General features: G+C 38.0%; 1 long non-coding RNA gene across 1 annotated transcript; it reads left to right on the forward strand.

Annotated features, from left to right (window-relative positions):
• Positions 1-16337: 16337 nt before the first annotated feature.
• On the forward strand, positions 16338-110634 carry LOC131832255 (uncharacterized). The gene is made up of 3 exons (XR_009353965.1): positions 16338-16430; positions 81004-81095; positions 110541-110634. It is a non-coding gene; the product is annotated as an uncharacterized LOC131832255 (long non-coding RNA).
• Positions 110635-143886: the final 33252 nt, after the last annotated feature.

A 143886-nucleotide genomic window follows, 5' to 3' on the forward strand; every position in this document is an offset into this window, starting at 1 on the left:
GTAATGATGTACTGTATGTTGGCTAATTGAATGTAAATTAAAAAGAAATTATTTGATACTTCAGAGCATTTTTTAGGCTTAAATTATTCATTAAAGTTTATTTTTAGTAATCATTGTTTTTCTTACCAAGATTAAACAGAAAGAAACACTCGAGTTAAAAATTTATTTTTCTTCTCCTACCCACTTAAGCACCCATGTTGCATCACCACTTCCTCATATTTCTTACAAAGTTAAAATACTTACTTACCCAGAAATTCTGCTCTTTGGTATTTACCCAGAAGAACTGGAAACAAAATAGAAAGAAATTGATAAAAAGATGTGTGCATAACTGTTTGTTCCAGCTTTATCCATAACAACCCCATGGAAACAACCTAAATGAATACCAACTGGTGTATGATAAATAAATTGTGCTGTAGTCTTACGATAAATTCTCTTAAGCAGTAAGGTAAAATGAACTGCTAATTCATGTCACAATGTGTATGAATGATAGTCATTATGCTAAGCAAAAGAAGCCAAACATAAAGCAGTACAGATTGCTGATTGCATTAAATGAAATTCTGAATCAGGCAAAATTAATCCATAGTGATGGAAAAGAGGTCAATAGTCATTTGGGGGTTAGATGAGAAGGAAGGGTGAGAGATGGACTGCAAAAGGGTCAAAAAATATATATTTCCTACCAACAGGTATCACTTCTAGGGATGGTAAACCAGATCCCATGGTCATGGTAAATCCTAGTAATCAATTATGGTACATTTTTCAGCTTTTTAGACATTCAAAGAAAATGCTTCAGGTAGCCACTGTGAGCCATCAAAGTTGGCCCAGTCCTTGAAACCTTTATGCTGTTTTGGACTAAGGCCCTTTCCGGCTCTACCCTCCTGCTCCCCCATACACCTCGCCCCAGAGCAGGAAGTAGGATGGGCTCCATGGACGTGTGACATGCGCACTCACGCAGAGCGTTCCTATTTACAATTGCATGGTGCTTGGCAACGTCTTGAAATTATTAATAGGTTTTTAGTAATGGACCTCTCCTTTTCATGTTGTACTGGCCCTCCGAATTTCATAGCCAGTACTCGCAGCACGCCTCTCAGTCATGAAGCCCCTGAAGTCGGTTCAACTTAAGTTTTCAGTCTGTAGTTTGTTTTTTTTTTTAATAGCATCAATTCTTTCTTAATGCTTTTCTTGCTCAGTATCTGGCTCTCCACTTCAAATAGGTTGAAGTGGGGGGAACAGGTATTAGCTTCGCTTTCCAGTGAGAAAGCCCTAATTAATACTTTGGATGAGTTTGCTTTCGCATGGGGCTTCTTGTAAGGAGGTCATGCCCTTTAACTACCTAGGAGTTTTTAAATATAGAATGGTACATTTCCCTTCATAATCTTCCTTTCAAATCACATCTCTTTCCTATCTTCAGCACTTGCATTAGCATAAAGCAAAATGAAAATCTCTGTCCTGATACTATGGGCTGAACTGGATCCTCCAAAATTATGTCTCAATCCTAACTCCCAGTACCTGTGACTGTGATGTGATTGGGAGTAGGCTCTGTGAAAACATGGAGAGACATCCTCTACAAGCCAGGGTAGAAGGGAGAAGGCTTCTTCCCAGAAGCCTGAGGCTCCCAGAGCCAGGGTGCCTGAGGTCCCCAGAAGCTAAGTCCCCCAGCATTCCCCCCATCCCAGTATCCTCAAAAGGAACCAACCCTGCCAACACCTTGCTCTCAGAAGTCTAGCCTCCAGAACTGAGGGAGAGTAAATTTCTGTTATTGAAACCACACAACCTGCATTACTTGATATGGTAACCTCAGCAAACTAATACAATAATACAATGTCTGCCCTGACATTGAAGGGCAGAAAAGCATGGCAATAGACCTCCCAAATAAATTATATTTTATTTATATTTAATTTCTCATTATTTGCCCTTCTTAAACATAGGTTAGTCTCTGTTTTCCCATCAACGTGTTTCGTAGGTTTTCCTTGGGTTATCATGAAGTTACCTCCTGGCTGGAATCTGATGACTTAACCATCCAAATGTGGTCTGCTTACTGTCAGTGCTAAAGTCACGCTTGTTTAAAACATAGGTGTAACGTTTCGCAGGCGAGGTAAACATAACACCAGGCAAGGTGGGTGCAAGGCAAGATTTATTAAAGGCACTGTCCTGCGAAGTTTCAGGGCTCAGGAGAAGGGGAGCCAGGAAAGTCGCACCGGGAAGAGGTGGGCACCCTCGGGGGAAGTTCCTCAACTCCAGATAGGGAAGTAGAGGAAGTCGCAGTGGAAGGGAGTCAGTGGGGGTCTTTTATCGGGCCAAGGCAGGGCATGGGCTCACTTCCATATTTGGTGATCAGAAGGTATGGGGTGAGGGCTCCTGATACTCCTGCTTCCTGCATAGGTATCGGGTTACCTATGGAGACATGACATGGGCGTACACCCTTTTGGTGGGAGAGTCTAGGGTTAAGGAAGGGGGTGTGGAGAGGACTGGAAGATAGTGGTCCCGGCGGTCATTTCTATTGTTCCTCCTGCATTCCTGGAACTGCCAACCCAACAATAGGTTTCTAAGTCCCCGACCAGAATGACAGAATTAGATTCTTTGGGAAAGGATGGTCTGCAAGTCTTCATCTTCTAAAAACTCTTCAGCTGATTCTGAAATAAACTAAAGTTTGGTTAGTAAACTAAATGGTTACTGGAGGACTCTCTGGCTGGATGGCCAGTCCCCCGTGAAGGAATCATTCACACAAAGCAACAGTCTGCCCCTCCCCAGGGTCTGTCTCTTCTAGGAGCTAAGTAAAGGAGACTCCCCCGCCCCCCCCCCCCCGGGTCATCCCCATCTTTCTGCTCCTGATAAAAGAAGTCCCGCTTAGTACAAGTTCCACATAGGGGAGAAATTTCATCCCCCTTTATCAAAAGCAGCAGAGAGATTCCTGAACCAGAATCTTCCTGAGACCATTTATCACCCAAGCATTTCTGGAGGCAAGGAAAGTGTTTGGGTAAATAGTTGAACTCTTAATTACTATAATTTTTACTTTACTCTTTACCACAGAAAACTAGGTCATACACCAAGAGTTTATAGCACACTTTGTTCCTTAAAACTACTTTCGGGCTGAAAAGTACTACTACACCTTATCAAAAGTTGACTTCTGGCTGCTTTAAACCCCAGTAAGACTTGTGTCAGATAGGCTAGAAAATCCAAGGCCTCAAACCATTCTTGGTATTTGTTCCCTTCTTGCAAGAGTTCTCTTGTTCACACATGAAGTTCACAAGATAGACAACAAATAATGGTGTCTCCAGAGTGAGGGTTTCAAACCCAAGACAAAGAGACGGATGTGGAAGAGAGCAGGCTATGAAATTACCAATGCTTTGTTTAGGCAGAATTTGGAAACCCCTAGGCAAACCTGGAGTTTCCAGAACTTTATACTGGGAAGTGGTCAAAGTGCCTCCTTACTTTTTATCTTGTGTGTGAGACAAAAGGTGGTGCCAGAATTCCTGCCCAGGGCCATCTCTAGCAGTCCTTTCTGAACAAGTTCTTTGTCTTCCTGTGATCAGCTGCTACCATCTGTGGAGTCTGGTGCATTACAGTGTTTGTTCTCTCTTAAAATCTGTTACTTGCCTGAGGAAGGGGAGTTTTAGGGTCTCTGTCTGAGAGATATTTATTAGCATGTAATGTATATTTGAGTTCAGCACCCCAAGGAAAAAGAATGTTAGGTTGGAAATACCAAGACTGTTTCGTTAAACCATTTTTCAATTCAAAGATAACATCTCCTCTGCTTCTTGCCCTATTTTTAGATAAAAGTTAAGTGCAAAATACAGATGCCTCTAAAAATTGGATGCCTCAAGTTTTCACCTTACCACAGCACTGACTTTCCTGGCTTGAACAAACTGAACTATCGGGGTACTCTTGACCACTAGTCCTACACCCCAAATAATAATATGAAGTTTCCCTTACACCTTTCTCCTTTGATTCAAATTCCCCTTTAATTAGCAGAAGGAATTTCTAATCATACCTTCAGTCCATAAGTTCAAGAGGCAGGTGTTGGCAAAATGCAACATTGTCAGTGTTTCAGAAGCTCCCGGATGGTGCTGCTTCCCTCCTCAATGCTCAGGCCATGTGGTTGCAACTGTGCAGTGTGCACATGCGTCCCTGTGCATGTGTACCTGCATGTGCACCGACAAAAGACAAAACTGGAAGGTGCCAAATAAAATAGGTGCCTTTATTGAGGCTCTTTGGGTTGACAATCCTAGAGACACAGGGTCGAGTGAAACTGAAAGCCTTACCCAGAGAAACAAAGGAGTTAGAGTTTTGAAAAAGGAAAGAGGCAATTTACCTAAGTTGTTTGGACTAAAATGTGATTGGTGTGGTGTAGGTCCAGTAGCACTAATCCTTATGCAGTTCTTTGCTAGGGCTAGTGTCAGGAGGAAAGTCCCTTTATGACCATTTTGGCATATAACAGATGCCTTGGTAAGTTTAGCTGAGTTCAGCAAACATTCTAAGAATCTGAGACACAGCTTCGAAGTGCATCAGCCCCACTTCCTCCGTGTCCTCCCAGCTCCATTTTGAATAGCACTCTTGCAGTGCTTTCTCCATTTTAATCTTTCCTTCATCACACATGTGTGTCTGTGAGCATACCTGTGGGGGGGGGCGGGGGGGAAGGGGACTTAAAGAGTAAAGGGCTACTGTTTATTTCCCAGACAGTATCAACTCATAAATAAATGCAAAATATATTTTCCTTTCTCAATTTAGTTTCAACTTAATAATTTGTACTTGTAAAACAATTTTAATTTTTACTAGAAACATATGACTTATCATTAACCCTTATACACTCTAAAAATAGAGATGATTATACAGGAAAGGAAGGGAATAAAAGCTATTTTATTATATAAATAATATATATGAGCTCACGTGCAAGATAAATTCATAAAAGGTAAAATTCATAAAAGGTACTCTCCCACCAAAGAGACCAATATTGTCAACCATATCACATTTTATCTGGCCTCTTATTTCATAAAATTCATAAATATTATGATTTATTAGAAAAAATAATTTATTTAAGATTAGATTTTATTCTTAAATATCATAACTTCTTGCTTTGAAGAAAGTTCCCCAACAGGTATTTTGATAAATTGACGTTTACTTTTTCCTTCTTTAAAATTCCAGGGTATTTGGATTTAAAAAGGTTACCCATTGTAACCTTTTAGCACTATCAAAAACAAGGATCATTATTTTACAGTGGAGGAATTCATAGCATTTAGTAGCATTTTACTAGACCATTATTGAACAGACCAAACGGTAGGATTGGTCTTTATATATAGACTAATTCTGATAAGAAAACCAAATGAAAGGTAGAGAAAAAGAAATGCTAGGTATAAAGCTTAGTTAAATTAAAAAAAAATTATATCAAAACTCACCAAACCTAATACAATTGAAAGTATGAAAGGTGCTGCCCACATGAACTGAAGTATTGTCTTAGGAAAATCCCTGATTCGGTGGCTGATTTTAATATGGAAGCAAAAACAGGGGACTTAGTCATCATTCATTAGGTAAGGAAAGGGGATTACTACTGTATTAAGAAGAAAATTACTAGATTAAATGTGAGCCAGTAGCCCCTAAATGAATATTAAACTCCCTCTCCCCAAAAGAAATGGCCAGATGTTCTTGCAAATATTTTTGCCTTTCCAGGAAAAGCCATTCCAACCTTGCCTAAAATAACAAGCAGATAAACATACAAAATAAAACAATAACAAGAAAATCAAAAAATAAGAATGAAACATTTTGACGATGAATGTAGTTCATCAGAAGTATAGCTAGAAACTAAAAAAAAAAAAAATGGCCTTGGGTACCACAACCATGTAATGACCTTGGTGCTACGGCCTTTGTGAACAGTCTCTTTGATGCAATGCAAGTTTCTTCTTGGCGGTCACCTATCAAAGATTGAAGTGTAGTGAAGGTGTTCTGGGGCTTTCTCACTAAAGCCACAGTTAAGAGTGGCCAGTGCTATTATTCATGTCTGTTGTCTGAATACTACTCTTGGGAATATATAGACAGTAGACATTTTTCTTACCATACAGTTTTCCATTAACGAATTCTGGTCAGTGGTGACTCAGAATGAATCTTAATTCACCTCCTTGTACGTTGGTGGAATAAAAAATAATTTCAGTAATATTATTTCAAAAATAATTTCAGTAATATTATTTCAAAATAATATTCAGTAATATTATTTCAAAAATAATTTCAGTAATTTCCCCCATTTTGACAAATCCAGGGCATCTTTTATATTATGTAAACCCATTTAATGTGACGGAGATTTAAAACAGAGTAAGTCCATGACGTACTTAGTATTTTGTTTTCTAGACTCTAGAATCACAAATCCCTATTTTATTTTATTGTTTTTGCTTTACTTACTCTTGTGTTGTCTGCCTTTCTGTTGATGTTAACGCTTAGATTTTTAATGAATTTAGTAAAGCCAAATCTTTTCTTGCACTTTGGAAATTTTCAAAAGGTTCTCGTTTATGATTCAAAAAGAAACGTCTTATGCCTTTAATCTTATTCTTTCTGTAAGATACCCTGGGTCAAATGAGGCTGGCATTTGATAGGTATGGTATTATAGAATTATTATCAAGATAAAATGAAATATTTATATTTTCATTCATAAAATAATCCATATTTTGACTCTAAAATTATATCCAGTATGCTTAATCTAAAGTATATAGTTTCCTACTTCCTTCTCTTATACTGTGTGTTTATGGTATATATTATATTTATATTATACATGAGTATTCAGTTAATAATAAACTCAGAATTAAAATCACAAAGAAGGGCGCCTGGGTGGCTCAGTGGATTAAGCCGCTGCCTTCGGCTCAGGTCATGATCTCAGGGTCCTGGGATCGAGTCCCGCATCGGGCTCTCTGCTCAGCAGGGAGCCTGCTTCCTCCTCTCTCTCTCTCTCTCTCTGCCTGCCTCTCTGCCTACTTGTGATTTCTCTCTGTCAAATAAATAAATAAAATCTTTAAAAAAAAAAAAAAAAAATCACAAAGAATACTTTTTTTTTAAGATTGAGTTTAATTAATTAACTAAGAAAGCAGGGAGAGGAGCAGAAGTAGTGGGAGAGAGAGTAAACCTGAAGCAGACTCCACACTGAAGCTGTAGCCCAGTGTGGGGCTTAATCCCATGACCCGATTTGAAATCAAGAGTCAGATGCTTAACCAACTGAGCCATCCAGGTGCTCCTAAAATCATGGAGAATACTTGAAATATAACTCAAAATTGATAATATCATGAAAGAAGTTGTACCTCTAACATAGAACTTCTACTTTTCAAATAAACTGTGTTCTCAAAAAAATTTATTAGGTCATTCTATAACCAATATATCATGAATATATGAGGTTATTGCAAAGAAAAAAGTATATATACGTAAATCTTTAAGATGCATTTTAATTATTTCCTAAGAAGTAGTGATTATATTGAATTTGCTTAAGTCTTACATTTCATTTTCCATTGTGCAATATACATTTTATTAAGGTATAGATTATATATATATATATCATTATGTTAGTTTCAGGTATACAACATACTGATTCAATATTTGAATACATTGTAAAATGAGCATCACAATAAATAAACCTAGTTAACATCCGTCGCCATACAGTTATGAAGAATTTTTTTCTTGTGATGAAGAATTTTAAGATTTACTCTCTTAGGGACGCCTGGGTGGCTCAGTTGGTTGAGCAGCTGCCTTCGGCTCAGGTCATGATCCCAGTGTCCTGGGATGGAGTCCCACATTGGGCTCCTTGCTCGGCAGGGAGCCTGCCCCTCCCTCTGCCTCTGCCTGCCACTCTGCCTGCCTGTACTCGCGCGCTCTCTCTCTCCCTCTCTCTCTCTAACAAATAAATAAATAAAATCTTAAAAAAAAAAAAAGATTTACTCTCTTAGCAGCTTTCAGATATGCAAGAGTATTAGTAACTAGAGTTACCACATTTCCATGACTTATTTTATAAATAGAATTTTGTACCTTTTGACATCTTTTACCCATTTTACCCCCTCCTACTCCCTCCTTTTCTGACAACGATCAATATGATCTCTGTATCTATGAGCTTGGGGGTTTTTTTGTTTTTTATTTTTTTATTTTTTTTTTAGATTTCACATATAAGTGAGATCATATGGTATTTGCCTTTTTCTGACTTCTTTCACTCAGCATAATGCCCTCAATTTCCATTCATGTTGTCACAAATAGCAAGATTTCATTATTTTTTATGGCTGAAGAATATCCCAATTTTAACATGTTTGTATGTAAATCAATTTTGGATAGGGTGGTGTATCTTCAAATTTCCAAGCCTTATAAAAGCACATGCTTTGTATGTAAGTCACAAAATATTCCATTTAAGTTGTAATCTATATTTTTCTAGAAATAGTCTGCATTTAATTTAAAATTATATTATCTATTTTTCTAGAAACATTCTGAGTATTTTGGTCAGTAATTGCATTGAAAGAAGGATCCTTGGAATTATATCATTTTTTATTTGCTTTTCAATTTTGTTTGCCCATCATAAGGTCTGTACCAGCTCTTCTTTTTTGATCTAAAAACAAAATTCTGTACATCTGTGTGGTCTATAAATCATTTGTCTTTGAGTTGTGGTCCATACTCCAGAATCTTCTTATGAAAACAAAGCTCTTAATGACCCCAGGAGTAAACTCAAGATATGAACTATTTTCTGGAGGGAGAAAGGATCTTTGTTTCCTGACTGGATTAAGTGGTAGGATACCCAAACAATGTTCTTGCTGGGAAAAGAACATACTGAAAAACAATGCTATTTTCTTCTACAATCGTCCCTTTCACAAATAAGGACAGCTTAAGTTACATATCAACTTTGTTGATGAGTCATTTACAGTGAACTCCCTCAACCTTGTACAGAAGTGCCAAAGATGTAAGAATTTTATCTGATGTCATAGGAATATGTAAAAAAAAATAATAAAAATAAAAAAATAAAGAAACTCTGCTTTCTTAAGATTTTTTTTTTTTTATTTGACAAGCAGAGATCATAAGTAGGCAGAGAGAGAGAGAGAGAAAGGAGAGGAGGAAGCAGGTTCCCTGTTGAGCAGAGAGCCTGATGTGGGGTTTGATCCCAGGACCCTGGGATCATGACCTGAGCCAATGGCAGAGGCTTTAACCTGCTGAGCCACCCAGGGACCCCAAGAAACCCTTCTTGCTTAATCACTATGAGTTTTTACTATATCTTAATGGGCAAGTGGGTCTTTTCAAGGAACTCTTTAGAAGAGAAGCACCAATCTTCAAAGTCTTAGAATCTGTATTTAGTCCTATCCCATCTGAAACCTCAGACTCAAAACATCTCATCCTAAACTCTTATCTTCTTCCCTATTTGGGCCCTTTTTTTTTTTTTTTTCTTTAATGGCCACCCAGCTTCCCAAGCTAGACGGCTTGTTCATCCTTAAATCCTTCCTTCAGATTTAGCATATCTGTACAGCAACATTCCCTGCTGGTTTTACCTTTTAATTAATTCTCTGGTCCATTTGCTCCTCTCCTTATGAACAGCAGTCAACCTAATTGGGACTCTTATTTCTCCACTAGACTGTTGTAGATATGTCTGAATTTGTTTTCCTCCCTTCAACCCAGCAGTGTTCCCTTGCCAAACTCCACACTCTTTCATATTTCTTCAAAGATCTTCATGATATAGCATTTACCTTCTTTTCCAGGCCATAAAACTTCATATATCTTATTAATATCTCTTATCTCTACCCCACTAGTTCTAGTCATGGACCTTTTACATCTAGTTCTTAAGCATGCCCTTTAAGCCTCAACTCAGGTGTAGCTTTTGGTAGGAACCTCTCTTGCTCTCACTCCTACTTCTAGATTCATGGAAGTATCCTCCTCTGAGTTTTCAAAGTATTCCTTGAATATTGCTCATATCATAGCCACTAATTTAAATTATAATTTCTGTTTATATATTTTTATCCTCCATTAGAAAGAAAGTTAGAGCTGGGAAATTAATCCTTGTCCTTACAGAATTCCTGTGCAAGGTAATTGCTCACTCAATTTTGGTTAAATAAATTTGGCCTTTAACCAGTCATGAAGTTTAACAAGAAAAACAAAAGACCTTAAGATACATTATTCTGGGAAACCATGGAATTACTATTCATCACGAAACCAGGTAAAAATAGTTTCAAAATTTCAGAGCTGCTGTGAAGATTAAATAAAGTAGAAGATGAAGTGTAACTTTTGTTTTTGAGATTTATCCCTTCTGCAGCACCTTTCATCTCAGTAAATGAGCTCTCCATATATCCTTCTAATAAAATTTTGGTATCATCATTTATGTCTTCCTCTTGCTCACTTGCATGTACTGAAATTCATGGTGATTCTATCTCAGAAATGTATCTGGAATCCTTCCATTTCTTTATGTTACTACCACCACCATGCTTGTCCTAGACTTCATCATTGTTTGGACAACTTGGTAGCATCCTAACTTGCTACTCCTGCTTCTCGTCCCTTTTCAAACTTTTCTTATTTTAACATTCAGAACATCTTTTATAAATAAATAAATAAATAAATAAATAAATAAATATCTTACACAAACTTCTCATTGGTTTAAACCTTATAAAATTTTTTCATTTCCTGGAATGACACCCTTTACCTGGCTGATTCCTAGTGAACTTTTTCAAGTTCATTGTCACAACCCCAAGGACATTACACATGACCCATAAATCCAATTATGTTCCTGTTATATTGTATCATAGCACACTAAATATTTTTTCTTATTATTTATCACAACTGAGATTATATATTTATTTTTGTATCTGCAAAGATTCATGGTTTGATTCCTTCATTAGACCATATGTTTCATGAAAACACATAGTATCTGTCCTGTTTCTGGCTCTATCCCCAGTGCCTAGTGTGTGTGTGTGTATATATATATATATATACACACACATATACATATACACATACATACATACCTGGGAGGTACTGGCCACTCAGTCTTTATCTGTAAAAAAAAAAAAAGTTGCAGGTAAACAACATCTTCAATTTATGGATTTGAGTGAATTGGTGTATACATGTGGGATAAAAGAGAAATTCTTCCCATGTCTTTTCTGTTTCTAGGATCCCATGATTTATTGAAAGTTTACTAATGTTATAAGACAAAAAATTCTTTCACTAAATGGGATATAACAAAAAACATAACTATTATTCACTAACCATCCAATTAAGATGTTTCAAGTCTATGTGTATTAGCTTGCTAAGGATGCCATAACAAAGTACTACAAACCAGGTGCCTTAACCAAAGGGAAAGAGCTGCCTCAGTGGTTGAGGCTCTATCTTAGGACCCATGAGATCATGACCTGAGCAGAAACCAAGAGTCAGGTACTCAACCAACTGAGCTATGCAGGTACCCCAAAGACCAATTTTCTTGTATTACTTCTGGATTAGTTCTCTTCATAACAATAATAATATATTATGTTACTGAATATAGGTATAACTGTAAGTTTTAACCTAAAGGATTTTTTTTTAGTAATAATTTTTAAAAGTAAAGTGTTAGCTTCAAGAAATGATTGAATAGTTCTAGGATCCAGTGATGAGAGGAAACCCTTACCTGGGAAAGGAAGCTAAAAAAAGTAAATAAATACTTTGTTTAGTAGACCAGGAGTCTGTTACTCAAATAGGCAATATAGGCAAAGTTTGTATGGATTATTGTTTCAGGAGTTTAAGAGAAATAGAGTTTATGTATAATTTAGCTATAGGAACTTCTGAAGAGAGTATAAACAAAAAGATGAGAGAACACAGCTAAGGAACCAAGAGGTCAAGACACATGGAATAGGAAAAAGCTGGCTTAGAGTAACTGAATGAAAGTATCTAGAATTTCTAGAACTCAGTAATGTTGGATTTTGGCATGAGAGTGGATGTATCTTCATCTGTCTCTCCCAAATTCTGAATCATAGTAAGAGAGAAGGTCAGATAGGTTTTTTTTTTTTGTTTTTGTTTTTGTTTTACATCACTTCTACTTTTAATACTATTTATTGCTGAATAAGAACAAGGTATGGGATCGTTGGTCAAACAGGCTTGCTAATTCTTTCCCCCAAACATTAAAAGCTGCCCACTGTGTGTACAGGAGGCAATTAAGAGCATGGTAGGGAAAGGCCACTTTTTTTTTTTTCAAAGATTTTATCCATTTATTTGACAGACAGAGATCACAAGTAGGCAGAGAGGCAGGCAGAGAGAGAGGGGGAAGCAGGCTCCCTGCCGAGCAGAGAGCCCAACTTGGGGCAATCCCAGGAGATCATGAGGGAAAGGTCACTTTTAAAAAGACTCCAGAAGGGGCTTAGCCACATATACTAAGTATATAGTATACACTAAGTATATATATAGGATTTTTTAACTCCTATATAATCCAAGTACCTGTTATTTCCCTGTCAGTATTCATTCTGCCCCCATAGGTCATTACCTACAGTGGAGTAGCCATTATTTCACTAAGGAAGGAAACTTCCTCACCTAGTGGTCATCATAACTTTAATAAATTGTTTTAAGATGTACATTAAATTGATGCAGGAATTTTTTTCACTCAAAGCCATAATCTCAGAGTTGTCATGTTCCAGGTATCAAATTTGGGTAATTCTATTAATGTCTTATGAAGAAGTTCTTCTACAGTGTATCAACTTCAATTTGTACTGATATAACTATAGTTTATGTATATTTAACAAGGGAATTTTTCTTACTTTAGGTATGTATACCTAAGGTATATATTCATTATAATATGTAATGCCCTTACATATGGTATAATTTATCATCACGGGATAGTTTTTCAATGTATTTGTTATATTAACTTAAAAGAGTGGCCTCTCCTGATACCTTCTGCTTCTTCCTAAAATTTGATTGGTACTGTTGCAGTGTTTTGTACTTCAACTGTATATGATGCCAACTGAAGAAGTCAGCAAAAACTAAGCAGTCCCATTGTTAGTATCTTGCAGAACGAGTAGAAGGTTGCTGGAGACTATAATTCTTCTTGTCAGCTGGTTCTGATCATGTCATATGGTTTTATTCCATTGTCTTCTTTCGTTTATAATGTTTACCTATCAAAAAACTTCTTGCTCTTTTTGTGGAACAAGAAGTTCATTTTTAAAGAATATTAAGCAAAGGAATTAAGCAGTCTTCCTTGTCCCAGAATGTGCCTTGCTGTTACACAAAGTTTAGTGATGATATTAGCCAATAAAACTTTTGCAGACTTGTGCCCCCCAAATGAACTGATTTTCTTGATTTGTAGAAGGTTAAATTAGTAGTTCTTAAGCCATATGTGACCTTTTGGATGAAAATTTACAAGTTGGCCTGAATTAGGAACAAGATATTTAATTTCCAATATTCATTAGAAGTTGTCTGCTTGCCCACCATTCTTAAGATCCAGGAAAAAAAAAAGTTAAACATAAATGCAAATATCAAAGAAAGAGCTCATATTTAAATGAAATGCTGATCCATCATTTTCTATGGTAGATGTCTGTATAATCAGTTAGTCCAAATGCTCTTATACAAGTCCTATTGAGCCAAGGCAGTCGAGTAGCCAATGATCAGCTTCATTCATAGAGACCATCCTGAAGATTCATTTGGTAGCTGATAACCAAGTCTAGTAAAATTGATATTTAAATTTTCTGAGTTGGTCTCTGCTAGCTGTAGGTCAATTCACTGCTGTCAGGTTCTCCCTAAACAAATGAATGAACTTAGAATCTATCAAAAATTTAAAAAAAAAAAAAGTTTCAACACAAAACTGCCCACATGCCTCAAAGACTGCAAACTAATATTTTGAGAATTAGGTAAATGTGCTCTCATTGTTTCACACCCACATCCTAAAAAATATTTCCCTCAGAAAGAAATTATAGCAACTTAATTTACAAAACTAAAAATGTAATGGTATTGGTGTATAAGTAGGGGGTTTGGACATTGGGGAGGGTATGTGATTTGGTGAGTGCTGTGAAGTGTGTAAACCTGGTGATTCACAGACCTGGGGATAAAAATATATGTATATAAAAAATATATGTTTATAAAAAATAAAAAAAAAAAAAAAAATAAGTAGGGGGTTTGGAACGTGCATGTTCCTAAGACTCTCTTGAGTGGTCATAAAACATGCAGATCCCTGGCCTCATCCCAGAAACTCTGATTCAGGAAGAGGTATTTTTAAAACCTTTCTCAAGTGGTTCTGATGCAGGTGGTCCAGGAACACTTCCTCAACAACATGGTTATAGACAATTAATAAAAAAGATCGCAGCTCTTCCTATGTCCGTGCCTAGTAATGATCCTAGGTGTGCTTTGGCTCTCAGCATTGGAATTCCTATGTGCCATATCCTAATGGGTGGCTGTGTGGCCCTCTTCCTCTACTTTGTTGGGTCTAAAGAAAGAAAAGTGACCTGTGGAGCTAGTATCACAGTTTTGTTTTGCTTTATACTTGACAACCTAGAGAGCCATGCCCTATTCTTTTGTATCTTGAGAAAAGGGGTCATTTTCTCCCTGATTTACCTCAGGAAGCCAGGGTCTGGTGTAAAGGCACCTGGCCAAGCATCACCGTTCTCTCCCCTTTGAGGATGGGCTGATGGGGTTGTGGTGGGAGAGAGTGCTCTTCCAGAACTTGACCAGAAAAGTCCTTAACACTTAAACTTGTTAAAGGACAAATATCTTCTGACTCCCAGAAATACCCATCATCTAAAAAGACCTAACTTTTCAGTAAACATGAGGCAGAAATAGGAAAATTTAAAAACAGCCAAAGAGATTTCCTCCTGGCTCTACCATGACAGCTGTTGTTTTCCACTAAATGATAATGAGCAATCAGCAAGTAGCTCACCTACCAAATGCTGAAACCATTTTCCAGGGAAGCCTAAGTTTCCGTTTTAGAGAAATGTAACTGTTTGCATTTCTTTATCTGTAATCTCTTACCAAACTTCCTCGGGAGCCATATCTCTTATTTATACCAAAGGAGAGAAGTTTCCCTTGTAGCTACAGGAATGAGGAGGGGAGTTGAAGACAAACAAGTAAACCAGAAACAGCACTTGCCTCAGAAGGAGAAGCCATTTGTTTTGAGAAGTAAAGACTCACAGGATATTCTCAGATATCAAATCGAGAACTTGGCTTGTTTTTTCCTCATGTTGTCGAGAAAATAATTAGCTTAATCTTTGATGCATGCTTCACGCTCTTAATCCTTGGAGACACAAGAGTAGGAAATGTTAAATCAGCCTTGCTCAAGTTGGGAGGGAAATGTGAGTCCTCTATAATTTGAAAAGGTAAGAGGGAATAAATCACACCATTTGCTTCATTCTTCATCTGGAAAATGTCCACAAGTCCCCAGATCGTCTGCATTCCAAATATCTGATCATTAAGGCCACAGATTCTTAGATGAGAATACAGATCCAGCATCTCAGGGACACATCCAAATACCACCTAATGACTCACAGTTGATCAAGCACTTGTGTGTGTTCAACTGCTGACTTCCGCCATCACGTAACCCGGTGCTGCTCGCGAGTTCCAGCACGTGACTGCCCTTAGCACAAAGGACTGGCCCCTCCCCTCTTCCCCTTTGGTGTCCAGACTCCAGCTAAGTTGCACTTTCTGTATATTTGTTTTGGATCTGCCTAGATCTGTGTGTGGCTGTGAAGACTCGTCAAAGGCAGCTTGGATAAGTGCTCTCCGTGTGACCGTGGTCATGTCTTCAGTGGGGACAGCAAACTGCGCTCTTCAATTAACTACATAGGCCAGCTATTAGCCTCCAGGTGAAGCTGAGACCACTGAAACACTGACACTATTAAGCCAACAGTTTAAATTACATGTCCCTATCTAAGTCATTCAAAAAAACCTAACACTACTAAAGTGTTATCCAACTTTAAGTGCAAGAAAACTAGAACATAATTTCTATTATTATGACCTGTGAAAAATAATGCAATCTTTTCTTGAATGGAAAAAGCTCTATGGTAGCATGGACCATGTATGGGTTGTTTCCACACTTGATGTGTGTCTCCTTCCTTGTGTAAAACAATACAGCCGGGAAACCAGGTTGATCTGAAGACAGTTTAAGCTACAGAGTAAGAACCTAGCAGGGAAACTGCCCAGAACTGATGCTGAGTGCTGTGTCTTGTCCACCCTGCCCCCTCACCGTGAACGCTACTTGGAACTGAAGATGAATAAATATTGGCTGTTTTAGGCTTTGGTTGTGAGGAATTCCAGAGAGAACATTTTATAGTTTGCTTGGATACTTTTCAGATATGCTGTTGGGCAACTTCAGCTCTGCACTTTGAGTATTTGTTAATTCATAATCGATTAAAAGCCTGCTATGTGCCAAGTCTGTAATAGATAATGAAAATAGAGAGTCACAGAGGAAGACCTTACCTGCCTTTGGGGATCTTATAGTTCAATGGGAGGTTCAGAGAGGAACACTGATCATTTCATTACTGGATTTGCAAGTTAACTGAGAGGTAAGAGCTGGGACTGCTCAAACCTTTGGAAAGTTTGAGGAGGCCACCAGGGATGCCCTCTGCTATGTGGTAACTGTGAAGTAAGAATTTGTCTGATAATAATGTGGAGAAAGGGGAGGAACATGGCTGAGGCACTGAGGAGAGTTTGGAACAGGGAAGGAGTTGCAAATACTGTAGTTAGACTAAGTAAGGGAGTAAGTAATATGAGCTGAGGCTGGGGGAAATCAGTAGGGACCTGGTAAGGCTAAGGAGTTTGGATTTTATCCTAAGGGTAATGGGCAGCCATTGAAAGATTCTAATGGGAAATGACATGATCAGATTGGCAGTTTGGAAAATTAATTCCCACAGCCTTAGGGAGGATAAATTGAGGAGAGATTATCTTAGAGGCAGGACGAAGTCGTTAGGAGGTAATTACGGTAGAGAAAAAACATGAGAAGGAACTGAATAAGTTTGGGTTAGCTGAGCACCATCAGCACAGACATGACGCGGCCTCAGGGTGTGAACAATGTATGTGCATACTGGGCAGCCAGAGCTTGCACAGATGATCTTACTACACTCTTTGAGGAGATGTGTCTGCACTAATAGACATGATTGATTCATTTCCATGCGTCTTTTCCCATGCATACTCCTCAGCACAGGTGTTAGTGAGCAGAGCTTGATAATTAATTGCTGTTTCATAGTTTTCCATAAAACCGGGCTTGGGGAATAGAGATGAATGAGGGTCTTCCTCCCCCTTCTTGTCTACTCAGCATCTGGTTTATGAGCTTGGTAGATAGATAAACAGAGATGAGGAAACCCCAAGTTAATGCTAACTCTCCTATTCAGATTTTATTTTTACCATCTTTGCTTGAAATCATGCCAACCAAGCAATTAAATGCTATCTAAATGGTGGTGTCATGATTTGGTATTAATTGGACTCGTCAATGATTTACAGAATCTTGATGTGACTCTAAGAGTATTTTAGATATGGCACGACTTGGGGAGGATTTCCTTTCTTGTTAATGACTTGGTAAGCCTAGTAAGTCAGTGGTGGAGAACAAGAAGATAAATGCAAATATTGACTAAAATATTTGAATCACCAGATTCCAGAATAAGAAATATACTTCTGCACAAAACCAAGTCAACTATATTGCACACTTAGTAATGGTTAACTAGACAAAATAACTTGAGCACTTTCTTTGCACCAAGAACTATGCAGTGTCTATCTGCATGCGTATAAATGTCTTATTTTCTCATTTAAGAACTTGTTTGCCTCAAATTAAAGCAACCTCTAAAAGTTAGGGTTTATCCCCAGATGTTCTGACATCAAATGTTAAGCCCTTTCCTCTATCCTGTTTATTTCCCATGCCTGTTTTCTCTGAAATAGGCATGCATTTCCTTCTTTGGGGAGCAGGGAGTATTTCCATGCCACGTGAGCCTTTCAGGTACTCAACCACTATTGTGTTTCACTGCTGAAGGAAGTTTTTATCCTAACTGGTCTGAGAATTTCAGGTGGTTTTGGTTGTCAGTCACAGTCGTATGGAGGACAGCAAAGTTTTCATTTCCTCAGTTACGTGGAAGTAACACCTCTAAGCGTATTTTAAGCTGATCTCTTCATATAGGCAGATTTTGTGCTAAGCATGTTTGATTAGTTTGTCTAAGCTTCAGCCTAATGTGTATGAAACACATCTCTCCCAGTTTCACAGGTACAGAAATTGGATTGCAAACCTTGAGCAGTTCACGCAGGGTCCTTGGATACTGAGTTGAGAGGCCAGGATTCAAATCCCGGTTTACCTGCCTCCAGAACCCAAGAGTTTGAGCTTCATACTAGAGTGTCTTGTACTTAAAAATCGACTGCTAGAGCACTGCCACTCAAAGTAGCCAGTCCATAAACAATCACTGGTCCCTAAGGACACAAGAGAACTTGCCCCACAATGTAAACTGACATACAGCTTCCTTTATGAGGGAAGCTGTACCATTTTAAGAAAAAGTGCCGGCTTCCTGGTCCAGTTGGCTTACATCCTGGCCAAACTTCTGCTTATCTTGTTGCAGCCCAGTAACAAGGAATCCCAAACAGACTGGTTCAGAGACCACATTTGAAACTTGCAATAAACCAGGTGGTTGGGGGTCTGCCAAATTCATGTGATGATAAAAACCTACCGGAGCTGTAACAACACATTTCCTGCACCCATAAGTGCCTCATAGTTAGCAGGAAAAAAAGAGCTTTTATAGACATATCTGAAAATTTCTAATGAGATGCATAAATCTTCTTTTTAAGAAATGGTCCATCAGAGGTTGTAGTCCAAAATGAAGCTAACATTCTGTTTAGAGATCTGAAGTACATATAGTTCTGTGACTATTCTGATTTTAAATACTATGCTTGTAGGAGTTACAGTAACTACATTGTTCAGTGATTTGGCCATAGGGTATGTTTAATTCATGTTCACATTTTTCTTTCATACAATCCTTAAAATTATGAGTAAAGTGCTTCCTGGAAATTCTGTAGAAATAGACACGAATCAAATGAAAATAATAGGAAGGAGATAGAGAATCAAAAGAACAATTACTTAATTTTTTCAAGATCGACGTCTTTAGTATGGTTTCCATAGGATGTTAGACAGGTTTTGAGAAGCATGAATCCCAAGTGTCATATCGTTCTGAGGTTAGCAGAGGTTTTGTCAGACGCTTTCCTTCATATAAGGCCATTTGCCACTGATGCCTGGGGCATAAAAGTTTCTTTATGACATCCCTAGATGATTGCTTTCTCTTTGTTTCTTCCTCCCTTTTTTCTTCTAGTCTCTCTCTCATTTTCTCTCTCCCTCTCTTATTAAGAAAACTTGTCTATTCAAAATAAAGTTCAGTGCCTCTGTAAATTCCAAGAAGGTAAAGAAACCATGACTTTAGTTAATCCTCATTGTTGAGGTAGGAGCAATTTCAAACTCTGTAGGGTTCTGTGTATTCATTTCACAGTATATTGAGATTTCTTATATAATTTTAGAAACTGTGGTATGCTGATGCCCATTAGTCTTAAAACACAAACTTTTGCAATTTTGAATGATGCAAAGGTTTACTGTTGTTATATTTTTGCCTGTCCTCTATCAGGTGCTTGATCAGGAATGCAACATGAATTTGTCTAACAAAGCAGGAATTATTTATACAAGGTAAAACCTTTAAATCAAGAAATGTTTACTGAGCATCAATTTTGCACAAGTAATTAGGAAAAGGCTTGGCCCTTGATCTCAGAGGTGCTGTTCAACAATGTCATTTTTCCATCTAAGCTGTAATTCTGTTTAGGAATTAAAGAGCAAAGGTTCTGAATGGCACTTTTTGTCTCTCCCTTCCTAAGAATCAATAGGCAATTACACTGACCTGGAAAGCAAAATAAACTCACCCCAATATATCAGTTTACCATTTAGAGGACAGCACACACTTTTTTTTTTTTTTTTTTTGTCAGAGAGAGAGAGGGAGAGAGATCACAAGTAGGCAGAGAGGCAGGGAGAAGCAGCCTACCCTGCTGAACAGAGAGCACGATGCAGGCCTCTATCCAAAGACCCTGAGATCATGACCCAAGCTGAAGGCAGAGGCTTAACCCACTGAGAAACTCAGCTGCCCCAACAGCACACACTTTTACATGCTGACTGAAACATGTGCTTCTATAGTCATTTTTTAACTCATGTGAGAAGAACTTCTTTATATACCATGAAAGGTATTATCCTTAACTGACAAAGTAAAAGATTTTAAATAATCGAATAATTCTTTCAAAATATGATAACTTGTTCCCACCTTTTTTTTTTTTTTAACAGCAAACATATTGAGGTTTGCTAAAATGTGTTGTCCTTGGCCTCTGGACCTAGAATAATCTTCTATCACATCTTTGATGATAGAAGATACAACTTTGCCCATCCTCTTTCACTCTACAGAATAAATCTTTGGCCAAGCAGCTTAATGACAACCATACTTGACCTTGCTGTAGCCTCTGCCAGTTCCAGCGTAGGGCTATTTATTCTCATTTTACCTTTGAGAAAACTGAAGCTAAGAGGGCTGAGAGTCTGTGAAGCCCAGACATAGTTGTCTCTCTGGGTTCAGATCTGTGGCTTGTCCAATATGTGATCTGGGGCAAGTCACTTAAATTTTTTTGCATCAGTTTCTCCATGAGTAAGGTGGAGTAATGACAGCACCTGCCTTCCTGGTTTTTGTGACAACTTGAGCTAATTAGTGTATGCTAGATACTTAGACCAGTGCCTGGCACATAGTAAAACTACACCTAGGTCAACATTTGGACCCAGATTTCTGACTGCATCTAGTGTTCCTTTCATTACACTAGTGTTCCAGTTATGCCTCATCTCACCACTTCCTGTGGTGGTTGATGGAGTACTGGACCGCAGGGAATAGCAGCGCCTTCTGCTCTAATTTCTACAGCTTCTTGAATTCAACACAATCTGGGCAATAACACCGTCAATGAAAACAATTCATTTAGAAAGGCATCCAGTGGGCCAGGATCAGTATCCAATGCTTTACATGTGTTTCTCTACTCAATTCTCATAACAGATATGCTTATTCTCATTTTACAAATGGAGAAATGGAAGCACCAAGAGATTTTGTACATCTAATCAGAGGACAGTGGTATGTATCAGAAGGGAGTTTCACATCTGACTTAATAATAGCATCCTTGGAGTAAAACAGGAATGTGTTTAACCATATTAAGCAATCTGATCGTCAGAGCTCATCTTCATCTATTACCCCTTTTCTGTGCTCTGAAGCTCATGGACTTTTTCAAGAAGTAGTGGCGGGTAGCATGGGGGGAATGGATGGGTCAGGGGTAGGTCATGACAGTAATAAGCCGACTGTGTGCAGCATGATGGCACAGGAGGAAGCAGAAGAAATTTAAGAAGTTTACCTAATAACTTAAAAACTCTCCATTCTGGGATATTTCAGAGAAGGGGAGATGACCTACACACCTCAGTAACCCCTCAAACATTGGTGTCTACCAGTGCTGGAGTCATGAGTATTCCTAACAGTGGCAGAACTTCATCCAGAAAATGTAAGATTCTGCTTTGTGTCCTCTTTCTAGAGGACATGCATCTACATGCATCCCTCTTTCTAGAGGACACAAAGCAGAATCTTACATTTTGGAGAATTTTTACTCTCAAATAGTAAATAACCATTTGGGTATTAAAGGGGTAAGCTCCAATTATTTGGACTGTTTCCATACTTTTAACCACGCTCTTTAAATCTAACCTTTGGAGCAGTAGGGATGCCTGAATTCAGAACTTGGGGGAACCTGAGAGTTTTCTGTGACTAATGATTTGGATCAAATAATAGCATTTTATAAATATTTTGAGTATTTTTTTTGTCTCAATGACATCACTATATTGATCATATTTCTGTTCATTGTCCTTCTTTGAAAATCATCAATCACTTCTCAGGTCATCATCATTAATTACATTTGCAATTTGTTTGTGAAATATTACAGGCTTTTCCCTTCTTTGCCCAATTGAGTTATTTCAATGTGATTACAGCCACTGATCCATTCCAGCCTGGCATAATCAGGTTCTTTGCCACCAGGGTCAAGTTGGGTTTTGTTATGTTAGTAAGTGACTGAAGGCTGTTCATAGAGCAGGGTGGAAACAGGGTTACCTCAGTTTTCCTCCTGCTTAAATATTAGTGCTTGCTGTCTTCATTAAGTCATCAGATGGCACTTTAATACTCACCAACAATAAGCAGAACCTATGGATTCTATTCCTAAAGTTGATAGAGTTTTAAGAAGTCACAGTCTCTGTGTTGTGACTGCATCCCAAGGGAAACCTTCTTGCATTGTTGGTGGGAATGCAAGCTGGTGCAGCCACTGTGGAAAACAGTATGGAGATTCATGAGAAAGTTGAAATTAGAACTTCTGTGTTACCCAGCAATTGAACTACTAGGTATTTACACAAAGGATCAAAAAAATATATTTAAAGGGCTACATGCATCCCAATATTTATAGTAGCATTATCAGCAATAGCCAAACTATGAAAAGAGTCCAAATGTCTATTGACTGATGAATGGATAAAGAAGAGGTGGGATATATCTATATCTCTATCTATCTATCTATCTATCTATCTGTCTACATCTATATCTATGTATCTATATACTGGAATATCATCTGGCCATTGAAAAGAATGAAATCTTGCCATTTGCAATGACATAGATGGAACTAGAGGATATTATGCTAAGTGAAATAAGTCAGTCAAAGAAAGGCAAATACATGATTTCACTCAGAAAACGGATGAACATATGGGAAGGGGGAAAAAGAGAAAAGAAAACAAACTATAAGAGACTCAAGGATAGAGAACAGAGGGTTGATGAAGGGAGTTGGGTGGGGAATGTGCTAGATGGGTGATGGGGATTAAGGAGGGCATTTGTGAAGAGCACTTGTTGTGATGAGCGATGTAAGTGATGAACCACCGAATTCTACTCCTGAAACTAGTATTGCATTGTATGTTAAATGCCTGGAATTTAAATAAAAATTCGAAAATAAAAAATATTTTAATTGAAAAAAAAGTAGAACTGTATTATTGCAGTTCACTTCCAGTCACTAGGGATGCAGGAAAGATAAATGAGGTGATCTGTGCAGAATGTGTGGAAGCCCTCAAAACACATATCAGCTGGTGGCAATTCTTTTCTTGTTGTGATTGTTGTCCCCCAAGCCCTTCTCCACTAGCAGTCATTACTGTGCTCCAATGGACTGGTGCAGCAGTGAAGCTGAAGTCAGTGGGGTTTACACAGAAAGTCAAAAAATAGCAGGATTAGATTTACCAATTCAGCATTTAGAAATCAGATATGGAGGGACTTCTTTCTGAGGTAGGACATCAACCAATTATGAGCAAGCATTACAGTGCAATACTAAAGCCATATTTAACATTGTTTTCCCCTTATCTGCCTCCACCAGGCTACTTCCCTTCCTTTCTACCTTTAATGTCAGGGGACAGCCATGATGAGCTATGGATAAATTCAGTGGCAGGGAGGTTTAAAGAGTTTGAGATTCTGGGGCACCTGGGTGGCTCAGTGGGTTAAGCCTCTGCCTTCAGCTCGGGTCATGATCTCAGGGTTCTGGGATTGAGCCCCACATTAGGCTCTCTGCTAAGCGGGGAGTCCACTTCTCTTTCTCCCCCTGCTCGTGCTCTCTCTGTCTCTCACACTTGCTTACTCTCTTTCTCTAAAATAAATAAAACCTTAAAACAAAAAAAGAAGACTTTGAGATTCCATCCACATTTTGAGGGCACACTATTTTAGTCAGCACTAACCCACCTCTGGGTGGAGTCAGCATCTTCCCAAGCTAGGATGAGATGTGAAGAGGCATACAGGTTCTCTCCACCACAATCAACCCCATTAATACAGAAGTATATTTTATAGTCACTCTTAGACATAAAGCCTATTTCTAGAAAGTCTAAGAATATCTAAACTCATCAGATTAAAGGACATAAGTGGATACCTGATGTGCTTCCTAGCACATGGCTGATGACCATGAACCCTTCCTTGTCCTCCTTCATTAGCAATAATTACTGTGCCTGATAGACTGACGTCATTAGCACCTGGTGACAAGAACACAGAGTGGATGGGGGTAGAAAGTAGGGAGAGTCAGGCAGTGCAGAAAGTCATGAACAAGACCCTCCAGAGGAAGTGGGGAACCCTACGGTTTCAGGGGATTTTCATGAGAACTTCAGGGAAAACAGAGCTTAGAGCCCTGAGAACTCTATCGTGGACAGTCCTCAGATCTTGTGATCATGTTGTACTTCTAGAGAAAGATCAGTGCTTTCCAGTGATCTAGTCCCCCTTTGAGGTCAGGGGAAGATAAAAAGAGAATTGATGAGTTCAAATGCCAATGTTTTGATACATTGAATCAGTTAGGGTACAGTTGCCTGTAGGGGACCCAGAGAATAACACTGTCTCAGATTTTTGTGTCTAGGGAGAGCAGAGTGGGAGACTTCATGGTAAAATCATACACACAAACTCATTCCACAAAAGAATTTGCAAATAACTTCTCATAATCTCTGTCAAAGGTAGCTCTTAGCATTTCTATTTAGACTGGAAATATACCAGTGACTTGGCACTGCTTGCTCTGAAATTCATATTTTCTTCTGCCACATTCGTTCCTAGCAGAATATGCATACACATGCATGTGACCTCTAGAACAGAGATCCAGTCATCACAGAGAAAACATCTACTTTGAGTTTAACATGTTTCTTGCGTTATCTATGGTATCTTGTTAACTCCCACAACTACCCTGTGGAGTATGGATTATTATCATCCATTCACTGATGAGGAAACTGAAGGTTTCACTAATATTCCTCTCTCTGTCAAATAAATAAATAAAATCTTGGGGGAAAAAAGAGTTTAGAATCCATAGTAATTTCAACTCCAGCTAAATCAGTTTTTGCTACTTTTTTTTTTTTAATCCATCTCCAATTTAGCAATTTTAAATTATAGAAGTCATAAACTCTGGGATATCTATTTTTTTCAGCAAGGAAGCTAGGTGCAGATATGTTATGATTGACCGAGAAGTGGAGTTATGAATGTCTTAGAGTTAAGCTGAAAATCCTAGTCAGTTCTTTCCTAGACTTCTCATCTCTTCCCTGCCAGTCTACTTAATTACTTCCTTCAAATTTGGATTCAGTCTGTTTAAGGAAGTCTTTCCTAGTTAATTCTATCCTTGACCACTGTCTTACTCAACATTGCTTTGAAGATTTAGGTATTATGGTTATATTATAAATTCTAAAAACAGATGTCAAATCTATTTCATTAGGTAGCTCTGCTTTTTAGAGGCATTTTAGTGTTGTTCCCCCAACTAAACACCAAGTCTCTTTTATTACAAATACTTTGTAATAATAGTTCCATTTTACTTGGCAAAAGGGCATGCTAACAGAGTTCTATACAGTAAATGGGAAAATGGAAATTTGCCATTGGAAAATTTTTTCCAGATTTAGGATGTGAATACCAAGGCATTTTCCCCTATGATTTAGTGTGACTGATAACACTGTTGAGTGTAGGGTTTTTGTTATGTTTCACTCCGCAATCAGTCATTCACACGGTAAGCTTGTTTCTGCAGGTATTTCTGTTGGAGTAAATAGGAGTTTGCATCTTAACTGGAAAAATATTTCATAGTAAAATAAGAGAATTCAAAGCATTAACCCAATGGCAAAATTAGGCACAAATAGCCTCCATTTAGTATAAAGTTCAGTCAAAATACCTGACAATTTGATGAGAATGGTTATTCTATTTCTTTATTACGGTGGAGAATGGCAAGATAAGTTAACTAAAGCCAGATTCTCTTTTGCTTTAAGTGCAGTAGGTGCAAGCTGAGCTGAGGATGGTAAAAGATGTTTAACAGGGTTGGATGGGAAATATCCTCATGCTACCTAGTACATTCTATGTGCCAAGGAACAGACTCTAAGTGCAACTAGTGGGTAAGAGCACAGCACGCCAAGAAAACATCATACGTATGCTACTGTGACATTCAAGGAAGGATAAAAATGTCATTCTCGAGCAAGTACGGAAGGATGCAATATTTTGCAGAATATGTTGAAGACAAGCATAGACTCCATAAAGACTACAAAAAGTACTTTGGGTGTGTGCTGAACTAAAAAGTAAAAGCTATCTGCAAATAGTGAGGGGGACTTAAAATGAGCCAGATACATTCCATCATAGAACCACATCAGACAAGGAACTTCCCATGGCTCACCCAAAAGAAGGTTAACAGAATTGGATAAGACACCAGATTCAATTAGGGAAAATTACCGGATCCTTACTGAAAGTTTATCTTGTTATCTTCAATATTTAAAAATATAAATGTAGAAGTTAATGCACTGAAAATGATTCCGGCCAGAAATCCACAGATTAGCACCGACAAGATAGGGATTTAAATATATGATAGTGCCTCTCGCCTACCTCCTCTGTGCAGGGGGTTTTAGAATAATGAGGTACATGCTGTCTATAAGAGAGAGAAATCTTGATCTTTTTCTTAAGCCAAAACCAGTCTCTACAATCTTGAATCCTATAGTTTTACCCTAAGAGAAGAGGGCGTTATGTTTTTGTCCCTTCAGAAATCATATGTTAAATCCTAAATCCCAGTGTGATGATGTTGGAAGGTAGGATCTTTAGGAGGAGATTAGGTGATGAGGATGGAGCCCTCATAAGTGGGAGTCATGCTCTTTTAAAAGAAATCCCAGGGAACTTCCTTTCCTTTTCTGTCTTATGAAGGCACTGCCAGAGAAAGCTCTCTTTGAACTCAGAAGTGAGGTCTCACCAGACATGGACTATACTAGTACTTTGATCTTGGACTTCCCAGCTTTCAAAATTATAAGAAATAAATTTGTTGTTTATAAACCAACCAGACTATAGTGTTCTGTTATAATCCTGTAATGCCCAAATGGACTGTTATTTTATGTTATGTTATGTTATGTTATGTTATGTTATGTTATGTTATGTTATATAACCTTATATGTAGGATTTGGGGATCCCTGGATTTCCTAGCAAAATCTCTTAGTTTCCTAGGGCTTCCTTAACAGAATACCAAAAACAGGGTGACTTAGAACAACAGAAATGTATTCTTTCACATTCTGGAGGCTAAGTGTCCAATATCAAGAGTTGGCAAGGTCCAGGTTCTCTCCAAAGGCCTTCCTTGTCTCTTCTAGCTTCCTGTGGTTGTAGGCAATCCTTGTCATGTTACCTTCTACTAATCTTAACCTGAACTGGCTAACTATACTAGATTGCTTCCTCCTCCCACTTCTGTGGTGAGGCAGCCTTACATTTTCTTCTCTAAAATTTTGGTTTTACATCACCCTGGGTTTTATCTTGAGGCTGATAAATTTTGAGACTAAATCTGTAAGACACAAAGGCAGAACATATGAGGGTGTGAACATATTCCTTCCAGCAATAATTTACCCAGCAGCTGGTTAATGGGGAAATTCGCCCAACTAAACAATTTCTGTTGTCTGACACAAAGAATTTCTACCCCCTCCCTGTCTCTGTCTTCTCTGCTTTCTGAAAAACATTTTGACCCTGGGAGTAGCATTAGTCCTGTTCTTACTGTTTTCCAGTAGTGTGCCTTGTGCTTTACAGAGAGAGGTAAGTATTAACTCCATTTTATATGAAGAAACACATCATCAGAACAGTTAGTGGTGTGTCTCACATTAGATAGGAAAATTCAGAATGGCTGATTCCCAAATCCCTCTCATTCTGTTTCACCATTCTGTGAAATGTCTTCCTTAAAAAAATATTTTGTTGGGGGGGGGGGGTGTATTCATTTCAAACTTCTTCATGCTGAAGCAAAGAAGTTGAACAAACTAAAATCCCCAATCTCCTTGGCACCTTCTTTCCACTCCTTCTGTCCTTATTTACCAACACAGGGATACATAGAGCTTCTCAGTATGAACAATTTAGGGTTTATCCCGCTGTATTTTTCTCCATGCTTTTAAATATGTAGACAAATATATTTTTTCTCACATCCGAGTATTGCTTTTTCCTACCTAAAAAATTGATCATGTTGTATATTTTACCACCCATTTGATCTATTCATTTAGTTTATATATCATCTTTCCAGCTAATGCTTGCAAAAGTAATTTGCTTTTTTAATGTTTACCTGATTTTCCATAGAAAAAAATGAATTAGAAAATTTTCAGTCATTCATTCATTGATGAAAAACTGCATTTTCCTATGCTTTTCTTGGTTCATTTGCTTGATTCGGGCCATTATAAAGCATGCGAAAACAAATGTGTTTTGTATGAATCCTAGGATTTTAATTTCTGTAAGTAGATTTCCCAAAGAAAATTAAACTAGTTCATTTACTTAATAGAAACTTCCAGCTAACCTTCCAGACGTTTTGTAGCACTTCATTTCAGCGTCAGCAATGCCTCAGAGGACCCATTCCCTATACCATTCTCAATATTGGATATTATCAATTTTTATTTATTTATTTATTTATTTTTGCAAAGCTAAGGGTGAAAATGAAATGACCTCCATTCATTTTTACAAGACTGTTTTAGGTTTTAGCATAAGAGTGACATCCACAGCAAATCTTTGTTTTGCAGTCAGGGGAAAAAAATGTACCTGTCTCTGTGTGTGTAAAGGCAAAATAAATTACATTGCTGGAAGGCGAAGGAGACAAATGGCTACTTAAACCAAGAAAGCAACATATGTGGTGGTTGAGGTGGAGGTTGACACCGGGTCCTTGTCTCTGAAATCAGGAAAATAACACCTGATTCTTAGCTACTAAAAGAACAGTAGGAAAATCAGTGAATTCATATCTTCAGCACATTTGGATATCCTTGGGAAAAATACACCGGAAATGCAAGATGTTTAAATTTTGTTACACAAATTACATAATGCAATTTCAAAGTATGCACTACCTACCTTTTAAGGAACTCCAAAAATTTCACGATGCACATAAAAAGAATCTCATTAAAAAAATCCATTGTCCTTATTATATAAGTTACATATCATTATTGGATGCTTGTTAACTTTATTCTCATTGCAAGGGGCTATCGACACCTTCAATCTTATTGTTATGGTCTAATTTCTAATTTTGATGTCCTTTAGGAGATACTGCATTCTAGTCATTGGGGTGGGGGGAGGAAGAGAGATAGTTAAAAGGCCAAAGATATTCAGAAAGTGGGCTTTCTATGGGGAGGTGCAAGCAGGGTATTTCCCATTGTCCTGAATAGTGTGTATCTTTTGAGCAATTTTTAGCAAGCAAGGTGAAATGTTGCCAGTTTCAGGTAAAAGTTACCAGAATTAATTTCTACATAAAAAAGAAAGATTGATACACTGTGAGCAATTATGAAATATGTCACTTTAAATATTCAGCCTGGACTGGGATGTTCACAAGAGGACTGGCCTGAGAGCAAATTAGTTTAATTTGTCTCTGCTTTGTCTTCCAACTGGTGAAGAGAAAATGACTCTCATTTAAGTTGTTTGGATTTTAGAGACTTTCTAAGTCCTGCTTACCACTTAACATTTAATGAGTGTTCTAGGAATAAACACCCAACAAGTCATACCACAAATGCAGTGTGAGTGTGGGTGGTACCCCTCAGGGTCTGTTTTCCAATATGTCACCTTGTCTTTATAAATATTCAGATAGAGCAAAGAAAATGTAAATATGAGTATAGTTTGCAGCCAGACAATTATCTCATCAAATTGCATCTGGTTGATGGTTATAAGAGAAAGGAATAGTCTCTAGAAGATTGAAAGTGGCATCATTTTTAGAATATTATAGCCAGAACCAACGAGAAGAGGATGAGTTTTAAAGGTAGAAAAATTTGAATTAGAACCTGAGGTCACTGCCTATTCCCTGGGCCTGGTATTCTCTGTCTCCCAAGTATTCATATAGCTGATTGCCCCACTTCAATCTAGAGTTTGAACAAATGTCACCTCAATAAAACCTACCCCATCTACCTAATTTTAATTGGAACCTATATCCTACCTGGAACTCTGGATTACCCTGTTCTTCTTATTATTATGTATTATGTAGCACCTTTTAAGATACTTATTTTACTATAGAGACATTTATTTTACTATAATATTTATCATCTTTTTTCTTTCCAGTATATCATGTCCACAATGGCAGGATATTAGGATGTGTTTCATTCACTGATATATCTTAATACCTAGAACTGTTCCTGCAAAATAGGAGGGTTCAAACATATATTTGGTGAATGAATAAATAGCTAAATCTACGTAAACAGATTCTTGTTCAAGCCTTTCTCACTATTATGATGATTTCATGTGTATCAAGTTATTGGATTTGTTGCCACTAAGTCTTGAATACTTCTGCTATTTTTTTTTAAAGATTTTATTTATTTATTTGACAGAGAGAGAGAGATCACAAGTAGGCAGAGAGAGAGGCAGAGAGAGAGGAAGGGAAGCAGGCTCCCTGCCTAGCAGAGAGCCCGACGTGGGGCTCGATCCCAGGACCCTGGGATCATGACCTGAGCCGAAGGCAGAGGCTTTAACCCACTGAGTCACCCAGGTGCCCCTGCTTCTGCTATTTTTAAAAGCAACAGTCATGTTGGCTAACTGAATTTAAATTAAATATATATATATATATATATATATATATATATATATATATATATACAGTCATCTATAAAACTTTTAAAGAAAATAAAAATAATATCTCTAGTAAGGATTTTGAAAATGACATGAGCTTCAATGGAATAGATAATCTGTCCTTTTAAAAACTTGCCTAGAGAAGGAATTTCCATGATCCCCCTCAAGGATTTCTTCAGAGTCTAATCAATCCTTCATTTCTTTCAGGCATCCAAGTTTTTATTCTTATCTCATTTCCATTGACTGTATTTTTGTCCAGTTGATTCCTGATGACGTGCTTGGGGGAGTGGTTTCTCTTGTCTAGTCCTAATAGGGAAAGGATCTTTTCAGTCCAGCTTTCCTGTTGACTTTTGTATGGTAGATTTTTCTTTGGTTTCAGTCCAGAGGTTAATACTTTCCAAAGATCTCTTTAGAATTAGAGATGAAGTTAAGAAAGCAAAAGGTTTACTGGGGAGTAACATCTGAGAAAGGAAAGGGTTGGAAGGAGCTGTCAGTCTAGAATGAACCTAAGAAAGCCTCTACCATGAGGGCTTGTGGAGCAGAGATTACTCACCAGCTAAGTTCTAGTTTGGGCAGAATGGACAGGCCCTTGAACCACCACCTCGATCAATCATGAGGTGGAGTTGCCACAAAAAGAGTGCTTTCTCACCTTGAAACTCGAAGGGGTCCAGAAGCCACTAAGCACAGGAGTCCTTCAGCTCACCATTCCTGAGGGAAGCAGCTTTCCTATTCTGAAGGAGACTTGAACAGCTCATCTCCCTTTGCTGTCGTAACCCTACCCGTGTCTCCTCAGCACTCACCCTTCTCATGCATGTTGATGACTCCTTTGTGTAGGCACTTGTGACCGGTCACTGCCAGATTTCTCTGAGGTGCTTGGCTGGTATGCACAGCAAGTCACAGGTGCTGGGGAGTTGCTGTCTCAAGAACGCTGCTCAGCCAATGAAGGAAGGGAATAGGAGGGAAAAATGACCCATTTTCCTCTCTGCTTAGATGGGACAACTCTGACATAAATCCTATACAGTCTTCCGAAGATTCCCTCAAGGGCTTGAACTGAGCTGTCTGCAGTGTTAACCTGCTAGACAATGTACCCTATATTGACTTCTTGCCCTTCCCTCATTTCTCATTGCTTTATCCCCCTATCTGTGCTTTTTGGAATCACCTCCTAAATAAACTACTTAGACTCAGGTCCTGCTGTAGCATCTCCTTTCTCAGGGAACCCAGCCTGAGATGGGTACCGAGCTCTTAAGGTTGACAGCATTCTGCCCACTGACTACAGGTGAGGCTGGGAGTTAGGAAACCTCGAGGCTATAGAATAATCAGTCCCTATAATCCCAGGAATGTCAAATAACTTGGAAAATTTTATGCAGTATATTAATGGGAAGGTTAGAAACAGAACCAGTGGTCTAGCAGTTGATTTTGGTGTAGTTGAATTCTGATCTTATAATATGGGGCTGATGAACATTTAAAAATAGACAAGGTACATGCACTCCAGTGTTTATACCATATTATGGAAACAACTCAAATGTGCATTCACTGTTGAATGGATAAAGAAGATGTGGTATATACATACAGTGGAATATTACTCAGCCATCAGAAAGAATGAAATCTCGCCACTTGAAACAATGTGGATGGAGTATTCTGCTAAGCAAAATAAGTCAGAGAAAGACAAATACCGTATAATTTCACTCATATGGGGAATTCAAGAAAGAAATGAGCAAAGGGGGAAAAAAGAGAGACAAACCAAGAAACTGACTCTTAGCTATAGAGAACACACTGATGGTTACCGGAGGGGAGGTGGGTGGGAAGATAGAGTGATTAGGGTGATGGGGATTAGGGAGTGCACTCGTGATGAGAACTGGGTGTTGCATGTAAGTATTCAATCACTCAGTACATTGTACACCTGCAACTAATATTACGTATGTTAACTAACTGGATTTTTTTTTTTTAACTTCCAAAAATCAAATAAATAAAAAGAGACGAGGGATGTTGATTCTTCCCCTCTCTGTCTTTCCTGTTTCTTCTGAATACAATACATCACTTTCTGCTGTGGTACTACAGTTATGCTGCTCAACTTTCTTATGCCTTTGGGTTTTAATAATGCATTCTTTTATTTTATCCCATCTTTTTTTCCCCCACAATAATCTGGTCACATGGCTAGAGTTGAGGCTCCATTTTACTATGAGCAAAATTCGGTTTAGAGAATTTAAATGTCTTCTTTTGCCTATGATTAAAGTGTTAGTAATTGGAAGAGGTGAGACTTGGGCCCAGATTTTCTTGCTCTAAATATAGTCACCTTGTCATGTATCTTGCTGGTTTATCTCATATCCACATGCAGGCCCAAGTCATCATCTTCTTTCCCCTTTCTTCCAATTAAACATCATCAAAATTTTTTTCTGTGTATGTACATTTTTATACTGCCATACTGGCATTCCACTGATCTCTAGGTGGAACTAATACGTTGATAAATAGAAAGAAGAAATCTCCCAAGTAATACAAGATCTGAATTTTGTTATTAGCTTTGCTGTTACCTATGAAAACTTTATGCAGTGCTGCTGGCAGAAAAATGAATGAATTCTTTGCTACTTGATTACTTTCACCTTATTAAAAAAAAAAAAATCCAATAGGAAGAGTGTAGAAAAGCCACTGGAAAAGAAATCCTTGAAAAATCTTTCTACATCAGATCTATATAGAGAAAAGCTATAATTATTCACTGTGTACAGTCAACCCTAGAAGGACTTTTGAAGAGTTTTCTCAACTGGCAATCTTTTCACCTCATCTCCAACTCCAGTTATTTAGTCAGATAGAATTTACTGTCTGTGGTGTATGCAAGCAGTGTGGAAAAGTGGCAGAAGCAAAGGACATTAAATTATATTTTTTGATAGGGAAAATACTTAATTTCTAGTTTTTGTGGTAGAAATTAATGAGAATTTTCTTCAGCTCAAACTGAAATATGAGCAGTAGTGAGTGGGGCAGATATGAATAGAAAGTGAGGGATACTGATGCGGGAAGTCAGTCACTTGCAACTTTATTAATAAGTGGGACAATTACACCTGGCTGTGGAAGTGTTTGTTTAGGATCCTTATGCTCTGGACTTGAGCCAGAGTTGTGGAGTTGGGAACCTGGGATTGGAGATTGAGACCACGGCTGAGGGGAAGTCTCCTTTGACCTCCCATACTTCTTACCCTGGGAGTTAGCAACCCTAAAATCCAAGGCTAAAGTCCTTCCAGAGAATATAATCTTCCTCTTAGAAACCAAGGAAACCTATGGGAATGGGACTACTCCATTCCTCTTAGAAAACTCAGATCTGCATTAACTGCTCTCCATCTTTTAAGACCAGCAGCAGAGGAAGTCAGAGAAATAACTAAAAGAACAACATCTAAGTGGATCAAGATAGAAAGGACCAGAGCTTCCTTAGAGCATTTCTTAAGTCCTGGCTGGCCCTCATGAAAACCCTCCTAAGGTCCTTCCTGAATTAAAAACTGCTAATTTTCAATCCCTGACCTATAGCCATGTCTCTGTAATAAATCCCAAGTAGAGCAGGCCATATCAAACTCCTCCCATATAGTATCTGCTTACCATCACCTTGTTACCTAATGATCTAGGCAGTCTTTCTATACTCATTTGGGAATTTCAGGACCTTACACAAAAAGGTATCATGCTCAAAATCCCAAACGGAGGATCACTCACCTTACTAGAATAGAGAAGTTTCCTATGTCTCCTCATATGATGTCCTCATACTTGAGCACATTGTAAAGTGTTACAGGCCATAGGCACTTTCCCTTGAGTGTGTCTGACCAGAGAAGATGTCAAGATTTTTAGGTGTAAGAAATATTAGGCCAACACATGCTTCTCCTTGGTAAATTATACTTCATGGAACATAGACTTTTTTATGAAAAAGTGAGTGTATCTGCCAAAGGTTGAGTTAATGTCCAGAGCTATCTCTAATCCAAGTGTGGCAGTCCAAAAAAGAGAAAAAGAAATTCTAAAACTTGGCCATAGTCTTCAGCAAAAGCAGGACTTATCTGCATAAGTATCCAGAAAACAATAATCTGGAATCTGGCCTTTTCAAGTATATCACTATAGATCCTATCAGTTGGTGGGTAGGGGTGGGTAGCTATCACCCAAGCCAGTCTTCTCTTTCAACATAGCTTTACTTTTGTTTTTTTCTTAACTGAAGTACAACACAGGGCTTTGACAATTCTTTATATTATGCTGTTTTCACCACAAGTGTACTAACATACATCACTATTAAAATACCACTGACAATATTCCCTATACTGTATCTTTCATCCCTGTGACTTACTCATTTCATCACTGGAAGCCCATATCTTTGACTTCTCTATACCCATTTTGCCAGCCACCCCCACCTTCCTTTCTTCTGGCAACCACCAGTTTGTTCTCTATATTTATGAGTCTTTTACTGCTTTCTCTTTGCTTTGTTTTGTTTTTCTGACTCCACATATGAGTGAAATTGTACAGTATTTGTCTTTGTCTTATTTCACTCAGCATATTACCCTCTAGGTTCATCCATGTTGTTGCATATGGCAAGACCTCATTCTTTTTGATGGCTAAATAATACTCCATTGTTTCTCCATTCATCCATTGATAGACATTTAGTTTGCTCCCATATCTTGGCTGTTGTAAATAATATTGCAATAAGCAGAGGGGTACATATACCTTTTTAAATTAGTGTTTTCATTTTCTTTAGGTAAATATCCAGTAGTAGAGTTACTGAATCATATGATATTTCTACTTTTAACTTTGGGGAGAGCATCCATACCATTTTCCACGGTGACTGTACCAGTTTGCATGTATGAGGATTTCCTTTTTCTCCACATCCTCTCCAACACTTGTTATTTCTTGTCTTTTTGATTCCAGCTATTCTGACAGGTGTAAGGCGATATCTCACTGTGGTTTTGATTTGAATTTCCCTAATGATTTGTGATATTGAGGATCTTTTCATGTGTCCACTGCCCACCCACATGTTTTCTTTGGAAAAATGTCTATTCAGTTCCTCTGCCCATTTTTATGGAATTTGCTCTTCTGGTGTTGAGTTGTATGGGTTCTTTATATGTTTTGGTTATTCACCTCTTGAATCTTGAGTTGTATGGGTTCTTTATATGTTTTGGTTATTCACCTCTTGAGTCGTCAGATATATCTTTGCAAAGATCTTCTCTCATTCCATATGTAGATTGATTGTTCATTTTGCTGATGGTTTCCTTCAACACACAAAAGCTTTCCATTTTGAAATAGTCCCAGTAGTTTATTTTTAGCATAGGTTTACTTTTAAATGTTAATTCATGAGAGTTCTCCAGGTGCTCTTACATACCTTACCTTCATCTCACCTCTACTTTATTAGATAGACATGCCAGGGACAATTTTAACCATTTTTTTTCAATTTTCACCATTTTAAAGACACAGAATGTAAGGATCATATTAGTTAAATAGCTTGCCCCCAAATCACAGCTAATTAGATAGCAATGCAAGAATTTAAACCAACATCTGAACTAAGTCCCAAATTCACTTACTAGAAATCTGAGGTCCACATTTCTAACATTAATTCTCTGCAGAGCTCAGTCTAGAAACTGAGATTTCCAGTCTTTAAGGATTATTTGTGTTTCACATCAGACTCTCAATGTATTTCTGTATTTTTAAATTGGAGACATACAAAGTTTTGAGTTCTTATAAATGATAGTCATCAATGTAGTATTCAAAGAATTCACTCAATTAAATCACTGAAGACAGATAAAATAGGTGCTGTAATCGTACAATTTCAATGTGATAACCATTGAGTGATGCCTCTAACTCAGAGAAAAAGAACTTACTAGTGTGCCACAGCTTGATGAAAATATCCTCAAAGGCAATCAATGTTTCTTACTATGAGGTTTGCTGCTCACAAAGCAACCTCCTTTTACCAGTTTTTCCAGGATTTTGGTATAGAGAAGGAGATCTTAAAGGATTACTAAAACTTCTTCCCTTTTCTCTGCCTCTTTTCTTCTGTGCTTACAATTTTCATAAGGCTTCCTTTACATGAAGCAAATATTACAACTGAGACATAACCCCCACATGGGAATTCAGCCACACAAAACAAAATTCCCATGATGGTATGGTAGTTATGACAGAACTTCAACCTGTGAAATAGTGTGATTTTTTTTTATCCTGTCTTCCCCCAAATAAACATTGTCTAGTAAATTCTGCTCATGATCCTATCCTAGATAGGAGTTATCGTAGATTTTCTAAAGAAGACCAACCCCTCCCTTTCTTCTAGTGAGAATGAGCTAGTTCTTATTTTCAGTTGCAAAGCAATGTTTCCTAGTGTTTTTAGATATACAAGGGTCAAGAGTGCTGTAGTTGTTTTGCATGAGACTCCATTAACTGTCAACTTCATTTTCCAGTGAACATGTTCCAGGAGACCAAAACAATTTATGATAAATTTTCTTTTATAGCACAGTAATGATGGAAACTCAGCTGCCAGCCTACGAGAGGAAAGAGTTTTAACCATTTAGCTCTGGTTCTAACGTGTTATAGGAAACATTGAAGAATCAGCAGAAGCTTTATTTAGCCTAACAGGAAAAAACACTAATATTTGGACTTCTTGTCATATTTAATTTTAGTTTCCTAACACGTGGACAACTTTGCTTTATTTCTCAACTCTCAGCAAAGAGATGAGCAGTTACCTTAGTCAAAAGTTGTTTTTGTGCAAGGTTGTTTTGATGGTCCTGGTGAAACCATTAAAAATAGTCTTTAGTCTTGCTTTCAGAAGTGGGAAAGGAAAACAGCCTTATCAAACTTAGAAAACAGTTGCATTACTAAACCAGAACTTCAGTACTGTGTTAGATCTTTAGAAATTCTAGATAAAAATTCTGCTTGAAATAGAAAAGGCAAGCAGAGAATAGCCCAAATGGCCAATAAACATATACTCTTCCTGAAGTTAAAGAAAAAATAATACCAGTTAAGCAAACGTTTTTATTAAACGTTCCTGTTTAAAATGCCCACGAATTTAAGAGATCTTTTTTATGTTGTTAGACTCTCTACTGGGTTGTCGCTAATACAGCTGAAATCCACTTGCTGACTTAGTTCACATTTCTGACTCCTGAGCCTTCTATTCCTCCAACTGAAGTATGTAAGTTGCAAACAAGCAACGTAATGGAAATGAAGCAAAAAGTTTTATCTCAAGGAAAATGAAAACTGACATTCACACACACACTTGTGCACAAATGTTTCTAACGGCTCTCTCCACAAATATCCTGGGACAGCTGAGTGAATAAACAAACTGTGGTAAATGGAACACTAAGCAATGAAAAGAAGCAAAATGCTGCTGCCTGCAACATCACAGATGAATCTCAGAGTCATTATGCTGAAGGAAAGTTGCTCATCTCAAAACATGTCAATAGGACTCCATTTACACGACTTTCTCAAGTGAAATCTATGGTGATAGAAAGCATAGAAGTGGTGGTCAGCAGTTAGGGCTAGAGGTTTGTTGCAAAGGAGCAGCATGGGGAGAAATTTGTGTGGTGATAGAACAGTCCTCTCTTGTGACTGTGGCGGTGGTCCCATAAATCTGTACGTGTATTAACATTCATAAAACTCCACGGCAAAAGAATAAAAGTCGATCTTATTCTGGTGATTTAAAAAAATACAATTTATTATAAAAAGCAGTGAAGATTTTTAAAAAAATGATATCATTACCTTTCCTTCTTCAGGAATCCCACAGGAAGAATTTTACTATTAGAACCTGACAAAAATTATTTTTCCTTTCAATATCTTGGGCCTCTCCCAGTTAAAACCGGCTTATTCTTCTTCGGATCAAATCTGGTGATGGTGATGATGCCATCACCGGCCATTCAGTCTGTGCCCCGCACTGTTCTGAGCCCTTTACATGCATCTTTACACTACATATTTATTGCAACCCTGAGAAGTTGGTCTCCTATTCTTCTTCGGATCAGATCTGGTGATGGTGATGATGCCATCACCGGCCATTCAGTCTGTGCCCCGCACTGTTCTGAGCCTTTTACATGCATCTCTACACTACATATTTATTGCAACCCTGAGAAGTTGGTCTTATTGGGATCTCCATTATACAGGAGAGAAAACTGAAGCATGGAAATGTTAAATAATTTCCCCAAGATCCCTCAGCTAGTATATGGCTGACTTCGTATTCAAATTGAGGCACTCTGACTGCAGAGCCTGTGCCGTCCACCATGAGAGTTCTTTCTCAATTCTCCTAAGCAAACCTTACAAATGCAGTCTCTATTCAAACCACTTGTTTTTTTTTTTTATTTTAAATTTTTTATTTTTTTATAAACATATATTTTTATCCCCAGGGGTACAGGTCTGTGAATCACCAGGTTTACACACTTCACAGCACTCACCAAAGCACATACCCTCCCCAATGTCCATAATCCCACCCCCTTCCCCCAAACCCCCTCCCCCCACTTGGTTTGACTTCCTATCTCCAGACTTTTGCGAAATAAGAGACACACATCCATCAAGTGTTTTCTTCCTCCCTTTAGCCCTACTTTCTCTTCCTTCTTTTCCTGAAAGTGTGTATTAGTAGAGCTCAACCATTTTAAAAGTTTGTAGTTAACTCTCTGAGGATGGTGTCTAGACCTAAAAAAGAGACCATCTGCTGTCTTCCTATTGCTAATGTAGGTTAGATCTTCAAACACCTGGTCCCAGAGACACAGACATATTGCTTTTCGTGTCATTTTTTTGTGAGGAAACATTATGTATCATTGGGAGAGGTTTGTATAAATGGAACTTTTCTAAGCTGGCAGCATTAACTAATGTTTTCTCCTTGTCATTTGGATAGACACAAGACAACTCACTTTTGGATCTGTTCAAATTCCATCAGACTATTATTATCATTGCATATCTAACTGAAGTAGGATGCCTAATATCTAAAGAGAAAACAATGAATTGTAGGAAAGGTATCATTTATTTTAGATCTTAAAATTCCTTACCCCAATTTTTTATTGGTCCTTAAATCATTTTCAATTTATCATTATTCAGCTGGTCAAACACAACTACTCTCACCTTGCCTCTCACTCCAAAAATAATAAAGAGGAGTACAAAGGGTAAAATCATTACCAAGAATAAATCTGTCATTTGGTCCCCAAGAGAAAATATTTATATATTTATGGTTGCACATTTCCACCATAATGACGTATAGCTCGTGTCTCAGAGTGGGTCCAAAAAAAAAAAAAAAAAAAATGGAGCCAAGCAACTCATCTGAAATAATATAGAAAGGCTCAAGAAATGATAGGAATTTGAGCTTCAGGATGTGGTAGTAAACCATGAAGGCAGGAAGAAATAAAAGAAACGAACGTCACAGAAGTGAACAATAGGAAAAGGCAGGAGGGCAGATAGTGGCCGCTGAATGACAAACTGGCAGAGCCCGACTGCGACACCTCAGAAAAGGTCTATAATTGGAGGGTCTATCTGGTGGATATTACTTTTGTAAATAGAGACGTAACGCAATGACTAGAACCCATTTGATCAATTTTGGCCACTATATGTTAGTGGCCACTTTGTTAGTATCAAGTAAGCTCCCACAGGAAGTTCTGAGAGTTTGACTGCCTCATGCATACTGGATTGATAAGGGTGGGAGACACTCAGTATTTCTACAAGTCCTGAAGAAAGAGACAGTACAGACATACTTGAGGAAATGCATGACGTCACTCCCCTGCCTACAACCTTCTGATCGCTTCTCATCACACTTAGAATAAGACCCAAATATAACAGGTCATTCTAGCTGGCCAAGGTCAGAAATGAGATATCCTATTATATAAAGGGATTTCTAGAAAGGCAAGAAAGAGAAAGTGTCTTTTGACAAGTTTACTTCTAACCAATTTCCAGCCCAGCGACGTGGTATTATAGAATAGTTCAAGCCATGGTGCTTACTCTACTAAACTAAAATATTAAAATGACTAACCCATTATTGGATTTGATGCTTAGTCATCAGGATTCTCAAAGAATGAAAAATTTTCAAGTAAATGCTTCTACTAATAGCTCCCAGATTTTGTCATTCTATCAGAAATATATTCTTGCCAACCAAGTAACCCATTTCCATTTCTTTTTTTAATTAAGCCTTTTGAATTTATATATATTTTTTTCAAAGAGTATTAACAAGGAATGTCAACAAAATAAAGAATCCATTTCCTGTTTATTTATTTCCCCATTCTGTAGAATATCAGAGTGCTTCTCTCTGTTCCTTAAACCATGAGGCAGAGGAAGAGATTCTCTGTCCCCCTGGTCCCCTCATACAGCTTTTGAGTGTTGAAACCCACTTTGCAGGAGGGGATAATTTTTTCATGCTGAGTTTCACAAACACCATGGGACTCCTCTCCTTCCTCTTGGATCCACATCAAACCCTAGCTGAAGCCTTTTCCATGCTGTAAACATTGGCCATGTGGCATTTGCTTGCCACTCCTGGCCTGGAATCCTGCCTGCTCCCCGCAGAGGCAGAGGCAGGAAGGAAGAAGGTTCACATTTGTGATTCACAGAGGGCCACAGAATAGTCTCAACTTCCCTGAGACTCTTTTTCCTTTTTCAAATCTACCCTAACTCTGTAGACTTTATATTCTGTCATGAGCCAACAGAAATAAATGCATGACATGATGAAGGCTGAATTGAAAAGGAAGCCTCCCACACTTGTTCATGATTGGTGGGAGAAGAAACTGATATATCCTTTATCGAGGGCAATTTTGTAGCATGCATCCAAAGCCCTTAAAAATAGCGTATATTAACCAGAGAGTCTCACTTCCAGGAATGTATCCAAAGGAGATAATCAGACAGTTGAAAAGATGGACCTTTCAGGACCTTCATTCCAAGGTTATTTATAACAAAATAGAAATAATCAACTGAATGCCCAACAATAAAACTTCTTAAATCAATGCCTGCAAAGGATAGTTTGTAGCCAAGTAAATGCTCAATGCATATCTGTTTATCTTGACATGTAAAGATGTTCATAATATACCATCAAATGTTAGAAATTATTAAACAGAAATAAGTCTGTTGCCATTAGAGATTTTAAATTATATAAATGTGATGTAATTGCATAGAAAAGGATTTAAAATGCTATATATAACCAAATGTTATATGTGCAAGAACATGGCTGTTATTAGGTACTGGGATTATGAATTTTTATTTTTTCTTGACTTTTATAACAGAAATACATTCTGTGATGAGAAAGGTGATAGCTATTTCTGATTGGAAGAAAAATAGCTGGGAGAAAAATAACAGTGATGCCTTTTTCTTATTCCCAATGACAGCAGTCCCTTTCCTAGCACCTGAGACAGACACAGATCACCAGGTTCTGCTACTTCCTGTCCATAAGATGGCTCTGGGAAGCCTTCGTAATGGTCAGACCACAAACAAAAAGCCCCAAGGGATATGGAGGTGGAAAAACCCTTAGGGGTTGGTGCGTTTGTGTCTATTCCAAAAGCTATTGCTTAGAGCCAGATGTCCCTGTCCCAGGGTGGTATGGGGGCGGCAAGCTTTCTGAATGAATGAATGGCATCTTAGAGGGCTTCTGAGAAAGGATGGGCATCAATGAGCCACCAGGCCCTTAGGAGCATGTGCTTTTCCTTACAGATTCTTAAGTCCTTCCCGTGGGTCTTCACGGTACACATGCTCACAAGTGCACCTGCAGAATTTCATATGCACACAAGTGCAGTCACACAGTGTCAGCTGTGGCTGGTACTAAAGGGAGGTGATAATGACTTTTTTCCTGTGTCTGTGTTAGATATGGGATTATAAAACAGGCTAATTATTTTTCTTGCATAAAATCCTTTGCATGCATAACAGATCAGTGATTATTTTAAGGCCACTTAATCAAAAATAAGTACATGTTGATATATTTTATCCTTACATTGCTTCAGACACATTGACACATTAACTGTGTCAAACTTCAGGTAGGAAAATTAGTAATATTCCCATAAAAGCAATTAATTACCTTTCAAGACATTTGAAGAGAAATCCCATATAGTACATTTTAGTCATTTTATAAGAGTCAAAATCGATCTAGAAATATCTAACTCAATTTTTCTTTTCTGAAGGTAAATTCATGAAAAAATAAGCCTGTTCCAAAAAATCAACCTGGCAGCTTTTCATGTCTTCAGAGATATAAAACGTAATGTTCTTAGAAACAGCAAGTGTTTGTATAGCATCATATCGTTTAGGATTAAATAATACTTTTCATTCTTTATTTACCACATACCCCCAAACCAATGGAGGATTAAAACATGAAAATCCCAATGTTCGGGTAAAACAACCAGCAAAATCATAACTTTCTGGGAGAATAAGTCAGTGTTTGTGTTAGAAGGGTCTTTGAAGTGACATATAACCTAGCCAGAATTACTTCTGTTTACAATAACACACTTTACACTGTATCCATAACCTGTCTTTTTAACCACTTCTAAACCCCCAGAGAATCCAGTCTGTTTTATAACCTCAATGTCAAATGTGAGTATTTGGGAGGAGGGGGCAAGAGTAGGGACATAGTTGGTCCTATAATTGAGATTATTTCTGTATCACCTAGAAAGCAGAGTGACACCTCCTGTTACAGGAAAGAGATTTGAATGTGATTTTACATCAACAATTGGCATTTCAAAACAACATCCATTTTTCTCACAAGAGAAAACAGAACCATGCCTTGGGACGCGTGACTTAAGGCAAATAGCAGTGAGGCTTTCGCAAGCCCTTCCTCACATGGGCAGGAACAATACCCTCCTCCCACCTTTTCCCGGACACACACGTACCCACCTGTCACAGAGCAGTCGATCAGGCCTTCTCCCCATCCATCAATTCTGGCTCTGAATAGGAAGAAGTAATTAGGTTGTATTGGCAGTCTGCTCATCCACAGACATTCTTTACAGTAAAGCTTTTTTCTACTCTGTGTATTCTGTGCTGGAACTATAGACTTGATACTGTATCTGTAACTCACTGTACTGTCCCTCTCTGTAATGAGATTTCACAGTGGCTCACAGATAACTGAATGTATTAAGTTGTGTGAAAAAATGCCACTGGAGCCAAAAAACTGGACAGGAGACCAGCTTTCAATATCAAGTCCCTAGATCTTCTCTTTCAGTTGTTTATTGGTTTGGGTTTTTCCAAACCACTTGACATTATGCCAACATCAGGTTTTTCTTGGAGTCCAGGAAAGAACCTGGTTCAAAGTGACTTCGGTTCTCAAGCACTTGGGGTCCACTCTTGACAAGGAAGCCAGCTGCATTGGCTCCAGCTTCTGTTTCTCTGGAGAAATGACGGAGAAGCCCCTGGCTGCTTGGCTCATCTTCTGCTTGGTACAGAAGGAAGGTGCTCAGACCTCAGGTCCTTCAGAGTGGCCGCAACCCCCAAGTGTGCTAGGGTACAGGTGCCAGACCTCTCACCATGGCCAGGAGGAAATCTGCCGGTGAGGGTTGGGGATCCTGTGAAGTTTGCTGTGGCCACCCTGGGCAGCAGATACCATGGGGACTGGCCCTGACAACCTTACACAGCTGCCCCTCCCAGAATGATAAGAGGACTTCTGTCACATGGGTAAAAGAAGAAACATCAGACATTGCCAAATCACTTTGCCATTTTACAAGCCTCAAAATTTCACCAGCCTTGCCTCATTGTTTATGGAAATTGGGGAGAAAAGATAACAGTCACAACATATTGCTCAAAAAATGCTTTATAAGAGGGGCTTGAGTGGCTCAGCTGGTTAAATGTCTGACTCTTCATTTCTGGTACGGTCGAGCCCCACCGTCAGGCTCTGTGCTGGAGTTTCTCTCTCTGTGTCCCTCCCCATGTTCTCTCTCACTCTGTCTCTAAAATAAATAAATAAATCTTTTGAAAAAATGCTTCATAAGATCTGCTCATATATTTGCTGTTGCTCAAAATCCTGCATGAGTTTCCCAGCACACTCTAACGGCTTACTCTGACCAAGCTTGTTCCTCATCTGGGTGGTGGCTTTTGCTGTGGGTCCCTGTGCTTTCAGCTTTCATAGGCCACCCTTTCACAAGCACTGATTGCTTCCTGAGTCAAACCACGTTGGTTTGAGTGTCTCCTCCTCACAAAGTCCTTCCATGACTACCTGATCTAAAAGGGCTTAGGTTCCAAAGTACTTTTCACCACCCGGAAGAGATCAGAATCTGTTCAGTTTGAGAGTAACCATGGTTTGGTTCCACTACTGGAAGAATAATTCATTGAAAATTTCAAGGGAATATTCTAACTGAATAGAAATCTTTTTAATTTCTTAGTGATCAAATCATTCTTGTCTCTTGCATATTTGAAAGATTAATGATTTGGGAACCTAAAGCTGTGGGCTGTGATCTGGTCCAAGTGAACTTAAGCAATGAACCAAATGGCTGCATGTTTCATTCTTCTGTCTGTCAACTAGGAGATGGAACTAAATGATCTCTAAGACACTGCTGGTGTATGCGCAACTCAGTAGAAAATATCCTCATTCTTGGACAATGCGGGACTTCAGAGGCACTCATATGAATATTCATTGTTACAGTCTAATTCGAGAAATTGGGCTGAACATAATGCCTATGACAGGAAATAACCCATAGGACTTTTTTACTTTGCTTTAGTGAAGCTCTGATAGTTATTTTTAATTTTATGTCTCTCTCTATCAATTTCTATTAATATGATCACTATAATGATATGATCTAGAGGCTATTTAGCTCCCAGGGAACATTTGACAATACCTGGGGACCTTTTTTTTAAAGATTTATTTATTTATTTATTTATTTGAGAGTGAGAAAGATGGAGAGAGAGAGAGAGCAAGTGTGGTGAGGAGGGGCAGAGGGAGAAGGAGAGAAGGAACCTTAAGCTGATTCCCTGCTGAGTGGGGAGCCCATTGCAGGGTTCGATCTCATGACCCTAAGATCATGACCTGAGCCACAATCAATAGTCCCGCACTTAACTGACTAAGCCACCGAGGCTCCCCACCTGGGGACATTTTTGATCGTCACAACTTGGGGAGGTGAACGGGTTGCTCCTGGCATGTAGTTGGTGGAAGCCAGAGATGCTATTAAGCATCCTACAGTGCATGGCACAGCCTCCCATCACAGCATGTTATCCAGTCCCAAACATCAGGAGTACTGAGGTAGACAAGATGAACTAAATAAAAACACTGCAATATTTGTGTTCTTGTCATTTATACTTTTCCTATATGTAGAGGGTCAAATAAAATTTCCAGTATATAAGGTATCCCATTAAATGAAACTAAAAAATAATCTTGCAGGATTAAATAATCAATGAGGACCAAACAGCAAACAAGTAAAGAAACAAAAGAAAAAACTGTCAAATGTGGATAAACTCTGTCAAGCTACTGGAACTTGTGTACAGCTATTGTACAATGATACAGATAAAATTCCTCTGCTTTCCCAGCTGGCTTCTTAGTTCTCTAAAATGTCCCTTGACCATGTCTGTGTTACATCCTGAAAACTACCCTAAATTTGCTCCTGGCATTCATGGTTAGTCAATACATAGTAAAGAAGTACAAACACTTGAGTTGTGAAAAACAGCGACCTTTCAATACACAACTCCAGTGGAAACAATTGAAGGACTAATTTTTATTGCTGATTTTTTAAATGATTTCCTGTATATCGTCAGCTGTGTTACCGGGAATAAATGAAACGTTCACAGCCCAGGCTGCACGTGCCCATCTCCGCTAGGCTGAGCCCTGGGACTTCTCGGCAGTCCTTTCCTAACCATTCTGGTTGTACGCATGCATTTCCTCGAACTTCCTCGTGCTTGTCCTCTCTCTTGTGACATAAATTCATCTTTGTCAGTCTCAGCTGAAATATGCAAACCTCTTGCTGATGTCATCTGGGAAGTAGATGACCTTGTGGCTAAAAATATATTGCATGGCTTTGCAAACTGTCAATCTTCAGATTTAGGACTTAGTCTTTGGCATGTTAGGCTTGTCAGTTTCACAAGTTAAAAAGGAAGTGTTTCCAGGACAACAACACTGCCTTCTGATGACCACATGATTTTTTTTTCCGTTTTAGTGAAGACTTGACTTCATTTTATACATTTGAAAATTCACAAGTTACAAAGCATAAAAATCTGCCACTTACACAAAATTGTGTAAGTCAAAATAGAACACATTTCCTCATCATGTAGGAATACTTTCTAAGTTGGAATGAAGTTCCTGTTTTTTTTTCCTTTATACTTTTGCCTTAATTTTCCTCTTAACATTTTCTACCTTAATTCTACGTATACTTTCTAAGCTCTTAATTTTTTTTTTTTTTTTTTTTTACTTCAGGGAACATGACAATATAGGCTCTCAAAAATATCACAGACATTGTCCTATTTGGTATTAAAATGTAGTGATGATGGTCAAAACTGAACCCTGTTAATTTAAAGAGCAAATTTACTGGTAGAATGAAGATTGAAGAAATAGATTGAGCATATTAGAATTTACTGACAATCAAGGACTAGCACAACACTGAGGAAGGCGTATGTTTTTAAAAGAGGTCATTGAGACAACTTGATATTGATATATAAAATATGTTAGAGGTTAAAAGAAGTTAGCTTATCCTGGCATGCTCCCCTGGAGATTTTTTTTGTTTTTTTTGTTTTTTTAATCAGGGAATTCCTACTGAGTATCCATGCTGGGCTTAACAGTATGCTACTCACTAGAGATAAAAGAAGGAATCAGGAATCTCCCTACTTTCTGAGCTTCTCAGGATAGACATTCAACATGCAGATTCCTTAGGACTAGAGGTGATAAGACGGAAACATGTATTGAGTTCACTATGATCAGAGAAGCAGTCAGTTCTTCTCCTGGGCTGTGAAATACTAGAAAAGTATGAGTAGGAAGTAATATGGAAATATATAGAAAGTCATATTATATATAAAAAGTTAAAAATATATTATATATGTAATAATTATAGCTATGAAAAATATTTTTCAGCCTATGCACAGAGCACTGAGATTTAGTGGAATATTTTATCCCTGTAAAGTTGCCTGCATTTATAAGTTTTTAATTACCAGTGACAAAGGAAGTCACTTATATTCCCTTTAATCATTTTTTCAGTCCTTAAAATAGTCCTTTCTTACCTATACTTTAAGGTGGAGAGAAAATAGAACTAACTTTTTGAGAAGAGCTTTGCTCTGAGTTTTATTCATTTATGTCAAAGCCTTCAATTCTTTTTTTTTAATCTAATTTAATTTAATTTAATTTTTGTGTGTGTATGTGTGTTCCAAAATTCATCGTTTATGCACCACACCCAGTGCTCCATGCAATACGTGCCACCCACCAGGCTCACCTAACCCCTCCAGGCTCACCTAACCCCTCATCCCACTCCCCTCCAAAACCCTCAGTTTGTTTCTCAGTCCACAGTCTCTCATGGTTTGGCTTCAATTCTTCCTTCAATTCTATGATTTAAAAAAAATACTTGCAGGGGCGCCTGGGTGGCTCAGTGGGTTGAAGCCTCTGTTTTCGGCTCAGGACATGATCTCAGGGTCCTGGGATCAAGCCCCACATCGGGCTCTCTGCTCAGCGGGGAGCCTGCTTCCTCCTCTCTCTCTCTCTCTCTGCCTGCTTGTGATCTCTATCTGTCAAATAAATAAATAAAATCTTAAAAAAAAAAAAAATACTTGCAGAAATAAGGAAACGGAGGCATGAAAGGTTCACATAATATATGCAAGAAAGAGGAGTCCGGTCTGAAGGCTACTATTCTATATGTAGTATATATATGTTTGATATTATAAGTCTAACTCATTTAAAATAAGGATTAACTCTCCTAAGATGAAAACTTCATTAACAATAATTTTTAAGGATTCAGAAGCTAATTTTCTGCGTATGTCGTTTTAAGTCATGTTTACTTCAACAGGATTTACTGAGCACTTTTTATGAGCTCTGCGCGTGTGATCCTCCCATTACCTGCCCTAAGTCCATAGGGACAAACAGCCTATCTGTAATTCATTTAACATTTTCAGTTAATGCTGACTTGGAATTGAACATAATTTTTTTTTTAAAGAAAACTTGACAAATATGGATTCCTTGCCATAGTAACAAACTAAAAGCAGCAGTAAAATACATCACTTAATGATTGATTGATTGATCGATTTTAGTATCTGTTGCTGGGTTACCTAAAGCTGTATCAGATTCGACTGACTGCAACATTTGCAGGCTAGAATTCTGGAAACAAGTTCCTCTCAACACGGGTAACCAAATTAGTTCTTAGCACAGAGCCTCTGCTACTTATGCTTACTATGTACTCTATAAATAGTTATTTGTTTTTAGATTGTAAAACAGACTATTTCTCAGAACATATAAATTGGATATAACTTTACACATGTTATGGAAATTTTATTTATTTGGTTTATTTAGAGTTCTGGTAAATAAATCAAAAGATAAATCCAGAAAGGCATCCACTAAGAATTGGTCTTGAGCTAGGTTATAAAGCTAGCAACTTGTCTTTGTGAACCCCCCACACCATGCACCTGTTTTTTTGTCATCACTCTAATTCTCAGCTCAGGCCATGTTTTCCCTACACACGTGTCCTACCTGCTCTCTTGATCTCCTAGGGATCCTTTTTGCTTTTCATAGCCTTTAGGAAAGAATTTAAAACTCATTCACACTAAGCTGATAAAAGCTTAAAGGTTTGTGTCTCCCAGGGATTCAAGAAGGAGAAAAGTCAGGGCTCCTGGGTGGCCCAATTAGTTAAGCATCTGCCTTCAGCTCAGGTCATGATCTCAGGGTCCTGGGATCAAGCCGGACATCCAGCTCCCTGCTCAGTGGGGAGCCTGCTTCTCCCTCTCCTTCTGCCACTCCCCCTGCTTGGGCTCGCCAGATCTTTCTCAAATAAATAAATAAAGTCTTAAAAAAAAAAAAAAAGAAAGAAAGAAAGAAAGAAAAGAAGGAGGAAGAAAGTCAGCAGTTGAAAATCAGGTGCAGTATGCTTGTCTTTGAGTCCTGCCTCTCCCACAATCCACCTCCCATACCATCAGCCCAAGACACTTGACAGCTATGTGATAACTGAGCAAGTTCTATCGCTTCTCTAAGCTTCTTTCCTTTTTGGTGAAGAATGAATGATATTTCCTTCCTCAGAGATTTGTTATGAGACATTAATGAGGTAAGATAAAGTGCTTAACATCATGGCTGGCTCAAAGTGTGAACTTCATAAACAATAACTGACGTTATTCTTATACTACCGTTTCCACCAAAGAGGAAATGTAGGCCCTACCCCTAAGTAAAATTCAGAACATTCTGTAAACTACAGGTGGAGCCTGATAGCATTATGCTATTTAGTGAGTGTTTGTTTACAACCAGCTTTGTAGTTTGTCAAGATATTACTTTATTTCCTGAAAAAAAGGGACACGATTATCAGAAGTGACTCAGTGGGGTTGCAGGAGCACTAATCAGAAGGGAAACACTTTGCATCTCCTTTACTCAAACATCGGAGACACAAAAAACAAGTCATTCTTCCCCCATCTCTAACCATCTCTGCCCAACATCGGTCTTCAAGTTTGGCTACAGAAAAATGCCTTGCTTTCTACTTTCTCTTCTGCTGTCCTACAAGGGCTGAGCACACCTTTCCAATTATTTCCTATAGTACATGTAATTGTAAAGGTTATTGTGACAGATGTGGCTGAGCTAAAGCTTTGCTCCTACTCTGCTTCAGTTATAGGAGTAAAACCCGAGGATCTGGAAAATTTGCAGAAGGTTAGCTTTGTTCTTGAAGAGGAATGGAGAAAAAGGCTGTGCTCTGCATGTTACGTGCATTATTTCCTGAATGGGAAGGCGTTTATTCCGATTCCTTCCATGCGGTTCTGTTCCAGGGTTATCAACCAAGAAAATCATCTCCAACCGTTGTTGCTCTTGTTTGGAGGGATTGCCCTCCCCCTCTCCGGGGTGAACTCTTTTGAAAGCACCTGCTGGGTGACATGGGAGAGAAGGTCATGAGAAAGTCAACAATGTGACAGCCGTTTCCGAGCCATCCTGATCTTATCCTAGAAGATGGATCACATTCTCTAGCTGAACTTGTTATAAATAGCAGTTAGCAGTTAGCAGTTAGCAGTTAGTACTAAGAAGACATTTCAGACTTAGCATAAGATTGACAGTTTGGATCTGCCCCATGGGCTCTGTCTAAAACTGGTTCCAATCTTGGACATGAGTGGATTTAAATACTATCTCGTACCCCCTCACCTCCATCTCTAGACTATCCTTTGCTTCCTCAACCAGCCAAGATTCTTTTAAGCCTGACTTTTCTGTAGTTTGTATTGCAGAAAACAATAGATTGAATAGGTTTTCTATTTTATTTAACAGAGTTTTTCAAATTATACTCAACCTTGCTCGACACAGCCCCCAAGTAGTGTGTATCCTTCATTGACTGGCCCTACCTGTTAGAGATTCACTGGCTCAGAGGCTTTAGACTGGCTTCAGGGATATAATTCTTTCATTCTCTAGAATGTCAAGACGCTAAGTTGTTTAAGAGAATAGTTTCCATCTCAGCTTCAGCATAAAAGGATCTGAATATTCAGGATAAAGAGCAAAGCCATGTGCAGTTTGTTTGTTTGTTTGTTTGTTTCTGGTCATCCTAATATTTCCTGTCAATGCAGAGGACTACCAGTCATCTCATATGCCTGACCAAGAACCCAAGAGTCAACATAGACCAGAAGTTTCTATCTGGAAAATCCACTAAGGTATTAGCTTCCAGAAAATGTTAAAAGATTGTTTTCAAGTAGTATTTGATAATGTAGACATGATTTTTTATTTCCTTCAGTTTTGTGCCTCAAAAACATCTCTAATGTTTATATAATAGACAGAATTGTACAGGAATTGGAGAACTTGTGGCTAAATCTCATTTAGCAAGAATTTTTGAACACGTACCATGTGCTATGTTTTGCTCAGAAGAGAAAATGTCTTGCTTCCTTCGAGCTTCAGCACAGTGGAGAACTTCTTAACTGAGGAAAATAATAATGGACCAAGAAGAACCCTGAGATCCTGGCTGATAATATTTTAAAAAGTGTAATCATTGCTGTTGGTTATAGGAATCTTTTATTTTATCGGAAGTAGATATAAAGTTACTGGAATGATCTTCATTTATATTAAAATCCTATTAGAGCTTTAGTACCTGAAAAATATCTCTGGGCCTTAGTTTCACTCATCTAAAAATAGATAAACTCTGAGCTTCCTTCTAGGTCTATTACTCTAGAACCATTAATATGTATTTCTAAAATGTGTAGGCTGAAGTGGATTATTTGACTAGAAAATGCCCCTTATTCCTCTAAAAGTTACACATGCATACATATTGTGGTGATATATTTTAGTCAGAGGACTCCTAGTTGGAAGAGTACATCTTGTTCTTATTCTGAGGTCATAGGAATTCTTATGTCATAGGATGCTGAGGTAAGTCAGGGCAGTTGTCAACAACAAACATACGTGGAGCCCCCACCACCTCTATGGCATTTGAATAACTGCAGGTTCCGATTACTGTATTAAGGAGGGCAAAGGCTTGCCTGTGTCTGAGCCCTTCCACCACAGCTGCTCTTTCTTAGAAGAGCTGGGCTCACCCCCAGCCCTGCCGGTGCAGGATGGTGAGGGAGACCCCACCCTCTGACCTTATCAGCTGCCTGCAACCTGGGAGAATGGTTATTCCCAGTCCCATTGTTCCGCACTTCCTGATCCTACTTGCTCCCTCTGACTCACCAAACATGAAATCATAGCTAAGGAAGCTTCAAAGGGACCATGGAAAGCCCTAGACACACACAGTTTAAATGATACAATGAGGTGAACTATGAGACTGTAAACAAGATCATGCATTCCTCATGACAGCTGTCCTGTAGGACAGCTACCTACCCTCCAAATTAAAGCTGGGATTCCTTAGGCTGCTTCCTAAAGCCTTCTCAGTCTAGACCCACCCACTTCTTCCCTCTGCACAAATGCCTTGCTCCAACAATTCTGCCTTCCTTATAGTTCTCTGCATGCCACAAGCTTGTTTCCAACTTTTTCCTTTCAAATTTTCCTATCATGTACCTAGCATGCCGTCTTCATCTCCCCCTCCACCTGACAAAGCCTTCTCGTCAAGTGAAACCAGCTGAAATGCCGCATGTTCCATGAAGCTTTTTCTGATAACCCTGGAAAATGTTAGTCATGCCCTCAAACAGAGACATCTTCAGCAGGAGTGTGCATAATTGTGTGAAGGAGGGTGGGTAGTGAGCTGGAGCAGTCACTTCGAGCCCAACTGGAGAGCTTTAGGGAGCCCCCACCTGCATCCAATCAGTGAGATGCCAAGAAGCAGATCCCACTTCATCGCTCTTTCCATTAATGGTGCTCATAAAAATGAAACAATATAGGAGTGAAAGTTAATATTTTCACACCATGTGTTTCATTTCTCTGATACATGTTGGAGGGAGAACTGGGGTGGCGGAATCATCAGGTAAGTTGAGGGGTCTCCCAGGCCCAGACTTTTAATCTTCCAAGAAGCCACAACTGACGTTATAAATTAAAACAGAAAGAAAAACAAAAACCTAGGTCTTCTTCATTGACTTAGTCCAGTTCCAGAGTCAGAAAAGAATGCATGGAAGAACAATTAGGATAATTCCTGTCTAAAGATCCCCAGGTACCTTTTCAGACTTGGCAGAATGTCAGTGGAAGAAGGAGGAAGCGAAGGTATATTTTTTAAAGTAATGCATACTTTTTGCGTAGCACGCACCCCCTAAACCTCAACAGCATAACATAGATTGCTGTTTCCTCTCACATCAAGGAGGGAAAAGTGGGAGATCTACTCCAAGTGAATGCCCAGCTAGTAGCACGTGACTTATGAGGGGAAAGGTTTTAGACAATGGGCCTGGAAGTGTTGCCTGTGGGTTTCGTCACATTCACAGAAAGCAATACAGGGCCCCCTGCCATCAGCAATGGGAGGTGGTTTAGCTATTTCTAAATAAAGGAGAACCTAGACTTCTCTCACAGAGACAAGTACAAAGTCAGGGAGAAGAAGGAAAGGGAAAAATTGAAAATCAAAATAAATACCAATGTTGGCAAAGCACTCGGGGAGAAGTTTGCCCTCTCTGGGTCTCTCTTACACAAAGCATCCTTTACCTTAGATGATCACCCAGCTGAAGAGTGGAATCCAGAGAAATACGGAGCATATAGATAAAGGTGTTCTGTTTCACATGTGTGTGGGAATGTGTGTGGTGTGTTGTGTGGGTACACATGCGGCATCGTTAGGGTCCACAGTGTGAAAAACGACAAGAAATAGTGAAAAGCATTTACTAAAATACACTTACATCAGCTGTATACTTTTAGCAGACCCTCATTTCTTGTTATAATCAAGTTATTTGGGCCTTGTACTGTAAACACTTCCCATACAAGGCCTTTTCTTTCATAGCCTTTTAGTTTCAGACACACACTGTTTTTTCTGTCGCTTCCAGTCAGAAAAAGTAGTGATTAATTCTCACCTGTTTTCGCCCACCTCTCCAGCTTCTTCCCCTTCTCTTTCAGCCAGCTGCTACTATTTTTTTAAAGATCTAAGCAACTTGTACTTATTTCTGCTCTAGCCCTTACTGAATGATAATTGTTTTGCTTGTTTACCTTGCTGAACTGTGAGCTTCCTGAAGACCAGCTCTCCTTGCATGCACAGTGCCTCACAGAGCTCCAGGCTTATAAGTTAATGTGACCATATGCATTACAGACCACAGAAAATTTTCTGAGCAGAAGGATGAGATACAAATAATTATGTGAGACGGCAGGAGTAAAAGCAGGCTGTCCTTGGAAAATAGGGATCATCAAAGCTCTATAAGTTAGTGTCGACTGAGGATACAAGCTCTTCTCTGACTTTTTGTCTTGCAATGTTGTGTCTTTCACCTCCATGACTTAGAGCCATACCTGGTGGGTCGTCCAAGTGTGATAAGGATTTATTGAATAGTTGAAGGACTGGGAAAGGACAAAATCTGTGGCAATTCTATACGCTGCTGGTCTTGCTCAAGGAGAGAGACTGGCTTAGAGCACTTTGAGCTGTTGTCTACTCACTTGTCCATCTAATATGTTCCTTCAGCAGCTTGGTGTAACATGGCGGACCTCCCAGAGCATCTTTCCATAACTCTGCTAGGACCTGAAGTTTCCCTCATGGTGCAACATGACACAAATCCATGATCCTTAAAATGGGAAACTAACCTGCTGCAGAGACCAAACTATTTTGATTCAGGGGTTTTACCAGTGATTCATAAACATTGTGGTAGATTTGCGTCCTCCACCCAAAAGCTTTCTTGAAACTGTCCTAGACTTGGGCATGGTTAAGTAGCAAGAGGAGTGGGAGGCAGAATGCTTCTTCCCATCCTACGTTGACTGCTGTCACCAGAAGCAGCTGCTGCTAGGGAGGAATGACGAGGTGAAGGATGTTTGAGGCCATTACAATCAGAGGAAGCGAGGGGGCCGATGGAGCTAGGGAGGACCCCGTTGAATTCTCTGAGTCATCACCTGAAAGAATTGAACGTCAGAAAAGAGAGAGTGTGCATTTGGGGAACAGGTGATGATGATGGTGAAGGGACACTATCTTAGAATCTTTTGGAAGTATCGTGGAGGAATTTGGGGAAGCTGTTCTGGAGCTGTAGATGGGATTGTGTCTGAAGTCAAGATCAGTAAGATCCTGGAAGCCGAAGCTCCAGGCCCCAGCAGGAAACCCCTCCTGAGAAACGTACATCCTCCTCTTTCTGGGCAGGTTGTGAGACGGAAGCCCCATCTTCCATGTCCTAATTAGCGCTCTTGGTGGGACAAGGGTGGCTCCCGTTCTGAAGTTTCCTTTCTGTGTTGTTTTACAGAAGATTTCACGGCAAAGGACCACAAACTCAGTTCCTCTCGATTTTGTTGAAGAATGTCAGCAAATTACAATTGTTCGGAATCAAAATTTCATAAGCTTGGCTGTAGAATATTTATGATGCAAAAACAATCACATCGGGCTTTGCTGTACCGCTTTATTGACACAGCCTTCCTGTCCCCACATCTTGCTTCCTCTCAGGAAAGTGGGACGTGTTGGATGATTTCCCAGCTTCTATTTGGAGAGGAAGTCTACAGGTTTTCCACCATCCAGCCCCCGCCAATCTGCACTCGTTGAGCAACACCTGCAACCGAAGGCTAGGCCCGTTCTCCTTTGTGCATTTGCAGCTATCAAAATAAATGAGCCATCTTGGATGGGAAAATTGTATCTCTTTTCAGAGTAACCTCACTCTCCACATGTGCACAAGGGTGCATACGCCCTAATGTTATGAACACTGCCTCTGACTAGAATTCCAATCAGGCATTTTGCATTTAAAACCAATGTCAATAATTGTCTCAAAAGAAAGAGCTTTTAAAAGACCTCATGTCCTGGCAGCTTTTCCCAGATACTGCCCACTTAGTTTGCACAGAGTAAAGTCTGAAACCCACATAATAATGGACAATAAGGGGACTGCCTGCCTCCTCTGCCCAGATGTCTCACTGTTGCAATATTAGTAATTTTTGTAGGATATAAGTCTCCTCTCCCGCCTACTTGTTCACTCCCATCTGAAGCATCTGTCTCAGAAGCCATCATTCTACAGAGAAACCACAAGTGCTCAGCTCCTCACCCAATATCCTGTCCTTCCAGACTATCACGTTGCCTCAGACACTCTGGGAGCTTATGACAGCTTTACACTTGGCCTGAGGCTTGACACAGGGGTAGAGGGTGTACTGTTTGCTCAGATGGATTTTCTTCTCTTGGTCATTATTTGTAACTGTGGCTTTAAGAATGGAAATAGTCATTTGAAATTCCTCTGATAGAAAAATAACAAAACCCCACACATCCATGGGCAAAAAACCTGACCACTGATTCGAGGAGCCCTGATAGTTCATGAGCACCCTAATTTGTCTTATGAGTATTCATATCTGTGTGGATGATTGTGGCAGGAGGGCACAGTGTGACATACAAAGGACCATGTACATGCCGCTAGATTGCTTGGTGGTACAGAACCCAGCTCCATTCGGGAATTTGCTCAGTCAATGTGGCTGGGTTGATGAGAAGCAGGAATGCAATCCTTTTCCAGACTTTCTGACACAAAGGGACCTCAAGCCCAAGTGACCATATTCTGTTTCATCAGTCACTCTCCAGGGATTGGTCACTTCCTTTAAAGTGACTGAGGACTAGATCAAAACCTTCAGATAACACCATTTTTGAGGGCCCCTTTCTGATCAGACTGTCTTCATGGAAATATTCATCCCAACATCTATCTCCTCTGAATCGCTCTGAGGTGTTCGGTCTTCTTGCACAATTCTCTAGTTTCGTGCCTTCACTATTTCTTTCACTTAATCCAGTAACATCCTACTCAGAATATGCTTCATCTCCCTCTTACCTTGTTTTTTGTTGTTTGTCCCAAGCTCACCTCTTTTCTGCTCACCTGAAGACTACCAGTTTGTTTGTTTGTTTGTTTGTTTTAAAGTCCCAACAGAAGTCTCAAGAAGGAAGTCCACACTCATTTTCCTCACCACAGAATCCCAGAAGTCCTTATGGCCTGCTAGACTCACTTGACAGCGGTCATGTTCTGCCTTCTGTTGCCAGTCACGTGGCAGACCTTGGCACCAACTAGATAGGAGGTTTCCTTAAGAGTCAGCAATTACCTTGGCAACAGCTGGCATTTCCAATGGCATCTAACACATGTTAAGGGTTAGGGTTTCTTAAATGCTAGGGCAATGGGAATATCCATGGCCAGCCAGTAAAGTTATATTCTAAATCAGTTCAAAAGAATTGTAGCCATTAGACATGAACTCCTTCAACTTTGTTTCCCTTCTCTCATACCTATATACATCAATGACCACTCCCTTCTTTTTTTCTGTCCTTAATTGTGAGACTATGAAGAATCTCTCCTGCAAAGCTGATCCCTCTCCACGTTTTACTAATTCTATTGCTCCCACCCTCCTGCCACTGATCATTTACTCTCCCACGATTCCTATTTCTCTTCAATCTCTAAAATTGTCCTCCCCGACCTCAAATCCTGCTTATTCGGTTACTCTACTTCCCACCCCTTTTAGCTTCTCAGAAGATTAATCTGTTTTGCTACTTTCATTTTTTTAATCCTTTTATTCTCAACTCTCTGCCACCTAGTTTCAGCCCTGCCACTCCATCAAACTTGCGTTAAGTCTATTGAGTATCTCCTATTTGTACAATACAATCAGCTTTTTTGTCTTGCTACCTTACTGACCTCTGTGCTATCTTGGATATTGTCGATCACTTTCTTCTTAGAGCTTTCTACTTAATTAGGTTCTTTTTACTGAACCCCCTTTGGCTTTTCTTCTATTTCTCTAATATTTCTCAGCATCAAATCTTTCCTGGGCTCTTCTTCCTTGAAACAACTTAAATGTTGACTTTTCCTGGAATTTTATTCTCAAACAACTTCTCTTTGGTTCCTGAGTAACCAACCATTTCACTCTGGATGCATGAGATTGTTACTGTAATAATAAGCATGACCAATATTTACAGAGCACTTTACACCAGGTATTATTCTAAGTACTTGTACATATATTAATTCAATCCTCATACACAGTGTATTTTACAACAGACATTTTATAAATGGAAAAAAAAAATCCCCAAAAGCTTAAATACCTTGCCTATAGTCAAAATGAGTAGACTCGGGATTAGCTCCTAAACATAAAGACTTCATTTTGTTTTTCTTTGGATTTCCAATGCCTTATATAATGACCAATACAAAATAGGCACTTTATAAGTGTTTTTAGTAAATAAATTAATGAACAAATTAACAAATGAATATAAATCACTGTTTTCCTTTTACCATGAGTTATTTTTAATAACTCATGCACACACACACACACACACACAGAGACTTAAATAAGAGAATGTTCCTGTTTATAATGCTGGACATTTTATAACCTTAACTATTAATTACAACATGTTTATTTTCCTTAAAGCAAGACAAACATTATAGAAAAACACTACTAAATTCCATAGCACTGCCCCTTTTTTTCCTGTCTTTCCTCACCAAAATTTCCATTTATATTTTCCTAATGCAAAATGTAAAATGCCTATTCCGTCACTATACGTGCTCATTAGTAGTGGTATGATTTATGTTAGGATTAACTGCATATTATAGAGAAACCCAAAATAATAGGGGTTTAAGAACAATAGAATTTTTTTATTTGAATCTCACGTTCAAGAATTCCTAGGGAGGTAATCCAAGGCTGACGGGAAATTCCAAGGTCATCTAGAATTCAGGTTCCTCCTATTTTGTTCCTCCTATTTCTTGATGCATTGCCTCATAATCCAAGATGGCTTTTGGAAATTTAGCTATCTTATCTGCATTTCAGATGGCAGGAAGAAGGAAGACAAGAAAATGTGTTTGCTCCTCCCCTTTAGAAATGCTTCTTGGCAATCCCATAGGACTTGTCCACTTACATTCAACACTAGTGGTCAGGACAATGGCGGATTATAGATGTTGTTTGTTTGTTTGTTTGTTTGTGGCACTTTCTTAGCTGGTGGTGGTATGAGCAGCAAAAATTGTTCTTTAGGGAGAAGGAGGAGTAAATGTTGATACAGGCATTTAGTAGTCTCTACTACAGTTCAGTCTGAATATAAAGAAAATTTGGAAATCTCAGAAATATACTGGAGAGCAGCCTAAGATCAGCTGAAAGTGGACCTGGAGGTGATTATTATCTACCTGATGAGCCTGCAAATAGAACCAAGACAGAGCGAAGATATGCACATGGCCTCAGAGAACTGAAGATCGAGGGTTATGTTTCCCCTAACTGAATCAAGAAAATGCACTGTGGTCTCTCTGCCATTATTTAAGTCCACTGTTACAAACACCAATGAAGCAGATGATATGCATGTTCTGATTTTATTTACTCCTGTGTAATGTTGGTATTATAACCAGATTCATTTACATGGCCCATTACCTTACACCAGTGCTTCTGAAACTTAACAGTGCCTAGGAATTACCTGACACCTTCAGTGGGACTCAGGTGAAGTCAAAGTTCTGTTGTACTTTGGGTGGCAAAGCTTTTGGAGTTTTAGCACATGTCAATGCATGTGTTAGTTGAGATGTCCAGTGATATGAACACCAAGTTGGTAGAGATATGCATGAGATTTTTGGAAAAGCCTGTGGAAAATAGAAAGGAGAGAGAGAGAAAAAGGGACAGCCTGCAGACTGCCATGATGGCTTACCTGGGTAGGAGAAAGGAAGGGGAGGAAGAGTATGTTAGAAGGGTATCATTCTATAGAAAGACCAGTAGGGAAACCTGAGCCAAAGATGCCGGTCAGAGTTTTACAGTCCATAGGAATGGGCCTGCACTGATACTCTTGCCTTGCTTAGTCATTGGCTGGGAGCAGCTCATGGAAAGCATGGCTTTCGCACAGACAAGGTGGGGGATCCAGAGTGGCAGCAGCTAGGGCCATTAGAAAAGTACGCTTCATGCAGCAGGAGATCTGAGTGGTGCATTCTAATAGTTGCTACAATTCATATCCTTGCCTTTCTAAATGCAGTACACTGAATATAATTCAACCTTTATTTGAAGTCCTTGCAGTCTGTGAGTGTTTATTACAAATATTAATTTTTCAACAAGGATTTATAGTACATGGCCTGGAGTGCCTTCAACAAATATTTGTTATTGAATAAACAAAATTGAAGATGAAGGAATTACTGCAATAAAGAATGAGTTGGTATGGGGCCCAAGACACACCATGGAATTTGCTTGGGCAGGGAGGATAAATTATTTCTAACCTATGGTCTTAGTACTTGCTTCTTTCTCATAAAAGCTGATTGCAGCAAATATTATTCAATTTTAGGTTCCAGTTAGTTGATGTTTGATTGTAATTAGTTTAACAGTTTGAATTCATTTCCTCTAAGGAGACCATGGAAAAAATAATTTAATGGAAACAAATTAACCATCATGGAATTTATATAACTCACCCATATGCATTTTGAACAGTGAATATAATTACATAATAATTTTGACTCAAAATTAAATCATTTGGCATACTTTTGTTGGATGAAATTAGCAAAGTCCAATTTAATTTGTGTTCGGTATCAACATTACTCACTTTTGGAAATAAAAGGCCTTGGGAGATAAAAATTCAATTGTAACTATCATATTTTCTTTCAGATTCATTTTCAATATGTTACAGTTCATAAAATTATAAGTCAAAAATGACTATTTCTGAATTTACAAAATGTACAAACCTTGACAAAAAAAGACATTATGTCCTTTTATGAGTTTGGGGTTCAAATTTTCTTTAGTTTTTTTTTTTTTCTTCTTCTTCTTCTTCTTATCAGAATCTTAAGCCAAAAGACTTATGTCTTTATTATCATATAAGTGGTGATATAACTCATTACATCTTATCTGCAAACAAGTGCCAAAACTCAGAAAAATCTACTAGGTGTTGCAGAGGTAGATATTACACTGATAAAATTTGGGGTGGGGGATTTCTCTGCACACCAAAAGAGAATCAACTGTCTATTGATCATGTCATTTTTATCATCTTGACTCTACGTCTACAAGCATCATTCACTGGTTCATTCAATGAATCCTTATGGAATAGGTTAAGGACAAATCACTGTGGCAAATTCTATTGGGAATTCAATAATGAATTAGGCCTACAATATACCCTCAAAATACTTTGGAATATTTAAAGGTAGGAGCATTTGAATAAGTTACTCTGTGTCACTTTCTTTGTGACTCCTTGACACAGGCTTATTCAGCAAATGTAAAGGCAGATGCATGAAAGTTCTATGCGGATAAGATCTTTGTTTTGCCCATGATATTTTGAGTTCAGGAAAATGGTGGTTTTCTTACCAGGATAGTAAAGCTTCTGAAAGAGGTTACATTTGTCTTTGGAATGGAAGGGTAGTTAATATTTCAGTGAATGAACGTGATGGAATTGGCATGCAAAACTAAGGGAATGAGATCAGAGACCCAAAGAAGAAAGAAAGAAACAAAAAAAAAGCCTATCTTTCAGAAATAATTTATATTCTGGATGGTTTAGAATGTGGGGAAGTAGTAAATAGAAGGAATAAAAGATTTGAATCAAACTTAAGAGAGCTTGGAATAACAGGCTGAGGAATATAAACAGAAATCTCATAGGCAATGAGGAAACTTTCAGGTTTTTAAAGAAGATGTTTATATTACTCTTTAGGTATATTGATATGGTAGTAGTATGTGGTACTGGGGTGCCTGGTTGGTTCAGTCAGTTAAGTATCTCAGTCTTCATTTCAGCCCAGGTTATGATCTCAGTGTCGTGAGATAGAGCCATGTCAAGCCATGAATAAGTTACTCTGTGTCACATGTCAGGCTCTGCTGGTGGAGAAACCTGATTGAGATTCTTTCTCTCCCTCTCTCTACCCATCTCCCCACACCCGCCATATATGCACTCTCTCTCTGTCTCTCAAAAAAAAAAAAAAAAAAGTATGTAGTATTTATTACATGGGGTGAAAAGTGTGGATTTGTTGCTTTTTAGAAAATAAAGCTTTTCAGTGGCTTTATTTAGAAAAAAAAAAAAATTTTTTTTTTTTCTAGAGAGTCAGTGAGCTAACCCACAGGTTTCAAGAAAGATTTCTAGGTAGTAGAGGGGGAAATGGTTAATTACTAAATAAGCAATGGACTAGGTCGGCATGTTTTGCATGTTTCTCAATAAAACTAGAAATGGAAATTGAAAAGCAAGCTCAATTGATCACCTCTCTGTCTTCTCTTTTTCAGTTCTTATCTCTCTTTTCCTAAATCTACTGACATGCTGGACAGTTCACCCAGTTCACATCCCTTTTATCTGGATGTGAGTCGCAGCTCTGTCAGTCACTAGCTATGTTAATCTTGGGCAAATGACTTGACTTTGCTGATCCTCAGTTGCATGATAAGTAATGTGGAGGCAACAGAAATAATTTACCTCATAGAATTATGAGACTTAAGTGAGTAAATGCACATAACACCCTTACAAGACTATCAGACTATCTGCTATGTCCTAAGTTTATCATCACCGTTACTGTTACTGTTCTCGGGTAAGCCATGCTTCAGTCTCTTGTCACCCATTCCTTCCCACGGTCAAAATCTTGAAAATTGTCTTATTTAATCCCTCCCCCTATTGGCATTCATCAAAATGCAGCTTTATCTCAAAACTGACTGGAATTATTGTTTCAGAGGTCATCAGTAAGCACAGAGTAAGCAGAGGCAGTGACCTCTGTTCCACCCACAGCCTCGTCCATGACTCTCTTTCTCTGTTAAGCTCCTTCTATCAGAACTCCCCTCTCCTTGACTACTCTGTATAATCTACTCTTATCTTCCTGGCTGCCTTCTACCTACCTTCTCTCCGGCTTCTTTCAGGTCAGTAAGTGTAGGTGTTTTCCTTGGCCCTCGGCTCCTCTTATTTCTCCACGATCACCTCTTCTCCCAAGGCTGATGCAATCCTTTCTGGCTGATACCTCCAAAATCTGCCCCTCTAGTCTCATTTCACAACCTCAGTTTCAGTACTGCATTTCAACACCCCCATCTAGATCTCTTGAGTCACTACGGACTCAACAAGTTCAAATCCAAATCCAATTTGTTCTCTAAACACAAGCTTTCACCTTTCTCATTGCTATTAGGGACGCTGTTCTTCAATTAGACAGCCAAAGGAAAGACCTCAGAGTAATCTCATAAACTCCACCAGCTTTCCCCCTTTGCTCCAATTTAGGCAATTCCCAAATCGTATGAGCTGCGCCACTTCATTGTCTCTCACAGGTGTGTGCAAGAGTTACCCACTATTTCAGGACTTGTTACCTCCTTGCCTAAACTACTCTTTGATAAAAGCCAAAGTATGCTTTCTACCCCTATTCTTTGGGCCTTCCGTAACTTTCTAACAGTTGTTGCCACATTACTCTCCCAAATACAGCTCTTCTCCAGCATTGTTGACTTCTGTAGGGTGAAGCTATACTTCATTAGTAACTTTTTCATTAATAGTATACACTGACATAATGATTATATATATAATACATACAGATGGATAGACCACACACACACACACACACACACACACACACACGATCTTGTCTTTCAACTAAACTAAACTTATTAAAGTCAAATACCATGTTATAGAGTTACTATAGAGTTACGGCCTCACGCATTAGGGATATTGTCTTCAAAATAGCAGGTACATAGTAAGTGCTTACTGAATTAGTTTTGTACTGCATAATGGCATTCTCCTGCTCAAAAATCACATTTCTTATCAAACAAGATAAATATTTTTTAGCCTTAGCTTTAATACTTTTCATAGTTTAACCCCAAACTACCTCTCATACTTTCCCAATTTATTTTCTTTTTGTTCCATGGTGCTATGGCCTCAATTGTGCCTCAACCCCACCCAAAACTTGTATGTTGAAGCTGTAACTACTAGTGTGGTGGTATTTGGAGAAGAAGCCTTTGGGTGGTCATTAGGGTTAGAGGAGTTCATGAGGGTGAGGCCCTTTTGATGGGACCAGTGACTTCCTAAAAAGAAAGAGAACACTCCCGGCACTGTGAAGACATGAGAAGGCATTCCTCCACAAGTCAGAAAGAGAAACCTCATCAGGAATTGAATCAACTGGTACCTTGATCTTGAACTTCTCAGCCTCCAGAACTGTGGGAAAATAAATTTCTGGCTTTTAAGCCACCCATTTTTTGATAATTAGTTGTGGTAACCCAAGCTGATTAATACACATGGGTTCCAGCAAAATTAAAATAACAGTTTCCTGCACATTTCTGCCTTTCTAATTTTCCCCATGATACTTTCTCAGTTTGAGTTATCATTTTCCCTCTCTTTCCATGATGATGTCCTACCTAACTCAAAAACCTTCTTCTCACTTGAGCCTTCCTTGATGTTTTCTTGAAAGTAATTTCTTTACCTTTTGATATTCCTCACCACTTACTCCTGTCTTCTGGCACTGGACATAACTCTGTGAACAGGATAGTTCCATGTACACTTATCTTCTTTACTTGACTTTAAACTTGCTAAATTCAAGGACTTTATTAGGTTCATATTATACCCCATAATACTGACCACAGAGCTGAACCACTGAAGGAATGAATGTAATTCATATCATGTTTTTCCAGCTGACTAGAGATCCAAGTATGATCAGAGGTTTTGAATGGGCAAGAGGAAGTACCTAAAAGACTAGAATCTGTGCTGGTAAGAATGGGGAGTAAAGAGGTAATGAATGAGAAATGTTTTGAAAGGAATAAAGAGGGAAAGCAGTGAAGTTAATAAAAAATATCAGAAGAAATGTCACCATGTGGCTTGGATGGAACAGATAAGCAGGATTTCTCAACTGAAGTCCTAGAGGAAGTTGGAGGCAAATCCTGTAGACATATATACAACCAAAGAGGATTTTGGAAATGATAAGTAATAAAGCTATAAATAGGGCTTATGGATCTCAAATGAAGAGCTTGTAGGTGATACTTGTACTTCAGTGGTCTGAAAGAACAATGAGGAGTGAGAAGCAGATGAACCCATGTTCTAACTTTGTTACAGAAAGTGAGAAGAACTATAGAACATAAATGATAAGATGCTATTAAGACAGGGCACCTGGGTGGCTCAGTGGGTTAAAGCCTCTGCATTTGGCTCAGATCATGATCCCAGGACCCTGGGATCAAGTCCTGCATCGGGCTCTCTGCTCAACAGGGAGCCTGCTTCCCTTCCTCTCTCTCTGCCAAATTCTACCTACCAGGAAGCCATGTGAGGTGACAGTTAGTCACTCTGGCTCTACCACTATCAGCCATGGGCTTGAGCAGATTAATAAACCTTTTAGAACTTCAGTTCCCCATCTGTAACAACACGAGATTTGGGAGACTATATTGGGAACCGAGATAATCCACACAACGCACTTACTGGCAGTGTGTGTCGCACGAAATGATCAGTGTGTATGTCATCATTATTGTCTATCAAAGGGCCTTTGTCCTTTTAGTCCCTCACCCTTTGAGTCCATTTTCCCCAACATTCCATATTATTCACCCCAGAGTAGTTACGACCTTGAAATCCTTTCCTCAGCCTCCTTTAATAGCCCATAAGTGCTCAGTGAGGAAAACTCCTCTAACTTCTCAGAAGGGCAGTGGAGTCCCTCCAGCATGGACATCACTGAGGAGTCCCCCACTCCCCCAACCCTTATACCCTGTCTGAGGCTGCCTACACTTCCTTGGCTGTGGAGAGTGTCACCTACTGACCATTGCCCACTATTACCTTCTCTGGAAGAAAACAAGGTTGCAGGGGGACAAAAGCCGCTGCCATTTGCTTCAAGGCAGGACCAGATTTGTGGTTCTATTCAGGACATGTTCTCACTGTGCTTTGTGTGGCATGCAGCCTTAGCCAGATTCCAGCAAATCCACTTTCATGCTAAGTGCCTTCCCTTGCTGAGTCCTACTGACCTTGCTCCCTTTCTCCAGACAGCACGCCTGTAGTAATAAACACATAGACCCAAATCCCTGCTTCAGACTTGACTTGCAAAAACCTGACCTATGTCCTCCTCCTAATATGTCCCCAAATTTTCTTATCACATTTATCTTTTATTTCTTCTGTGCAAAGGCAAACACCTCGTCACCAGAGGTGGAATGTTCTTTTTGATCTCTATAACTCCTCTTATGAAACTTCCTTTCCTTGCCCTCTGCTAGTCCAAATCGTACACATATTTCAAGCTCTGCCATAAGACTATCCTGGGCAACTCTTCTCCAGTGATTTTTTTCCTTCCTTCTGAACTTCTATAATATGTTCTTTTTTTTCTGTAACATTTATATGGCAATAATTTAAATACTTAGATTCTTCTATCAAAAATATGGGGAGTACCTGGGTGCTCAATCAGTTAAATGTCCATCCAACTCTTGATTACTGCTCAGGTCATGATCTCAGGGTCATTAGATGGAGTCCTCCGTCAGGTTCTACGCTGAGCATGCAGCTGGTGTGAGAGTCCTCTCCCTTCACCCCTCCCCACTGTTCATGCATGTTCTTTTGCTCTCTCGCTCTCTCTCTCAAAATACATACATACGAAATACATATATACAAAAAAGAGAGAGATAATATCTATTCTGCAGGTTTGTTGTGAGAATTTAAAGGAGATTCATGTAAAACTAAGCACAGTGATTGACTCAGAGAAGGTTCATGATAAGTAACTCTTACGTTATTTGGTGTTATTTGGTGTTTGGTTTGGTGACATTCTGTGTCTCTCCCTCCTGCTTCTTTGTTCCTTCTCAAGAGCAGACCAGAAACTGGAGTACTAATTTGGATCTGTTTGCCTCCAGGAGAATTATTAGCCACTGTCCTTTATTTCTCTTCTTTTCCGCTCCTGACCCACAGCAATTCATCCACAATATGGGTATCGAGCTGAACTGACAATTTGAGTAGGGAGTGGACAAGGAGGGATAAAGTTCTTCGAAGTCCAGCTTATGAAGACTTCTCTGTTGAGGTATGGAGGTATTTCAACTATCAGAAAAAAACACAGGGCGGGATATACCATTTGTTGATCATCCAGCATCCAAGGAAACCAATAGGTATGGCTGAGGAAAAGGTGTTAATGAGCCTAAAACATGCACATTAAATTTCTATTGAGATGTACCTCATTCAAAAGATAAAGGGGAATACATTTTTGACTAAATGCTCAGTCCAAGATTTTTGTAAAATATAATGAAATGTTTAAGCAAGTTCCAGAAGAGCATCAACTTATGTCTGATTTAGAATGGGAAGTCCCACAATTCATTTCCTGCCAGTCACCTTTTAAAAATTATCCTTAAATTTTGAGTTTCACTTCTATGAAAGGAAAACTTTCAAAGTCCTATCAACTACTTGAGTTCTGTGGAAATGAGGTAAATAGAAAGGACAGACGAAAGATAGGGGTGGGGAAAGAATCCTTTTATTAATACATTGATTTGTTTTATATTTTTAGTCAGCTATTTTAAAAGAGATGGTTGTTTAATATGTTTGAATTTTTTTCAGTGACCCTGATACAATAATTTTGCACTAAGCATGATATATTATGTAGGATATAACTGAGAAAGATATAGGAAATAGTTTTAAGATTTTGTTTCTTTATATCTTTTTTAAGATTTTATTTATTTATTTGACAGACAGAGGTTACAAGTAGGCAGGGAGGCAGGAAGAGAGAGCTGGAGGAGGAAGCAGGCTCCCTGCTGAGCAAAGAACCTGACATGGGGCTTGATCCCAGGACCCTAAGATCACGACCTGAGCCAAAGGCAGAGGCTTTAACCTACTGAGCCACCCAGGCGCCCCAAGATTTTGTTTCTTTAGAGAGAGAAAAAGAACACGAGCAAGAATGTGTACAAACGTGTATGAGCGAGAACAAAATTTTAAGATTTTGTTTATTTAGAGAGAGAAAAAAAAATATGAGGAGGTGCAGAGGGAGAGAGAAGAATCTCAAGTAGACCCTGCACTGAGAAAGGCGCCCAAAGCCCTAGGTGGGGCTTAATCCCAGGACCCTGAGACCGTGACAAGAGCTGAAATCACGAGTCAGAAGCTTAACCAATTGAGCCTCCCATGGGCCTCAAGAAAGGTATAAAAATTTTAAACATCATCGTAAGCAAACAAACCAACACATACACATCATTTTATAGTGTCTTTTATGATTGAACTCAAAGTGAATTAAAACAAACATACTCTCTTTTCTAAGAAACTGTTAATCCATGCAATACTTCATAGTCTTTGCCTATGGCATTCTTCTGCCAGGAATATCTTTTTCCCCCTCCTCACAAGAAAGAGTCTCCCCTCCTTCACAGACTGATTCACACATCAGTTACTTTTCTGAGTCTTCCTGATTCTCCCCCCTAAATGGTCTCCTTCCTCTCAGCCTTTGGTAGGCCTTCACTGATTCCCAATCAGAGGTGCCTTCTGGGATCTGCTGAATGACTTTTGTGGGCTCTCAGGATTTTGCCTTGTGAGCTTCTTTCTCCATAATAAAATTTTCAAAATTATATGTTATAACTGGTTTGTTATAAAGAAAAGTGTAATCCAGGCTGGACTCATTGTTCTATATCAACTATAATAATGATATTTAATTTCAGATCTGATTTTTTTAAATTAAGATAAACATTTTCTCCAGTCTCTAAATGTATTGTGTCCCCACACCTCCTGTGAGTAATGGGTTGCTTGGACCCATCCTTGCCACTTTGACTTGTGTTTGATTATTTTTGCTTATGCTATCTTCTGTCCCAGGGAAGAAGCTTCTGTCCCAGGGAAGCCTGAGAACCCCTTTAGAGCAGGTATCTGAAAACACTGAGTTTTCTAGGGTCTCTGGACAAAGAACACTTAGGAATCTATTCAGTCCTGTATTTACTGAGGCAGGGTGGCTACCCCCTTTTGGTGTGACTAATTATGATTCTTACTTTTTTCCAGTGATAAAGCTACATTATTATTGTTAGACCTTAATGTTCCTATTTTTAATGAAGTATTAAGGGAACAAAGATAAAACAAACTAGTAATGGAGAACCCTGGAGACTTGTTTCCATTTTCAAAGCTTCCTTTGTTGATTAGCACTTTGTTTTTAGAAAAGGGTGTGTGTTTGTGTGTGTGTGTGTGTGTGTGTGTGTGTGCACGTGTGCATTCATGCACGTGTATGTGCTCACACATGTACAAAAACAATCTGAAAGGAATTTGGAAAATAAGGCTTTCCTTTACTTTGATCTAGTACATTAGATTAAGCAATTTAAAACTAAGCTAAAACCACCTAAAATACGTAAATCCACGGCTATATCTGGTCGTAAGCCCACTATGTTGTGCACGTTAGTGAAACCTGGATTTTCACTATTTAAGTCACCCTATGGCTCTGCCCTTAAAATCCTAAATCTGAGTGACCTGAAAAGGAAAACTGCAAAACTTAAACATTAACAATGTTCTTGACCTACATAGGTTTTGATCTGAGCCATTTTATAGACAAAGTTGTTCTTCCTATAACTGCTCTCACCATCAAGGTTGCAACCAGTGTACACCACTCAGACTTCTGTTCTTGATAGGGGAGGCACATACCCTGCTTACTTATGAAATATGTTTTTCCTGCCATGGCAGATGTCTGGCAGAAAGCACTTAGTTCTGAGGGCATTGTTACAGCATTCAGCAAATAAAATTCCCTTAGAAACTTCCAGAGTTCTGACACAAGTGATTTTTATGGCTGTGTCGTATAAAGTCCCTTCCAGGCAAGGTCCTCCCTTTTGAACTCTCCTGATGGTATTTGCAGCAAATATTTGGGGAAGTGGTGTTGTGAGGCAGAGTCAGGAGATTTGGAATGCCGTTGTGAGGGAGGGCTGCTGAACGTATTATTGTCACTTGATTTCCTCCCTCTGGGGGCATCCAGGGTTGGCTCTGGGGAAAGGGTGGAAGCCTTTCATCCTTATGCTCTGTCCGGACCTCTCTCTTGTGTTGCCTCAAGGTTAAAAACATAATAAAATTTTTCATGGGGATAATTGTCATTTTCTTACACTGACAGTATGTATAAAAGAATTTTTAGGAGTGCTATTTTTATTGCTCTGTATCAGTTGAACTAAATAAAAACAGTATCCTAGCCATTCATAATCAGCCCCCAAATCTGGCCTCCCAGGCACCACGAGTCCCACAGATGGCTCCCTAAACAGAAGTCCCTCCATGCCAACAGAGACAGGAGGTAACCTCTCTGTTTCCCATGGTCTTCCCACAAAACCAACAGTTACTGACAACCGTGTTCTCCTTTGGAGAGTCAAATCGAACACAACTAAAACAAAACTCACACACTCAAAAAGACCAACCTTGTGATGTGACCGGTACTTTCATTCAGGGAGGGAAAATAAACAGCAAACAAGATCACAGGCTTCAGGGGGAAAAATGTGCTTGTAAATAATTCAGATAAGGTAACAGATAAGGTAACAGCTAGTTCACCTACCCTGTGTTTGATTTAAAAGTGTCAGATTCCTTCAGAGGGACTTTCCCAAGTTCACAGAGAAATCATACTGAGCTGTAGTAATTCCTTAGGAATGTAACACGTTTTGGTGACCCAGGTAGCTGTGCTGGCTACTTTCCAAGGGCATTTTGAGCTCTCCTCTCTGAGACTGATGAAATACATTCTTGTCTACTTTGGCCCTGTGACCGGCTCAGAAGGAGTGCAACCCTAGCGTGAGTCAGCAATATTGGCTGTTCAAAAAGAAACTAACCTGATTGGGGGGTAAGAAGTATGAAGAAGTAGGAAGGTAAGAACAACAAGCTAATCCCCAGTGCACCCAGCCTGGCTCACACTCTTGCTGGGTGACTTGCCCAATCCTGGATTCCAAGTAAATTCTAAATGGCCTTGCCAAATAAAACACAGAACACCCAGTTGCATTTGACTTTCAGACAAAGTGGAAGAATACTCAGTAGGGTGTTATCCCTTCTTTTCGGAAGCATCCCAGAAGCCCTCCCCCACCCCAGCCACCCACCTTGGTCTAAGAATCAATAATTGCAGCAACACACAGCACTTAAGAACTTCTCACTTCCCAAAGCACTTTTCTCATTCATTAGCTTACTTTTAGTTTATCTTCACTACATTCCTAAATGTTTATTTTAATACAGCCTATTGATTTGATAAAACTTGAGGCTGATCTGAGATTAAGTTAATTACTCATTCAAGTGGATGTGGAGGTTAGAATTTAAAGCCTTAATATCAACTCCACCAACTCCCCAGAGCACTCTGTATCTGCCTTTTTTATAAGAGTTTACTAAGTTCTGCCAGATAACTCTACTTAATTACCTGGTTTTTACCTAGATTTTGAGTTTTGTAAGAACAGGAGATCAGTTCCAATATAATCTTTAACCTCACAGAGCCCTAATGTCTATGAATTTGAATTGGGTCACAAACACCATTTTTTTTCTTTTTTCAATTTAGCCAAGATTACCTTGAGACCACCTTTTTCCCCACATTTCTTCAAAGTAGAAGACAACTGCAATTAAGTTCTACATATTTGCTCAAGGGAACACAGTGAATTATTGCAAACAATGAAAATGGAATTCAGGACTCTTTTTTCTCTGTTCATCATGATGGTCCATCATCTTCAAATACCTTCTGTGATTTTTTTTTTTAATCATTGCCTATTAGGAGGTCTGAGGGCTCTCCGTCTTCTAGAAATAGCATGTGTTAATGAGGCAACGTGTAGGAGTCCACGAAAGGATGTCTGAAAGACATGAATATTAATCTCTCAGCCTTGGCTTCCTGAAGCTGGTGATGTGGACACGTTCTAAGTCTCCTTAAAGGCATGTGGAAAAAAAACGCAATAAATATGAATGAAATTGTCCTTGATGCCTTGATATTACTGTTTCTTAGAGCCCAGTAGTTAAACACCACATCTCCCTCAGAATAGGCAGAAATTATCAGATGTGCCTTTTACAGATGCTGGACTAGCTGGCTTTCCCTGGCAGGCACTAATATAATTTGCTTAGAAAGTGACTGCTTTCTGGCTTAACAGGGTGGTCAAAGGAAGCAGGTTTTAACCAGCTGGAAATGTATCCTGGGCAAGTTCAGTTCCTGCCCATTCTTGGCTCTTTATCCTGCCTTTGCTCTATGCTCTCCATTCACTGAGGCTGGGATTTCTTGCTGCACTGAACCATATTGCCAAAATTCTGTCAGGTTGCTTTTCTTCTTCTGTCATTATGTAACAACAGGTCCAAAGAGAGAGGAGCTCTTGTAATATTGTTGCAGATTTTATATTACCTTCTTTTGATAAAAGCTCAATTTACTAAGTAGTGTAGCAGAATTATTAAATAAATGCAGGAGTTTGGGAGGGGGGCTAAACTAGGTTCACACCCCATTTTGACGCTATTGAGACCTGGGACAAGTTACTTAACGCCCAAGATCTTCACTCTTCTCTTCTGTAAAGTAGATCTGATGATCCTGAACTCATAGGATTTGAGGGGAGATTAAATAAAAAGCCATTAGTTCATGAAGCATAATGGCTAATATACAGAAAATCCTAGATAAGTGTCGATGTGGCCATTGTTCTTAAACACCGGAAGCATTAAAACATTACTAAACATTACTAAAGTGTGTGCCTCAGTTTATGTATACATCCAATATCTAGAGTTGGGATGTAGGCATTAGTCATTTCTAAAAGCTCCTAGGTGATTCCAGTATGAACACTGTGTTGAGAACAACAGCTCTGGGACAGAAGTGATAGTAAAAATACTTCAGTGCCCATCAGGCACCCACCAATCAGAAAGGAGACTTGGTTAGTCAGGAAGAATCCTGATAGTAAACAACCATCACAACTGTCAGCCACACTCTGGCAAGAAACTCTGTCCCTTGGTCTGATACATTTAGGAAATGTTTCTTGTTAGAGATTCCACATGCTGATTCAGGGCTCTGAGAGATCATGTAACCAAAGACAAACTACCAGCTTACAAATTTTCCAAACGAATGGGTGCATGTAATATTCTTGTTAATGTCAAGTAGCTTCTCACATGGCATCTCAGTAAAGATCCTGAGGGAAAGAGAAACAACCGAGTTTGGAAAGGTTTGATGTGTTTATTTATTTATTTCTCTCTATAGCCCTAGCAATTCCGATTCTTACTAGAAATTATACAGTCTGAGGTAGAATTCTAAGATGGTGCCCAAGAGTCCCACCCCTGGTGTACATGCTTTGTATAATTATCTTGAGTGTGGGCATGCCTTACAAATATAATGAAGCATCACTCCCATGATTGTTATGTTATATGACAAAAGGGAAAATATCTAAGGTGGGCCTGACCTAATCACTCGAACTCTTACAAAAAGAGCATTTCTCTGGCTGGATGCAGAAGTCAAAGAATGTGCTTCTGGTGGCTTCAAGTTCCCAAAAAGCTATGTTGTAAGCTGCCTTACGGAGAGAAGAAGTGGTCCCTAAGAGCTGGAAGCGGTCCCTAGGAAACAGCTAGAAAGACAGCAAGGACCAAGTTCTGTGACATGAGGAACTGAATTCTGCTAGTAATTTGAAGAAACATAGAAGAGAACTCCAAGCCCCATATAGTACACAGCCTTTGTTTTGCAGCATTTTATGGTTCCATCCAAAAATCCATCAGTGGACTGGAGACAGAACAAAGAACACTGGTTTGCAGTATCAGAACTATTTCTACTGTAAAGGTTTCATATTGTAGGGAAAGGGGATGTCATGTAGGGTTGCAACGAAGAAGAAAATGTATCATTAGATCTTATGGAGATAAGGTGGCATTAAAAAAGAACAATCTACAACATTCGGTAAAGTCATTAACTCCGTAACTACATGGTTACTGTTTATATTTGACAGCAAAATGTACTGTGAGCAAAATATTAAAGAAGTAGGAACAAAACAAAACAATGAGGGGCAGCTTATTATAGCGAGGAGAGCACTAGAATGAAAAGAATTTTTAGGTTCTCTTTCCAGCTTTGCTGCGAAATAGTCATACAGCATAGTGATTCAACTAATGCAGTTGTTTGATCTTTCATGTATAATTTATTGAGCATATTCTGGGCATCAGCACTCTTCTGCAGTTAGTGATACAGCGATCAACAGGGTAGGCAGAGTCACTGCCCTCAAGGAGTTTACATTACAGTGTGGTGACCCTGATTCAGCCAATCAATAACGAGTGCCAATTTCAGATGGTGAAGAGCTCCACAGAGAAAAACAAGAGCTAATGAAGACATGGATTGGCTTGGGGGTTGGGAATCAGGGATGGTGTCTTTAAAGATGGCATCCATGTCTGGAGCTGAGACAGGAATTTAGACCAGCTGATGGATTTGATGTCAGACTTAGAGGGAAAAACAAGAGTCATGAATGGCCTCAGGATTTTTGGCCTGAGCAATTGAGTATATGTTCATGACATTTATTTGATTGGAAACAGGGTGGGAGGAGCAGGTTTGGGGGGAATATAAGAGTTCATTCTGGGACATAAGACGTTTGACTTGCCTGTGATCAAAGAGGAAATGCGGAGGAGGCTGTTACATTTGAGGCTGGAGCTCTTTGTCTCCTCTGTAAAATGCATGTGTTGAATTGGATCCTTTATGAGAACCTTCCAGTTCCAATATTCTGTAAGTCTGTGAACTAGAAATCAAAGCAATGAAAGGAATCGTAGATTAAAGTAAAAAGAAAAAAAAGAAAAAGGACCAGAAAACCAAACGAAATTTTCATGGAAATGAACAACAACGTTCATTTAGAAAGGCAGCCAAGTCATTGGACAAGATGGGAGGAGAGACTAATTAAAATGGAATAAGAATAGAATAGTTCCTATCTGATATGTACACCTTTTGTTTCCATGAAAGATAAAACATTTTCTTAAAGTGATTGGTAGCGAATTTCTTTTTATCAAATGCCATTAAAGATAATGATCTCCTGCACATGAATGTTTTTGAGAGTGCTTTAATTTACATAGAGTGTTTATTGAATGAAATATTCTCAAGTCAGCTCTGTATCCCAGGAGCAAATGTTTCAACAAATACATACCTATTGGAGATGGTTTGTACAGTTTTTCAATATTTTCATGAATATCACCACCTGAATTTATCTCTGAATATGACACTTTCTCCTTAGGAACCCCAAGGCAACATGGGACATTAATAATTCATAAAACACCACTATTTTCCATTTTTAAAAATGAAGCAGGAAGTTGATAAAAATAAAAAATAATCACAATTTCCATTTTAAATTTCTAATAAAGTATATTTCAGCATATCAGTAACCAAGAAACTGACAGGTATGGCTGATGAGAAAGATGCCCCCAAGTGAATAGACTTATATTTCTGCCTTCTATAGTTTCCATGGCTACAAGCCCATCTGAATTGCATTAGTCACACAGCACCAAGAAAGAACAAAAGGGAATGGAAGAATAAATGACATTAGAATGTCATATAAAGGGAAAAGTGATCGCAGAGTTTTTTTTTAAAGGAACATAATTTCTCATATCTAGAACTCTGTGCTTTAGAGTCCACCTACTTCAGCAAGAGATGTTTCTATTCAGGTCTGGAAATGTTTTATAAGTAGCTCAAGATTTCAAAACTGAAATTGGGGAGAGTCGTCTAATGATACAACCCAATCAATGTATGGGTTGCTATGTGGTAATTAGGGCATTCAGAATATTTTAACATAGTCACAGAATTGCAGACTTTGACTGTCCCAAGGGGGAAAAAATTCATGCCCCAAGTTCAACTGATTTGGGTAGTTTTATTCAAGTTGTTTAATGGTATCAGAATTATTGATATAGGCAGGCTACTGTCTCCTATTCAAAACATATCAATAAATGGCATTACTTTAAGTACCAAGAGAGGCTCTTCTATTTACAAATGAGTCAATTTCTGAAAAATGGAAATGAAATAGTTCTTAAGCAAAACTTGCCATCTTCTGATAAAGTGCAGGCATAGAAATGTAAGAATCACCCATGCTCCAAATAGGGACCAAGATTCTTCAGTAGATGCTTCTCAAGTTAGTGATGATTTGATTAAATGCAGAGTCTCCTACACGCTTCAGACTTTATGCAGTCTGCCTAGATTGGTCCCTTACTGAGTTTTATATAGTGAATTAAGATACTCGATGAATGACTAAATGAGTAAATGAATGAAAGAAGGTAAATGAAAGCTTAACAATCCCATAAGTTCTCTCATCCTTCATTTTATTTATTGAAGTCACTAAAATAAACATAACAGTAATAAAAAACATCCCATGATCTGAGGTTCTCAAGTGAAATAAACCCTCAGTAGACATCAATGACAATTAGTGTTACATGCTTTTTAAATGCAAAGATTAAAGCATGGAACTTGTAGTATTGGTGTCTGGCCAAGATTTGGCAAAGATGTGTGTCATTTGAATTAAACCATGCTAACCACAGCGACTGTTTGGTTGAGCATATTGGTTGGTGTTGTGTTCAGGGAAGATGTTTTTCCTTGACAATGTCTCTGGCCTTCCATGAGAGTTTGAAATCCACACAGATCCCAGGAACCTGAGATCATGACCAGAGCCAAAGGCAGATGCTTAACCACCTGAGCCACCAAGGTGCCCTCCAAGACTTTTAACTTTAAAGGAATCTTGAAATCACAATATTCTTAATAACAAAATCATCTATTTCACATTTTACAGATGCCCAGGGAAGTCAAAATGCCACTTCTATCTTAGACAGCATCCCATTAAATTGTTCTTGACATGGATTTTCTTACTAAACTTGTACTGTCACACTTGGTCTTTTTTACATCTCTGCAGCTACCCTTCCTGTCCATTTTTTACTCCCCCGCCCTCCCCTCCCCACTCCTTTCTCTCCATTTCCTCTCAATTCTAGGTTCTCCCAGTCCAAAGAAAGCAAATCTGGTGAGTCACACACAGATAAATATTGCATGTCCCCTTAAAATTCTAAGCAATGGATTTAAAAAATATCGGTTTATGGGGCAGCCTGATAGTGAAATCTGTTCATTTGCAAAGTATTTGCATGTCCAAAATCACACCTCATAGCTGAAAATGCCAGTCATTAGAAAAAACAGAAGTTTTGTTGGCTTAACTTCAAACTCTCCTGGACCAACCCTCTACTACCCTTAGCCTGTTAGGGTGGGTGGCAATTCTGTTCATTAAGGGCAGTTCCAATCTGGAAAGTAGAAGCTCATTAACCTTATGAGGGCCTCTCAAGGTCATTAAAACTCTCTCTTGATGGTGTTGGCTATTAATTCTGCAGCTCTGTGTCAAGTGAGGGAGTTTAGCAGCTCCACCAGGCTTCCCCTGCGTCACTCCTGCAACCTGTTTCCTGCTCACCTTGGCCTCTGCGGGAACCCAGTTAAGCTTTTGGCAACTCTCCATTCTTGTGGATGCGGATGTCTCATAACAACTTCCACCCTCCTGTCTCTACCCACCCACACAGTGATCAAAGGTGCAATGATGACCTCTGATTTTCCCATAGGCATTTAGATCTATATCGATGGAATCTCAGAGAAGCTTTAATTCATTTTCCGTGAATACTACAGGTCTAAAATAAGAAGCAAAAGGACGCTTCTCTGACCTTTGTTTAACAATTACATGTGTTGGAAAGAATAAAAAGTAATTAACTGTGTCTCTCCATCCATTGCTTTGCACAGTTCCAAACACTTGGAAGCCACTTAATACTTATCTGTTGAGTGAATGAATCTCTAAAACTGAGATTATGGGATTTGAAGAGTGCGGGATGACAGGAAAGAGAGAGAAAAGTGAATAATAGAAAATGGAATCCCTATAAAGCAGAAGGTATCTAAAAGACAAATAAAATGTATTTCCTTCTTTTTTTTTTAAGATTTTATTTATTTACTTGAGAGAGAGAGAGTGAGAGAGAGCGAGCATGAGAGTGGAGAGGTCAGAGGGAGAAGCAGACTCTCCAGCAAGCAGGGAGACCAATGCAGAACTCGATCCCAGAACCCAGGGATAATGACCCAAGCCAAAGGCAGTTGCCAAACCAACTGAGCCATGCAGATGCCCCTATTTCCTTATTTAATAGTAGATCTTTTGAATGCCACCAAATATTTGAGGGTTAATCTGACCATAAAACAGCATTTTGGGGGCAGAAACTACCTACGGGGGGCCCAACATTAGGTGATACAGAAACATAGGACACAGACTTTTCTTAAAAGTAATTTATAATCTAGATGAAAAAAGAAAATTAACCAAATGAAATAATTAGAGGTAAGCTACAATCTAGAATGCATGGTTCTGAATTCAGAGCTGGAGGATTTGAGAAACAGTGCTGAAAGATATGCTGATATAATTAAAAAGAAACTATGCACACATTTCATTTACACAAACTCAGGTGTACATGCTGTGAGAAAATCATTTTTGAAATAAATTATGTTAATATTGTGAGGCATTCAGTTGGCCATTCTAACCCCTGAACACATGAAGAATAGCAATCTTCCCCTCTTGTTCCCTCTTGCTTCATACTTTTAAGCACCTTTCTTCATTTAATGTGATTTTAATACTTATAACTTCTCTATGATTAATTTATGGCAATTTCCAAAGGTAGCTTAACTATATGTAATTATCACCTTAAAACATATTTCATACATTTTCCATCCTTTCTTATACTAATTTCTCATCATATAAGCATTTTCTCCTTTTTAATCAACTAACTGGCCAAAGAAACAAAAAGAAAGTGATTAGTGTAGCCATGGTTGATTGTTATTTGATTGGTTGATTCTTTCATTGATTCATATTCAAGTAAAGATCAAGATCAACTTAGAGTCAAGACCTGGGGAAAATACAGATAGAGACCATTTCTTACTGAAAGTCTGGGCTTTATTTCTTACTAAGGTTTGGAAGGTGTTTTATTTAGATTCACAGTATATGGTGCACAATAATCCAAATGCACAGAAGAGAAAGTCTTCTTTGCTCTGAAGCATATGGCTGCGGTGTCAAGGTTTATAAGCCATAGAAGATTCACCACTGTCTTACACACATGTTGTTACCTCTCATTACTCCTCCAATGGGAAATCAGCAGACATTGTTGCTGGCTCATGGGTGGAAGCAACACATGGAAAATCTGAGAGAGAGACAGCCCATTTCCATTTCTGAAACTATCATACCCTCACGTCTCTCTTAAGAGCATTAGAAAACAACATGCTTCTACCTTTGATGAAGTCCAATGCCTCAAAATGCTACATAATGTTAAGGCCAGAATGCTGTCAAGTTGGGTGGATTTTTTTGTTTTTGTTTTTGCTTTTTTAATAAATAATCTTTTTCACATATTATCCTAAAGACAACTCCTACTTTTCCTTCTTCGAGAATCCTGAAACTTTAACTTAATTCCACAGGATGGACAGAAATACAGCTGAAGCGTATTTGCCAAAATGAGTATAAATGTGTTCACAATATAGTGAGAGTTGCAATAAAAAAAAAAAAAAAAAGGCTATGAAAAAGAAGTTAGTGATGCATTAGAATTCTGTTCTGAGCTCTTCTGTAAAACTACTGTTATTCTACCGAGAATACCATCATTTTCCTCGTGGCTCAAAAGGGAAGCAAAACATTTTCTTGCAAATTTCTTGAAAATTTTTATAGTAGGATATAAACTGACAGTCTAAATTTTCAAACAATGAGGTGATTTAACAATAGAAAAACAAAATGCATATTTGTTTTAGTAAACTGCACTGTAATATCAAGGTCCTTGCTCCTCCCCTGTGTAGAAAAGGAGGTATATGTTTACTGGAGCTGTAGATATATAGATTAAATCCTTCCATAGATCAAAAATACATGCAACAGAAAATGAATTTTAATGATTTTTTTCCATAAAGTCATAAAAACCAAAGTATGTAGTCTGCATAAAGTTACCCATTCTTACAGCAAAGTAACTTCAATTCCAGGATTGTGGAGGCAGGGAGATGGTTTATTAGAAAAATACATCTTTCAAAAAGAAGGACTCATCACAGAGTGAAACCCATGCCCACACCAGCATATTGTTAATTTTAAGATCTACAGGTATATAATATAAAACCAAAATTAACCATGAGGAGGCCAACCATAAATAAAAGAACTTTTATTATAAGGAATTTTCATGTCTGTTAGATCAGGACTAAATATCTAGTCATAGTATGGAAATCTGAAGGAATCTTGGGGCATCCCTTACCTTTCAGAGTTTTGATTAGATTTCTAAAATATGGTTGTGAAGATATTATAGTAGATTTAAAATAGACTCAGTTCACCTAAATGAAAACTTTGGGCATAATAAAAATAAGGTGGTTTATGTTTCTCTTCACTAAGTGATAGGGTGGGAGGAAGAGGAGTTGAGAGAAGTTGGGAGTCGGGGTGTTGTTCCTTTTCTTCTTAAACAGGATCTGCGTTTTGAAAATAAGGCAGAAAGAAATGCGAGCCTGATTTCTGGCAACCAGACAGTGTTGATAATCTTCTTCCACAGATTTCTGCTAGGAACATCTGCCCTGAACTAGTGTTAGGCCAAGACTGATTGTCACTCTTCCGAAAGGAATTCCTGTTTCCCTTCCTCACACACACATACACCCACACTCACACACACTCGCAGTTTATCTGGCAATCTTGAGAGAACCCAGAGAAATCTGGGCAGCTGAAGAGTGAAATCCCAACCTACCCTTGTCACTCAACATCTTCCTTAACAGAAAGGAAATGTATTTTAGGTTTCATTGAAATTATAAACAATACCATGCCTGCAGCTGTGTTTCAAAAGTCTGATGTCAGTAGTGCTGAATACATGTTTTCATCTTAGGCAAACTTATCAAAAACATACAGAACGAGATTATAAGATTTTATTGAAAACAGCCCACTAAAAAAATCTATGTTCCCTTTGTTGCTATGTTGCATGTGTTTCTCATTATTTATTGCCAATATATTTACTTATTAGTAATTAACCCTCTCTGTGGGCCTAGCAAAATAAGATCTCAGAAGCCACAACTTGGAATCTGGACATAATTTCATACATTTAGTTGATCTTCAGTATTGTGTGTTACTGCCACTCCCCCAACGAAATAGAGAAAATAAAGTTTTGTGAAGTCTGTACTCTGCTGAGAAACACACATTGAAATACCAACAAGAAAAATAGGAAGACTTATAATGCCACATATTCATATAACATTTACTGTGGTTGAAATGGGATCTTTTTCTCCCTAAATAAGTGTTTTTATTCTTTCTGCAAGCTAGGTATGGAAAGCTCTTGCCTCTACTTGGGGATGAACCAGCCCATTCATGGGACATATCAAGACCAAAAAGAATAATTCATCAACAATAAGGAGGTATGTTTGTGACGTTTTGGTCCCTTGTCTCACCTGTCTAGCGTGTCATGGGAGCTACCCTAATAGCAACATGCTATGTTACAAGGTAAACCTTTCTCAGTAGCAATTTAGCAATGTATCAACAGTCTTTAAATGATTCATATGCTTTGCTTCACTGATTTCTTGTTCGGGAAATTTTAAGAATGGGCAAAGCTATCCATCACAGTGTGACTTCAAAGAGTCGCAAATTGAAGACATAAATGTCCAACAATAAGAAAATGACCAAATAAGGGGCACCTGGGTGGCTCAGTGGGTTAAGCCTCTGCCTTCAGCTCAGGTCATGATCTCAGGGTCCTGGGACTGAGCCTCACATCAGGCTCTCTGCTCAGCAGGGAGCCTGCTTCCTCCTCTATGTCTCTGTCTGCCTCTCTGCATACTTGTGATCTCTATCTGTCAAAAAAAAAAAAAAATGACCAAATAAATTGTGAAATAATGGTAGTCCAGAATTCATTGCAACCCCTGAAATCCTGCTTCAATAAAATTTAATAATATGAATGCTGAAAGTATAGGTTAAGTGCAAAAATTCCAGAAATATATATGCAATCCTAGTAGTATAGATGGAAATGTATATATGTATATTTATATATATTCATATGACCATAATAGTATTAGAGGATATATAGGAATATACATATATTTTTTTCATATATAACATAAATATTAGAAAGAAAACAAGCATGAACTATGGTTATTTTTATTTTTTAGTGGCAAAACTAGAGATTTTATATTATTCTTTAAACCTGCCTTCTTCTTGGGCGCCTGGGTGGCTCAGTGGGTTAAGCCGCTGCCTTCGGCTCAGGTCATGATCTCAGGGTCCTGGGATCGAGTCCCACATCGGGCTCTCTGCTCAGCAGGGAGCCTGTTTCCTCCTCTCTCTCTCTCTGCCTGCCTCTCTGCCTACTTGTGATCTCTCTCTGTCAAATAAATAAATAAAATCTTAAAAAAAAAAAAACCTGCCTTCTTCTTCCAAAACGTCCCACAATAAATTTTTTTTGATAATTATATATGAAGATATTTTCATTTTTTTAAAACAAACTCCACTGATCTCATGTGAAGCATTGTTCCTTATTAAATTACTGGAAAATAATGGAAGCCTCAAAACCTAAAACAATATTATTTCTGTGAAAGAAGTCCAGGAAAATTTATACTGTTAAATAATAAAATAATTCTATTTTTTTTTATTTTTATTTATTTTTATAATTTTTTTCAGTGTTCCAGAATTCATTGTTTATGCACCATACCCAGTGCTCCTTGCAATATGTGCCCTCCATAATACCCACTACCAGGCTCACCCAACCTCCCACCCCCTGCCCCTCCAAAACCCTCACATTGTTCTTCAGAGTCCACAGTTTCTCATGGTTCATCTTCCCCTCCAATTTCCCCAACTCCCTTCTCCTCTCCATCTCCCCATGTCCTCCATGTTATTTCTTATGCTCCACAAAAAAGCCAAACCATATGATCATTGACTCTGTCTGCCTGACTTATTTCACTCAGCATAATCTCTTCCAGTCCCATCCATGTTGACACAAAAGTTGGGTATTCATCCTTTCTGATGGAGGCATAATATTTCGTTGTATATATGAACCACATCTTCCTTATCCATTCGTCTGTTGAAGGGCATTTTGGTTCTTTCCACAGTTTGGTGACCGTGGCCATTGGTGCTATGAACATTGGGGTACAGATGGCCCTTCTTTTCACTACATCTGTATGTTTGGGGTAAATACCCAATAGTGCAATTGCAAGGTCATAGGGAAGCTCTATTTTTAATTTCTTAAGGAATCTCCACACTATTCTCCAAAGTGGCTGCACCAACTTACATTCCCACCAACAGTGTAAGAGGATTCCCCTTTCTCCACATCCTCTCCAATATACGTTGTTTCTTGTCTTGTTAATTTTGGCCATTCTAACTGGTGTTAAGTGGTATCTCAATGTGGTTTTTATATGAATCTCCCTGATGGCTAGTGATGATGAACATTTTTTCATGTATCTGTTAGCCAATATGTATGTCTTCATTGGAGAAGTGTCTGTTCTTGTCTTCTGCCCATTTTTTGACATGTTCATCTGTTTTGTGTGTGTTGAGTTTGAGGAGTTCTTTATAGATCCTGGATATCAGCCCTTTGTCTGTATTGTCAATTGCAAATATCTTCTTCCATTCCATGGGTTGTCTCATTGTTTTGTTGACTGTTTCCTTTGCTGTGCAGAAGCTTTTGATCTTGATGAAGTCCCCAAAATTCATTTTTGCTTTTGTTTCCTTTGCCTTTGGAGACATATCTCAAAATTGCTGTGGCCGATGTCAAAGAGGCTACTGCCTGTTCTCCTCTAGGATTCTGATGGATTCCCACCTTATGTTGCAGTCTTTTATCCATTTCGAGTTTATCTTTGTGGATGGTGTAAGAGAATGGTTGAGTTTTGTTCTTCTACACATAGCTGTCCAATTTTCCCAGCACCATTTATTGAAGATACTGTCTTTTTTCCACTGTATATTTTTTCCTGCTTTGTCAAAGATTATTTCACCATAGAGTTGAGGGTCCATATCTGGGCTCTCTACTCTGTTCCACTGGCCTATGGGTCTGTTTTTAATGCCAGGACTGTGCTGTCTTGAAGATCACAACTTTGTAGTAAAGCTTCAAACTGGGCAATGTGATGTCCCCAGTTTTGTTTTTCTTTTTCAACATTTCCTTAGCAACTCGGGTTCTCTTTTGATTCCATACAAATTTTAGGATTGTTTGCTCCAGCTCTCTGAAAGATGCCGGTGGAATTTTGATCAGAATGGCATTGAAAGTACAGATTACTCTAAGCAGTATAGACATTTAATTCTATATTGATGAAAAACCCAAGAGTGGAAAACAAGAAATCTTATGACATTTGAAAATTTGGAAGTTTAGTTCTGTATATTGTATTTGTGGGTTTGGATAATTCCTGCTTACTCTTAATATAGTAACCTTACTGAAAAATAGTTGTTAAAGGTGCGGTGCCTGGGTGGCTCAATCAGTTAAGCATCTGCCTTTGGCAGAGGTCATGATCTCAGGGTCCTGTGATCAAGCCCCACATCAGGCTCCCCACCCTGAGTAGGGAGTCTTCACTTTCTGCTCACCTCCCTCACCTCTCCCATCTCCCCCACCTACCCCATCTCTCTCACCTCCCCCATCTTCCCCACCACCCACACCACTTCCCATCTGCATGCACACGTTCTGTCTCTCTCAAATAAATCTTTTAAGAAATAGTTTTTAAAGAGAGCTTAACATCCAATCAAAACTTTTGCCCAAATTTAGTAAGAGGCTCAAAAAAGGGGGAGAACTAAAAAAAAAATAAAATAAAATAAAATTTTTTTAAAAGGGGGAGAACTATAAAAGAGAATAAAACCTGATTCACATAATTCTGTTAGAAATTGAATTTTCAGGGGCGCCTGGGTGGCTCAGTGGGTTAAAGCCTCTGCCTTCGGCTCAGGTCATGATCCCAGGGTCTTGGGATCGAGCCCCACATTGGGCTCTCTGCTCAGCAGGGAGCCTGCTTCCTCCTCTCCCTCTGCCTGCTTCTCTGTCTACTTGTGATCTCTGTCTGTCAAATAAATAAATAAAATCTTTAAAAAAAAAAGAAATTAAATTTTCAGAATATATTATTTAGTCATCTGCATAATACATAACTTTAAGAGAAAGTGGTCCATATTTTAAAAAATAATTTATAAAATAATTTTATTATTTCCAGGTATACAACAAGAATTAGAATTCATTAAGTGTTTTTCTTGAAGTTTTAAAATATATTTAAAATGCAATTAAAATTGGAAGTGTCACCCTTAAGCAACTAATAAGCAAAATAGCCTTAAAACATAATTTTCTTCACAAAATTAAACATACTTTGCTATAGTTTTATGTGCAGTATTATTTTACTTAACTAATTCTTTCCGGTAAAATAGAAAATGTTCAGAATTACAATATCTTGTTATATTACACTTGTAATCACTGTACTCAAAACAGATAGAGGTCACTCAATAATCCGTAACTCTTGTCTTTTATTTTTTTTAAAGATTTTATTTATTTATTTGACAGACGGAGATCACAAGTAAGCAGAGAAACAGGCAGAGAGAGAGGAGGAAGGAGGCTCCCTGAGTAGAAAAGAGCCCGATGCGGGGCTCAATCCCAGGACTCTGGGATCATGACCTGAGCCGAAGGCAGAGGCTTTAACCCACTAAACCACCCAGGCACCCCCATAACTCTTGTCTTTTATACAATTTTATAAAGCTCTTCAGTAAAACTTTCAGTGCTTTAGACTATCAAATGAAATGTTTACTGAACTAGGTACCACTGGATTTTTTGAAATTTTAGAGAACAAATTTTTTTTTTTTTTTTTTAGCTTTGTCTCAATTCTGTGGGATTGGCTGGAACACAGGTATTATGAGCAAATGAACATCACTTTTCTATCTGTGTGTGTGACCCAACAAGCCTGACTGATGTTCAATGGCTTCTGAGAAAGGAGAGACTGCAGAATCAATAGGTGGTACTCTGAGGAACAATATAAATTAAAATCATTTAAAGTTTTTCCACAATTAAGAAGATTATTAGGCAAGATGAATAAAAGTATAAGTGAGCTGATCGGCCTTGTACAATTCTTCCCTTGTTCTCATGATGATTTTTTAAATTACTAGTTTATATTATTTGTTTTTAAATGGGAACAGTTCATTTGAGAAATGGAAACAAAATAAATATAAACATGCTGGGGTTTTTTAGTTAGAAGACAATAAGTTAGGTGGGATTGCTGATGATACCTTGAGGCTCCGAATGTTGACATTGGAGCCAGTCATTTGACCTTTCTGAGTCCAAAGTAGGGATGGGGTTCATCAAATACTTTCTAGGACCCTTTCAAGTTTGTAAAGAAAAATAATAATGTAATAATACAAACAAATTAAAATATTATATATAATAATATAAAACAAAGGATAAAGCACATATAATATAATCAAAACAATTTTGAAAATAACCAGTTGAACGTTTTCTGATTCTCAAATAGTTATTTTAAAACTTAATATTTGACTAATCCCAAATGTTTATTGTTACAAGGAGTTAATTTTTTGTCATTAGGCATTAAGGTGGAAATATATACCATATCATTGAAATTAATTTTCAGCTTCCTGGTGTCAACTAGGTACATGGTCTACTACTAGTCTGTACAATTACTCTTTCACTCCATTAAGATAATTATCATAGAAAACTCTTATTTTTTAATTTTTAAAGGTATATTTATTTATCTGAGGGAGAGAGAGAGTGCACATGTAAGTGGTGGGGAGGGGCAGAGGGAGAGAATCTTCAAGCAGACACCCCACTGAGCACGGAGCCAGTGAGAGGCTAGATCATGACCTGAGCAGAAACCCAGAGTTGGACCCTTAACTGACTGACCCACCCAGGTGCCCCCACAGAAAACTTTTAAATATCATAATTATTATAGTGTATTCTTGAGATAAAGGAGGAAAAGAGAAGGTCATTATCGATGGATATTCATCTCTCTGAATGGCACTTTCTATTTCCTTTGGCCAGTCCTTCCCTCATTCTTTATCTTAAGAAAAATGTCCAGATGGCTTCAAGGTAAAGGAAATGCCCAGTATGAATCTAGCCATTATTTTGTTGTATCATTGCTGGAGCAGAGGGTCTAAACAGGTATTACATTATTGTATCTCTGAAAGGGCCTTAGTTGTAAAAAACAGAAACCAGCTCTAAAAATGACATTTATGAAAGAGTGTTAGGTTGCATAAGGATTTCTTAGAGAGTCTAGAGGAGAACACAAAAGCTACACACTCAGAAACCATGACCAAAATACATTACAGAACCTCCCAGCAGAGGCTCCCAGTTTATTCCCCTGATATAATTGCCCTCAGTTGTTGGATATATTCTTTATGTCCCTGGCACTGTTATCTATGAGTCCTGGAGATTTCTGCTACCATGTATGCTACCCATTCCACAAGGCTTCTGATTCCTTGTGCCTCTAACTTCCTCTTCAGAGATTGGCTTGGATTTGTTTTCTTAGGGGACTCTAGTGTTTGCCTGCTTCCTCGTCTCAAGAAAAGGGGGTCATTGTGTTCAATGGCTTCTGTTGTGAAGGGTAAGGGCTCACAGAAAGGGAGACTCCCCCAGACACTTCTGCTTTCAGTATCATGAGTGAATAGGTGTTCAAGGGACGCTGAGTAGGATAGACTTTCAGCAATCATTGCCATCTCACAATATAAGAAAGGTCTCCAGGAAACCCTGCTCTGCCTGGAATGAACAAACTACTGTGAGTGGGGTCCAGAGTACTTAATGCCTGCTCCTGGGTGCTAGGAACCAAGACTTTGGAGGAAGTTAACCTGAAGTAGAGCATCTAAAAACCAAAGATAGGAGACCCAAAGCTAAATAGTGAGCACAGGATGCTAAAGTCACAGCAAGGGGAAGTTGGAACAGCTGGGAGTCATGGTAATGGGAGCACCAGGAATCTCAGAGGTCTGGTGTTGCCCTGGGGTGGACCACTATCACAACACTACTATCTGATAATGAACCCTGGAAGAGCTAGGAGTTGGAGAATTAGAATCTAGCACTCCTGATCTAAACTGGAATTTACTAGAGAGGAACATACTAGCTACCTGCAAAGAAGGAAACAACCCCCCCCCCCCCAAGTATTCTTAAGAACTACCTCAGAATAAGTTCAATAGGTTGACCAAGACTATCAGAAACACAGGAAGGCAAGCCCCTGGGAGGGAGAGTCAGCAGAAGGAAAAAACGACTTCTATGTCCAGCCTGCAAGGAATGCAAATACGGCAATTGTCAGACACAGCATATAGAATGGCTATATATCCTACAGTAAAAGAAATAAAAGATACAGTTACAAAAATGAGCAAATAACGGGAAACCTTCCAAGTAAACACACACAAAACACACTCATATGGACTTTTAGAAATGAAAATAGAAAGGTTGGAATTTTTTAAATGGAGAGGTAAAATGAGAATTATCAACATTTGAAGAAAATTTTTTAAGTAAAATATGAAACTGAAGTATCTAATTTTAAAAATGAATGCTTCAAAGGAGATAGGAACCTTGGAAGAGCAAAACAAACAAAAATTGAAATGTAAGATGGCATTAAAAAATCCAGGTTTTCCAATAATTGCAATAAGTATAAATAAAAAATGACCAATGATATAACCATCTCTAGAAATACAATATATAAAGCATAGCATATATAAAACATACTCACTAAGTAAAAGATTATCAAATAGGGTTATTTTTAATCCAGTTAGGTGTTATTTATAGGAAATGTTCCTAAAGAGTAAGGAAACTACCAGGACAAAGTGTAAAGATAAGAAAGATACATTAAGGGGCACCTGGGTGGCTCAGTGGATTAAAGCCTCTGCCTTCAGCTCAGGTCATGATCCTGGGGTCCTGGGATGAAGTCCTGCATAGGCCTCTCTGCTCAGCAGGGAGCTTGCATCCACCCCACCCCACCCCAACCCCCCACCTGCCTCTCTGCCTACTTGTGATCTCTCTCTCTGTCAAATAAAAAAAGAAAGAAAGATACATTAAGCCAATAATAAACAAAAGTAAGCTGGAGTGGGTATATTATTCATAGACCAAATATCTTTTAAGAATGAAGAGAATCACTGGGATCTAGTGAATGCTATACATGATAAAAGGCTTAATTCACTGGGAAAATATGACCAGTCTAAATAAGACAGCTCTCACAAAATAGCCTTAAATTGTAGACAGTAAAAACTGTTCAAACCACTTAAATTTCGACAACTCAATCAACATAATGAGAAATTACAAAACAGCTCTCTCAATTATTATTGGTAGCAAGCAGGAAAAAAAATCAATAAAAATAAAAGATAGAAGACATCTGACAAGCTTGATCTAATAATTCTGTACAGAACAGCATCCAAGAGTTAGAAAATACTTGTCCTGCTCAAGGACATACAGAATATTTTTTTGTACTGTGAACAAGGCCATAAAGCAAGTCTTAACACATTTCAAAGAATAGGTATCCCACAGAACAGCTCTCTGATGAAGGGCAATTAAGAAGTAATAACAGAAAGGCAAATGAAGAATATTGAGAAGTTGGAAAACACATTTCTATTTAATGCACAGGTCAAAGAAGGAATGTTAGTGGGTGTTAACAAAAACCTAAAACTGAAGGGCAACCCAAAGTCTACTTGTTAAGACTTGTAGGTAACCAAAAAAGCAGCATTTTAAGATCTCTTTAACTTTGAATGATTTTATTACAAAAGAAAAAAGATTGAAAAGTCATGAATTTTTTCCAACATTAAAAGTTATAATAGGAAGAGCAGAATATACCCAAGGACAGCAAGAAGAAAGATATAATATAGATATGAGCAGGTATCATTGAAATAGAATATAAAGGAACAATATGAAGCAACAAGAAAGCTGAGTTTTATTCTAAGTAAACTTTCTGTGAGATTGATCAGAAAGGAGGAAGGGATAGAAATAAAGTCATAAATAAATAACATACTGGATAGTAAAGGAGATATGACAAAAGATGGGGCAAGATTTAAAATATACAAGATCATCAACAGTTCCATGCCAGTAAGTTATAAAATTTAACCAAGACAAAAAAATCTTGAAAAATTACAACTTGTCAAGAGAATTTCAAGAAGAAATAACTGGACCATTTCCTTACACCACACACATAAATAGACTCAAGACAGATGAAAGACCTCAATGTGAGACAGGAATCCATCAAAATCCTTGAGGAGAACACAGGCAGCAACCTCTTCAACCTCAGCTGTAGCAATTTCTTCCTAAAACATTGTCAAAGGCAAGGGAAACAAGGGCAAAAATGAACTATTGGGACTTCATCAAGATCAAAAGCTTTTGCATAGCAAAGGAAACCATCAACAAAATCAAAAGACAACTGACAGAATGAGAGAAGATATTCTCAAATGACATATCAGGTAAAGGGCTAGTATCCAAAATCTATAAAGAACTTACCAAACTCAGCAACCAAAGAACAAGTAATCAAATCAAGAAATGGGCAAAAGAAATATATAGACATTTCTTCAAAGAAGACATCCAAATGGCTAAAATTAACAAGTTAGGAAACAACAGATGTTGGCAAGGATGAAGAGAAAGGGGAACCCTCCTACACTGTTGGTGGGAATACAAGCTGGTGCAGAAACTCTGGAAAACAGCATGGAGGTTCCTCAAAAAGTTGAAAATAGAGTTACTCTTCAACCCAGCGATTGCACTACTGGGTGTTTGCCCCAAAGATAAAATGTTATGACCCAAAGGAATACCTGCACTCCAATATTTATAGCAGCAGTGCCTACAATAGCCAAACTATTGATATATATATATAGATATATATATATATATATATATATATATATATATATATATCTATATATATATATCAGAATACTATGCAGCCATCAAAAAAATGAAATTTTGCCATTTACAACAATGTGGAAGAAACTAGAGGGATTATGCTAAACAAAATAAGTCAGTCAGAGAAAGACAATTATCATATGATCTCCCTGATCTGTGGAATTTAAGAAAAGAAAAAAGAAAAAAAAGACAGGGCTATAGGGAAAGAGAGGAAAAAGTAAGACGAAACCAGAGAGGGTGACAAACTATAAGAGACTCTTAATCATAGGAAACATACTGAAGGTTGCGGAGGCAAGAGGGGTGGGATTATGGGGTAACTGGGTGATGGACATTAAGGCAGGCACATGATGTACTGAACACTGTGTGTTATATAAGACTGATAAGTCCCTGACCTCTACCTCTGAAACCAATAATACATTATATGTTAATTAACTGAATTTAAATTTTTAAATAATGAAAAAACCTGAAAAAGGGGGGAAAAGAAGAAATAAAAATGTAAATATTCCTACAACTATTAAAAAGTTGAACCAGTAATGAAACATACTTACAGATAGAAAATTAAGGCTCCAAAAGTTTTATAGGTAAGTTCTACCAAATGTTTCAAGAACATACTCTATGTTTGAGTAAATTTTCTGGAGAACAAAGAATGAGAAAAGAATCCCTGGCTGATTGCACAAGGTCATTTTAACCTTGGTACAAAAAGTTAAGGTTTCTTGAGAAAGAATATTATAGTACCTAGTTTCTCATTCATAGAGGTGCAAAAATCCTAAACAAAATATTTACAGATAGAATTCAACAGCACATAAAAGGAAAATACATGATACCTAGGTTGAAATTACTTTATGCATAAAAAGGTGGTTTTTAGAAAGTCTATAAATATTATTCAAACTATTAAAAAAGTAAAGGAAAAAATATGTTCCTTTAAATAAATGGAGCAAAAAGATCTTTAAAAAATACAATACCTATTCTTAATTCAAAAAGAAGTTAGTAAGCTAAGAGAATTTTGTTAACCTGATAGTATGTATCTGCAGAAAACTTAGAATAAACCTCATTCTACATAAGAAAATATCAGAAGCACTTCCTTTATAATCAGTAATAAAAAAGAGAATGGCAACTATTACCAGTTACAGTCAACATCTCACAGGAAGTTCTAACCAATCCAATAAGGCCATAGAAGTAAATGCTATAATTTTCTGTGTGTAAATCCATAGATAAACTAATAGAACAATATGAACACTATAAATAATGAGAATTCAGTAAGAAAGGAAGGCATAGAATGAGTTTTTGCATTTCTGGGTGCCAGTAACAAACAACCTGAACATGTAATTTTATTTAAAAGCATGATTCTTAAAACAAATATCACTATCTAAAATTATAAATACTTAATGTTGAACAGAAGATATGAAATACCTATATGCAGAAAATTATAATTCTTTTCCTGAACATTATTAAAAAGATCTAAACAAGTGAAGTAGTAGCTCCCATTCATGGATTTAAAAAAACTCAAGTGCATCAAGATTTTAAAGATCTCCAAATTGACATGAGAATCAATGTGATCTAGTAAAAAAAAAAAAAATCACTTTTTGTGGGGGAATGGAACTTGAAAAACTGATTCATCTGTACTGAAATACAAAAGGCTCAAATTAGCTTAGACACTCTTAAAGGAGAAAATGGAGGAGGAGGAACAAATTTCTATTTCAGTTTTACAAAACTTATTATGAAACTGTAGTGATTAGACTTTGTGACTCGTACGGGTATAGACAAACTGAACAGTGCAATAGGACAGATACCCAAAGAGACGTGCATATATATAACTCAGAAATGAAAAATATGACATAATATATTAGTAGGGAAAGGAGAAACTATGTAATCAGTGAAGCTGAGGGGCAGCTGGATGGCTCAGTCAGTTGAGTTTTGGACTCTTGGTTTCAGCTTAGGTTGTGATCTCAAGATCATGTGATCAAGCCCTGCAAAGTGCTCCCTGCTCAGCGGGGAATCTGCTTCTCTCTCTCTCTCTCTCTCTCAAATGGATAAATAAACCTTTAAAAAAATAAAGTATAAAACAAATGAAGCTGAAGCATATTTTTTTACTTTGATACATTTATATATTGTAACATAATTGCTGATGTAGCAGTGTTCATCACATTGCATAATTTGCTACAATATTATTGTCTATATTCATTTTACTGTGCATTAGTTCTCCATGACTTATTTACTAGTTGTTTCAAGTTTGTATGCTTAGAATCATCACTAATGCCCTTATCCCCATCCCCCAGTAACCACCATTTTATCTCTTTTTTTTATTATTGGTTTAACTTTTTTGGATTCCACATGTAAGTAATACCATATAGTACTTGTCTTTTCTCTGTCTGACAGTTTATTTCACTTAGCATAATGTGCTCACGCTTCTTCCATGTTTTCTCAAAAAGGGGGCTATCTTCCTTTCTTTGGGATGAATAATATTCCTTTGTGTATATATACCTCTCTTTTTATCCATTCATCCACTGGTCGACACTTGGGTTGTTTCCATATCTTAGCTGTTGTGAATAATGCTTTGAGGAACATGGAAGTGTATACATCTCATTGAAATCCTATTTTCCTTTCCTTTGAGTCTATACACAGAAGTAGAATTGCTGGATCATATGGTAGATCTATTTTTGATTCTTTGAGGAACTCCGATACTGTTCCCATAGTAGTTAGACCAATTTACATTGCCGTCAGCAGTGTGTTGATTACATTCCTCTCAACTCTTTACAACTCATCCTTGCCAGAACTTAGTGTCTCTCGTGTTATCTTTATTTTTATAATGTAATCCATAAAAGTGATTTCCTGATGCATTATGAATTTCAAATGCAGAACATTAATTTTTTAGGTGAAAATTGATGTCTGTGGAGAAGGAAATGATTTTTTTTAATAAATAAAAAATAATAACCATAGAAAGAAATATTGATAGGTGTAATTTTATTGAAGTTAATTCTTCATTAAAAAAATGAAATTAATGTTAAATGCAAGAATACATATATACACACATACCTTTTGTAAGGCAACACCACATACAAAATTCAGGGCAGTGGCTATGTGTAATGGAAACACAAGAGGATGAAATAGAGAAGAACATAGGTAAAGTATATTATTGACAATATTTTCATTTTTGGTTTAAGTGGTGGCTTGGTGGCTATTAATTATTTTATTAGATAATTAACTAAATGAGTAAAATCAAAGAAAGTCAGTCTGGACAAATGATGATAGCACTTTATGAACGAAGGCCTCTGATTAACCTAATTCGGTACATCTTGCTTTTAAAAAGTCAAAGACGTGGTCACACACACCAAAAACAAGTAGATAAAAGAATAGAGATGTAGCAGAAGACGTAAACAGAAGGCAATAATTTGGCTAGTGCTATAATTATGATAGTTAACTGAATCCAAAGAAGATTAACTGAATAAAATCTTTGCCACTGGAATTTCTGAGATATTTTATGCACTTCTAGTTTTTTTTCCTATGATTGTTCTGCATTGTGCTGTAAAAATAAATGCATAACACTGGTATTGAGAGGGGAAAGATGCATTTGTTAGGCAGGGTGACCTGAATAATAAGACAGGCCTATTCAGAGTGTTTGATGACAGTAGGCAGATTCAGAGAGGTATGAAGGCTAGATCAGCTATGAAACACCATATTTTAACAATAAAAATAATAAAATAGCTGAATTATCAAATAGTTGCAAATTATTTACTTCCCATACAATAATTCTACTCTTTCTTGCATTTTAGAATGAGTTTGTGAATAAGAAACAAGTAGATGGCATTCCAGTGAAGGGGCAAGACATGGCACGTAAGTCCCAGCCTGGTTTATCTTCATTTCCCAAAAGCCCGTTTGCTGCATGTCAGCATGGGCCATAGAAAGCCTTCGGAGGGAGATTTGGAAGGTCAGGGGAAGGAGCAGCAAGGTGGGTTTATCCTTAAGAAGTCTGTGAACAACATTCTAGCGTTGCTTCTTGCTGGATTTTCTGGTTAGGAAACACAACAGCTGGGTTCACAGCTCCTACAGCTCCTGCCAAATTTCCTGCTTTCCAGTCAGGTACACAGAGCTCTGTGATAAAGGGCAGCCAGCTTTGGCAGCACACCCCCATCATCACGTTTGGAAGTGAAGCTGGTCTAACAAAGGTTCCAGACCATCCTTGTGCATTGTTGCTCAGCCTTCCAGGTTCCATCTTGACCTTGCTTCCCCACCTCCAAGACCATCTGCCCTCCTCTGCTGCTTCGGCTCTAGTCTTCAGGCTTTAGCTGCAGACACAGCTTCACATAGCCTGGGAAATCAGCTCCTTCAGCTGCACAACCTCAAATCCCATAATAAACCCCTTGTGATACATACCTCCTAGTTCTTCTGCTTCTTTGGACACACCCGGGGTAGAATCACACCCAGAGGATAATCAAGAACAAAATGCTTTCCCCATGAGTTCACCAGTCTTGGGTTTTGTTTGGAGGCAATCTGGTGCAGCATTTCAAGCCCCAAAGCCCAGGGGTGACTCTTGGTAAATGTTCCTGCCCTTTGTTTCCATCCAGGGCTTTGCAGGCCTTAGAAAACTGTAGGATGCCTGGATTCACACGGCAGTTGCTTCATGGGGTCTCCTATGTAATTAATTGGCTATTTCAACCTAGGAGTGAGTCTTGTATAGTTTTCAATGACTACAGGGAAGAGACTTGTTGATTTTTAAACATATTAGAATATATTTCAGGTCTCCAACTCCATGGACATCAAACTTGCTCTCCATGATGATTTCTAAATTAAGGTAGAAGTTCAAAAAGTTTTCTTTTATTCACAGAAATATGAATAAGATAAATTCTAAGACTACATAAGATACAAAATAAAGAAAATGTGGCAAACCAGGTAAAACTCAAAATGCATTTATGCTTTCCAGGGATGGGACCTAAAGGATTCTATGTGTGTGTGTGTGTGTGTGTGTTTAGTTATTCTACTGAAAATCTTTTGGGGATGCATGATGTTTATATGCAAAAATTCTTTTTTTTTTTTAAGATTTTATTTATTTATCAGAGAGAGAGAGGGAGAGCGAGCATAGGCAGACAGAATGGCAGACAGAGGCAGAGGGAGAAGCAGGCTCCCTGCTGAGCAAGGAGCCTGATGTGGGACTCGATCCCAGGACGCTGGGATCATGACCTGAGCCGAAGGCAGCTGCTTAACCAACTGAGCCACTCAGGCGTCCCAATATATGCAAAAATTCTTTCTGCTGCAAATTGAAGAGGCCATTTGGTTAAGTTAGTTGCTGAAAAGACAAAGAAACTCTTTCCAGCTTTTAGGAGGTTCTGCTGTGCCCTCCTAGAATGATATACCCTGTCACGCAGACTTAAAGCTACTTCACATATATTGTTTCAGAATGGGACAGTACCGTAAGAGGCACAAATGGTATAGAAAATCCACCATCACCCAGCCCTGTTTCTTATTGGTCAGTGAATACCATTCCTCAGGTAACAGGAGAGAAGTTTTCACAGAATGTCAGTTTTACTGAGAAGGTGAAATAAGTCTTAGAAAAAGATCGATGACATCAAGGACTATTTGACCCTGATTTTGGTTGAACTTCGGATACTAGTGAAATATTAGGGTAAAGTTTGGTGTGTCATCAGAGTTAGTCTCCATAAATAGCACTGAGCTCTGTCTCCTTCTCTTCCCCTCCCTCCACAGTCCTCCTCCAATCAGAGAGGGCTTCTTGAGGGAGATTTGAAGGTTCCCCAGAGGGCTCTAGGATATTCCCCCCAGCCCCCCTTCAGGGCTCTAGGCCATGACATTTGAAAAGCTGCCTTTTAAAGATGAAGGCAGTGTGGTCGAAGAGATGAGAGACCTGGGTTTTTGTTTGGATTCTGCCTACCACTTACTGAACAACCCTAGGCACACCACTTCCAGTGCCTGGCATTCTTTCCTCAGGGTTAATAGCATTTGCCCTCTCAAGGTTATCTTGTTGATCAAATTAGGAAATGCATGAGGAAACACTTCTAAAGCTTAAAATGGAAAGCTCTTTGCACCAGCTCCTTCTCAAGTCCTCAAATGATAAGATTTCTCCAAAAGCTTTTTTTTTTTTTTTTTTTTTTTACCCTGACCCTTACCTTGTTTCTTTTCCTACATCATACCCTGTTCTGTGGTGACTTCAACAGCACTTAGAGCTTAAAGTGTCACCTTGAGGCATATGATTCTCAGGTTGACATCTCTACCTCCAAACCCCTTTCGAATTCCTCAGCTGGATTTCCAGCTGTTTTATATTCAACATGTGTTGTCCACTCTCCTATTCAGCTACTTGAAACATCTTTACCAGAGCCCCAATCTCCCCACCTCCTCGTCAGAATTTCCCTTTTCTTCAGTGTCCATCATCCTAACATTAGAAACTAAAAGATCCTAGAAATATTTTGGCCTCTTTCTCTCCGCAGTCCCAAGTCCCCACATGTGGCTTCAGATTTGGTTAATTCTGCTCCGAGATGATCCTCCCTTCATGTCTGTGCTGCTGGTTCTGTCCACACTGCCTCATCCCAGCACTCATGACCTCATGCCTGGATCCCTGCAGCCATTCCCTACTCCATCTCCACATCCAGAACGCCTACAATTCCGCAAATCCTCCTTGCCATGCCAAGTAATTTTTAATAAAATACAGCATAGGTCATATTGCTCCCTTGCTCCTAGACTGTTATGGCTTTCTGTTGCCCGAAGAATACAGTATCGATTTTCTTTGAGGCACCTATGTGGGCACTCTAAAGAAAGAAGTAGTAACTGTTACACACCCATTACTCATGTCTCTGTTAGAGCTGGCTGCTTCTGCATTTGCAAACTGTAGAGAACAACAGTCAAGTCTGTCCATAAGTATTCCTAGTTAATCTAATTAACTTTAAATTCACCTCTTTTCCCTCAAATATCTTATGTCCTCTTTGTCTATATTATAGTTCCTTAAAAACATTTTTTCCCCTCAACTATCTATTTGGGTTGTTCCTGTTCCTCTTTGTAGCTGAAATGCTCATACTTGCAAATTTCCTGGGCAGATGTTCACCCTGAGTTTGGAATAGAATATGTCCCCAAATCCACACCTGGAGCTGAAGCATACAGCATACGGATTAACTAATGTAGCTCAAGATCTCATTTATACTTAGAAAGGAATCAAACATCCATAAAGATTACATTATTCCATGTGTTTAAGTGCATATTAAATAGACTAATCATAATTATTGGCCTGATGTATTTTAGAATTTACATGACAAAGAACTCACTCCTAAATTCCATAGCAGGAAAAAAAATTCTTTATTAGTATATAAAAATAATTATTTAAAGATGCTAAAACAATACACTGACATAATATTATAAGCATAGGCATATCTGATGTCACAAAAGCTATTTAGGAGAGAGACAGACCAGATATTTCCCTGAACCAAGACCTAGTTAACATATGCCTGCATAATGGCATTAAATGGATCTTTGCAGTTTCTTTCGTGTTTGGTGATGGCCAAATCACAAGAAACAAGTGTCATGGAAAATATAACTGAGCTAAAGGATCCATTTAACCATCTTTCTCCACTTATCCCACCCAGACACCCTCCAAGGCACTTCCAGATTTTTGTGTGGTTCCATTTTAAAAGAAGCCATTTCCAGGGACTCTCGAGGCAAAGTGCTCCAAGCTATTGTCGTAGCTGCCACTCACTCGCTTAGACAATGTTAGGAAGGGGAAATGTGCTCAGCATCTCCTCCTCCTCATGCCCACAAGAATGCAAAGCTAGAACTTGGAATAAAGGGCAATGTTTGTTGTTCATCAGTCTCAGAAGGAAACTGACAGCACACTCTAAAACATTTATCCAAACATATCAGTGAAGGGAACATATACAGAGCTGTGAGTATGGTTAGGGAGCTAGTGACACATGAAGAATATCCCAGTAACTAGCACCAACAGGAAGCCCTAGATCTAAAGCAAGAAGAGGAGGGAAAGGTTACCAAATGCTGTCGGAGATGGGATGGGAGAGGGGAAGATGGTGGAGCTGCATGGTAAGAGCTCTGGCTCTAGGAAACCTTCTCATTTCCCACTGACACTTTCCACGGGCCAAACCCAAAGAGCAGCAGAGGGCACGGGAACCAGGGAGATCCAGTCCATAGTGATTAGCCTCCAGAGCAGGGCAGAGAACTGAAGAATGGATAGATGGGGCTCAGGCAGGAACCCAAGAGAGAAAAACTAGTACTCTCATCTTCTACCAGGACCTCAGCAACTGTATTAAATGATCTAAAATATTAAGAAGGAGCATATCTGTCATAGCAACCAATAAATAGTAAGTTTTATTGGGTATTAATAAATGTAACTGATATTTTAATACACTGACTTATAACAAAACCAGTAGACCTGGCTGCCTAGAGATTTCTATGGATCCAATGATACATATAGAATATCTGTTCAGCACTTGGAGTGGCTAAATAATTTTGAGAAAGTCAATACATGGAGTGGTGGGTCATGAACAAATCCCCAGACACCATCAATTTAGTCTGTGTGCTTAAGCACAGTGCTCTAGTGAACTGTTCAGACTTATGCATCATGAAACACTGAAAGTTAGAATAAGATGGAAACCCCTGGGGAAGCTTTCCACTCCACTGCATTGTGGATGGGAAATAGTTAATTATTTTCCTAGTTCTGAAGATAACTAACCACACTCCTTCTGTAAACCTGAGTGTAACTGTCACTATGAAGGACAGAAATAAAATCAAGCACCAAATGACTGTTTAAAACCACCTTTAAATTATATGTGCACATTTTAATATAAAAAAATTCTCATTTACTCTTTATTAGTCTATGTAAACCAGATGAAAAAATTAGAATACATAGAAGTCAAAAGACGTGCCAGGAATCACGCATCCAAGTAATAGAACCAAAATTAAAACTGGTTGATAACCATTGGAATCACTTACTGATGTCTTCAAAATTGAAGCTCCTGAGTCCCATCCTGCATCTACTGAAGTAGCATCAGGATTGGATTGGGAGTGACTTGTGGTGACATAGCAATTATTCTCTGTACTTTTAAAGGCTCCACACCAAGGCTGATGTACTGACAGGTTCATAATTGCTAAAGATATAAACTGGCCAAATGCTGAACAGCAGATTCTAAGGAGCAACTCCATTCAGTTCTTGATTGATTCTCTGTCTCCAAGTGGGTCATCAGTTACAAACAGGAATCTTCTTGTCAGGTCAGAATTTTGATGGAAGCTATATTTGGAGTCATGCTATTTGCCCTATTATTGTCAGGTCATGAAATGCAGCTTAACAAAATGCTTTTTCTAAGACCTGATGTGAAAGTTTAAAAGCCTCCCTCCTTCACCTTTTGTGCACTACAGTTTGCATGGAGAATAGGCACATAGCTAAAAGAAAAACACTTACTTCAAGTTCTGGAAATAGCAACTGAGCACCACTCATTCTCCTTCTGACACTGGGGTTATCCTAGGAATACAGCTGCAAGTGAAGTCAAACATAAATTCAAAAATAAATACTTGAAGAGGGAGACAAAATCCAGTCACCATGGGTTACCGTTCCCCACTCCACCAAAATAAACAAAATCATTTGTTTCAAATGAAGGCTTCTTGAAAGGAAGGAAGGTATAACCAAAATAATCAGAAGAAAGTATAATGCACAGTAGGATCTGACAAACTGGGAAATTTTTAAGTTTGATGCAAGGTAGATAACAGGGAAGCTACCCTATTCCCCACATTCCTCCATGACACAATCATGTGTCACGGCACCCCTTGAAGATTGGAAGGTCTTCTGCATCTTGATTTTTGGACTCAGACCAACCCTACATTAATATTCTTCTTCTTCTGTCCTTTATCTCTTTCTAACAACTTGTTGGAGTGGTTTGCTGATAATATAATACATTTAAGGGAGGGAGTTTTTAAAAACAATTAATCCTCCTTTGTATTGATCTTTAAACTAGCCAACATTTTCCACTGGATTCTTGGTAACCTCTCTGCACAATAGAATAAGATCTGAAATCTGCTTACTCTTATGAAAAATTAGTCATCACTAATGCAGAGTACTTTGGGTTGCATGTAAGAGTCAGTATGCCATTGGTACTCAAGTTAAAGAAAAAAAAGAAATCCAACAATAATCAAATTTTCCTTGTAATGGTTGGATAGCACCCTTCTGGAAGATTAGTGGCATTAATTCAAAAATTACTTCTTGGTTGGATAGACGAGCACTATGGTGACGCAGGTGGAATACTACCTCAAGTAGAAACTATAACTTGGGCAATACAACTGCCCACACACAACAGATGTGTTAGTGAGCAGAGCAGAACTTCCTGAGGGGCTGAGTGCATACAGATGTGGCCATTCAGGGCCTGTGCTGACGTAAAAGCCTGTCCTGGTGCAGTCTTTCTGAACATAATCCTCCCATTTCTCCATTTCTTTCTAAACAGAAGCTGGAGGAGGAATGGTCAGCCAAACCAGGTAGAGCTCTACCTTCTGGCTATGCACTGCCTCCTTCTATGCTTCCCCCGGAGACTGGAGGACAGTTTTTTCCTTCAGACATGGCCACCTCACTTGAAGAAGCTCTTGGGCTCAGTTCAGTTCTACGAGTCACAGAGGTGGCTGAGAAGACATTTATCTAAAAGAATTTGAGAATAATATAGATAATACGGAGTATATTATCATGTCAATAATGTTTATAAATGGAGGAAGCGTGATTGAGTGTGAAGAGAAAAGCAAGATAACTTTGCAGTATTTCAGGAAGTACTATAGGTCTTTAGCCAGCAAAACAGTTTTATACGAAAAGGAAAAAACCCTCGTTCCATACTTCCTTGAATATGTTTAATGAGATTGATTCTGAAATTTCTTCAATTTAAAGTTTATCTCAAAACAGCTTTTAGGGGTGCCTGGGTGGCTCAGTGGGTTAAGCCTCTGCCTTCGGCTCAGGTCATGATCCCAGGGTCCTGGGATCGAGCCCCACATCAGGCTCTCTGCTTAGCAGGGAGCCTGCTTCCCCCTCTTTTTCTCTGCCTGCCTTTCTCCCTGCTTGTGATCTCTGTCAAATAAATAAATAGAATTTTTAAAAAAAAACAACTTTAAAAAAACAATTTTTTAAAGATTTCTGTCAGACTTGGGCAACTTAACTTAAATGCAATTTTTCTTTGACAATTAAACAAAGTCAGATACTTTTGAGAAATGAATCCCAATTCCTAAAACTTATATTTGTAGCTCTTTTGTTTTTCTTTTCTGACATAAAGAAGTATAGCCATTGTCTTTTCCATTTTGCTTATTTGAAAATAACTAACCTCAAGTATTTAAGCAAAATACATTTTGACTTGAAACTATATATTTCCATGGATTTTGCAAATCAGTGCACATGCTCCTCAAGGCCCTGCTTAATTTGTGTGTCCTCAGAAGGATCTTGGGCTTACACGCAGAGTGTGCCAGGGGCTGGCAGCAAAGGAGGGGTGGACCCATTGTTGCAGACACCCACAGCGATAACATCAAGCTCCAGGCAAATTGTAATTAGGCAAAGAATGTTCTCTTCTATATTCTTCTTTTAAAAACACCATGGAGAGCAGCTGTAAAATTCAGAGTTATCTTAAGACTTCTTGTCATAAACTATTTATTGAATCACCTGGAATGTTTTTGCTTGGATGTCTCATTGTACAACCAATACATTCATCTCTGTCCCCTGACTTGTGTGGCTAAAAAGGATGATATGGGAGAAATACAACTTAGAACCACGAGTCTAAGGATTTCAGTCTCTTCAGCAGGCATTAAGGCTTATTTCAAGTGGCTGTGTTTCCTAGGGGCCAGAGTGTCTCACAAAGTCCCCTGGGGGCCTTGCGTTTCTTTCCACTGTGCTTCCATAGAAGGAAACATAGGAAACAGCAGAGCTCATCCTGGTGAAAATACCTCCTCGGTGTCTGAGCAGACAAATCCTAGGGAAGAGCACATTAACCATTAGAGAAAGTAGGGAAACTGAGGTGGGATTAAAGGAATATACACATTAAAGGGATATAAAGGTATTTCTTAAAGGAACATGACATAAGTACATGCAGGTTGAAAAAACCAGATGATTGACTCTTTTAATCTTAGTCAATAATTTTTTTTTTATTTTTTTATTTTTTATACTTTTTTTATTTTTTATAAACATATATTTTTATCCCCAGGGGTACAGGTCTGTGAATCACCAGGTTTACACACTTCACAGCACTCACCAAATCACATGCCCTCCCCAATGTCCATAATCCCAACCCCTTCTCCCAAACCCCCTCCCCTCGGCAACCCTCAGTTTGTTTTGTGAGATTAAGAGTCACTTATGGTTTGTCTCCCTCCCAATCCCATCTTGTTTCATTTATTCTTCTTCTACCCACTTAAGCCTCCATGTTGCATCACCACTTCCTCATATCAGGGAGATCATATGATAGTTGTCTTTCTCCGCTAGACTTATTTTGCTAGGCATGATACGCTCTAGTTCCATCCATGTTGTTGCAAATGGCAAGATTTCATTTCTTTTGATGGCTGCATACCCTAGGACCATGACCTGAGCCAAAATCAAGAGTCGGATATTTTACTGACTGAGCCTCCTAGGCGCCCCTTCCTTGTAGCTTTTAAAAATTATTGACTAATGGAATACTATGCAGCCATTAGTCAATAATTTTTAAAAGCTACAAGGAAGGGGCGCCTAGGAGGCTCAGTCAGTAAAATATCCGACTCTTGATTTTGGCTCAGGTCATGGTCCTAGGGTCATGGGATTGACTCCACTTGGCTCTTCACTGGGCATGGAGCCTGCTTGGGATTCTCTGTCTCCCTCTGCTTCTCTTCCCTCCCCCCACCCCGACTCGGAGGCACACACTCTCTTTTTCTCCATCTTTCTCTCACTCAAAAGTGAAATAATAAATAAATCTATAGGGAAAGCAACTCCCACAGCAGCTAATGAAAAGAAGGAGTCTGAGGAGTGACCATCCAGGAGGCAGAGTAGAGCGAGGGTGCAAAACACCTTCTAGAACTGCGAGGATTATCCAAGAGAAAAGGAAGGGGGTAAAGGAGAGCCTCTACTTACTCCATGTTGACATGTACCAGGTACAGGTCTGTGTATTTCCCATGAGTTATTCTAACTCCAAAAAAGGCAAATTATATATGATTTCCTGATTCACCCGATGGGCAAATGGATGTTTAGAGAAATTAAGTACTTTCCTAACATCACAGAAGTGCTAAATAGAAAGTGTGTGTTCAGAACTAAGGTTGCCTACCTAACTAATTTCAAAGCCTGTTTTCTCTCTGTAACAAAACCAGCTCCAAATGGGAAGCCAGTTGTTTATATCACCAGACAACTTTCATGGAAAAGGGAAAATGAAGTCTCAGGACATTAGGAATCTTGGCAGTTTCCAAAGATTTTCCAGTAATTGGTGCTATTTCCCCTCATAACCATATGCTCCTACTCCCAGATTTCTACAGTCTTATGAAAATAGTGGAAAATAACATTTTGCCCCTAGGCATTCAGGAGGTGAGAAGTCAAAATCAAAACCAAGAGTTGCAGAGTTTTATGAAATGATAAAAATGAAAGAAGACTGATATTTTTGAGACTTTGTAATTTCAAAATAAAAATAGTTTTCAAATTTGTGAAAGCTTTAGTAATAGTAGAGTTAGGGCTTTCAAAGTCAGAAATACAATTTCTGTGTAATCAAACACAAGAATATCTGTAAGTTCAGGATTCCACTAGACATTTTCATATATACATTTATAAATAATCACTGGAGAAATATTAGATATTAACCAAAATATCCCCAAAAAAGGGAAAAGAGCAACATAGGAAGACCTCTGGTTCAAGTGTTTCTTTTTAAGAATAACATAACAGGGGTGCCTGCGTGGCTCGGTGGGTTAAGCCTCTGCCTTCATCTCTGGTCATGATCTCAGGGTCTTGGGATCGAGCCCCGCATCGGACTCTCTGCACAGCGGGGAGCCCGCTTCCCACCCCCTCTCTCTCTGCCAGCCTCTCTGCCTACTTGTGATCTCTGTCTGTTGAATAAATAAAGAAAAATCTTAAAAAATATATATACATATACCAAAGCTAAGATTAGCTGGTCAAACACTAAAATGATAATTTTTAAATGTATTTTTACATTAGCCCATGAATGTAATGTATATTGTTTGGGTGTGTATTATGTATTGATTCAGTTAAAGTCACAACCTGACCACAAGGTCTAAAATATATTTTCCAAATGTGAGATTCCTTTGTTTGTCAATTGCCTAAAATTTAAGGTGAAGTTTTTTTGTTTGTTTGTTTCATTTAGAAACATCTGAAAAAAAAAGAACTTAACTTCTGAAGTATAGAAATGAAACAGTTTGAGCATATATTGTTATCCTTTATTTCCAGATGAAGAAATCTTTGTCCAAAGTCAAGCAGCTGGTAAATTTTAAAACCCCAATTCCATGTCATCAAAACCAGTGGTTGTCAGCTGGTAGTAATTTCTGGTATTAGGAAGATGTATCTCAGTGTGACTCTAATACACATTCCCAAATAACTAATGTTGTTGAATCTTTTTTATTCAACCTATTGTTTTTGTATTATAGATTGTAGATATCTGCCCACACTCAATAACTTGTGTTTTTACTTTCTTAGTGCTGTATTTTGACAAATGTCAAATATCTATATAGGGTTTACAATTCTTTTTTTAAAACATCTTTGCCTAGTATAAGGCCATAAGGGTGGGTAGTCTATATTTTACTATATAGAGACTTTTTTGTTTCATCTTTCACATTTAGATCTACAACTAGCCTAGAGTTAATTTTTCATATGGTGTAAGATAGGAGTCAAGGGATATGTATTTTCACATAGTAATTCAGTTGGTCCAGTATGCATCTCACTACTACATTCTTACTTTGCAATTCTACCTTTGCCATGAATCAAGTCTCCATTTAGATGTTGGTCTGTTTTGGGGCTCTGTTTTATTCCATTCGTTTATTTGTCCATCTTCTTCCAATTCCATATTGTAACAGTTACTGTAGCTTTATAAGTTTTGACATCTGGTAGTGTAAGTCACACAACTTTGTTCTTTTCCTTCAAGATAGTCTTGGCTTTTTTGGTCTTTTGCTTTTCTATATAAGTTTTAGAATCAACTACCAAATTTTACGCCCCCAAAAAAGTCTGCTGGCTTTGTATTTATGAGTGCATGCATTTTTTTTTTTAATTTTTAAATTTCTTTGTGAGTGCATTTATTCAATAGATCAATTTGGGAAAAACCAACATGCTAACAATAAAAACTTTTCTAATCCATAAACATGACAATCCATTCCTTTATTTAGTTCTTCTTTAATTTCTCTTAATAAGGTTTTATAGTTTTGTGTGTCCGTGTTAAGTTCTTTTGAAGTTATAATAAAGTTTTGTTTTTAATTTTCTACTTCTTACTGGAATATTGAAACTTAGTTGATACTTGTACACTAATTTTGTTTCCAAAAAATTGCTTCACTCATTTATTTTAATTGTTTAATAGAGTCTCTAAAAGAACTGTGGAGAACGACTAGCAGCAGTTTTTATTTTTGTCCTTCATGTGTCTACTTTTTATTTATTTTTCTAACTTTATTATACTAGCTAGGACAGCTAATACAGTGCTGAATAGAAGTAATAATAATCTGTACCTTGTCTTGTCCCCTATCATAAGGTGAAAGTCTTTAATACTTTAATAATTCAACACCAAGGATGCTCTTGCTGCAAGATTTCTGATTTTTTTTTTTTTTTAAACCAGGCTAAGGAAGTTTTGTTCTATTTCAAGTGTGGTTAAGAGTTTTGCTTTCTTGGGCGCGTGGGTGGCTCAGTGGGTTAAGCCGCTGCCTTCGGCTCAGGTCATGATCTCAGGGTCCTGGGATCGAGTCCCGCATCAGGCTCTCTGCTCAGCAGGGAGCCTGCTTCCTCCTCTCTGTCTCTCTCTGCCTGCCTCTCTGCCTACTTGTGATCTCTCTCTGTCAAATAAATAAATAAAAAATCTTAAAAAAAAGAAAAAAGAGTTTTGCTTTCTTTTGTTTTTAACATAGATGGCTGTTGAATTTTATCATTTTTTTTGGCATATATTCAGATGATCATGTGACTTTTGTCCTTGTTTTATTGACATGGTAAATTATATTAATTGGTTTTTGAACTTTAAAATAAATTTTCTTATATCAAGAAGAACCCAACTTGGTCATGCATACATTATTATATTTGAGTCACTATAATTTTGTTAGGAATTCTTCATTTCTGTTATAAAACGTTATAAAACAAGTTGAAGAGTTTCCTTCTTTATGTTCTCAGAAAGAGTTTGCATAAGATATTCCTTCTTCCTTAAATGTTAAAAAGAATTCATTGGCAAAGCCATTCAAGTCTGGAGTTTTCTTTCGGAGAGCATTTAAAGTATAGATTAATATATTTAATAAATATAAGACTATTTCAATCTTCTTTTTTTCAGCCTTGTAATCTGTTTATGAAGGAATATGTCAATTTCACCTAATTTTCAAGTTTTTGTTAAAGCCATTCATAGCATCCTTTATTAACATTTTATGTCTGTGCTACATTCCCTGTGATATTTTTCTGTCTTTCCTTCTTATTTACTTAACAATCTTTTAAGAGTTTTAATCAGTTTAAGATTTTAGCTTTTCAAAGAACCAACTTTTGTTTTTAATTGGTTTTCTCTATTTTTTTTTATTGTTTTCTGTTCTTTTCTGCTTTTCTGTTTATTATTTACTTTCTTCTACTTTCTCTGGGTTTCACTTGATGGTATTTTTTCTATCCACTTGAGTTGTAGATTTAGATTATTTGAGTGTTTTAACTTTTATTTTTCAATGTGTACATTTAAGGCTATGTATTTTCCTCTAGGAGCACTATTTAGCATTATCTTAGAATTTTTGATATTCCATTTTCACTGTCATTCAGCTCAAAATATTTACCCATTTTCCCTTTGGATTTTGTTCTTTGACCAAGGAATTTTTTTAGTAGTATACTGCTTACTTTCCTCCAAACTGGGAGACAGTCTAGTTATTGTGTGACTTATTTCTAGCTTTATTATACCTTAGAGCCTACTCTGTATGACTTCAACCCTTTGTAATTTACTGAGACTTGATTTCTAGCCCAACATGTTTTCAGTTTTGGTAGATGCTTCATGTATTCTTGAATAGAATGTGTGTCCTGCAGATGCTACGTGCTGTGTTGTGTGTAAGTCCACTGACTCACCTGCTATCATATTTTTCACATATTCTAGGTGCTCACTGATGTTCCCACTGCTTGCTCTGCCACTCACTGAGAGGTACTTTTTAAAAATCTCACTGTATTTGTAGACTTGCTTACTTTTGCACTTAGTTCCAGCATTTTCTGCTTTATATATCTTGAGACTATTTTATTAGAAGTATATACAGTTTAAATTATATACTGTATCATCCTGGTGGATTGATCCTTCATGAACTCTCCTTTACATCTACAACTGCTTTTATTTTGTCTAATATTAATGCAACTATACCATCTCTCTTTTGGTTTCTATTCTCATTACTTTAATGCTGCTTTTTCTATTAACTTTCTTATATCTTTATATTTAAAATGTTTCTCTTTAAAAATGTATATGATGGGGCACCTGGGTGGCTCATGGGTTAAAGCCTCTGCCTTCGGCTCAGGTCATGATCTCAGGGTCCTGAGATCGAGCCTCACATCAGGCTCTCTGCTCAGCGAGGAGCCTGCTTCCCCCTCTCTCTCTGCCTACTTATGATCACTCTCTCTGTCAAATAAATAAATAAAATATTTTTTTAAATGTATATGATTTTTTTTTGGAAGTTTAAACTGGGGTGCCTGGGTGGCTCAGTCGTGAAGTGTCTGCCTTTGGCTCAAGTCATGATCCCAGGGTCCTGGGATCAAGTCCCACATCAGGCTCCCTGCTTGGTGGGAAGCCTGCTTCTCCCTCTCCCACTTCCCTTGCTTGTGTTCCCTCTTTTGCTGTGTATCTCTCTGTCAAATAAATAAATAATCTTTTTTTTTTTTTAAAGTGATGATAATTTTAACCAGTGTATTTGTCTATTATATTCAATGTAATTAATGATATATTTAGATCCTATTACTTGTTTGGTATTTGTAGTTTGTATACTTTTTAAATTTATTTTGACTTCTTTGGTATTGTCAAGTATATTGGATTATCAAGCATATGTAGTATATAATACATACTAAGATGTATTAAATTAATATATTTATATATTATACTATATCATCAATCATTTTAGATTATAAAGTAAATATTTTATTTCCATCCTTTATCAATGAATCACTAAAAGAATGTTTAACTAATTTATTAATAGAAGAAAATGAAATACCTATATTTACATACTTGATAATTCCTGTGAAAGTGATATATCATTTTTCTGTGGTTCCTTTTAAGAGTTCTTTTTATTTTTGTTTTTCATTACTGTGGTCAAAATGTGTGTGGGTATTTTATTATATTTTATTTTTTCCCTGTTTGGGTCTTATAAAACTTCTTGAATCCTGGATTTGTCTTTCACTAGTTTTTAAAAACTCTCAGCCTTAGGGTACCTGGGTGGCTTAGTGGGTTAAGCCTCTGCCTTCAGCTCAGGTCATGATCTTGGGGTCCTGGGATTGAGCCCCGCATCAGGCTCTCTGCTCAGCAGGGACCCTGCTTCCCCCTCTCTGTCTGCCTACCTTTCTGCCTATTTGTAATCTCTCTCTCTGTCAAATAAATAAAATAAAATCTTTAAAAAAAAATAAAAACTCTCAGCCATTATCTCTTTAAATATTGTTTCTGCCTTAATTTCTTCTCTTTTTCTTTTTCTGGGAATTACATATACATACAAGTAATATTTATAGTGTTCCCTATGTCTTTTAAGCTCTTTTTTATACCTTATTTTTGTTGATGTTTCCATCCAGATATTTTCTACTGACCAATATTCTAGCTAAAAAATCTTCCCTTCACCTGTGCCTAATCAATGCTAAAGCACTGATTAATATCTGGGTGATACCATAACAAGATACCACAACCTGATGGCTTCGAACAACATTTTTTTCTGGGAGCAGTCTGAAATTAAGGTGTTGGCAGAGCTGTTCCTCCCTCAGAAGACTCTATGAAAAAGTTCTCCCTTGCCTCTTCCATTTTCTCATGGTCCCAGCTGTCCCTTAGTGTCAGGCTGCTTCAGTCCACTATCTGCCTCCCCTTCACATGGCCTTCTCTTCTCTTGTGTGTCTCTCCTCTATGTGTCCTAAGGGACACTGGCCATTGGATTTACAGCCCACCCAAATAATTCAAGATGACCTCCTCGAGACATCCATAATTTACTTATGTCTGCAAATACCATCTTCCCAAGTAAGGTAACATTCACAGTTTCTGGAGGTTAGATTATGGACCTATCTTTTTGAGGACCACCATTCAACTCACCACAATTATCTAATGAGTTCTTAATATCAATTATTATTTATAGCTCTATAATTTTCTTTTGATTCCTTTCTCATACTCCAGTTCTCTGTATGATTTCTTTAGGCTTATATTTAGTTTTTGAACTTAAGAATCATAGTTATTTTAATATTGACATCTGATAAAACCCAATAGCCACATTTTCTGCACACTGTCATCTGTTTTTCAATCTTAGTTTTTAGTTATAGGTCTTGTCTCTTGGATAAATTACTTTTTAGAAACATAAGGCATATTAAAGGTCCCCACAGTAAGTGGAAAGAATTACAAAATTTCTTGAGCATTTTTATTATGATGAGAAAATACCTTAATCATAAGGAGAAATAGTACTTCTTTTCATTTTTGTCTTCTTTTTATGATTGGAAGATGATCCATACAAATTCTTTTTTATCTTGCATATGCCTATATGCAAAAATGGTATCACATAAAGAAATTCTAGATAGTGATTGTGCCTTATTGAAAAATACCTACTATTTTTGAGATATTGAGCATTGTGAAAATCCACGAAAAGGATACAGAAAAAAAGATGTATAAAGCATTTTGGTTCTTTTACACAGTTGTAAAATCACAAAGAAGTCAGTAGATTTGAGTTAAAAAGAAAAAACAGCTTTGTTTTCTTTCTCCTTCAGACTTTGATGTGTAAATAGAAGCAAACAGTTAAAACCAGCATTCAATAATTTAAACCTTAAAATCTTACCAAAGAAGACTTGGACTATCCAAAAGGTGAGTCAGAAACAATCTAAATAACAAGCACAATAACCAAATCGCTATTTGTCATTGATGTTGAAAACACATTTAGCATGTTGCTTCTGAGGTGTGATTTCTGCAATCCTATTCAACACCTCTTGTTAAACACCCTGAAATCTTCCTCAGATTTTTGCTCAAATGCTTTTCTTCCTCCATGTGTCCAATGCAGAAAATGCAGGTGGAGGGAGCCAAGTCCAATCCTAGGGGATTTCTGTAGAAGGTTCAGCTGACTGCGGGGTTGTGGTATAACCATTTGGAAAACACTTCATGATAGTATCTTTGTTTAAACCATTGGCTTTATGGGTGTAGTTCAGGACCCATTGTCTCAACCTGACCTTTGTCAGAATGACACAAAAATCCCATGATGCAGGAAGAGTATACTTACTCACTGGTTCGGTTAAGATGTATTAAGATGGGTCTGAGGAGGCAAGAGAAAAGTGAGTAAACCTATTTTGGTAAGTTAATAGAATAAAGTAAAAATGGATCATATTTCCAAATTCCATTTATTTCTTTATGCCAAAACTAAAACCCTGTAATAATGATTGGTTTTATATGGAGTTTAAGATTCTCTGTTAACAGCTATAACAAATTAACTACTATAAGATTAATAGAGGATTAAGGATTAACATTTCTTACTAGGGATGGTGGGTTGATTTTTCTCCTTTATTTCTAAGAGAACATGAATAAGGTGGAGTCTTATCAGAAACTAACCAGTTTATAGAGAATTATGTCCCATTGAGATAGAGACAGCCTGAAACTAAGATTGATAGCACATTCCCAACTACATAATAATTGATCAGTGGGTCATTTTGACATACTTTGAATCCTTTACCACAGAATTCCAGCAGATTCCACAACACCTTCTGATATTCACTGTGCAAACACCTCTTATTTATACAAAATTAGCTTCCCCACCTTCATGATTTTACTTTCCCTCCCATGTCTGTCCCAAATGTATAGACTATTTTCACCTTAACATCTTCCAAGTAGTCCATTATAAGCAGTACATTTTGTTTTAGAACCCAGTGCATACATACGCATTTGTGTACACACATACACGCAACAGACACCGAGGTCACATCCCAAACCTACAGAGTCAGGGTCTTTGGGGATGGGGCTTATCCATGTCTGGCTTAAATATTCGACAGGTGATGAGGATTTGTAATCAGGTTGAAAATCACTTATTTATATATTTTCAAAGAGATAAGCCTTGAGTTTCAGAGAGATAAGACTTGAGTAGAATTCAGTTGTGGGTAGTGGGGAGCCAAACTTAAAATCCAGATCTCTTGACTGCATACAGCTGTTATATTAGTCCAGAATTTGCCAGTTTTGTATTCCATGGTGTATCAGGGGTGTGTGTGTGTGTTTAAAGATTAATTTATTTGGGTTGGTGGGGAGGGCCAGAGGAAGAGAGAGAGAGTCCCTAACAGATTCTTCACTGAGCATGGAGCCCAACTTGGGGCTTGATCCCAGGACCCTGAGACAATGACCTGAGGCCAAACCAAGAGTTAGATGCTTTACGCCACCGAGTTATACCACAAAGGTGTCCCGGTATCTCAGTTCTGTAGAATTTATGGATGTCACCTTGAAAAATTATTTTCATTATTATATAGCAAAGTCAAGTAGATTTCTTTATTACTGAACTTAAAAGGATTTAAAATATCCTAATGTGCATTATTATTATCCAACTGTGGTGTATGGTACATAGAATTTTCTATACTTGTTTGATCACAGATTTGTTTTATTTTCTCACGAAGAGCTTGTCTTGGGTCAATAGTGTATGTAACAGAGGGCAAAAGCTACTAAAAATCATTAATAACTATATTAGCAGCAACTTACATTTTGTAGCCTTTATGGTTTGTATAGAACTCTTATATTAAGTTACTTTGGTTACTCACTTAAAACACTACATAAAGATGTCTAGTTTTGTTTACTTCCAACACAGAGTTAGGAACTGGTACCAAGTTTGTGTCTCTCTCTGGCAATGTAGATCCTAGAAGAATCCATCAGTGGAGTAATCACTCTATGATTGCATAATAAAGTAAATCCTCATAATCAAAGCAAATACCATCTCTGTTCAATACCATTGTTTATTTATAAAAACAGAAGTCTAAATCTATGAAAACTGTACTCTTTTTTGAGAAACACCAGTCAGGAATGTGTGTACATACACAAAACTAGGCAACTTATGTGCCAGACACGTATTGGGTGCCTACAATTGGGAAGACATTGTCACGTATTCTGGGAAATACAAACCTGGAAAATAGACCTCATAATGCCTGGAACATGGATTCTCAATGGATGTCTTTAGATGAATGTCTACAGAAAACAGAAATCCCATTCAATGAACATTCTTTCTAGAAGGATAATACAAACAGTAGCTATAATACAAAAAAAAAAGTAAATAAATGCTGAATAGAGTCAAAAAGTATCACAGAGAAAAAGGATATTAGTAAGAGCTAACATGGCTAATACTTATGGAATTTTTGTCATTGTTCTAAGACTACACTGTTCAGTATCCTAACAACAGGTAACTACTGACCACTAGAAATGTCATCCATTCAAACTGAAAGGTACTATAAATGTAAAATGCCCACCAGATTTCAAAGGCTGAGTATGAGAAAAAAGAACATAAAATATTTCATTAATAAATTTTATATTGATCAAATGTTAAATTGACAATGTTTTAGGTACATCAGTTTAAAGATTATATTATTACAGTTATTTTCAACTCTTCTTCATAGTTTTTAAATTGGAATACAAGAAACTTCAGAATTATTTATGCAGCGTACACTAGTGACAAGCATTACATTTTTCTTGGACAGCACTCCAAATCTAAGAGTTTTAGCACTTCCTAAGCCATTTAATTTTCCAAACCATCCTAACAAGTCAGTACTGTATTTGGGCACAAGCATATTTTAAATAAGCCGGAATTATGCCAGTGAGTAAGGGGCCCACTCTACAGCCAATGCTTGTGGGTAAACTGAGAAGGCTGTGTGATGGATGATGATGATGACTCAGGAACTAGGTAACATCAGTGAAGTGTCTTCCCTCAGTTAAAACAGTGCATGCACATGAACGTGTCCGTTCTAATCGCAGTCATTTTGCGAATTGAGATGCTGAGGTTTTCTAAGTAGAAGAGTAAAGGGATGTGACTGGGTGTCACTTGAGAAGTCCAACTGTATCTTCTCACATGCATGTATTGCCACTTCCATCAGAGTCTCTTGAAGACTGCGTTCCTGTTTCCCCAAAACTTCTTATAGGATGACAGCATGATTGAGCATGGCTCAATATACTCTTTCATTATGGATGAGAACAAACAGGGTGCTTCTCAGGCTTTCACTTTCTGGAAGACACCAAACTCAAGCCAATTTGGATTTCCCATGAAAGAGAAGTCTTATTATAAGTCTCATCATAATTCTATCTCCAGGTGATAAATAAAGATCATGAAATGCCCATAATTGCAACTAACAGAGCTTTGATGTGAAGCTACTCACACTTTCGGCCTGCTGCTGTCTTAATTATGTGATACCCATACTTTAGGAAATGTTAAGAAGGTCTGAACTCCCAGTATCTACCTCAATTGAAGGGTTATAAATCAAAGGTAAGGGGTGAATAAAAAGACTTAAGCATGGTTGGTACAAAAACTTGACCTATTTCCATTCCCTGTGCATGAAAAGAAAGAAATAATATTTAGTCTGGATTAATACAATACCAGTTAAATAAGATCATTCATGTAAAATGTTGCCAGTACTGCGGTATTGCTGAGAGTCAGCACCGCGTAAATTTATCTGAGTAGTGCAAGTCCGAGCTGTACCTTAAGGGTCTGGGCTGTCTTCTGGAAACAATGGGGAAGATTTTCTGCAGCACTTTCAAAAGCCCCAATTGATGGGGCCATTCGTTCATCTCCAGGCAAAAAGAAAAACAAGGAATGAAAATTTCTCCTGCTAATGGCTTCAGTGGATAAGGAGGACAGATTTAAGATTACTTAAAAAATTTATGTGACTACGTTATCTGAGGCAGTGTTAGAATTGATTTGTACAAAATGTGATCTATAGATTTCAGATACTCTGTATTTCAGAGTCCAAAACGTCTTCCAAGTGATCTCTAGAAGGGTCCATTTGAAGATGAATAGTTTACATAGCGTGCTCCATTTAAAGGAAATCCTTTACATAAAATTCTCAATTCTTAAACTTCAGCCTATCAAAATTTAAAGGAAAGTATGTGTCACTCTTGACATTTCCATATAGATTCACCTTAGGTTTCTTTTGAATGGCAAGCTTTCTCAGAATATTTAAAATTTAATTCTACAGGTATTTGGAGTGTAAATAATAGCCAAAGTAAGGTGAACCTGATGGGAAGAAAAACTATAAAGAACATGTATTCTGGGTATTAACAACAACAACAAAAAATGTATTCAAGAATATTCTTTCAGGGTGCCTGGGTGGCTCAGTGGGTTAAGCCGCTGCCTTCGGCTCAGGTCATGATCTCAGGGTCCTGGGATCGAGTCCAGCATCGGGCTCTCTGCTCAGCAGGGAGCCTGCTTCCTCCTCTCTCTCTCTGCCTGCCTCTCTGCCTACTTGTGATCTCTCTCTGTCAAATAAATAAATAAAATCTTTAAAAAAAAAAAAAAAGAATATTCTTTCATGGTGTAACTAAAGCAGTCTAGTCCATCTTGTGATTGTGACCCAAAAATGTAACATCTGGAAATGCATCCTATAGATATTGGGTATGTGTGAAATACTGTATGTTTAAGGATATTTACTGCAGTAATTAGTAATATTCTAAATCCCTATCATAAATGCCTGATAAAAATAAATCATTATATAACTATAAAATAGAATATTATGCAATCACATGAAAAAAGAGAAAGCTCCATATGTACAAAAGGAGATTATATACCTAATAAATATTATTTTTTAAATAAAGCAAATAGAAGAACAGTATTTAAAGTCTACCACCTTTTGGGGCACCTGGGTAGCTCAGTTGCTTAAGCATCTGACTCTTAATTTCAGCTCAGGTTGTAATCTCAGGGTCATGAGATCAAGCCCCAAGATGGGCTGATGCTGGATGTGAAGACTGCTTAAGGTTCTTTATCTCCCTCTCCCTCTGCCCCTACCCCCACCTCCATTTGCACACATGCACACATACTCTCTCTCTCTCTTAAAAAAAATAATAAAGTCCACAACCTTTTCCAATTAATATATATACTTGTGTAAGTGTACCTCATCCACGAAGAAATTCTCATACTAACAAGTGTTTTCCAGGTGAGTTGCATAGTGGCTGGAAAGGAGGGTGGGGTACTTACTTTCTGTTCAAATCATCTGTACCTTTTGCATTTTATAATGTGCATTTGCCTTACATATTCCAAAATGTAAATAATATTTTTAATTGGGAGGTGGGATTACAGACTGGTGCTTTTTTTTTTTTTAAGATTTTATTTATTTATTTGACACAGAGAGATCACAGTAGACAGAGAGGCAGGCAGAGAGAGAGAGAGGGAAGCAGCCTCCCCGCCCAGCAGAGAGCCCGATGCGGGACTTGATTCCAGGACCTTGAGATCATGACTGGAGCCAAAGGCAGCAACTTAACCCACTGAGCCACCCAAGCGCCTCAGAGACTGGTGCTTTAAGGACAGAGATGGTAGGAGAAAGAAACAAGGAAATGTCTTTTAAAAAATGAACTGACAGGGGCACCTGGGTGGCTCAGTTGTTAGGCATCTGCTTTCCATTTGGCTCAGGTCATGATCTCAGGGTCCTGAGATCAAGCCCTGCATGGGGATCCCTGCTCAGCCAGGAACCTGCTTCTCCCTCCCCTGTGCCCCTCCCCCTGCTTGTACTCCCTCCCCCCCGCCCTCAAATAAATAAATAAATAAATAAAATCTTTTTAAACATGAGCTGACAAAGTACTCTTTTGTAATCATAAAATTCAAGAAAGCCTGTCTTACTTTGACCAGTGCAGTTACTGACAAAGTGTGTTGAGCATGTTAAGAAACACAGCTTAGTGATAAATGTTTAGTTGAAGGTTCGGTGAGGGGAAAAAGATATGTGTCCAGTTGAACAGATTCTCTCTCTGTTGTGTGCATTGCATCACATATTCTGGGCAGAACTGTCTACAAGGAAATCCCTCTCATGGAGCAAACATACTCTGGGAACACATGCAGGAAATGGGTGTGATAAATCAGTAAGGCAAAGGGAACATAATGGGTGCTGGAAGCAGCTAGAGGAAGGCAGGAGGATATCAAAGTGTTCAGAGAAGAACCAGAAAAACAAGACTGTTGAGGTGACATCACTGAGAAGAAAATAAAACTTGGGACACACCAGCAGAAGAAGCACAGAGATGATCTGACAGCTCCTTAGTCTCCAGGAACAGGAGAGCAAACTCTCCATCTTTTTTGCTGGAAGATCTGCTATGATGGCCCACAGGGAGACATTGTGGTCAAGAGCAAATGCTTCCTTCCATACAAACTTTAGCTTTTAATCTCTGGGTTGAAAAGTATGTACTGAGCCCCTGCTTTGCAAGGTACTGGGGACAATTCAGAGGTACCAAAGATAAAGCCCTGCCATCTGGCAGAAGATCTACTCTCAAATGGAAAATTTTCAGATGAAAATCTAAATTCAAAAGTATTTTTTTAAATACTAAGAATATCTCTCTCAAACGCTTCTCTCAGAGTCAACATCTACAAACAAATTTTCTACTAGACGATGCTTTCTGTTCCTTCAGTGATTCGCTCCTCTGAGATGTAACAAGTAAATTATCTGTGCCGACAGTCTAAGTTTTCATAAAGGTTCAGTCTAGTTTTCTTCATTGTTCAAAAGTCTTGGTCTTTATACCTAAGGTATACCTTGGTCTTTATACCTAATATAATTGTTTCACTGAGACAAGTTACAGTTTATAGTCAATTATATCTGAGAGGATCTTGGAGCTTGAAAAAGTTATATTGAGAAAAAATGTCTATTTTAAGGTATCCAAAATTGAGTCTGTGCTGAGTCAAAATGGCTCTCCTTAAACCAAAGCAAAGTTCTTCCTGCTAGAATTCTGACTCATTTCTGTGGCCTCCACATAATTTAGCTGACGCTTTCATCAAAAATCTTAACACAAATAGAATCAAACTCTTCATCTAAACAAAACAAAGAGCATCAATTCCCCAAACATTTACCTATCATATGTGTAATTTGAGTAGGGTTGCAAGATTAAATACAGGACATCCGGTTAAATTAGAATTTCAGAGAGAAAAAAAAATTATATTTTTTAAGTATAAGTTTGTCCTGAACACTACATTGGAACTTATACTAAAAAAGTTTTTATTGTTTCACTGGAATTCGGATTTAACTGAGTAATCCTATATTTTTGTTTGCTTAATCTAACAACTTGAAACTTGAGCAATTATGTTAAAAAGAAGTATTGTTTATAAAATGGAACTAACACCTGAGTGTCGCTTAATGGTTAGCTCATTTCAGGTTTTAAAAAATGGTATTTAGCAGTTTACCAAGTCAAAGATGATGATGACAATTTCTGGAATGTATGGAGCCTTTTCACTTATTTAGCTATCTAGACTCAAGGGACAGATTACACCTGGGTGGAAAATCAGTGTAGGTCATTGACTGGACTGTAAGAGACTTTCAAAACAGTAAACACCTTTATTTTCTTTTATTAGCACATAGGGTGGTGGGTGCTTTCCCTCCCCTGAGCTGATAGCAGGGAGGACTGTTTCATGTGTTACTGATGCTTAACTTAGAAGGAAACTTTTACCAGATATTTAGTGACTCATTTTGACCTGAGAGATGGTCCCAATACACTTGTATGTATACTAGTCCAGGCAGCCAGAAGACTTTTTTCTAGAGGTATGTGAGATGAACAGGGGGAAATAATTTTTTTTTAAATTTATTTTTTAGAGAGACAGAGACAGAGAGAGAGAGAGTACACAAATGGGGGAAGGGACAGAGGGAGAAAGAAAATCCCATGCAGACTCCCCGCTGAGCCCTGGGCCAAAGGCGGAGCTCGATCTCAGGACCCTGAGATCATGACGGGATCCAAAATCAAGAGTCAGATACTTAACCAACTGTGCCACCCAGGTGCCACTAGTTACCTCAGTTTTTGTTTGTCAGAGGGTCTGTATTTCTCCTTCACTTCTGAACGATAATTCCACAGTGTATAGAATCCCATATTGGTGTTACTTTTTGCTTCTCAATACCTTCAATTTTTCATTCTACTTCTTTCATGCTGGCATGGTTTCTGAGGAGAAGCCAAATTTAATTTTTATCTTTGCTTCACTATAAGTAAGTAATGGGGTTCTACTGGAGTTCTTAACTCTCAGAATTGTCCACATGGAGCTTTCATCTATAGATCAACTGAAGTTTGGTTTTTTCTATCCTGGTATTGGTTTCCAGTGGGGGCATCTGCTCATAGGTTTCTGCTTCAGTAAGTTGTAATTATTTGTACTCATCTGACTTTCCAAATTTGTGGGCAGCTGTTTCTCCTGTAACCTTCCTTCTCTGACAGGTGTAAAAAGAGTAGTTGATTTTTCAGTTTGTTCAGATTTTTATTTGCTTGAAGAGAATAATGACTTCCATGTTCCTTACATTCCAGAATGGAAAACAATTATTTCTTTTATTGTTTATAAGTTTTCCAAACAGACTGTGATCTCTGGGTCATGAGATTGAGCCCAGTACTGGTCTCTCTGCTCAGCGGGGAGTCTGCCTGAGATTCTCTCTCCCCCCAAACCTCCCACTCACATGCACACTCTCTTTCTAATAAATAAAGAAAACTTTATTAAGACGTAGAGATAATTAGTTGCTAGTAGACCTGCCTTGCAATAAATAATAAAAGAAGTTCTTCAGAGAAAAGGAAAATGAGCTGGGTCAGAAACTCAGAACTACATGAAGAAAGGAAGAACATCAGAGAAAGAATAAGTGAAACTAAAACAAAAAGTTTTATTTACTCTTTATTATATTTTTAAATTTTTCTTACTCTTAATTGACTTAATCATTTTTTAATAATAAGAGCACCACTATAGTCAATTAATTATGCCTACTTGTATATATAATGTGTTTATTTATGTATAAGTGAAATGAATGACAGCAATGATACAAGGGAGGAGAAGGAGGAAATAGGATTATTTTGTTATTGTAACATAGTTGCATTATCCATGAAGTTGTTTGAAAGTGGACTTGAATTAGATGTGAATATGTACTGAAACTCTAGGTCACTAAGCAAAAGTAAAAGAAAGAAATATAATTGTTTCACTGAGACAAGAAAATGGAATCATAAAATATTCAAAATCACAAAAGGCAGAAGAGTAGAAAACAAAAATAGGAAAAAAGAATAAGAGCACCAAATAGAAAAGAGTAATAAATATGCTGTTTATACAACTATATCAGTAATCACTTCAAACATCTAAGTACACTAATTAAAAGATAGATATTGTAAGAATGGATCAAAATGCCATACCTACCTATATGTTGACTGTAAGAAGCCCACTTTAAATATACATTAGATTAAATTAGGTTAAAGGTAAATGGATGGAGATACACATATCATGGTAACACTAATCAGAATAAACCAGGAGTAGCTATGCTAACTTCCTTTTCTCTGATATCTGCTCTGCATGAAATTATCAGAGATAAAGAGAGTCTACGTGATGATTGTCTTAATTCCCTAAGAAGACATAATGATTCTTGATGTGTCTATACTGAAAAACAGACTTATCAGCAGGCTCAAAATATGTTGGGCAAAAACTAATAGAAGTAGAAAATAAAATAAATGAATCCATTTCCACGATTGGATACATTAAGACCCCTCTATCAACAATGCACAGATCTAGGAGACAGACTTATCAATGAAGACACAGTTGAACTCAACACCACCAACTATAGACTAGATATAATTGACATCTATTGATTATTTCATAGAACAACAGCAGAACACACATTCTTCTCATACTCACAGGAAACTTTGGCCAAGATAGACCACAATTTGGGTCATAAAATATACCTTAACAAATCTGAAAGATTGGAAATTATATAATGTCTGCTTTCAGACTCTATTAGAATTAAACTAGATCAATAACAGAAAGACAGCTGGAAGAATATCAAAATACTTGGAAATTAAACAACACACTTTTAAATAATACACAGGTCAAAGGAGAAATTGCAAGAGAAATTTTTAAAATATTTTTTGCTAAATTAAAATGAACATAACACTTATCAAAATTTGTGTGGCAGCAAAACAGTGCATGGAGGGAAATTCATAGCAATGTATAGAATACATATTACAAAAGAAGAAAGATCTAAAACCAATAAACCAGGTTTCCATCCTTTGGAAACTAGAAAGGGAAGAGCAATTTAATCCCAAAGTAGCAAAAGAAAAGAATAAGAAAAATTAGAGCAGACATCTCTAATTAAATTTAAAGCAGGAAATCAATTGAGAAAAATCAAAACCAGAAGTTGGTTCCTTGAGAAGACCGGTACAACTGGTAAGCTGCTAGTCAAGCTAAGGAAAAAAAAAAAAAAAAAAAAAAAAAAAGAGGACACATATTGCTAATGAAAGAAATGAAAGAGGGGCCATCACTATGGATTCCATGGACAGTAAAAGGATTAAAAGGAATATTATGAACAACTCTATGCCCACAAATCTGATAAGCTAGATCAGATGGACCGATTCCTTAAAAGACACAATCTACCCAAACTTACAGAAGAAGAAATAGACAATTTGAATAGGCCCATATCCATTAAAGAAACTGAATCATTAATTAATGACCTTCAAAGAATAGAAAGTACCAGCCCAAACTGGTTCACTGGTGAATTATATCAAACATTCAAGGAAGAAATTATACCAGTTCTTTACATTTACAGTGTTTGCAAAAAATAGAAGTAGAGGGAATATTTTTCATTCTAAGGCCAATTACCCTAATACCTAAACCAGACAAAGACATCACAAAAAGGGAAACCACAGACCAATATTTATCATGAACATAAGAGCAAAAATCCTCAACAATGCATACTAGGAAGTCAAATCTAACAATGTATAAAAAGAATTATGTGCCACAACCATGTGAGGTTTATTCCAGGTATGCAAGCCTGATTCAACATGCCTAGAGGGCCACTGTTAAAGCTGTGTGTGTATGTGTGTGTGTGTGTGTGTGCGCGCACGCACACGCCTGTGTCTTAGAGGCTCATGCATTCTACTTGATTGAAGACTGCAATCCATGGGACAGGAATGAGGATAAGGGAGTGAAGCTGGAAAGGAGAGATTTCTAACCCAAGGGTATTATCTAGCTGAGGGCAGCTACATGTTGCTCACTGCTGGATCTCTCAGGATCACCCTATAAGAAGCCTTATAAACTGCTTCTGGGGATCTCCCTCCAGCAGTTCCTAGAGCAAGAGATGGGGTGAAGCCAAGAGGATGTGAAGGGAGACATGTGTGGTGAAGAATCCTAGGCACAGTTTATAGTTTTTCAAACATGTATACTGCCTTAAAGATATAAACAAACAATATGCATACTGTTGTGCAACTTTTTTCATTTACTATTGATATTAGAGAGCCCTTTTTTGCACATTTCATTCTTCTACAGAGTACAGAGTAAAAGGAGAAGTTATTTTATTTTAGAGGATAATACATTTTGGGGGTTATATGGTATTTTAACTTTCCCCTTGTTTGTTTTGACAAATAATGACACATTTTATTATGTACACTAGTCTCTAACTTCATTTAAGTCTAGGGTAGCTTGGTGTCACATCACTGAACTTTTAATGTTTACTCAACAGGTTTGCATTTAATTATTTAAAAGATGGCCAGCTGTATTGACATATGTTTCTGATTTGCCAGTATTTTATTTGCTGTATTTCTGGGGAAAGAAAAACAACCTAGTTATTTCAACTCGGAAGACCATTGCTATGATTGTGCTTATGAAGTTAAAATGCTAAAAGGTTAACCAAAACTCCTAAAAGATAACGTCAAAGCTCTATTATAAAATTAATGTCTAGTATTTTATTATCTTGTCCTCTTGACTTTATATTGACCAGTTTCTCTCCTTAGTCATATTCTGCCCTGCTTCTGATATTGACTTGAAGGAAGGAAGGGCGAGAAGGTGAAAGGTGGTTTTTTTGACCAATACCGGATTAATCAATTTAGTTTTACAAATGGCTGGACTTCCTTGTGAGTTCAGCTCCTTTTTTGAATGGGATATCCAAACTACCTCTGTGTTCCCACCTAGAGAGTCAGTCTAATTCATACTGGGGGAGCAATCTAGACTTGCCAGCTACTGAGTTAGCAATCTTCCCTGTGTTCCTGCTCTGGACACAGCTCCACCACAAGGAGAACTGGACCTGCTTCAAATCTTTTTGAACTGAGGAAAGACCCATGGTTACTTTACAGAGTTGAAGTTTCAGCAAAGGGAAAGTGGTTTTGCAGGCAGATAAAAGATGGCCAAGAGATCAGACTTTCCTCTGGCCTCTCACTAAAGGACACTGACCTTAAGGGGAGGTGGTAAACAGGGAGTTAGTAGAGCTTTCCTTTGCCGAACGTTCCTAGGCAGAAAAACAAATCACGAATCATGGCACATCATTTTTCCCTTTATCCTCACCGAAAGTAGAAAAAACTTCTCAGCAAAAATGTTAGCATTTGGCCCTCAGGCAAGCAGTGGGAAATTTCATGGGCTTCTTTTCAGTATACCAGTCATTTCTGCAAGCCCAATTGCTGTTGCAGTTCAAGTTTAAGGCCAATGTGAAGCAAGGGAGTTTTAGGAAAATCTAAGACAAAGACTGAAGGCAAAAATTTGGCGATACAGAAAAAATGAAACAAGATGGGATCGGGAGGAAGACAAGCCGTAAGAGATTCTTAATCTCACAAAACAAACTGAGGGCTGGGCAGGGGGAGTAGGGAGAGGGAGGTAGGGTTATGAACATTGGAGAAGGTATGTGCTATGGTGAGTGCTGTGAAGTGTGTAAACCTGGCAATTCACAGACCTGTATCCCTGGAGCTAATAATACATTATATGTTAATAAAAATTTTTTTAAAATGGCGATAGAGTGAAAGGAGGGAAATTGCCTTGACTAGAAACAGCCTTTTCTTTCAGAAAATATTTAAGGGTGAGAAAGGGGATTATCTATACCTTTGTGTTCTTAGTCCTTTTAGACAAGTTCATTCCATTTCACAGTAAACCTCTAGAAACAAAATGTTCCTTATTACTTGACTGGAGTGCATTCAGATCTGTATGTTGGATTTGGCCACGGCTGCTCCCTTAGGACAAATAGTTCTAAGTGAAGAGCAATATATTCAATGTCATGGGTGTCAGGTACATGCAGGGTATAAAAGATGAAAAACAAATGTTTGCTTTTATTATTCTGAATTGTAGAGAGAGGATCATTTAAATCAGAGTAGCCTCACTGAGAACTGAATTTCGATAAAACCGTCGTAAAGACAACTCTGTTCTTTATTTTGTTCCTCAAAAATATTTAAAAGTGTATTTGATTTCCATAGCCTGGGTATGATAAACAGTGTGTCAGAATTTTGGTTATAAGATATTAAGATAAAAAACAGAGAAATGTTCGTTTTTGTGACTCCAAAAAGCCCTACCTCAGAAATTAATGAAACTATATCATAGGAAAAAGATACAAAAACAGAATTACCAAGTTTGTCAGTTATAGAGGAAACATTACATTTGTCCAATTATTTGGGTGTCTTTAGGTTTCTTTTGTGTTCTGCCACTGAATAAATACACACTACATAGATTTACTATAAATATATATATATATGCACACATATGTATACACATACACACCGGGGTGTATTTATGTGACAATGAGGAGGATTAATATCAGAAGACCTTGGTTTAATTTCCAGCTAACCTACTTAGGAACTTTGTTTTGTTTTTTGTTTTGTTTTGTTTTGTTTTTTAAAGATTTTTTTTAACTTATTTGAGAGAGACAGAGAGAGCATGAGCAGGGGGAGGGGCAGTGGCAGAGGAACAAGCAGACTCCCTACTAACCATGGAGCCCTACTTTGGGCTCAATCTTGGGACCCTGAGATCATGACCTGAGCCAAAGTCAGAGACCTAACAGACTGAGGCACACGGGCTCCCCCTGCTTAGGAGTTTCATAACAATATTCCAGGCCCACGTCCTCTCTAAGCCTCAGTTTCCTTCCACATAGAATGATAAACATAGGCTTTTAGCCTTTTGCCTTTGTCTTAGAGGACTATTATAAGGATTACGTAGATAATAGGTAGTGTGCTAGTGAGAAGGTTGGTCTCTAAAGTCAGAAATTTAGGTCTACTTCCAGTTTCTTTATTTACTACTGTGTAACTTTGACAAGTTACAGAACCTTTCTGTGCTTCAATTTCCTCATCAGTAAGATGGAATAATGATGGCCGCCCTTCCTAAGATTTAACTTATTTAATATTTGCATGTGTTTATGGCCTAGGACCTAGGGAAGTTTAATACCTGTTAGTTGTATCTATCTTCAATTGCATGGTCACCACCATCCATATAAAAAGCACTCAGCAATGTGCTTGGAATGGAGTAGGTATGCATTGTGTATTTGCTGAATAACTCAGACAATTCTTACATTTGAATTTTTTTAAGTGAGATATACCTTTCTTATTCTTTGTCCTGAATTGATTAGATATTTGGGAGAGCCATAGACATATTAGTTTGCCTTCCCGTGAAATATCTCCATGATCCTTATGTCTGGCTCTCTTGGCCATATATTCCCAACAGAGTGCAAACCAAGACAACCTTTTGAAATGATGTAAATTCAGTTAACTAGAAAAACCACATCACCCTATTCAGTGGAGGTTAATGAAATTAATCTCTTCAATATTGCCTTCTCCCTAATGTAAAGTATTATTGGCTTCTCGTTTTTTTAACCGAGATCTGAATATAAATTGTTACAAAAAGCTCTTGAATTGTTCAGATAGGACACTTTCCTTGCATCAGATTCTATAGAATCTTTCTGATGGTTACGTTTTTCTTGCCTCTAGGGAGTCAGCTTTTGTTTTTACAAGTTTACCACATTTGTGCTGAAAGAGATTATAAAAAGCAGGAAAAATAATTCATGGTAAAAGCTCTCTACAAAAGGTGAACCCATTTATCTTCCAAGTCATAATGAGCTAGTTTGAGAAAGGCCTTTGAACTTGCTTCTGGCAAGTGGAAACATTAACTAGCCCGATTTGAGAAGCGCTTTTGAACTTCTGGCAAGTGGAAACATCAGTGCCAACAAATCATCAGAGAAGCTCAGGTCAAAAGTGCAGAAGCCAGAAAGTATTTCCATCCATGTTTCAGAAAGATCAACGTATCTGCATGAGCTATCATGTTTATGCATATTTTAGCCAATTTTCAAGGAGGTTTCATATTCAGGAATGGATAAAGATGATTCTAGTATTGCCCAAAGCAATATTTTTTCAAACTGCAGCTTGCAACCCATTAGTAGGTCATAAAAGCAATTTAGTGGGTCCCACCAGCATTTCAAAACAATGACATAGACTATAATAAACAGAAAATATTAGAGGGCATCCAGTAGCAAGAAGAAGTATTATTTGGGAAACTTCTACTTCAGGTGTGTTTGCAGGATCCCAGTGTAAAATGTCCCTTTTACTGTGAGTTATAGTCAGAAAAGCAGAAAAGCATTGGTCTGGGGGCTTGTGGGTTCCAGCTGGGTTTGGATAAAGATGGAGAGACAGGGGGCTTTGCATCTGAAGTCTGAGCCAGAGAAACTCTGCAGAATTAAATTGTTTCTAGCCCATCCTCCCCAAATCAGGATAACACAGTATAGGGACAAGAAGGGGATTGGATCAGTTATCTTGTGTCATTTGCCTTGGGTAGATCAATTCTAGTAGTTATAAAATCCTTTATTCAATTTCTGTCTTTAGCACCAGCTAGTGTGTTCTCTAACAGGCCAAGGGGTATTTGAAAATCACATTAAGACTGGTGTGTGTCTACCCGCCGCATTTTCTTTTGCTTTCGAAACTGCTGCAAGAAATTCATTGTTTTGGTGGATACAGAGGCTTGCATTGTCTTGCAGCTTATATATTTACTTAAGCTTTCCGGTAAATCCTATAAATGTTATCTACACTTGCCTTTGCCCTAATTACTCCTCATTTATTCATGAAATGAGAATCACTTGACATTAATGCTAGCCAATCATTTCAAACAATTGAAGTTTGAAATATCAGCTTAACGAAAACCAATTTAAGGTAACTCCACACCCAACTCATTTAGTGCACATTAGCTAACTTGTAAACTTCTCTAAAGGAAGTAAATGTTGGCTGGCTGATAACCACTACTCCTTCTTGCATTTTATAAAGAGCTATACAATATACGTGTGTTGATTTGTATGCGTTTGGCATGTGGCAGTTTCAGTTTTTGTTCAAACATGAACTCAAATTCCTCAAAAGATACTATATTATTCAAAAGTGGTGCTGCCCCAAAGAACTCTCTGTGATAATGGAAAAGTTCTACATCTCGATTGTCCATATGGTAGCAGCTAGCCTCACATCACTTGTATTTGAGATGTGGCCACTGTGACAAAGAAAATGAATTTTTAAATTTTTTATTTTGATTACTTTAACTAGAAATTTAAATAGCTCCATCTGTCAAGGGGCTAAGATAGTGGACAGCACAGTTCTAGGGTCTTTAATTTTCATGTTAATTCAAAACAAATGAAAATCTCTTTTTGGTCAACACCCTAAAATAAAATTACTCAGTGATGGCAGGCTAACTCTTTGTCCCATGTTGTCACTCTTTTCAAGTCCTTTCTCTTGTGTGCACCTCATAGTGCTGTTTTACACAAAGTAGATACTAAATAAATATTGGCCTTTATTGTTCTTATTATTGTTATTATTATACATTTACCACTTACCTTTGACCCTGAATTCCTCCTTAAAACTGAAGTTTATCAGAATGTTTTAAGGATCCCTTGCAATGAATTCAAATACAAGACATCATTACGGGCAGTGTTTTTTAAAAAACTGCAGATCGAAATATATCAGTCATTCATGAAGCAGTTTAGTGACATAGAAACATTGTCATATGAATTCTGTTTGAGTCACTAAGAATTACAACTGAAGTCTGCTTTACGAAATATTTCTAAAGTAACATATGGTCGGTGCCTGGTGGATAAATTGTTTTTAATTTACATGGGCAACACTTTTCACTCCTCTGGGCTTAAGTGTATTGATTTACTGAACAGGGATTGGATTAAACCAGTTATCACAGACAAAATGCCTACAGGATCCTAATGATGTCTCAACAGATGAAATCTGCTAAGTACAAGACAGTAAGGTAGAGAGGAAACTGTCAAAGTGCAGAATTTATGACCCATCTGAAGAAAACAACGTGCTCCACTCCAACCAATTTTATCCTTATGCATATTTGGATCCTGTGTTCCTAAGTGTTTTAGTTTTCCTAGATAAAGCAAAAATTTTGATTTTTATACATGTCAAAACTAAATCCATTGAAGAAAATAACGTGTCAAGTGGATTTTAAGATATGTGAATTATATTTTGGTAAAACTGGTAAGCAAACTAATGTGTGGGCCTAAGGGTCCTATTTTGCAATTTCTGGATGATTTGATCTTTAAGATTCTTTCTCGTGTTGCTACTCTGGCCTTTCTACCCTCTCTGCAGATGTCTTTCTTGAAAATTTTGGCAGAGTTTGTATCTGAAGTATGCTTCAAGGAGGGACTTTTCCAAAAGAAGATAGCTAATGCAGCAATGATTCTTTGCATTCAGGCCCATGCAATAGAAATTTAGATAATCTAGTCAACAAAGAAATAAGAAATATAAACCCAGTAAATGAAAAAACTAAAGTAAGAAGCCAATAAAAAATTTTTTCATATAAAACAGTAAGGTGAGGGAAAAAAATCCAGATGAACAAGTAGCATAAAGAAAAGAAGAAAAAAAGATAAAATACTCTAATTACTATGTACCCCTTCAGTGTTTTTTGAGGATTCACCTATTCCAAAAATCTTACTCTTTTTATGAAGACCAAAATGAATATGAATTTATATTTGTTTGGAAACAGATGGTATTCTACATATATTAAATCATGAATAATAGGTAATGTCAAACCAGAGCTTCAATAACCAATTTCTAAGAAGGTGAGGACAAAAATCAGCTAAGATGGGGCTTTTAACCCAATCCTGGAACACCTTTTACTTTAGACTTCATTTGAGCGCTCCAAACACATGTATGGCAATCACATCTGGAAAAGAATAAAACGGCACCTTTGGACTCTAATCAAAACCAGAAATGGGAGCACGGAACCAAAGCCAAATTTGGGCGTCAAAAGAGATTCTGCTTGCTGTCTGTTTCATTTCAGCTGGATGTTTTTCACTCCCTTTCATATCAGTGCTAGCCCAGCCAACATACCAAAAAACATTTTATTCACAGAACAGATGAAACTTAAGTCATTTCTTTAAATGATCAGAAAACATTTTTAAGTAGCAAGTAAAGCAGAGCTATGAATTCAAGTTCTGACCAGTACCTGTAGAGCTGTTCTTTTGTGGAGTATCACCGTGTTCATCTGATTGAAACCTAAGCTCAATTCTGTTAATTTTTTCAGTCCTTTTCCCAGCTATCCTTCATCTTTATGAGCATAAATGGACTATGTTATCTTTTGAAAAGTCTTGAGATAAAGTTGTCATTATTTGCCACAGTCTGTAAAGAGTTAAAAGAGAGAAAAAGAAGAAGGTATCTTAAAGTATAAAGATGGAGAACATCTTCAGTGTCAGAATCAGAAATTCTTAAATCTAGGGGTGCCTGGGTGGTTCAGTGGGTTAAGCTTCTGCCTTCAGCTCGGGTTGTGATCCCAGGATCCCGGGATCCAGCCCCGAATCGAGCTCTCTTCTCAGCAGGGAGCCTGCTTCCTCCTCTCTCTCTGCCTGCCTCTCTGCCTACTTGTGATCTGTCTGTCAAATAAGTAAATAAATCTTTAAAAAAAAAAAAAAAAAAAGAAACTCTTAAATCTAAATAATATGCTAGGATTAAAACTATTAGGAACAGCAAAAGATGGCCATATTTTCCGCGTAGGTCTTTAAGTTTTTCAACTCAATTATATATATAATGTTCAGTTAGATGCCTGGCATGCTTGTCCGTGTTAATGAACATACTGTGGACAAAAACATGATCATTATCTTTTTAACTCACTTAAAATTCATTTTGTATACAAGCAAACATTAAAAAAAAAAAAAAAAAAAAAAGAGATGAGAATGGACCATAGGGTCTTTAGAAGGCCAGAAAAAAGAAATATCCTAGGGACTTAACCTGAAAGGAATTCATGTGGTCCAGGCTCTGAAGGACAAGGAAGGACAAGGAAGCTGAGCGCAGGCAGGTAGAGAGGTATTTGCATAAAGATCCTGGGCCTGGAATTGAAACAGTTTCCGAACTCCCCATCTGATACTCTGTTTAAGTTTATATGCTGAACTTATAAAAATCATATCTTTAAACTTTTTTTTTTTTATTTATATGAGAGAGAGAGAGAGAGAAAGCATGGTGGTAGGGAGGGCAAAGAAGACAACAAGGAGACTCCATGCTGAGCTCAGAACCTGATTGCAGGTCTTGATCCCAGGACCCTGGGATCATGATCTGAGCAGAAGGCAGATGCTTAACCAATTGAGCCACCCTGACATCCCTGTATAAATCTCATTTTATTTATTGTTTCTCCTGATTCCAGTTTATATTTCCCACCTATTTCACCTGGTTCACAGGACTTTGTGATTCAGAACAATAAATCTCAAGAATGTTTACCATCTATGTTTCAAAGGAAGAAAAAGTGTTAAGAAGTGTAAATCCCTCTCCCTCCTAGAAATAGGCTTGTGTGTTTGCTGAGGCTGCCCTGGGTTCTAAGGATAGATCCAGGTGCTAGGTCCGGCCTCTGTCCCTGTTCCCCGCTGACCTTACAGAGGAAAGAAATGCCATGTGTCCCTGAATGCATGAAGTCATGGGGGTTGGAAGACACAACATTAATTTAAATATCATTGAAAAAGAAAAACGACTTCCAGCTAATGTACTGGTGTTGCATTAAGAGCAGACGTGTTGCCTACATGAATCCCTCATACAGCCCTAGTTTGTTCTTTTTCTTTTTGGTATGCTGGGGCCTCGGCTCCTATCCTTGCCTTCAGCCACAGCCCTTGGCTTGTGAAAGAGAGAATTCTCTTTTGCACATGACCGTGACAACAATGTCACAAAGCTCCAATTGCTTGCAAGCATCATCCTTTCTTAGGTCCCATAAAGGGATGCTTTTCAAACTTTAAGGAGCCCATGCAGTCAGATCTCTTTCAAATGAAGATTCTGATTTAGTAGGTCAGGCATGGAGCCCGAGAGTGTGCATTTCTAACAAGGGCCTCGGTGATGACCATGCTGCTGTGGGTGGACCAACCATGGGAGGAGTGAGACCATAAAGGAAGGGCTTTGCAAGAACATAGAGAATTGTGGGTTTTCCTCAAATAATGAATAAATGCTTCCCTAAAATCAGATTATATTCCACTGCTCAGCATAAATAACTGTTTCAATGACAGTCATGTCCTCAGATCAACAATAATGATAGGACATCATTGATTATAAGACATGTCGGTGGTGTAAAAATGTACGTATCAGAACAAATGAAATATAGTAACTGAAAGATCAATCACTGACTTGTACTAAGTGCCAGGCATATGTAGAGGCAGGTTAGCAGACAATTCCAGCCCAAACCTGCACAGGTCAGGTGGAACATATGTGGAAGGGAGACCCAACCCCATCTTTGAGGTGGCAGGTTGGCAGTAGGAAAAATGGCTTTGTTGGGGGAAAAAACATAATACATATTGTTCATAGACTTAGAACCTGGAAACTATTTTTCCCCCTTTCTGTATTTACTAGTTGGCCTAAATGAAGATCTGGAAGGGTATTTTTCAACAGGTGTCCTTATTTTTCCAGCAATGCTGACATACTGCAGAGGGCTACAAATAGCTCTAGACATAACAAATCATGGTCCTGGTCCTAGAAACTAGGACAAGCCAGGACTTAATTTCTTAAAAAATATACAGGAGTTTAAAATTTTCCTCCCTGGGATGAAAACTGGGCATGACAAAACATGCAATTAGTGACCAGAGTTACTGATGTTCTGCTTGAGGTGTTAATGAAGCAATTGCTTAGGGGCCTCCAGAAATATCCTGCTCTCTGCAGTGTTCCAACTTTTCCAAGGAAGCTGAATTTCTATTTTCCATTTGAGATCAACCTGTGAGTGATGGATTTTAAAATTTTAAAAACAAAGTACAATTGCATAACAAAATGAGAGATTAAAAAAAGCCTCATTGGCTTTGAACCTATGTGAATTTAAGAAAAACATAGTCACAGAGATAAAGGCAACCTATTTTTAAAACAAATTTTCTTTTCTAAATGTGTTAAGTATATAAATGTGTATGTATGTATAATGGTTATACATACATATGTATCACCTTGAGTAACTCTGTATTTAAGACTTTTAGGATAGCCTTATAAATATTACATCTTTAGTTACCTTAAATATATTTTGGTGAAAATCGATGACTATAATTTTATGAAAATTATCCTAATTCACCTTATCTTTCTAAGAATGTTTGCATAATTATTTCCATCCCTTAAATAACTGTCTGACGCATTAAACTTATAGCATATGTATTGGTAGTCAAACTGGTTTCTGAAAGGTAAGTCACGGGGCACCTGGGTACCTCAGTTGGTTAAGTGAAAGATTGGTTTCAGCTCAGGTTGCGATCTCCTGGCTGTGGGATTGAGTCCCACCTCAGGCTCTCTGCTCAGTGTGGAGTCTGCTTCAGATTCTCTCCCCCTCTTCCTCTCACCCATGTTGTCTCTCTCTCTCAAATAAATAAATAAAATCTTTAAATAAAATCTTTAAAAATAAAAAGAAAAGGTAAATCACTACAGAGCCAAAAACAAAAAAAGATTGGTTGCCATTTTTTTTTAAATAGGAAGAATGTCCAGATTTTAGTTAAAGTATGCTTTCAAAGAGTTCACAGGAGAACTTAAAATACGATTCTTATGGGTTGCCTTATGCATGTTCATTGAAAGCAAATGCTATAACCATATATGTTTTCTTAATAAAAGACTTTCTGGTAAGAGGCGTTGGCTACCTGTTTGACATCCCTAGGTAAGAATTACTCATTTCCTCTGACATCTTCCAATGCTCTTCTGAACTTCAAGTGACGTAATCTGTTGCTGCAGTAACTTCTCCAAGTGTCAAAAGACTACAAATCAAAGAAATTCAGCTCTGACTTTGATTTGCCATGACCTAGAGCTCATTCTCCATGCCTGCCAATGCTCGAGTTTTGAAAGCATCTATGTGAGGTTGCCAACCAGAGAGCCATTAAAATATATTAAGTAATCATTCATCTCCCTCAATATCCAAGCCGCACATATTTGCTTTATGCTGAGATCAAAAGGTATTCTAACTGGAGAAACTGCAAATTATTTCAGATAGCAGAGGGTTTGTTTTTTGTTTTGTTGTTGTTGTTGTTGTTGTTTACTAAATGTCCTATCTTTCCTTAACAAGTTAAGTGGGCAATAATTAGATATCTAAAAAACAGCAAATAATAGAAAAGCCAAATTGTATTTTAAAAAATTGAGGTATAATTGACACGCAGCATTATATTAGTTTCAGGTGTGAAACAATGATTCAATATTTGTATATACTGTGAAATGATCACAATAGATCTAGTTAACATTTGTCACCATATGTATTTACAGATATTTTTTTCCTGTGATGAGAACTCTTAAGACCCCACTCTCTTAGCAACTCTCAGATACGCAATATGGTATTGTTAACCATAGTCACCATGCTGTATATTACATCTCAATTCCTTTTTTATAACTCGAAGTTTGTACCCATTGACCCCCTCCATCCATTTCTGTAGAAGAGATGGCTAGAGTTGCAGTACTGTGACTATGAAGGGCAGACCAAGAGCATCAATCTTGGTCCTGACATTCTTAAACTACTGGGCCAGTCCTGGGTTACCTATCTCCATAATGTTCCATGTGGGGAGGAGGGAAGAAAACTATCCTGTTTAAGCTGCTTTATTTAGATTTTCTGTTATGTGCAGTGAAACTTCATTAACCAGTAAAATAGTCTATCCAAAGTCAAAGTCCATCTCAAATCCCAACTCCTTTATGATGTTCTCTTTCCAACTAATTTTTCATTTGGGTCAGAAATGATCTCTCCTTCCTTTGAATTCTTATATAACTCTTTTGATACTTAATTCTGATTTGCAAATATAACATTGCTTGGCCCTTCTTAGACCCTCAACTCATTTCTGAAACAGGATTGTAAACTATGTGAAGGCAGGAACAATGTCCTATGTTTACCATTGAGGTTGATAGTATGATGTGCTTAGAGATATTTGCTGACTGTGTTACAGATATTTGTTGATGTAAAACACATATTTAAAAAAAAAAAGATTATTTCCCCTACCAAGATTTTTTATGGTCTGAAAAATGGATAGGTGAATTAAATTACATTTATGTATGGTAACAAATGTGAAGGACAGAACATTCTAAGAGTTTTGAGAAAGCTCTTTTTGCTGTTGTGTATTTTTTTGAAAGACCATATACATGGGTATTTCATCATTTACATGCTAAGAATAAATAATGGCTGAACCTGCCTTCTGCTTCCCACAGCAGAGCATGCTAATTTATTTTACTCTATAGTTACATCAAATAAAGATGAAGTATCCTTTGGATACAGGTAGATTGAATATATCTTTCCTATGTTGTTCAGCCATAGGAATTTTATCAAAGCTAGGTTGAAAATATATTTGAGGGATATATGTGGGTGTTTTTATCTCCTGTCTTTTATTTTTATGAAGTCAGCCTCACAAGAGCTCTGTTGGCATGGAGTCTAGAACTTCATTCAATAGGATAATAAATGCTCAATTATTCCAGAGAGTCTGATGCTATATTTCTCAGATGCTATGACAATGCATCACTTTACAAACAAAGATGAATTATTTTCCTGTAAGTAACACTGGTAGATAGAGATAGAATAATGGAGCTATACAGGAGATCAAGAAATCATTAGAGTCAGTCACTAGCAGCTTGCCAAATGATGTTTAGAGCCCTTGGAAAATGGAGAGTCTACAACTTGCTTTCTAGCCATTGTTTGAAACTTGGCATCTAGAATTTCTAAGTCCAAGTGTTTTTTAATGCAAGGGCATTCCTGTTCTCCATGTTTGATGCGTTTTCCATCCTCATAGCTCCTAATACCTTCATACACATGGATTCTAATAAGGTAGATTAGGTTACAATAATGAATAGATCCACACATGTATATTGGTTCAAATACAATAAGTTTGTTTCTCATTTATGAAATAGTCTAAAGCTGGTGTTTCTTACAATGCAATGACTCCGTTCCACCTGGTGACTTGGATACCCAGGCTCATTTTTATATTGTGGTCCCATCATCTTCATCATGTGGGAAGGAGAGTAGTGGAGTAAGTCAGGGGTCACCACCCAAATCATTCAAAAGGAGAAAATATTTGGAAGAGAGTGCAAGTGGGAGGCCTGAATAGATTATGCCTGGAAACCACCTATATCACTTGCATTCTTTCACATGGCCACATCTATATGGGAGCCTTAGAAATAAAGTTGGGCATCTCCAGGATAAAATCAAAATGGATTTTGGTAAAAACTAAGTTTTTGTCACATGAATTTTGTTTTCTCATGTCATTGAGGAACCATTCATTAATTCAATAAATGTTGAAGAGTCCCTACCCTTTATTGCTTATAATCTAGTTGGGGAGAGATGTATTAATTACATAGTCACAACAAGATATGATTATAAACTGAGACAAGCACATGAAGGTAAACTACAGAGTTTTCTGAGAGTGTATAACAGGATATCTGACCTAGGGGTGGGGGACAATGACACGTTTTGAAGGGGACACCTGATCTGTCATCCGAAGAATAAATGAGCTTTAAGTATTTTTTCCTTTTATTTGTTCTGAAATAGCGTTCTCTCTTTTTTGGGAAGAGTTATTTCTGATTTGTAATAATGGAGAGGTGATATAGACAATGTTACTTATTGACAATAGGTACTTATTTGTATTTACTATTACATGGCTCTCATTGCACAATTTCATAATAGGTAACCAGTATGTATACATACCTGGTACCCTGCCTCATGTTTCAACCAACTGCCATTACCAAAGATCCAACAGATGAGTCTTAAACCCATTTGGAAAAAGAACTGGGGTCAGCTTACCTCAAGTGATGAACGTTACTAGAAAGATTCAGAAGAAAGTAAGGAAGTATTGGACAGTCTCATAATCAGTATAGCCATGTTTTATAGTAAATGGGAAAATCATTTAGAACACAGTACTCTAGTCTGTCTTCCCCATGACTCCTCTCTCATTTGTTTTCTGTCTCTCTTTCTACTTAGGCTCCCCCGCCAACTCCTTTCTCCCATCTTCCCCACAGCTTCTCCTAAACAGGGTTTCTGGCTGCCACTTTCTTTGTGCCTCTTGACTTTTAGGTTCTTGCAGCACCTGTGTCTGCCGATCCCTCTGCTAGCTCTGTCATTTGGGATGTTTCATCATCATTGTCCTCTCCTGGGGACAAAGAATTTGGAAACATTAGTCACTGTTCCCTGGCCAGTCCATAGGTGGCTACCTTAGGCTCGGGGACAACCTCACATGGAATCAGTTCTGTGTGGCCCTGGTGAAGCATGTCTGCGGCTCATAATACAGAGTATGAGGATTCATTTTCAGGTATGAACAAGATGGACCAGATTTACTCTCCCACCTGAAAAAAAATTTTTTTTAAGTAAGCACAATATATGAAATAACAATTTTTTGACACTAACCATCTGTGGGTAAAGGACAGTGAATCCTCATGGAGGCAAACCCTACAACTGACACATTTAACCCTCTGGAGAGAGTAAAACAGCTGAGGGAGAGTGGACCCCAGGCAGAGCCCAGTGGTCGCCCTCAGGTGGGGCCATGGAACTGGGAATCTACACTCAAGAGCTGATCATTTTATAGGCTTCATGCTTATCTACAAAGTGAATGAGATCATTATCAGAGGCACAAACAGAGGAAATACGATTTTTACCAGGAATCCAAGCAACATTACCAACCAAGCCCCACCAAAGGTGAGCTCCATTGCACACCTTTTCTCCTGTCTGCCCACTCTTCCCTCCCACTCCCACGAGTCCTCAGTCCATCATTTTACCTCACAGGTAACCTGTTTTATTTTCTAACTTTTCCCAGGTCTCCCTTCTCTAGTAGTGCCCTGATTAACATGGAGTTTTCTGCATATTTTAGGTCAACCACCCTCCACTCTTCATGTTTTGTTTTTTCAATCACATGTCATTATCTTACACTTTATTTAAACATTTTTAAATTTTTTATTTATGTCCTTTTTTTTTTTTAAATTTCCCTTAAGTGAGGAGCCCTTTCTGTTCTGTTCAACTGTTTCACTGGAACTTAAACAATGTGCATATAAAAAATGAAATATAATAAAATTGTGGGTGAAGGGAAGAAAAGAAGGAAGGTGCTTGCAATATGGCATAATAAGCCACTGGCAGTTTAAACTCCCTGGGTGTGTTTGAATTTTAAAATAAAAAGTTACATTTTAAAAATGAGGTTCTTATAGGAATTTGTGAGGGAGGTGAGGGACTGGTCCCATAGGCTCTCTGCTCAGAACCATAAAAAGAAGAGCCAATGACCAGTGATGGCCAATTTCTGTGAGAAGTTACCCCTTCCTAATAGTTCTCATTTTTCCAATATTTAAAGTCCCTCAGACTGAGGAAATAGGTGTCTTTAGTACATGAAAATTAGCTTGCATTTATTTTACTAATAAAATCATTGAAACAAAGAGAAGCTGAAATCCATTGGCAGAGATCCATGAAACACTGGAGATCTTGGGGCTTTACCAAAGTTGGAACAAGATGTAGGGGCAGGAAGAAAGGGAAACTTGGGGATTTCTAGTCTCAGGAATAAGAATTAAAGTTTAAAACCCTAAGTTTCTTCCATTCCTTCATATGAGAAGCAGACTTCAAGCCATAACTAGAAAGACTTTGATAAAATTCAGGATGTTTTTTAGTTCCCTACATTTATGTCTGGTTTGTTATTCATAAGGATTTTCAATAAAAGTTGCGTAATGGAAAGATTATGTTGGCTTGTCTTGATGGTGCAAGGAAGGAGGATCTGGAGAGTCTGCCTTACTCTACATGGAGTGTTAGGCATAGGGAAAGAGACAGAGGTGAAAACTTGAAGGACCCAAAGGGTAAACATACCTCCCAAGAGAAAAAGAGAGGTCAAGGAGAACCACTCTGGAGGCTGTTTGGACTGAACTTCGGGAGGACTCAAGAGAGACTACATGCTTGCAGTCATTCCCACCACTACCCTTAACCTAGAGTGGGGGAGAATGGGGCATCTAGTTTGATCACTGGTGACTCAGTTGTTGGCCTAAATGCAGATCCCCTGGCCTACACCAAACACAATAAATCACATCCTGGAGGCATGTGTAGGAATACAAATTTTCCATTGGGGAGATGTTGTTAGAAGGCTACAGGCTTAATTATAAGATAAATACGTTCCAGGGATCTAAGGTATAGCATAGTTGCTATGCTTAACAATATTGTGTATCTGAAAGTTGCTAAGAGAGTAAAGCTTCAATGTTTTCACCACACACATACACACACACACACACACACACACACAAGGTAGCTATGTGAGGTGATGGATGTGTTAACCAAGCTTACTGTGGTAATCATTTCATAATGCATATGTATATCAAATCATCACAGTGTATACCTTACCCTTACACAATGGTCTATGTCAATTACATCTCAATAAAGCCTGGAGGGGGGCATAAATAAATAAGTCAGTCCACTAATGATTCTAATGCACACCAAAGTTTGTATCCAGGTCCTAGAGAACAAATAAAAGTAATTAACCAGTTATCCATGAAACTACTTCACTGGTACTCAGCCTCTGGCATTGATAGCACTCACGACTTTAGTGTGTGCATAGGAATGATAGTCTAATTTGAAGTGGCAGGGATCTCCATAACACACTTGGTCATGGTGGTGGACAAGTGAGATGATTTTCTCTGCAGGGTCATCCAGAGGTTTTTCTGGAACTGAAGTCCCATCCTGAATAAATCTCACAAAAGACATGACAAAAACCACGGCAAGGAATGGGTCTGCCAATCTGGTCCCCTTGACAACAGGAAAGAATAAACAAGAAGCCACTCTTCTGAGATAAAATGTGAAAATTGTAGCAGGATCTTTTGATGCTATGTAAGGCTATGTATGTCAAATCTTAAAACTGGCTCTGAACCTGGCCCTGGGCATTTACACTGGCTCCAAGAACAATAATTATTTCCTGCCAACTATAGTTCTTGGGGCCTCAGACAGTTTGTTGTGTTTTTTTTTTTCTTTTTCTTTTTCTAATTAAAGGACTAGAAAGACCACAAATGAGATTTATTTCCTTTATAACTCACATAATGTATTCCAATTCCAAATGCCACTCTCCAACTATGGCAGGAACAGGCTTGTCAGTCCTGAAATTTTTCTGTGAACATCTCTTTGTTTCTGACTAGCAGTGTGGAGACCTAGGGACAGAGCAAGGAAAATAACTGCTAAGAGATCAACTAATCTGTTGACGCACGTGTCCACCTTCCAGGTTTTTCTCTGACCTTTCACAGTGTTCCTTAGGGAAGCTCTTCAAGTTATAATTATTGCACTGTGCTTATGCCTCCATTTTAAACCAGTTTAAAAAAAGCTTCCTTTTGACAAGGCAGAATACGTTATTTTCAGATTTTCTAAAACATATGGCAATTTTGTTCAGACCAGTGATATGAAATTATGTCTTGTTTCACTTAAAGAGAGAGGAGGTAGGGCGGGGGATCCATCAAACATTGGCAAGGATATGGAGCGAGTTATTTCTTTTAAGTTCTATCTCAGTTGTTCCTCTTGCTTCAGAGAAAAACAAACCTTTATGGTATGCTAACATCTCCCATAGCAAAAGGGCTTAAAGCAAAAGAAAAGAAAATTAACCTATGATCTCTCTGTAGCTCTTTTCCATAAGAACCAAAACAGCGTTGGGCAGACTGTGTAAGCTAATGGGTTGTAGACTGCTCACTGGAAGAAATTTTAACGATTGTAGCAACTTCTCTTCAGATTACTAAAGTGATCACTGAGAACCGAAAAACAAGTTGCTTCCCCATGTTCGCACCATTATTTAATGGCTGAGTGAGGACCAGAACCCAGATTCTCTGAAGATTTATCCTGTACTTCAGCTATCTCCTCAAAATTAAAATGTAAATAAAAAGCTCTCTTTCTGGGAGGCAACGCTGTGCCAAACAAAGAAGGAACACTTGGGAGTCTGCTGCATCTGAGTGTAGATTCTGACTTCGTTAGTAGCTACAAAAGGAAGTTATGGAAGCTTTCTGAGTCCCAGTCTCCTTCCCTGAAAATGAGGATGTAACTTAGTGCCCACAGTGGCTTACTCAACAAACACATGAGTAGCTACTTGGAGCCAATCACTGTTCTGAAGCACTGGAAATGCGGCAGTGAAAAAGATGAGAACTCCCTCGCGCTATCATGGATTTTGTATTTCAGCGGGCACATGGGGACAATAAATGAATCAACGTGTCAAAAATATAGCACATCAGATAGTTATAGGAACTCTGGAGAGAAATAGAGAATGGGAATAGAGATTACCAGATCAGAGGGGGTAGAGGCATGTGAGTACGAGGTATTGTAAATAAGGTAGTCTGGAAAGGCTTTACTGGTAAAAGGACAGGCCAGGAGATGTGTGAAAAAGGGGAGGAATAATGACGTTGAAGAAAAACAGCAAGCCAAATGCCCTGGAGACAAACTGAACTCAGGCTATTGGAGTGACCATGCAGAGGTTCTGTGGCCAGAGAGAAGGGAATGTAATGCAAGTGGGTGAGATGGGGCCTGGGGCCTGAAAGACATCCTCTATGGTCTATAGCCACTGTATGCAGTTTGGCTTCCATTTTAAATAAGATGGAAAGCAACCACAGTGCTCTGAGCAGGGGAGTGACAGAACTGGACTTCTGTTTTAGAAGGACACCCCTGGTTCCTGTGTTGGAATAAACTGTAAAGGCAGCAGTGGTAGAAGCCAGGGGACCAGATAAGATAATACCCCTTTTTTGTTTGATAAACAAAAAAGATCAGATTTTAGGGGCACCTGGGTAGCTCAGTGGGTCAAGCCGCTGCCTTCAGCATAGGTCATAATCTCAGGTCCTGGGATTGAGCCCTGCATCGGGCTCTTTGCTCAGTGGGAAGCCTGCTTCTCTCTCTCTCTCTCTCTCTGTCTGCCTGACTCTCTGCCTACTTGTGATCTTTCTCTGTCAAATAAATAAATAAAATCTTTTTAAAAAAATCAGATTTGGGATAGAATTTGAAGAAAGACTCAACAGATTAGACTGTGAGAGAAAGAGGTGAGTCATACATGAATCTAAGACGCTTTGACCCCACTATTACAAGGATGTAACAGAACGTGGGAGACACAGGTGTAAGGGGGAATATGGATTCTAGACAAGTTAATTTGAGATGGCTACTGGCCATCGAAAAGGAGACAGCGGGCACCGAGACACCTGGAGGTGGAGTTCAGGGCAGAAGGTCTACGTTGGAGAGTCATCAGCCTCCATGAGACTGGCAGAACTCTTTGTTGGGGGAGGTGAGAGTGCGTGGTTGTGTAATAACCGGACTGAGTCCCAGGATACAACATTTAGAGGTTGGGGAGATGTGTAAGATAGGAGAAAGGAAGCTGACTAGTAGGGAGCAGAGAGATGGCAGGTGGAACAGGAGTGTATATTAAGCCAGAAATCAAGAGAAGAATGCCTTTCTAGTAGGAGAGAGAGTGTCTGGTGTCACTGATGGGTCAAATAAGACAAGGCCTAGGAAATAACCATTGATTTTAGCTAAATGAAGACGATGTGTGGAATGATGGAAGCAAAAGCCTAAATGGAGTGTGTCCAAAGCTAATGGTAAGCTTGGGAAAAAAAATTAACAAATTAATAGCAAAATGAACAAAATTGAACATTAGAGAACTCACAGAAAAAGAAAAACATGTATCCAACAAAACACAAAACATACAAAACACAAAACATGCTCAACTTCACTTATAATAAGGCAAATGTAAAATTACTATCTAATGTGAAATTATATTCCAATTCAACCAGCACATTTTAGCACTCTAGAAAATAATCTGCAATTAATATGGGAAAGTAAACATGCATGAATATGATTAAAAAAAAAAAAAAGCTGACTTTTGTGAGAATTTCCATCCAGAGAACTTATTATATTTCAGTGAGGGGAGTGGCCTTTGGAACTGCCGAGGTCTGAATTCCGGATCTTCTCCTTGTTGCTGGGTCTCTGTGGCTTCAGCTACCTCACTGTAAATGGGTCTTTGATTTGTACCATCCATTAGGGTTGCAAAGACCTTAGAATAATGCCTGCCTCATAGCAACAACGATAGACAACATTTACTGGGTGTTTAATATGCACGAGGCATTGTTCTAAGTACTTCACATTTCTTTCCTTTTCTTCATAGCAACACTGAAAGTAGGCCAAGACACCAAGACATTAAGGAACTTGCCTACATAACACAGTTTATCAGTAAAGGAATCATGGTACACAGAGACTGAGCTCTTAGCTACCACACTATGCTGTATCAAATAATGAGAAAAAAACTCATCTTGCCAAATATCATATATTGCAAGGTAACAGCAAAACAGTTTAGCATTGCTACCATATTTGATCTGTATGACAATACAGAAAATCTAGAAATATACTTAGTCCTATAGAATGATTATGTAATAATTTCACGTTAAATAAAGCAAGATCCTCAAAACAATAGGAAAGGGTTATACTGATCTGATTGATAGCCAAGATCTGTATTTAACACGGTTCTCAAATAAAAGTCAAATAGCTATGAACACGTGAATTTATCAAAATCAGTGAGTTATTTATCTAAGTTCATTGCATTTAGCAAAATGGCACTTTGCCAATTCACTTATTTCCCAAACTAGTCATGATCTAGATATCCTAGGTTAAAGAGGCTGAATTTAGTTTACACAAGGGTTGGTCTATATTTTAGAAGTTTCAGTATATAGATTAGGTATCAGCTTGCTAGGGCTGCTGTAATAAAATACTACAAACTGAGTGGCTTAATCAACAGAAATTTATTGTCTTAACGGCTCTAGACCAGAAGCTCAAAATCCAGGTGCCCCCAGGGTCATTTCCTTGTGAGGGCTATGATGGAAAGATGTATTCTAGGCCTCTCTCCTTGGCTTGTAGATGACAATCTTTTCTCTGCTGTTCCACATCATCTCTCTATGTGTGGCTGTGTTCAAATTTCCACCTTTTAGAAGGACATCAGTCACATTATACTAGGGTCCTCCTTAATGACGTTCTTTTAACTTCTTTAATCACCTCCCATAAAAACCTTACCTCCAAATAAGGTCACATTCTGAGGTACTGACTGAGGGTTATAACTCCAACATTTCTTTTTGGACAGGAGTCACTTCATAATACTTAATATTTGAGTGTAAGACATAGTAGCCACAAGACCCCTTCAGAGGCTGTTGGGTTGGCCTCCATGATACTTTTTTTTTTTTTTAAATTTATTTTTATTTGACAGAGATCACAAGCAGGCAGAGAGGCAGGCAGAGAATGAGGGAGGAGGAAGCAGGCTCTCCGCTGAGCAAAGAGGCCGATGCGGGGCTCGATCCCAGGACACTAGGATCATGACCCCAGCTGAAGGCAAGGCCCTAACCCACTGAGCCACCCAGGTGCCCCACCATGATACTTTTTAAAGCAGGTTCCAGTTAACCATGTATATCTAATCCTTTTGGAGGATTAGTTAAGGTATCTTTAAAACCCCAGCACAACATTCTTCTGGATGACATTAAAGAGTCCCTTGCTCATTTTGCACAAAGGCAAACCCTGTGGAGATGAACAGAACACATTTCTTGGGCCTGGCCCAATATTTCTACAGTTGTATAAGAACCATCTTAGTGTTTCACAAATTCCATAGCATGAAACATGCAAGCAATCAAATATACAACACACTCCTTCACAACAATAAGGAAATCACAACGGGAAACAACCACCTTACATGCAAGGCAGGAGGAAATGGTTTAGGGAACAAAGATTGGGTGTGGACAAGAATCAGTGGAAATACGAAATGAGGGTGAAATCTCTGCCCCATAATCCCCAGATGTGTG

Source organism: Mustela lutreola, chromosome 5 (genome assembly GCF_030435805.1).
Source record: "Mustela lutreola isolate mMusLut2 chromosome 5, mMusLut2.pri, whole genome shotgun sequence".
NCBI classification, from domain to species: domain Eukaryota; kingdom Metazoa; phylum Chordata; class Mammalia; order Carnivora; family Mustelidae; genus Mustela; species Mustela lutreola.